Source organism: Henckelia pumila, chromosome 3, assembly GCF_033568475.1.
Source record: "Henckelia pumila isolate YLH828 chromosome 3, ASM3356847v2, whole genome shotgun sequence".
NCBI lineage: Eukaryota > Viridiplantae > Streptophyta > Magnoliopsida > Lamiales > Gesneriaceae > Henckelia > Henckelia pumila.
Window position 1 is genome coordinate 15,632,469 of NC_133122.1, and position 144,179 is coordinate 15,776,647.

Below are 144,179 nucleotides of genomic sequence, written 5' to 3' on the forward strand. Positions count from 1 at the left end.
TATTCCAAATTTGACATTGGACTTTTTAAATACCTATCCTATTATTCCTATCAACTATAGTCTATAGTATATAATAATTAGTATAGCACCAAGCAATTTGTTTACTAGTAATTCGATGTCATTAATTTATCTATTTATTATTAATAAATTTTTTTTAGTATCAAGGCGAAAGGTATTTACGACTATGAGTCTCAAACTCAAGATATTTATTTACTGAATAAATTATTATGATTTTTACAAAAACTTTCATAAACTGAGCACGTCTATTTTTCATATATATACATATATATATATATATATAGAGTTCTTTTATGGTGCCCAACACTATATGTCCACTTCATGCCCATCATATGCAATAGATGAGTTGACCGGTACAATAGATAAGTTGACTTGTACATGGTGGGCATGAAATGAGCATATAGTGTTGGGCATCATAAAATAACTCTATATATATATATATATATATATATTAATTAGTAATCAAACACACACAATGCATGTATAATGTCGTTTTATAAAAATAGATAATGAATAAATTAAAGCTTCTAGCAATAGCAAAATTATAAAAAAAAAATTAGGATCAAATTAAAAAAACATAGATTATATGAAATGGGAGCTGCAGAATGTTGTCGATGGTGGAAAGCTACCGCCGTAATTGGATTGAAATGTGAAAGGAGGTGGTCTCTTTGACCTTTTTGCCCATAAACAATTGGGAATAAGAGTTATTTCTTCAGGTTATTTATGAAATTCGAAATTTATGAACATACATACATACATACATACATACATACATACATACATACATACATACAATTAAAGTCAATTTATTTATTTGTATGCGTGACTTTGTTTCTTATTGAAAGGGAAAGTAGAATTTGAGAAAAGGGTGACAGGAACAAGGAATTATTGATCCAACCTAAGGAAATGAGTATGATAGAATACTGGAATTGTCTGTATTCTGTATTAGTTTTTAAAAGAGTCTATTGTGATTATGATCTCACAAATTTTTATTAATGACACGGGTTAACCAATGGTGGAGTCAGGATCCAAAATCCATCCGGGCTAGAATTTTTAGCGAGTAACAAAAAAAAATGCATAAGAATTAAAACGATGAATAAGATACTTGGTCATTGTAATGTTATAAAACTTTTCATTAATAAGATCTTCAATAATTTTTATAATGAAATCGTACGTAAGATTTTAAAACATTTGACTGATATCACAATCCAAATAAATTTGTTTTCAATATGACATCATATCAGCAACATATAATCAGCGCAATGCATAATCTAATATAAATTAAATAAAAACCTGAACGAAACAAACAATTAAACTTTTTTATTAAATCAAAAATTGCAATTCTAAAAAAAATCATTTCACTACAATGCAGTTATTTTTAAAATAAGCAATATCACAAAACAGAAAAATTAAAAAATGGCAAGAAGAAATCTATCTTATAGAAATGAAAATATTATTAAAGACGGAGTTGATAGAGATGAAATTAAATTGAATCAAATCTATCAAGAAGACAAGGACGGAAAAACTCAATTTTGGGACATATGAGCTACTTAATTTTTTTAATTGGGCTACATTTGGGGTATTTTTTATTTTTTTTTAATTTGACTACCCGGGATAATATAGCATTGATCCAAAAATAACAAACAAAATTATTTATATATATATATATATATTAAAAAAATATTAAATGGGCCACCCGGGCTAAAGCCCGGGTCGCAATTAACGTGCCTCCACCCTTGGGGTTAACCTTGTCCATATTTACAAATGTAATTTTTGGAATAAAAACATATTTTTCATAGATAAATCAAATAAAATATATATATCACAAAATTGATTCGTGAGACCTTCAGATTTTGTGCTTTTAAAAAAGACTTTTATTTAACCGTGTTAATTTAAAATGATATCGATTTAGAAATACGTATTACTCCCTCCGTCCCATATATATTGTCCTCTTTTTTTTCACACAGATTAAGAAAAATTTATTGGAAAAGTAATTTTTTATAGACTTTCTATTTTATTTCTATTTAATATATTAAAAAATGATTGCATAATTTTTAAGGTGTAGTTAATAGGGGTATACTAGTAAAGAAGTGTACAAAAATATTACTAAATATGGTATATGACTATATATTTGAGACAAACAAAAAAGAAAGCATGAACAATATAATTGGGACGGAGGAAGTACAAAATATGAGATGAAGTTTCTAATTTTACCCCTTCTAGATGGATACCACTATGAATTAATAGGAGTAATCAAATCTTTGATTACAATTCTATATATATATATATTTGTGTGTGTGTGTATATACACTAACATACTAGTATTTAAAACAATTAGTCAATGCTATAACGTACAAGTTCTTGAGATCATAAGAGAGTGGCACAAATTTGGTTACAATTAACATGTGAAGTGTGCCACTTCTACTGTAGGAGTAAAAAATAATTTGATATATAAAATATTAATAAATTGATACATGAATTATTGTAAATGAATCAATTTATACATAATTTAACAAAAAAAATCGATTTAACTCTCAATCTAAATTGCTTTTAAATCCAGTTACCTTTATTAAATTCAATTACATAAATATTTTTATTTTCAAAATTATTTTATTGATTATTTTTAAAAAAAATATTATATTAATTTAATAATTATATTAGGATAAATAAATATTAACATATTCTTTATATTACCAATATTAATCAATAAAAATATGTATCAACTGATAATTTTAATCTCAAGTATAATATATATTTAAAATATTTATAAATATATTGTTAAAAATTTAAGATCTAAGTTTTGGTGTTTGACAAACTTAGACATCAACTGAGCAGATCAGAAGAGAAACAGAACAGATAAGTTATCGAGCTGATCAATGGAGGTAACAAAGAAGCCAGATCAAGTTCACGATGTCTTGAGATCAGATCAATTATGTGATCATAATTGATCTGCACATAGTACAGATCAAAGCCACATTCAGACCGAATGATTCTCAGAAACAGAACAGAGCAAGAACTTATGGAAGAGCCTAGAATGTCAGAGAGCTTTTGTGCTAAAAGACAAAAGATATTAAAAGAACATTTGAACGTTGCCAACAAAGAACCAGAAAGTCAAGATGTAGTGACCCTTACCTGGATTACCTACTAAACAAAACTTAGGCATGCAATTAACTTAATTAAACAAATATCAGAATAAACTTGCGGAAACCATAAACAAATACAATCCCAAGGAAAGGAATCTGTAATTTATCCAAATATTATACAACCAAATCGAATAGCTGTATCATCCCAAAACAACAGAAATAAAACCTAGACGAAGCTCCAGCTGGCCAACCACTGCCTAGCCCCTCTTGGATCCACCCGCCTCGTCCAATCGCAAACCTGCCCCATGGAATAGGGTATCCAGAACACAGAGTACGAGACGTGAGTATAAAACGCTCAGTACGAGAGTATGAGTATACATGCATGCAAAGTGAACTCCCTATAAACTCGAGGTCAAGGATCAGATAACAGAGACAGACCGGGCCCTGGTATGTAGCACGCTGTGCCGTCGCTTCAGGAGGTAGCTCCCATACCATAATATCAGTGGATATGCCGGACCCAAATCGATGGAAGTCCAACCACTGACAGGATAGGGAAAAACCCTACTAACAGACATCTCGAAGGAGATAGCTCAGTATGCAAATGAATGCAGCATAAATCAATGACATATAAACCATGCAGTCACATAATACATGCATACTCAGTCAGTATATCTCGAACAGTACTTCTGTACCTCAAATACTAGGCAAGTGCTATCAGCCCTAGGTCCACGCCTATAATCTGCGCTACACTGCCAAATGATACTGCTATCATTATAGCGCTCTAAAAGCCTTAACTAAGCTAAAGCATACTCCTAAATATTTTTAGGAAGCAAAAGCTATACCTTCGTCCGTCGTTAGCCCTTTGCTATCGATTGCCTCAAAACTAGGCCACAGCTCCGCTACGACCCCTAGATCGCTATGCCACTTCCGGATTCCCGATGGGACGCCTAAAATTTCCTAGATCTGAGTTAGAAGGCTAAGGAATCGAGAGAGAAGAGATGATTGGTGCGTCTAAATCTGAATCTCGGCCCTCCTATTTATAGACGGAGTTCGGATCTTCCGAACTGGACTTCGGAGCGTCCGAACACGATCGGACCGTCCGATCTCGACTTCGGGTCGTCCGAACCCAATAATACGTCATTGCTTACGTTAGCACAATGACGTCATCCATGACGACTGTCGGCAGCATGTTCGGAGCGTCCGAACCACTCTTCGGATCGTCCGAACCCTGACTTCGGACCGTCCGAACCTGGACTTCGGAGCCTCCGAACTCGATTACCCTCAAACCATTTTCAAGTGTTCTGAATCCAATTCCGGACTCCGTTAACCCATTAAGAGTTCCCTTAATTATGTTTACTCTTAACTAGTAGGATTAATGAATTGATTAACACTTAATCACTGATTTCGGGTACGGGCTACTACATTCTCCCCCACTTAAGATGTTTCGTCCTCGAAAACAGATCTTAAGTACTGAATGTAAAACAGGAATCAGAGACATTCTTTATTTCAGTCAAACGCTTACAGAGTTTACAACTGAATACAAATCGAAAATAAAATCAAAACAACTCAGGATGGTCTTCACGCATCCTGTCCTCAAGCTCCCAAGTAGCTTCCTCAGTGCCTCGGCGTTGCCACTGAACTAAAACCAGAGGAATGACTTTGTTCCGCAAAACCTTATCCTTATAATCCAGGATACGAATAGGTTTCTCAACATAAGTCAAATCCTTGCTCACCTGAACCTCAGACCGCAGCAGAATATGAGATTCATCCGCCGCATATCGTTGCAACAGAGATACGTGGAACACGTCGTGAATACTGGAAAGATGCGATGGCAAAGCTAGTCGATAAGCCAAATTGCCAATGCTCTCCAAGATCTCAAACGGACCGATAAATCTGGGAGACAACATGCCCTTAAGGCCAAATCTGAGAATTTTGCGAAAAGGTGACACTCTCAAAAACACTTTATCCCCGACATCGAACTGCAAAGGCCTACGCTTAGTGTTAGCATAGCTGGCCTGACGATCCTGTGCAGTCTTAATCCGTTTTTTGATCTGATCAACAATGTCTATCGCCTGCTGGATAAACTCCGGTCCCTCAGCCTGTCTCTCCCCCACTTCTTCCCAGAAGAGTGGAGTACGGCAACGTCGCCCATACAACGCCTCAAAAGGTGCCATCCCAATACTAGTATGATAGCTGTTGTTGTACGCGAACTCGATCAATGGCAAATGATCCTGCCAGGCTGAACCAAAATCCATGACGCATGCTCTAAGCATATCCTCCAAAGTACGGATAGTGCGCTCTGACTGACCATCAGTCTCCGGATGATAGGCAGTACTCAAACTGAGAGTAGTACCCATCGCACGCTGAACACTCTCCCAGAATCTAGAAGTAAACCTGGGGTCTCGATCGCTGACAATGCTCACAGGCACTCCATGAAGTCGAACGATCTTCTGAATATACAATCGAGCCATACGATCCACATTGTACTCTCGGCTATAGGCAAAAAAATGCGCTAACTTGGTGAGTCGGTCCACCACAACCCAGATAGCATCACAGTTTTTCGGGGATACCGGAAAATGGGTCACAAAGTCCATTGTGATAAACTCCCATTTTCATTCAGGAATAGGTAGACTGTGAAGCAATCCACCAGGTCGTCGGTGCTCTGCCTTGACCTGTTGACACACCAAACATCTCGAAACAAACTGATAAACACTGCGTTTCATTCCCTTCCACCAGAAACGAGTACGTAGACCCTTGTACATCTTGTTGCTCCCAGGATGAATACTCAACTTAGTGCGATGCGCTTGAGACAAGATCTCCTCTCGCAACTCTTCATCCTGCGGAATCACAAGCCTACCAGACAAACACAGAAAGCCATCTGACTGATAATGAAATCTAGACGAGCTACCCTCGTTAGCTAGACGAGCTAAACGCTGGGTCTTCGAATCAGACATTTGAGCATCTCGGATCTGCGAATACAAAGCTGGCTCAGATAATATCGCAATCATCTGGATACTCTGCATACCTTTCTTATGCTTGAAAGTATATCCTGAAGTACAACAGTCACTGATCGCACTAGACATCGAACAAGTCTGAAGTGCGGATAATCGCACCTTGTGACTCAAAGAATCAGCGGTGAGATTAGCAGCTCCCGGATGGTACTTAATCTCGCAATCATAGTCCTTAAGCAAGTCCATCCAACGTCTCTGCCTCATGTTCAACTCCGTCTGAGTGAACAAATACTTGAGACTCTTGTGGTCGGTAAAGATCTCAAATTTCTCGCCATACAGATAATGACGCCAGATCTTCAAAGCGAACACAATGGATGCTAACTCCAAATCATGGACTGGGTAGTTGTCCTCGTGAAGCTTCAGCTATCTAGAAGCGTATGCGATCACATGCCCATTCTGAGTAAGGACACAACCTAACCCCTGAAGAGAATCATCCGTGTATACCACATACCCTCCAGATCCTGACGGTAATGGCAACACCGGCGCTGAAGTCAACCGCCGTTGAAGCTCACAGAAGTTCTCCTCACACTCGGAGGACCACTCGAAATCCACACCCTTGCGGGTAAGCTGCGTCAAAGGTCGAGCTAGCTGAGAAAAGTTCAGAATGAAGCGACGATAATAACCTACTAGACCCAGAAAACTACGGATCTCAGCAACCGTCGTCGGACGTGACCAATTAAGCATCGCCTCAATCTTGCTTGGATCAACAGAAATCCCCTCCCTGGATATGATATGGCCAAGAAAGACCACTCGATCCATCCAGAACTCACACTTGCTCAGCTTGGCGTACAACTGCTCATCTCGAAGAGTCTGCAGTACCAACCGCAAGTGAGAAACATGCTCTTCCGTATTACGCGAATACACCAAGATGTCGTCAATAAAGACCACGATAAACTTGTCCAAATACTCCCTGAAGACACGGCCCATCAGATCCATGAACATAGCCGACGCATTATTCAAACCAAATGGCATCACTAGAAACTCGTAATGCCCATAGCGAGTACGGAATGCAGTCTTGGCTACGTCCTGATCACGGACTCTCAACTGATGATACCCAGATCTCAAGTCAATCTTAGAGTAAACTGACGTGCCCTGCAGCTGATCAAACAAGTCATCAATACGAGACAAAGGATACTTGTTCTTCACAGTGACTCGATTCAGCTGACGATAGTCAATGCACAACCGCATAGACCCATCCTTCTTCTTTACAAAAAGAACAGGAGCTCCCCAAGGAGATACACTAGGACGAATGTACCCCTTGTCCAAAAGATCCTGTAGCTGATTCTTCAACTCACGCATCTCTGACGGAGCCAGACGATACGGTGCTCGAGAAATAGGCAAAGTACCCGACATCAACTCTATGCCAAACTCGACTTTCCTAACAGGAGGAAAACCCGGAATCTCATCAGGAAATACATCTGGGAATTCATCCAAAATCGGAATACTTTCTATCCCAATGCTCTTAGCGGACAAATCAACTGCATAGATAAGGTAGCCTTCCCCGCCAGACTCTAGAGCTCGACAGGCTCTCAAAGCTGATACCAAAGGCATCGGGGGTCGCGCTCCCTCTCCATAGAAAAATCAGCTCTCACTCCCTTCCGGATGAAAGCGTACTAATCTCTGATAGCAGTCCACTGAAGCTCGATAGGTAGTCAACATGTCTATCCCCAGAATACAATCGAAATCGTCCATCGCAAGGACCATGAGATTCGCCAACAGAATGTTCCCCTCGAACTCTAAAGGGCAACCCATCACTAGACGCTTAGCCAAAGCAGATTGGCCTGTCGGAGTAGAAACAGACATCATTACGTCTAGTGCAATGCATGGTAACTTATGCCTCTTAACAAAACGTGCAGAAATGAAGAAATGAGATGCACCAGTGTCAATAAGTACAAGAGCAGGTATACCATAAAGCAGAAATATACCTGCGATGACTTTCTCATTCTCCTCCACTGCCTAATCATGTCTCAAGGAAAACACCTGGCCAGAAGCTCGAGGCCTCAAATGAGAACTCCCAGCAGGCTGTCCCTGCGACCTCTGCTGAACGGTGGCCTGAGAACCAGATCCTGAACCAGAACCAGAACCGCCTCCCCCAGATAATGGATAATCCCTCCGGATATGACCCACCTCGCCGCAACGAAAACAAGCTCCAGAAGCTCTACGGCACTTGTCGTATGGATGGTTCTTCCCACAGTTATCACACTTGTCCTTCCTACCGAAACAGACAACCCCAGCAGAGCAAGAGGAAGAAGAAGTAGATCCAAACTTCTTGAAAGATTGGGCACGGGGACCCAAAGAACTAGCAGGTCTCGACTGAGAGAAAGACATGTTCCGCCGAATGCTGTCCTCCGCCTGGTGACAACGGCTCACCAAACCCTCGTAGGACATGTCGTCGCCAACCACCACACGGTCATGGATCTCAGGGTTAAGGCCCTGAAGGAACATGTTATACTTCATATGGGATCTGTCAGCAATTTCCGGACAATAAGATAACAGATCGAGAAACTTCTGCTAATACTCCTCGATACTCATGGCTCCCTGACGCAGACTCAGAAGCTCGCCTGCCTTTGCCTGTCGGAGAGCAGGAGGGAAATACATCTTATAGAAAGCTGTACGAAACTCGGCCCAGGTGGCCACTCCTCTAGCCGAAACCAAAGGTGCAGAAGTGATCCTCCACCACCTGCGGGCACGTCCCTCTAGAAGATAGCCCAGTGTCTCCATCTTCTGATCCTCGGTGGAGTGCAATGTCTGAAAGGTCGTCTCCATGCGTTCCAACCAGTTTTCAGCTTCCTCCGGAGGCTCACCTCCAACTAAGGGCTTAGGACCCATAGCTAAGAATCGACGCACAGTGAAACGCTCGTCGTCATGATGACGATGACGTCGTTATCGACGACGCTCTCGGTCGGCATCGCCCCAACAACCGCCTCCACTTCCGTGGCTACTCTCATCATCGTAGTTTTCCATCTACAAAAATACCTCATGATGAGACTAAATCCCAAGAATACTTTTGCATGCTCTGATACCATAAATGTAGTGACCCTTGCCTGGATCACCTACTAAACAGAACTTAGGCATGCAATTAACTTAATTAAACAGATATCAGAATAAACTTGCGGAAACCATAAACAAATACAATCCCAAGGAAAGGAATCTGTAATTTATCCAAATATTATACAACCAAATCGAATAGCTGTATCATCCCAAAACAACAGAAATAAAACCTAGACGAAGCTCCAGCTGGCCAACCACTGTCTAGCCCCTCTTGGATCCACCCGCCTCGTCCAATCGCAAATCTGCCCCATGGAATAGGATGTCCAGAACATAGAGTACGAGACGTGAGCATAAAACGCTCAGTACGAGAGTATGAGTATACATGCATGCAAAGTGAACTCCCTATAAACTCGAGGTCAAGGATCAGATAACAGAGACAGACCGGGCCCTGGTATGTAGCACGCTATGCTGTCGCTTCAGGAGGTGGCTCCCATACCATAATATCAGTGGATATGCCGGACCCAAATCGATGGAAGTCCAACCACTGACAGGATAGGGAAAAACCCTACTAACAGACATCTCGAAGGAGATAGCTCAGTATGCAAATGAATGCAGCATAAATCAATGACATATAAACCATGCAGTCACATAATACATGCATACTCAGTCAGGATATCTCGAACAATACTTCCGTACCTTAAATACTAGGCAAGTGCTATCAGCCCTAGGTCCACTCCTATAATCCGTGCTACACTGCCAAATGATACTACTATCATTATAGCGCTCTAAAAGCCTTAACTAAGCTAAAGCATACTCCTAAATATTTTTAGGAAGCAAAAGCTATACCTTCGTCCGTCGTTAGCCCTTTGCTATCGATTGCCTCAAAACTAGGCCACAGCTCTGCTACGACGCCTGGATCGCTATGCCACTTCCGGATTCCCGATGGGACGCCTAGAATTCCCTAGATCTGAGTTAGAAGGCTAAGGAATCGAGAGAGAAGAGGTGATTGGTGCGTCTAAATCTGAATCTCGGCCCTCCTATTTATAGACGGAGTTCGGATCGTCCGAACTGGACTTCGGAGCGTCCGAACACGATCGGACTGTCCAATCTCGACTTCGGATCGTCCGAACCCAATAATACGTCATTGCTTACGTCAGCACAATGACTTCATCCATGACGACTGTCGGCAGCACGTTCGGAGCGTCCGAACCACTCTTCGGATCGTTCGAACTCTGACTTCGGACCGTCTGAACCTGGACTTCGGAGCCTCCGAACTCGATTACCCTCAAATCATTTCAAGTGTTCTGAATCCAATTCCGGACTCCGTTAACCCATTAAGAGTTCCCTTAATTATGTTTACTCTTAACTAGTAGGATTAATGAATTGATTAACACTTAATCACTAATTTCGGGTACGGGCTACTACACAAAATCTAAGAGCAAATTAAGGAGACTTGTCGACACCTTAACGGATACTTTCTAAAGGCTATAAATACAAGAAGAGAAGAAAAGAAGAAACAGAGGTTAAGAAGCGTAAGAAAAATAGAGCTACAGAAAGAGAAGAGAATACACGATCAAAAATATCGAGTTGTAAGATTATATCAGATCAGTTGAGTGTTCTGTAAAACACTACCTTTGTAACAAAAAACAGACAAGGGCTGTATTCTTGAGTGTCTAGGAGTTTTGAGATTAGGCAGCAGTGTAAGTCCAATCTTGGATCGGATCTGTGCAAATTGCTTGTATAAGATCAAAGTCTTCTAGAAGAGAGTGAATCCTTCCGAGGTGGAAGAAGGGGTGACGTAGGAGATTGAGCTCCGAACATCCAGAAACAAGTTTTTGTGTTATTTCTTATCTGTCAAACACATTCACTCACCTCACGAATTCAACCAAGCCATTTGATCTGTGTTCGATCTGTTAGTCAATCTCTTCCGCACTGATTGATTAACATAGACACACGAGAAAGACAAGAGTTCATTTACTAACCCATCTGAACTCCATACAGTTGAGAAAGACATTTTCGATCCTAACATATATAATAAAATAATATTTTTCTCTATCATATTTTAGTATTAAAAACTTATATATTTTATATAACTAAATTATAAATCAATAACTAAAAAACACAAATATTTTATTATAAAAATATATTTTTATCTATATTTAAATTAAAACAAACGTTTTAAAGCTACGAAACTTACCAGAAATATTTAATCAAGAACAAAAATTTTTGGTTACCAGAATCACACGAATCGTGACAACGATTGAGATTTTTCATGTGCAGTTGTATTTGTGCTCTGATTGCCATTCTTGCTCATTTTTCTCCCTGGAGATTTCTCTTTTCATGATCTACGCGATCATTATCAGAATTTTAAAAATTAAAATGGATATTATGCTTGTTATGATGTTGGCAACCCATTCATAACATCAGAGTCCATTGACATATATTTATTTTATTTTATTTATAATATATTAAAATATTTTTTTAATTGTATAATTATTTATTTATTGAGTTATAATTTTATTAATATATAATTATAATATCTTAATATCAATAAAAAATAATAATATTATTTTATTATATATTTAGAAATATTTTTAATATATATTATATTCGAGTATATATTTATCTATTCAATATATCTGTACTAATTAATCATTATAGTTTAATTTAAATAATATGATACTTATTTATAATAAAAATTTTAAATAAATATAACATTTCTAAAAAATTTTAATCAATAAAATAATCACGAAAATAAAAAATTTCCCGTGATTGAATTAAAAAAAAATTGGACTACAAACAATTATTTAAGTTAAGAGTAAACTTGACTCGAATTTTGTATCATTATCAATGAGATATTCATAATGGTTCATTTACTAATTTTTAAATTTATCGATAGTCCGTGTACTAAATTATTTTTTTACTTAATATTGTAATATGACATTTGCACACATAAACACTGAAACAATTTATCCATCCCGACTTTTTCAACCAAAAGACCGATAGTACAGGAGGTGTAGCAAGTTAATTCGTTAATAGAATTCGAGAAAATTAAAAACCCCCAAAACTAGGAATTTTCGGCATGTTTCATGCTCAGCAGGAGATAAAAAATTTCATGCATGAAACTATTGTTTAGATGAATAATACCCACACTTTATTTATCTAATCTAATATGAATAAATAGAGATCAAATAACATATCTCATAATCATTCATTAATGTGCGTGCGTGTACACGTACGAGTAACGTTACGTACGTATATCAATAATCAAGTGTGTGTGTGTGAATTGTGCATCCAACAGTTGAGTGACATCTCATGGTGGGAACATTGGTTGGGCACGGTAGGTTGGCAACATAGCAAAACATTATATATATATATATATAAAATGTGTAGGAATTAAAATCTTTTTTTAAAAAAAAATAAATTGGACGTCCATTTCAAATTGCCACCTTTATTTGTCAGCACAAGATTAATGATTCATAAGGTCATTATCAATTTATAACGACTTAACTAATTAATCACTAGTGTTACTTACATATATGCACGTATGCAATTAAAACGTTTTTTTTCTGGGTTATATTTGAAGTTTTTATTTTTATAATACTATATCATGTGACAAAATTTTACCTTTCGAATTATGGTATATCACATAAATTTTTATTAAAATATGAAAAACTCACATCATCTTACTATGTTATTAAAAATATAAGAGCACCACGTAATAACCGAATTAACATTAATTTGATGAAGCAAAAGAATAAATATCTAAAATGCCCCTAAAAAGCAAAAACAAAAACAAACAAACAAAAATCTTTATTTCTATTTTAATTTCATTTGTCAATGATTTTCTCCATTTTTTTGCCTTCATTTTATTTTCAAATTTAAATTGATTTAAAACAAAAAATTAATATTATATTTATAATATTATTAATAATAATAATAATATTCATATTTTAATCACACACGCAACGCGTGTGCAAACACGATACGACAGGACTATAGCTAGTTTGAATGATGTTGGGATATGTTAGTGATTATATATGGTCTATTGATCGATCCATAGATCTCGCGAGATCAAGTAAAGTGTTTCCTAATACGGTTGAGTTCAACCTAACTTAAGGATTTTATCTCAATCCTAATACATGGTTAGCCCGAGTTCTCCTCCATTCCCACGTTGGTCTTTAATGGTTTTAACTTCATAAATTCATCATTAATATAGTTCGTTCGCATTCACATGAAACTGATTTTGAGAAAATAAATTTATTAGAATTGTTTATAGTTTAATGAATCAATTTCACTTTAATTTGTTGGATGAATCCGTTAAATTTGGTTTAAATAATCATTTTACTCTTAATTATAATAATATTGTTATAAAAAATGATTTTTTTTTAAAAAAAATCATTTATACCTTGCATGAGTGGATGATAGTATTAAATCATCTCTCACCATACACTATCAAATAATGAATCGTGATATATGGATGGTTCTTCAGTAGTTCAGTTAAGAAAGTTGTAGATCGATGGAGACGTTAAATGCCGATATAGTAACACTTGATATTGATGTGTGCGCAATATATTGAAATGAATATTTTATTTCTTAAAATTTCATAATTTTAAAAAAAATTTAAGGAAACATGTTCAAGAAGGATTCGTGTGCTATTTAAGGAGATAGGCGTGCACAAGAAAAATACACTGACCGAAAAATAGAGAGAGATCGTGAGATTTCTCTAACAGCTTCATGTACGTACATTGAGAGAAGAACTGAAGCTTGTATCTTTAAAGAACTGAAGCTTGTATCGAAGAGTGTTTTCGTCTCTACAAGTTTTTGGCATCAAGATTTTCAACTCCTTACTCTAATTTATTTATTCTATCTTGCATAGAATTTTTAGGAGTTATTTTTATGGTTTATTTTTTCACTTGTTACGAGAAAATTTATTTGACAATAATCACTAGTTTTAGGGTTTGTAAAACTCTTTAATTCGTTTCTAGTGAAAGTTTTGCCCTGAGGCGCTGCAAGAGTATTTTATACTCTTGCTTATTTATCTGAGTCTATTTATTTGGTTGCTTGTTTATTTTATTCACGCTTAAATTATATTTCGTTGCAAATTACTCAAGATGTTATTGTAGGTATTGTCAACACCTTGTGAACACCTCAAAATGTTTATGTGCAACCCTCATTCCCTTACATATACATATATATATATATATATATATATATGTATATATATATAGAGATCTTTTATGATGCCCAACAATATATGCCCACTTCATGCCCACCATGTACAATAGATGAGTTGACCGGTACAATAGATGAGTTGACTTGTACATGGTGGACATGAAGTGAGCATATAGTGTTGGGCACCATAAAAGAACTCAATATATATATATATATATATATTCATATACATATATACATATACATATATATATAGAGTTTCTTTCAAGTGCCCACCTACCATGCCCACCAATGATGTGGCACTATTCTATTGGATGTGATAAAGATGTGATAAATTGTAGGTCCAATAGAATAGTGCCACATCATTGGTGGGCATGATAGGTGGGCACTTGAAAGAAACTCTATATATATATATATATATATATATATATATATATATATATATATATTTATATATATATATAGAGAGAGAGAGAAAGAAAGAGAGAGAGAGAGAGAGAGAGAGATTAGTGTAGGGGCCCAACTCGCTAGATGAGGAGCGGAGCGAGGGCTGACTTGGATATGAGGTCGGCCCCAGTCTGGGGTATAAGTCCGAGGAGGAGCCTGATTCATAGGTGTTGGAGGCCAGGGACGACTCGGGTGCTCGGGATCTGTGACCAAGAGTAGAGTAAGAGGAAGAAAGGTGTAGTGGGACTTGAGAAGCAGTTGGAGGGAAAGGAAGTGTATGGGGCATGACGGAGCCGAGACCGAGGAAAGTGATGTTAAGGCGGTACTGAGATATTAATCAAAGATCTTGTTTTTTTTTATCAAGATATCTCTGTATCTTTTATAAACAAAGATCTTTGATAAGAAGGAAAATTTGAATTCAACTAAAAATCAAATTTTCTTGGTTCCCATATTACTCTTGGACCATGCATGTTTGGTATGTGGGATTGAGGTGTGAATAGAATGAACATTCTCATCTTATTCTTTATACACATGCTTGGTTTAACATTAGAATGAGAATGTTCATTTCCATTGAAATATAGGAATTAATAGACATTTCATATATTTCTATATATCATTCACATCTCCTATAAAAATCTTTCCATATTTAATTTTTTTAAAACTATTAGTAACCTATGTAATAATAATAATAATAACAATTTATTATAATATATATTGATAAATAATTATATAATTATTTTATTATTATATAATGAATAATAAGTATTGAATATTAATTATCAGTATTATGATTTATTTATTTATTATTATTTATAAATTATTAATAAAAATATTATTATAATTATTTATTTTATTATTATTATAAAAATATTATTATAGTTATTTATTATTATTATTATTATAATAAAATAATTGTAATAATCATCAAAATATAGGTTAGATTAGTTAAACTAAATTATAATAATTTTATAATAATTAATATATCAACAATAGTTATTACTAGCCACCGGATCACATGCGTTGCATATGGGTAAAGTTTATATTTTTTTTAGTTAAAAATGTATACTATTTTAAAATATCAAGGGTATTTATGTCATTTTAAAAAATGATATTTATGTCTACATACATTTATGACTAAAAGTAGTTATTTTAAGGGAAGAATGCATTATAAGATATATAGTAAGATTTTTATTTTAATAATAATAATAATAATAATAATAATAATAATAATAATAATAATAATAATAATAATAATAATAAAGCGTTTGAATAGCTATTATTTTGTTATTGTAGCTAAAAATGATTTGATTATATAAAATAATTTCATTTCATTCATTTTTATTTTTTCTAGTATTAATAATTGAAATGGAATATAAGTATAACTATCATTCCATTCATATTCTTATTTCATTACAAATTTCATTTCATTATTATCTTATTCTTCATTTTCAACGTACCAATCATCCCCTTGAGTTATTCTCTTTTATGAGCCTATTCTGACATGAACGTCAGAGTGATCACGCCGAAAAACTCTTTCGATGCCCAGTGATGATTTTTTTCTCTGTGCAGATAACCGACCCTTGCATAGGGAAGATTTGGCGGGAAGAAGTTATCACGTCTACTCAAATTTTTTCGTTATTAAGAATATATATCTATATATATATATATATATATATGAGTTTTGTTATGCTGCCCAACAACTATGCTCAACTCCGTGCCCACCATGTATAAGTCAACTTATTTATTGTACTGGTCAACTCATTTATTATACATGGTGGGCACGGAGTTGGACATAGTTGTTGGGCAGCATAATAAAACTATATATATATATACAGTTTTGATCCCCCGTACCCTAGCGTGCGGGGGATCCATGTGCACCCGTGCTCAAAACAACTCCGATTGCCTTGAAATTTTTACGGTAGGATCATCTCGAAAATGCGAATCCAAAGACGTATCATATGATACAAATTTCAATCTCGGTGATCGGAATCGTGAAGATGGTCGGAAATTATAGATTACACCCAATTTTCAGCCATATTCACGATTTCGGTCACCGAAATTGAAATTTGTATCATATATTACATCTTTGGATATATACGTATTTTCGAGACGATTCTATACCGTGAAAATTTCAAGACAACCGGAGTTGTTTTGGGCACGGATGCACATGGGATCAAAACTATATATATATATATATATATATATATATATCCATGGGTCCAATTTTAATTTGGCAATGAGATCCATATATTTTCATGGAACCCACATGTCGAAATCAAATTTGGATATTTTTTATTAGGGTATTACCCTTATGCTAGCATCTTATCAACCACTAGAAATCATCACACATGGTTTCGACCTGCTCACATAATTTAATGAATATTTAGAGAAGTAAACATTTTTTAAAAAAAATATACGATGAAAAAAATTGATATTTGAGATAAAATAGAGAGAAGTTGGAGAAAAATAGAATAATATGAATAAATATATGAAAATTACTAATAATCCTACGCTATCAAAATTAAACTCCCAAATAACCAAATAACTAACTTCTAGGCTCTAGCATGTTGGTGAACAATTTTTAAAAATTCCATAAATATCTCTCATATATTTTTCAAAGTCACAATATATTAAAATTTTAATTAATTAGCATTAATCCCTAGCTTCTAACTCAATTTTCATCCAAACAATAAACTTTCACCCCTCTTTTTAATTCCATCCAAACTAAAATAATCTCTAGTAGCTCATTGATCTATCAGTAATTTTTACGCGAGTGCTTTAACCACTAACATATATTATTTGAACGTTCGGCCAGTCGGGTTCTCTTGATATTTCTATGAAACAAAGTAAAATTAATTGATATCCATGATATTAAATGGTTCGCATTACCAATTTGTTACCTCGGTAATATTATATAAAGCCACCATAACTTTATGCCTTTTCGAGCAAGCCGTAGCCATCAGCTAAATCCTACTTTCAGTAATATCAATTTGCAATTTTTTCCTGGACACCAACTAAAACTTTGCAAAAATATTTTTAACACACGATATAACTTAACATCTACACAATATCGGTTGCAACTAATAATCTTTAGCATAAATAAAGTGCTTTTATTTCATATCTATACCATATAAAATAATTTATAGTAGCTCTTTTTAATCAAAAAAATTTCTCCAAAATTTTGCGTCAATTACTTTATTTAAATGAGAATATTAACAACAAAATAAAAATTCAAACATGAAAATAGAATTTAGAAAAAGTATTCCGATCCAACGTTAATTATATTTACCATCACGTGCCAAATAAGATTTCTAGCAGTAATTGTGAATGAATATATGATTAAAATATAAATATAAATTAAATTAAATTTTAAAATAGTTTTACACATTTATATTTTAATTTTCAATAGTTATAATTACAAACGGAGATAATATATATGATTGTGGAAGAAATTAATAATGAATATATATTAATATTTTGAAATAAAAACCAACCAACTCTTATCCAGATATATATGTAAGTTTCGTGTGAATAAGCTTAATTAATACGGGTTTATTACAAATTAGGTGGTGAAGTAGTTCTGCCCCACCAAGGACTTCCACCAATATAAATATTATCAATTCAATGTACCCACTTAATTATCGATTACTTTAATTAAATTAGGTTTTCAAAATATTCAAGATTTGACGCATGCCAGCTTGAATTTTTTTGTACAATTTTCAGCTAAAAAAATAAATATAAATGTGTATTTTTGTAATTGTGAAGAATTAGGATAGCATTAATATATATATATATATATATATATATATATTTGAATCAGATAATGAAATTTTATTTTAATTTTAGAAACATTATAGTAAAACTGTATGTTTTTTTTCTTTGAAAATAACAATTAACAACTTCAGTTGGTTTCTTGGGAGACATATCAATATTCTCCATATTTATCATAAAAAGTAATATATTTGACATAAAAAATAATTTTTTTCCATGGTTGACTCAAATAAAAAATCCGTCTCACAAAATTGACTCATGAGACTGTCTCACATAAATTTTTGTATGAAAATTTTAGTTTAGGAAGCATAGATATCCCTTGAGCTTGGCGCATGTGATATATGCATGAAAACATGGAGATAAACGTCTTTCATTTTTATTCATTAAGAGGTGTAATGGTAGTTGGTCCCGCCTTCCTTGCCATTTAAATTGCTTTATCTTCAAACTATTCCATCCACCACAAATTATACCAAGATATAACAAAAACAAAAAAAAACAAAAAAAAGAAAAAATAAATTCAAAAAAGAAGACAAAAGAGGATTCAATAATGAAGATGGGGACCCCTCCCCCACCACCCCGAAAAACATTTAATTCAATACTTTTAAATAATATAATATATATAAAAATAAAATGAAAACAAAATCAATTTTATTGAAAAAGTAATTAACCATATCGACGTCATGAACTAAGATCATCTCTTGTCATCCTAGCTATCTATATATATATATATATCTTTCACTTTTCAAATAAATTGCTCAAATACTGTAAGTGAAAAACAAATTTAAATAATTTAACTCACCAAACCACGGCGGAGTCTATAATTTCAAGCAGTCAATTAAAAAATATGATTTATGATCATGTTAAAAGGTAATATATATTTATATACACACACTACAATAATGGTATATATTATGCAAATTAAACCACAGTATGTCAGTAACGACGTTAAATAATGTATAAATTACAACGACATTGTGAAGAACAGTCTCATTCGAAAAAATATTGACGGAAAGAATGTTTCACCAAATTTATTTGATGTAATGTAATAAAAATTGATACTTGAATAATGAAAATCTTCTTGGGGTAATTAATTTTTATTTTATTTAGGGTTGGGGTAAAATATATTTTAAAGTTTTTGTAGGAAGGGGACGTTACCTCGTTCTTGAGTTTGTTTGGTTGTATCATGATGTATGTATGTATACGTGTATCTATCTCTTCTGACACACTTTGATAATGGCATATTTTCATTTTCATATCATATAATACGTCGAACAAAGCACACATCCCCCCCTATCTTTTTCACTCTGCAAACTTCAGTTTCTTTTCTTTGTATCTGATTATCATTTTGAAAACGATCGGGTCAAATCACTGAACTTCCCTCCCTTTGTTCGATCCATTCGCAGGTATAATTTTCATCAAGAACATGTAGGAACACAGATCGATTCTCACAGAATATATATATTTTCTTGAAGAACCCTTTATGTATTTTTATTTTTATTTTTCAAGAACAGAGTGATTTGATGTGTGTGTGGACATATATATATGAACGGTATCTTTTTCCCAGCCTTTTTAAGCCCTATCTATCTTCTCTATCTCTCTCTCTCTCTTTCTCCCCTTCTTTCTTTCTTTCTTTCTTTCTTTCTTTATGAAGTACAGTACTGCAGCTGACAGAGTTTTGCTTCATGAAATTCAATTGAATTTGAAGGGATTGAACTTCTGATCATATATATATATGTATGTATATGTAAGTTCCATGTATGTATAGCTGGTAGCTAGCTGATTAGCTTTATAGATCTCTAGTTAGCTAGGTAGCTAGCTTCATGTGGTTTTATGCATCAATCTTATTCTATAAAGTTACCCGCAGATATACGCCAAGTGTGTGAAAATGGGTTTTTTGAGCTGAATTTTGATGATTACTCTTTGCAGATGGTGATGACAGAGCACGTGTATAATCAGATTTTCATCATACCAGGCCAGACCAGGTACTAAATACTATATGCATATAGGCAAATATATATATATTTTATATATAACCCAATTGTCAAAGGCTTTCTTTCTTCTTCTGCAAACCCCAAGATTTGGTGATGTATATCATATGTATTCATCGTTGATTTGTATGGTGCTTCTTTAGAGTATTTCGAGGAAATTAGTATTTTATATGAGTGTTTTTATGAAGAGTTCTTGAGTTTTGTGGTTCCAGGGTTTTTGGGATTCCAGGTGATGATAATTTATTAGTTGGTGTGTGTGTTTTAATTTGGATATGAAAAGTTGATGATTATGAACATATTTTTGAAATTGGGATTTGATTTACAGGGGATCTATGAGAGTTTGAGTGGGCGCTAGCTGCAACTTCCAAGATAGATATGGCTACGTACTTTCATGGTAACTCTGAAATCCAAGGAAGTGGCGATGGATTACAGACGCTGATTCTCATGAATCCTACTTACGTCGGATTCTCCGAGAATCAGCCGCCGCCGCCACCCACCAGCAACAACTTCGTGTTCCTCGACTCCGGCAACGGTATCAATCTCCCCCACGCGCCGCCGCCGCCACCTTCCCAAATGCAGCATTTTGTCGGCATACCCCTCCAAGGGGCGACCGCCACTTCAGCTGCCTCTTCCCAAGATCCCTACGGCCAGCATGACGTGTCGGCCCTCCACGGTTTCCTCCCACGCAATCTCTACCACCAGCAAATAGACATCGCGGCGGCGCGTGAGATCACGCGCTCTCATCAGGGTCTTTCTTTGAGCCTCTCGTCGCAGCAGCCGGCCAGCTACGGCTCTTTCAGGCTCGAAAGGGAGGTTCCCACTCAACCGCTTATGGCTGTGGCTCAGCCGCGTGAGGAGGACGTTAGAGTCTCCGGCGGATCCCCTTCGTCGAATTCCGGAGTTTCCAACGGCGTCAATGGAGTACAAAGTGTGATGTTCAATTCTAAATATCTGAAGGCAGCACAGGAGCTTCTTGATGAAGTTGTTAAGGTACAGAAAGGAGCAAAGATTGTGGCTGAATTAGCAGAGGGGGCCCCGACTACCGGAGAGCCCTCAGGCGCCGCCGGCCCCGGCGGAGGAGGAAGAGAAGATGGTAAAAAAGGTGGGGCTGAGCTCACTACAGCAGAGAGACAAGAAATTCAGATGAAGAAAGCAAAGCTTGTTAACATGCTCGATGAGGTAAGCTGCAGCTTAATTATACGACACATTTGATGATGTATATGTTGATGCTGTAACAGTCACCTTACGTACATAAAATTACTGTAATTTATTACTGGAAACTTTTTCAAAATCTAGCTGAAAAGTTCTATTCTTTCTTTCGATTTCGGTTTCATAATTTCATAAAGGTTGAATGAATAAACACCAGGTGACAGGTAGTATTGAGCATAAATATTAATGGGTTTTCGCCATTTATTTATGTATTTATTTATTTTCCATGTTTCTTGAAAATGTATTGATTAATTTCTTGATTTCGAAGGTGGAGCAAAGATACAGGCAATACCACCACCAGATGCAGATAGTAATATCTTGGTTTGAACAAGCAGCAGGAATTGGTTCTGCGAAAACTTATACTGCCCTGGCTTTGCAAACCATTTCGAAGCAATTCCGGTGCCTTAAAGACGCGATCTTGGGCCAAATCAGAGCAGCAACGAAGAGCTTAGGCGAAGAAGAAAGCTTCGGGGGAAAAACCGAAGGCTCGAAACTTAAATACGTCGATAATCAGATCCGACAGCAACGAGCCTTGCAGCAATTGGGAATGATCCAGCACAATGCTTGGAGACCGCAGCGAGGCTTACCCGAACGATCTGTTTCTGTTCTTCGTTCCTGGCTTTTCGAGCACTTCCTCCACCCGTGAGTTGTTTGGAGATTTCGAATACATGGTTTGAGACTTTTTGGGATTGATTTTTCGATGCTTATGAGTCTTGTTTTGTTTTTATCCGAAATGAGCAGATATCCCAAGGATTCAGATAAGATAATGCTTGCTAAACAGACGGGGCTTACCAGGAGCCAGGTAGCTGAGCTAAACTAATTTCTTGAATTCTTGATCAATAAATGTTTTCTGCTTGCCTTTTTTTGGTAACATTTTGAGTTGGTTTGCTTTGAAATCAGGTGTCGAATTGGTTCATCAATGCTCGGGTTCGATTATGGAAGCCAATGGTAGAAGAAATGTACCTTGAAGAGACTAAAGAACAGGAAAAAATGGGATCAGAGAGCAAGTCTCAAGATGAAGATTCGACCTCAAAGAACACACCTCCACAAGCCAAGAATCCCATGTTTGAAAATCAAAACAGCAGCAGAAACGAATCTGCATCTGTATCGACTTCCATGGTTTTCACGTCCCCGACCGGAGTAAAGAACAACTCAGATTTCCACCTCATTGGATCATCAGAAATGGTGAACTTCACTCAAAAAAGTCCCAAAAAATCGAGACTGCCGTCTACAAACATGGACTCAAAGCCCACAATCCCTGCTGCCAACGAGCATATGTCATTGAAATTCGGTATCGAGAGGCAGAGTAGAGATGAGTTCACGTTGATCGGTGCACCCACGAATTTCATCGGTGGGTTCGGTTCTTATCCGATGGGGGAACTCGGGAGATTCGGAGGAGAGCAATTTCAGGCACCCTATTCCGGCAACGGTGTATCTCTAACACTTGGTCTTCCACACCAAAACTTTATGCCTAATCAAGGCATTCAACTCGAAAGAGGCGGAGGCGACTCAAACGATTTTGGTGGCATGATAGTGTAGAGAATACATTACATATTTAGTACAAGTATATATATAATTTACTTGAAATACATACATTTTTCAGTAGAACCATTTGAGTTCTTGGGGACAGCTTAGAATTTTAGAGGATATATATATGATTGGGGTTTGTATATTACTTTTGTTGCTGCTGAAATGTAGATGATTGTGACAATCAATGTGGATAATAATAAAAGTGAAAATAAAAAAACTAGTGATTTTGGGTGGTGTATACACCAATAAATCTTGATCATCAGTCTTTCCACACTTTATATATATTTTATTTGAATTTCCCATTGTTTTCCATAGAAATACAAGTGAAATGTTATACTATTTTCACTTACACAAACAACTGATTCAAGCCTTCTCAATCTCGATCAAAACATCGTGTATTAACTCAACATTTACACAAACAACTAATTCAAGTTTTCTCAATCTCGATCAAAACATCGTGTATTAACTCAACATGAATTAGAGCTTTATTATACGACAAAGAAGGTTTCACGTGAAATCGTCTCACATGTATATTCGTAAGATAGATCGATCCGACTCATATCTACAATAAAAATTAATATTTTTTTTGTAATAAAAGTAATATTTTTTCATGATCGAATCAAATAAGATATTTATATCAAAAAATTGATCTGCGAGAGCGTCTCATAAGAGTTTTGTGTTATACGAATAAATATTGTCAATTTAAGACTTACGCACACACGAATTTTACCATTATATAATACCATGTCTAGGTGAACAAGAATCTAGGTGAAGAAAGGGTCCTCAATAATTTAAATTAAAAGTGGAACCTTCAAAATTCAAAGATAAGCATCATATAAAAGGGCCATCATTTTCATGGCCTTCTCCGAGTTAGATGCGGAAAAAGTATGCAAATGAAACATAGTCCACAAGCATAAAACAAAATATCTTAGCTCAAATTCTTCTTGAAAATTGACAACTTGATCATATGATAATTGAAATAAATTAAATGGAAGTTAATATGTAGAATACATATAATAATACCGGTAGTCGAAATTATATAAAGAATGGTGACTGATTCATGTATAAATAGATAGATATCTTTGTTTAAACGTTCTTTTAATAATAACAAAAAAAAAATAACGGCATCTATCAGGTACAACAAAGAATTCGAAGTTTCAGTGACCTGATTTATATATAGAGCGAAAAGTTATATTTTTAACTTAAGAAATAATATTTTTTATGAGTCGGGTCGAAAAAGAGATTTACCTCATAAAATTAACGCGTGAGACGATCTCATAAGAGTTTGTGTGTCCTTATCAAATATAATCTTTCTAACTAGTACGTCAAATAGTAATGTATTAATCTATTTTCCGTAAAATAATGTTTTTTTCTTGCGTTGATTTATAAATATCTCAAAAGTACCTATTTCATCAATAGACACTCGAACTCGAGCTTATGCAGTCAATCTAGTCGAGCTCGAGCTTTCAAAATTTCCATTCGGTATGCTTGATTTTGGGTACTTGATTTGATTCAAGCCGAGATAGAATAACAAGATATCTGAACTCGATTTTGTTACGTCCCTATCCAATATAGACAAGCCATGATGGTTGATGTTTCGAACAATTAAAAAAATAACAAAAAATAAAAGAGAGGAAACATTAGTAAAGTCGATCATCAATGGCATGTTATGGACCACATCCGAGGGCTAATTAAGACCCTTATCCTTGAATTTGTTATGGTTTTATTTGTTGAAGATGATGTAAGTGACAAGGACATTGTCCTATAATTTTTCTTGAACAATTATTGTACTAGTATATGCTACCAGCCATTAGTTCACATTTTCTTATACTATGTCTATTTTATACAGTAAGAGTTGAATCTGATTCAGTCTGGTCTTCTACAATTATTTAATAGCCTTAAATTTCACATGTTTTTACATTATCTTTTACGACTATACACATGTATCAACATTGTTGAAGCTTTCATGACTTGCTATAGTAGTTAATAAATCAGTGAGATTTAAAACACGAAGAAGGAAAATTAGGGCAACCGCAAAACTGGTCCCACTCTTACACAAGTAAAGAAATTAAATCAATATTATATAATTGAATAAAACGGACATGAAAAAGGATTCCTACAGCACGGAATTCTCAGTAACAAATGTTGCTATCATGACACTCAAAATTAATTACAGAGAATGACATGTCTATATAAGTTTTAACTAATAATTCATATTTTCAAACTAAGCACTGGTTAATGCTCGAATCTTGTGCTGTACAATGGTATTCCACATTCTAACCATAAGTTGGACAAGAAAAGCTAACCGAAAAACGATTAAATGAAAGTGAAGAAATCATACTTGACTGGTACTCTGATGGCTTCCATCCAACAAAGCTAGTCTTCTCTTTGAAACTTTCGACCGGTAACACCACACTTCAAATGCCTCAGTCAAGTCTGGATACCGAATTTCCTTACTGTCTAACCATTCTCTCAAAATTTCAGCTTGGTCACCAGAGGGCAACGTTAAGATTATAGACACCAATGATGACTCCAAAGATTGCCAAATCTCGCAATCAAATTTCATCAGCAAATTATTGTCTTCGTCAAGAGAAAAAGAATCGGTCAAAGGCTTCATCAGCCTTATGTATGGAAGCCAGATTTTAACCATTTGAAGGCGTTCGAGGGGAGGCAAAACTACGGTTCCATACGCTATTGCTTCCAACACTTTAGCACTCACTTCGAGGACTTTCACCTTTATTCCATTTAATTCGTCTGTGGGACATGATTGCTCTGAAATTTTCACAATATTTGCCGATTTATCCACCCATATGCGTATAAATTCTCTAGAAATTTCCAATTTTGCAGCTATTTGAGAAGCCCATAATAAATCGGTTAAATATGACAGGAATAAGTCCATTTGTTTTGGTTCGAGAACTGATTCTTGGAAATCACATACCAAAGACTTGACAAGATCAACAAATCTTGATATAAGTCTGTTGACACACTGGCTAGCTTCTGATTTAATCACATCGTCAGCTGTTAATAAAGGTGCATCATCATCCTCGGTTAGCATGTACTCAAGCTGCTCCTGAGCTGAAGTTTTCAGATCATTCATCAAAGATGGGGGTGATGATGTGGCAAATCGAATAGCTGATAGAAAAATCTTCACTACAGCTAAAGGACTGACTGGCTGGAGACGAGCAAGTATTGGTTCTGCTTGTGACCCCATGCCTGGTATGATTTTTAGAATTTCTTCTTCCTCGGATTCCTCCCACGGAACAGCTTCCAAATAGCCCACACAGGTTGAAACAATTTGTGGGCAACCAAGCTTGACAGCCACACGAAGTGTGCCAAGTGCATTTTTTACGCCACACAAGTCTGTTACCAACATATCTGAAGTGATATAGAAGAGTCGGAGAACGGTTATGTGATCATCAAAGTCACATTCTTCACAATGAACCTCAACACAATTACGTGAGTCAAGAATCTGGCACGTTGGCCAATAATCAGATAGCCGATCAGCAAAATACTTGCTTTTGCTAATGAGAATATGTGAATGAGAGTAAATCCAATCATCTCGTCCATCTTGTGTTCTTATTCTTACGACAACGTCACTGGTGGATCTGTCACCGATCTTGATTGGAGTTTTCGATTCATTATCCTTAGATGATGTAAAAAAAATACCACAGAAATAGTGTCAAAATTATCCAATAATGCACGTTCAAGGACAGGCAGAGGACATAGTGTTAACAAGTCCACAAATGACGTCTACTGATAAAAAAAACCTAGACAAGTTAAAAAAATGATAAAAAATCTGTTGCTTTACCAACTAAATAAAAGTGATGTTCATCAGAGCAGTTCATATTTTCCAGTCATGTAAACCATAATCGTTCATGGTAAAAAAAAAAAAACAGAATAAGAAAACTCACAGCTAGTTCCATCAACCACTTGTACAGCGATAGCTACTATAACTTTTTAGTATCGTAGCACCTGAAGAAGCAGGAGAAAGAATCAGCGCGTAAAAATATCACCGATTGGTGTATATGTATAAACAATGTAATTTGCATAGTGTAGATTAAATGCAGGAATGGATCCTAAGGTTCTAAAACCAGCCCGTTCACAAAAAAATAAGAAGTAATAACTCTCTTTTGGTTCAACGAAACAGGAAGTTGCACCAAACGAATGCCTCATAGTCCAGAATTGTTGGCACCACCCAAAAGCATGCCGAAAGAAAGAAAAAACGGATATCAGTCATTCAAGGACTGATTAATGATGGCCGGCTCAGATTCAGAAAAACACGTTCTTCTTTCCTCTTTTTCAGTCCATTGACTTTATTTTATAAATGAGGCATGTTGAGTTAATGATGTCACATGGTAGACATATATAATCTTTATATGATATGTGAGGTATTTCAAAATTTTCAAATGCACTGTATGCTACGGAAAGAATGTAGGCTATGCAACATCGCACTAATCGTGAAATGATACTTCTCGAAATGCTGAACTAGCAAGCCTAAAACAAAGAGAAGTGAAAATACTGTAAGAATGGTCGAAAAGTCCATGATTTGGGAAAAATATCAATTTTCTAGCAGCATACCACACCCAAAACCATGAGTCCGTGCTTACTAAGAAAGATAAACGAGTGCATCAGCTTGCTCGTGAGAAGTTAAGTGAATAAACAATAAAAACGAAGCAGAAATGCAGAATACACAAAAACTTAACCAATTGATGCGAATGGCACAGGTGAAAGTGAAACCCATCTTCCGAAAACGCATAGCCTCTCTTTTCTGAAAAATCACTTTCCAAATCAGACACGCCTAAAGAGTTAAAAAGTTCATACGTATGCGAACGGGAAATCATAAATCAAGAAACTGAAAATTCAACAGCCCCAGAAACTAAAAATAACAAAAAAAAAAACAGTGGAACCAAGACGAACAAGTAATTATAAAGCTGAAATCGATTTTTAAAAAAACTTTCAAGTTTCCGCATTTTTTTCTCAGCAACGGAAAGCATGTAAGCAACAGATTCAACAACTATACCTCAACAAGAGATTAGATTATAGATATAATATATTAAGTAGAAAACAACGATAGAGATTGAATTGGGAAGGCAAACCTCCAATTTTTAATTTCCGCAGCAGAATTTCTTCTGATTACCATTATTAGGTCACAAAGCTTCAAATTTCCCAAATCAGAAAGGAGAGATCGTCAGCGGAAAATTAGTTAAGCCCATGTCAGTTGTAGAAAGTGGCCCGATTAAGTTTTGGGCCAAAACAATTGTGGCCCAAAAAAAAGTGCCCCTTGGAGATTGCAGAACAGATAGATGATAGATCCCATTCATCAAAATAATACAATATATTTATTGTATATCGACATTTATAAAAATTATATCGAGATTTTGTATTGAATTTTTTATAACGAAATTTTTATATTGAATTTTTTGTATGGTAAGAATTGTCTTAGCATAGCATGACTTCTTTAATTATTAGAACATTTCCTAACCAACAAATTTTGATTTCTCTTTTCTTTCTCAATCTTTTTTTTTTACCCTTACAAATTATTAACATCCTTTTTTATGTAGTGTAATAATTTAATTGTTCAATGAAATTGAATACCTTATTTTCATGTTCTAAGAGTCATAATTTGTTTTCCTAATGAATTTATATATGGAATTTCAAGTCTTATTAGTAATGATTTAATGAAGGGAGCATGGTAACATGATGAACCAAAATATTACTACAATGAAATATAAGTCAAATCTCGTGTTATAGTTCACATGGACACAAAAATTTTACATAAAGAGAACACCATTACTCTCTATATATTCATTCCATTGATATCCTTTTGATATATTTTTTTTAAAATTTGTATTTTGATTGGATAGATTTGAGATGCTGAATTTAAAAATTTATTGATTTCAATTTTTTATTTTATTTTTTTGGATAGATAAAATTGAAGTGGATTTCAAATTTATTCTATATCAAGTCACTCAGTTTTTTTTAATGACGTCGAACGTGTTTTCGTTATCTTTTTCAGTGTGCATTGAATAAACCTTCACACCTACGCAATAACCTGCAAAGTGCGCTAGCATTAAGTCACTTAGTTTTGATTGTAGTTATGACGGATTTCAAATATATCTAAGATGATTGACATTTGAAATTCATTCATCAAATACTTTTCCAAATAAAGCTTTCTCCCAAATAAAATTCGATCAGTCCAAAAACAACAACTTTAAATAATCTTTATATGAGAATTTATTACTTATAAAAGATAAAGAGTACATATGATTCAATGCTTATGATTATGAACTACAACTTTAATCTTGACCGTCAAGACGATGAAACACACGGTACTCTCGTAGTGTTTGTTCTTGACAACAATGTGAAGGGCATATCTAGGAAATTGGATGGCGGAATTTAATTATAACTTTTTTTTTGAAATATAATTTAATTATAATTAGAATAGAAGAGTGAAGTAACATCGACATTCATCCAATTTCAACTTTATCCACAAACATGTACACTTTTAAATCGAATATCAACTGCACTTTTTTGGAAATATATAAATTTGATTTTTTTAAATATATTAAATATTTAAATCCAATTATTTCTCCTTTAAGTTCATGGAGAGATATTATGCAGTATGCTTTTTATATGTACACTACAAAGATTTGTAGAGTCATTAGATTTTTGTTTGCAATCAAATAGCTTAGACTATTGGATTGCACTTTATCTTGCAAACCACACCAAGTGAAAAAGCCAAGATGTCGACAAATGCAAGAAAGATATCTAGTCGAGTTACCGAACTACTTGAACTAGAGTTAATTTTCAGATTATTACTTAAATTGATATTCAATGCTTAACTCTCTCATAAAATTTCACGTTTTTCACAACATAGTAAAGACTAAAGAAGAACAACATTGTAAAGACTAGAGATTATAGTTAAATGATTGTAATGTCCATTCGCAAACTCACACGACTAATTTTATCATAGAGTTACCCCTGAACATGCCTAATATATAAACACACAAAACTTCTGTTAGACAATTTCACGAGTAAATTTTCGTAGACGAATCTTTTATTTGGATCACACATGAAAAAATATTATTTTTATGTCAAGAAAAATATTACTTTTTATTGTAAATATGGACAATGTTGACACGTTTCATGGATAACGATATATGATTGTCTTACAAAAGATCTACTCATATATATAAATATGATAAAAAAAAATGTTTCCTTAAATTGAATGTAAAATGGAAGGAAGAAATGCAAATGCCCGGGTTAAACTACTTCCTGTGATATTTGTCTTGTAAATTAAGCGTGTACGTATATCACTCAAAGTTGCGTATCCACGACCATTCTCGTTGAGATTAATCATATACTAGCAATCAGAAGTGAAAAGACTGACATAAAAATCAATTCATCTGTACCGCACATTTTGACTATGTAATAACTCGACTACAGCCGCAACTACGCCCTTTCCCTCGACTACAATGTCAAAACCAGGCTCATCGATCTTCCTTCTTAGAAGTTTGTCAAGCTCACCACGCAGTTTCTGTCATTTCAAAACCATGTAAATAACTCATCAACCTTTTCGTCGCATTACTTTATTTTACAAAGTGATTCTACAAGTTTGGTTTTAGTTGCATTAAATGTGGAACAAACACAGAGAGGATTGTTTGCAAGAAAATGTACCCGTATCAAGTCTAACACAGTCTCCGATGCAGAAAAGTGAAGATATCCGCCAAGCATTTCAATGCCATCTCCACTATTGCTCGCATTGAGGTTCCCACCGAACATCAGTAGAGCATAATCAGATATGTTAGTAGAGTCTCGAATGTATATACTGCTGGTTTTAACCTTTTCGCTGTAAACCATGTACGGAAGAGGGAAAAGGTGAACGCCAGCGTTGACCGAACCTGGATGGATGTCCACTTTCCCAACTTCTTTTGTGTACAACGCTGTTCGCTTTCCTCTTCTTTTGCACTGCACCACATTTGGGTAGAGTCCAGCACAGAGCACCGCGCATACCATCTCCATGTCATCACCGTATTGGTTATATGCCTGCGGAGCCAGATAACAGTCTCAAGAATCACACAAGCAAATGAGTAGAGAATTTACATTTCCCAAGGAATAATTCAAGAACATTTTTGTTTATATTATCCACAATTTGGTTCGATATTGTGGATTTCCAAGTGTGAACAACTTTTAAAGTTGTGACATACTTACTTTGGCACCACGGGATTTATCTACAAAACCAATGTCAGAGAGTAAATCCAGAAACTGATAACTCATATCCTCCATCATTTGCATAGTTATTGGTGATAAAAAATTATCCCAACAAAATGATTTTTCCATCCTGTTGCATTTAGCATCTTTCCATCCTTCAAATGCCTTAAGAAGTGCAATGTGATCACTGTTAAGAGAAAATAACATTTCCACGCAAGTGGAGATTATGATCAATGATGTGAATGCATTTCCTCAAAGTAGGTATCAAGAACAATGTTTTTGGCATGCCATCAGATGAAAGTAGACAGGGAAGGGAAGTCTATTGGCCTAACCTACAAGAATTGCCAGCAAAGGATCTCTTAGCATCAGTAGCTTCCTCTCTCCTATTTATTGGAAAGACAAATGGGTTGCGATCCGAAAGAGCAGCAGCTATTGTTAATGCAGGATTGAGGCACTGAAAGACGGATCCCATAAGAAGCATTTTTCCGATATTTGGGTCTAGAGGCAAAGTGCTGAGATGCCGTCCTGTTAAGTGATAATTGTGTTTACTAACTTTGTAGAATAAATTTTACTCCACATTCTCAAGGACAAAATATGTACAGAACCATCGCTCACCGAGCGGTGTAAGCTCTTCTCTATCATTTAGGGCGCCAATAGTTTTGAGAAGTTCAATGGCATTTTCCACGGAGAGAGCATCAGGTGGCTGAAGTGCCTTGGACAAAAAAGTATTGATTGCTCCAAGCTGCAATCTCTTGATACGTAGGCATAACTCTTGCAGAGGTGTTCGAAGCATTTCAGGCAGTTGATACTGGGGCATAGCATCGTGGATCATTTTAGGATATAACCTATAGCAAACTCCAGGTTGTACACGACCCGCACGGCCACGTCTCTTCAATTACCCAGAATAAGACATAATACCAAATACATAATCAGATAACCAACTGCAATTCTAGTAATAAAGACTAGTCACCTGGCCACATAGGATGCACAAACATATAAAATAGGTCTTTTATATATTAATTTACCTGGTGCGCTGATGCCTTAGATATCCATGAAGGCAAAAGACAAGCCAACTTATTTAGAGCATCGTAGCTAGTCTCTTTTGCCTTTCCACAGTCAACAACATACACAACATCATCTATGGTTATACTACTCTCAGCAATGTTGGTAGATAAAATTATCTTTCTGTAAAACATAAGCAAAGGAATATAAATCAAAAGGTTGCATTTTAAAGATGGATGTGGTTTAAGGTAAATAAAATAAAATTGCTAATTACAGATGCATGGGTGACTTAAAAAATATAGACATGGATTCAAATACTCAGAAGAATCAAGGTAGCTAAAGCTGCAAGGTCATACTAAAAGTACAGACATGATTTCGACTATTCAGAAATGTTATTTGCTGGGATGAACCAACAGTATATTGACCATTACGAAGACCAGCAATCAGCTAATCGAAAACAAAGAGGACATATTTACCAAGTAATCAATTGTAATAGCGTGCATTCACGATGACAAGAAAAATAGGAGGATGGAAAATTTGAAACATTGGCAGTATAATAATTTCACGAACCATGTAAATATGTTTCCACCAGAAAGTTAAAAAGAAAAACAAGAAGATGGAGCACTGCATATAGATGAAAACGAGCCTTGTAATTTAGCCGAAAAGAAATCAGATACAACTTATTTTGTTAACCATGCCGTAGGAAATGAAGAGTTGACTTTGCCATTCGCACATCTTTCTGGATAAAACAGAAAATAAGAACATCTGGAATATACAAATTACACATTTTTCTCACCTAACATTAGGCGGGGGGCAATCGAAAATTTCCCGCTGATTGATAGTAGGCATTGAACCATGAAGAGGAAGTAGCAAAAACTTATTTCGATCTCCAAGAAAATTGCTTGTTTTGACTTTATCAAGGAGATTTGAAATTTCGTCCCAACCACTAAGGAAAACAAGAATGGCTCCGTCACCTTCATTGCGACAAATGTGTTCAATAGTTGCTTTCACCTAAAAATATAGATAAAATTAGTTTTCTGCGAGCCTGTTTGACATGGAACTTAATCTGAAAAACATGTAGCCAAACAATATATTTTGAGAACACTGCCAAGCGCCCACCAAATTCAGAAAAAAAAACCTCCAACGTGATGCATTATGAACCAAACACCAATAATCGAGAGAATGACAAAAATGGGTTTGAAACAGAAACAAGGTCACATATCACAAAATAGACAATAATATGACAACAAATTCAGAGTCAATCCAACAAAAGCATAATGAGTCGTACGTCAAATGAATTAATTTATGGAGGCCAAATTCAAAAGTGAATGCGAACGCATAAATGGGCCTAAATAAATATTAAAAAAGACCCACAAGCTACAACATTGAAAAATTTTAACCATGCCAAGATAAAAAGGGTGGCATGCATTATTGAAAAAGAACGGAGTATAGCTACCTATGTCAAAACCAACACGTGGTGATATTTTTCTATCCATAATTTCGAACAATACGTTTCTTGAGCAAGGGAAATATGTATTGTTGAACAAAAATAGAATATAGATGCTCATGTCAAAATTAAACAGTGTCCAAACCAGCATATATGTGAAAACCGGGATGTGGTGATATTTTAAGGAGGTTTCATAATTTTTGAAATACTTTTTCTTGGATTCCGAAATATTGTCTGGAACCGTGATCAGAGCAATGCTTCTGCATTATTTATTAACCGAAACAAAGAGCAAAATAATCAAAAGAAAAATACTAAAATTACATACAGCCTGAATTGAATCTATTGTAGTGACGTCTTTAATTTTAACCATGAAACTGAAAGGATACATACGAGATCTAAATCCAGCTGAGAACCAGACCACGCTGCAAGAGATTTCCTGGTGCTTGTGCTGTATCCTTTGTAGTTGGAATCGATGTCCACGTCCTGAAGAGAGAGGATGTGATGAGTATGAGGTAGGATTTAAAAACTGCACATTACATTGAAATGCGACGCAATAATGGATAGCTATACAGTCACATGCAATGTTACAGCGAATTGGGTGTAACATTGGCACACACATTTTCAGCATTGGACACGTGTAATTCCAAGTTACATGATAGGAAGGCGTAAAAAGAAGTACTCGGATAGACCAATGAAAATCACATTTTACTAAATTTAAGGATATGCTAGATAAAATCAATGATGGAACAAGAATTAATAACACAGCATATCAAGTAATTCACGCAAAAATACTCTTCTCATTATTCCAGAAATGGCACCCTTTACAGCTTTACTCTTGTAGCTTTAGGTTGCAGAGATGAAGGATGAAGATTCATTCTATTTTTTACATGTAAGAAAAGATCACCAGATGGTTGAAGGTGATTTCTCAAGGTTTAACCAAGAATGGTAATTATTAAACAAGACCGTACGAGAGTAGTCATGCAACAAACACAACAAAAAAATAATTAAACAAGACTAAGCATGATAAAGCAAACCTCAAATAATTCTGTCAAAGGATCCTTTTTAGAGCCTTGTGACTCCCGATTTCTTCTTGAATTTCCTGGAAAATTGTCGAGCTCTGTTTTGATACAGTAGCATGTTTTCTCCAACACATCTTCTAAATAAAACTCTGTCACAGGAAAGGTCAACCCCTTCAAAAGAATCATTCATGGAAACTGTATGAGAGATAAAACATCCTCAAGAAAACATTGAGACGTGCCGAGAGGAATTATATTTTATGCCATACAGGGATATGAATTGTGGGTGCATTTCCAAAGTATCCGGAAAATAAGTCGGCATTGATGGTGGCACTCATCAAGATAACACGGAGGTCAGAACGACGAGGAAGAACATCACGCAATATTATTAACAAGAAGTCCTCATTCATGCCTCTTTCATGAATTTCGTCCACCAGCAAATGAGTAATTCCTGTTAAAGTAGGGTCCTCGACCTGTCATCCAGAAAAAAAGATGAAATCATATTCCTGATTTTCACAAGAAAAATAAAATATCTGGTGTAGCTTGCACAAGACAGTTTCTAATCTTGACAAGAAAAACATCATTTTGAAAATTAGTCATTTTGTAAGGCATCTGAATCCAACTAAGATTTCATTCACTGAGATGCCAAAATATGAAATTGCACTTATTGTCAAAAAGGCAACCCAATATTTGAATGATTATTTCCAATATTTTCGTAAACAAACTAGAAGCATCAACAAGAAACACCAAAGAAAATCACAATACCAGCCGCCGAAGTAATACTCCAGTGGTGCAAAATAGCAATCTTGTTTCATCAGAACGCTTTGATTCAAGACGAATTTGATAACCTACAGTTTCACCAAGCTTTTCTCCCCTTTCCGATGATACTCGTGCTGCAACTGATATTGCAGATATTCTACGAGGTTGAGTGCATATTATGCAACAATTACCACCGCGTAGAGATGATATTTCCTCTTCCAGGATAAACTGAGGAAGCTGGGTGGTTTTCCCACATCCAGTCTCTCCTGAAACTACCAGCACCTATGTTCAAAATAAAACAAATGAAAAGTTGGCTGTTTGCTGCATAATTTTTAAAATTTGAACCACCAGAGTCTACTAATGAAAATTGCCATAAAAATATAAACAATAAAAAAGCCATTTGTTAATGCTGTTGATAAGGTAGATCAAGATCAGAAGTCGTCCATCATCTCAAAAACCAAATTTAAGAGTATTGTAATAATGATAACAAAAAACCAAAAAAAATTGTTTGCTTGATAATCCACAAAAGAAAATTTCTCTAGAAGAAGAGGAGGTAGGAATCAAGAAAACTCCACTTTGGCAGGCTTGCTCCTGATTAACTGTTGGACCCTTTGCCCACTTAGAAGTGGATTCAAACCGCTCCAAGAAAGTCTTTCACCATGTTCAATCCTAAAGATTGAAGATAGAAGCCTGCTCTTGTGGCATTCCCATCGGAAGTTCTTTATTAACCCAACCCTTAGAATTTAGCCTCACGTCAGGATACCAAGCACCCATATTAATCAGTTATCTACAAGGTAGCTCTTGGCATTGCGACCCCTTAGGCGTTATAATAGAGGAATAACAAATCATCATCAATTTCAATCCAACCCAAACCATTCTACATCCATAGATTTGAAGTGACGTTTGTGACCCCTAAAAATGAGCTATTCACCAATCCCTCTTGAACAAATTTTTGACTTTCAAGCTGCACCAACGTTTGATATATTCAGTTCTGATGCTACTGTTTGCATTGCTCAATCCCTCTAGAATAGTTTTTGACTTTCAAGTTTCACCAGCATAAGATATATTGGGTCCTACTACTACTATTTGCAAAAGCTCATCCAAGAAGAAACTTCATCTCCCATCTATCCAGGCTACTATTTGCATGACTCACCCAGAATAACTCTCCCCTCTCCCAACTATACATGCCTACCCAAGCAATTTATTTTTTAAAAAAATTTAAATAAGTTGTAAAGCTATTATCTTCACACTAATCCACCCTAGAAATAACAATCACAAAAAATCTACCAATGCTGCAATCTCATGCAGCTAAGTGCAGTACAACCTCTTCAACCAGCAATCTTTTTCTAAAACACCACTGCCATCATAATTCACTCCTTGTAACCTTTTGGTACATGATTGTGGGGAGATGACTGCATGGTTTCACTTATATAATTCCTCACCCCCTTCCCGCGTATAAATGCCGAGAAATGCTATGCTAAGAAGATATGAAGGATGATGGCAAAAGAAAATTGTACCTGTGCTGCCGCAACAGCTTTCAAGAATTCTGATTTCATTTTGAATGCTGGTAGCTTTTCTCTAAAGGCTAACATTGCCTTCACAATATCACGTTCCTGAAAGTCAATCAATCAGGATTCACATTATTAAGAAGGCAAACCTATAAAATTCAATGCATCATGTGTATACCCTCATCTTTTCCTGTTTCTGTTTTAGTTGTATATTAAGTTCATTCAAGCCAGTCTCAATCTCCAACATGGGTGCTTGTCCCCCAATTTCAACTGTTTTGGATAGTACAGTGGCAGTATCAGCAGACGTAGAAGCATTAATTCCCACAGATGTAGTCCCTTTAGAAGTATTCAATAAATTTCCAACTCTTGTCTCAGTCTCCATGGACATATTGATCTGAAATGATAGATTCCATAAGTAACACAATCAAACTACACGCTGAAATTGTTTCCTCCAATGGCAAGTTGGCAACACATACCTCTTTCTTGTTGGAGCCATGCCGTTCATCAAGATCTGCACGATAATTTGGCAATGGTACTTTGCTCACAACAAGTGCCTTCCCTTTACCATACACACAACTTCCTTTCCACAAAATAAGACCATAGTGTTATGCAGAGTTAAATATCACTACTTTCTATACAATGAAATGAAAAAAAAAAATCCTCAAAGAACAAAGGAACATGAATGAGGAATAAAGTAACAGAGTCATCAGTCATATGATGCATGTCCACAAAAAATCAACCACCATATAACACTGTTAATGATTTCCTAGTAAGAGAAAGATCATGCCGTAGACAAAAGTTTGGCCACAAAAAAGGTTCATAAAAAAGATGACATTTGTCACCTCTAAGAAATAGCGCAATAAATAACCTGAAGTTACTATGAAGATCGTATAATTCACTTTAAAATACATTATCATTAAAATATATAATCTAAATTTAAATATGCTTACACATGCACGCGTAAATTTCCGCGGATTTTAAGGAGTTGAATCCTAATCCGACTCGAGCCGATTGGATAATCAAAATTTTAAAAGGGATCTTTCTGAAGCACATAACAACGAAAGTAGATGGATAAAAAACGTAATTTTCATCAAAACAATCATGAGACCACTTTTCTTTGACAAAACAACTTACAAGTAAAAACCTAATTGATAAGCCATATCACCCAGGATTTGCTGATCATCTCTACTGAAGTTCCTCCTAATTACCATCTCTTGCTCTCCTCCCTTCTTCATCTGTTCCAACTTTCCCCACCATTCATTCTGGTCCATCACCTCCATCTAGAGGCACGTAAAGACAAACATCATCTAAACTTAAGCCAAATGATGATAGAATAAATTCCAACTGACATACAAGATATTTTAATAGAACGGGTAAAGGAAATTCATTTTGTGGTTTCAGAGATAAAGATCACCAAGTCCTGATCGAAGATTACTTCTTTGCTTTAGAAAGAAATGATGCAATTGCAATTCAAGAGTCAAAACTAAAACCTTGATGCATCAAAATACAATCAGCTGTTATTTACTTCTAGTTAGCCCTCTAAACCAGATCTTCGGATTAAAAGCATTCAACCATTCTCGAAGCCATATATCCACAACTCCACATCGAGTAAAAAAACTGAAAGAATACCTCCTCCGCTTTCTGACGGAGACGCTCAGCTCTCCAGGCAGGGTCCCACCATCGCTGCTCCCCACCACCTCCGCGACCCACACCTCTGCCGCCGCTTCCGCCACCTCTCCGTCCAGCACGGCCTCCACTGCCGCCACGACGGCCTCCTTGGAAGTTTGGACGGTGAGACATGGCAGCTAAAGTTGAGATCCGAGTAATATTTGCTTCCAAAAAGTTCCGGCAACCAATCACTTTCGCCGAGACGGGAAATGAGAGAGGGCTACGTATCTGAAGAAGGCATAAAGCACAGCAACCGCCCAGGGAGTTGGGAAGAAGACGGGGCGACATTAATTAGCTGCAATGGCCCACTACGCGCAGCAATTTTATTGAGCCCGCTCAATAGTTGGTTGACCCATTAATGTTGGGCCTATATACCGCCGACGAACGCAATGCCCGGTTTTGGGCCTCTCACAATGTTTGGGCCTTAGGTGTTTTGACCCGTCAAGAATGGAATAGCGAAGAAGAAGGAGAGATATTAATGAGCATCAATGGCCCACCACGCGCAACATATTTATTGAGCCCGATCAATAGTTGGGCTTTAAGGTTAAGTGAGATGATATCTTGCATTGCCTCAATAGGGATATAAATCGTGTCTCGCCTCGTTAAAAGCTCGTTCGGGCTCGTTTAATAAGGCTCGTTAAGGCAAACGAACCAAACTCGAGCTTTACAATATTCGGCTCGTTAGCTCGTGAACATGCTCGTTAACAGGCTGTTAACAAGCTCGTAAGTCATCTTTTAGACGAAAAAATAATAGTATTGATATTTAATTTATAAATTTACACTTTACTTATGAAAAATATTGAAAAATCTATAAAAATTAATTTAATAGAATAAAATTACAAATTTTAATAATAATATTATATTTTTTTCAAATATATAATTTAGTTTTTAATTAATTTAATGAATATTTAAATTTATATTTTAAATATATTAAGCTCGTTTAGGCTCTATAAAAGCTCGAATAAGCTCGTGAGCCATGAATATATTCGTCAAATAAGCTCGGGCTCGGCTCGTTTATAAATGAACCAAGCTTGAACATTCAAAAGCTCGGCTCGTCTCGTTTACATCCCTACCTCAATACACATTTAAAGATTGAAATTTATCAATATATGTGATTCTACTATTTTTCACTTGACCGCACAAATATTGATAAATCTTCACTCTTAAATACATCTTTAGGGTAATGTCTATAAAAGTAGGATGAAATTATCTGGCTTTTAAGCCCATATTATGTTGACCATAAATATAGGGAGTATACACAGCTAGGGGTGTTCATATTTCGGATAAAACCGAAAAAATCGGAAATCCAAACCGAAAAAATCAAAACCGAACCGAACCAAAAACCGTATTTTGTAATTCGGATATAAATATTAAAACCAAAATTTATTTGGTTCGATTTTGGATTATATATGTCAAAACTGAACCGACCGAAAAAACCAAAATTGAATTAAATTAATAATTTTATTTATATTTTATATTTATATTATATATGTTATGAGATGATATTTAAGTGAATGAATAATCATTTTGAATAATTTTTAGATGATTGTTGTTTATTTATTCATTGTTGTTGTTTATGTAATTTATAGTTGATTAATTGAATGTTGTTTATGTAATTTAATTTTTAGTTAATTGTTGTTTATGTAAGTCATTTAAAATTTATTTTTAAAGTTTTTACTAAGAAATCATGTAAAAAAAACATATTATATTTTATAATGTATTTATATTATTAATTTTAATAATTATATCAAAATTGGAATAACCATGTCAAAATTTGTTTTGTTTTTTTAAAAATATTATAAGGCTGTGGTTGGATGTTTTTCCTTATTTTTTTTTTTGTTTTTTCACTATATTACTATAACTTTAAGTTGTGTGTTGGGGTATTTACATTACACATGTTGGATGAAATTTATGTTTCTTTTATTGTGTTATGTATTATTAATGATCAAACCGACCAAACCGAACCGTATAAACATGTCCATTATAATACAAAAACCGAACCGAGCCGAAGTAGAACGGTTTAACTTCGGATTATATTTTTTATAAACCGAAAATTGAATTAAAATTATACAAATTAAAACTAAACCGACCGATGAACACCGCTATACACAGCCGAGGAACGAATTGCCCGGTTTTGGGGATTAACAATATTTGGGCCTTGGGTGTTTTGCGCCGTCAATAATGGAGTGGAAGAAGACGGGGCGACATTAATTAGCTGCAATGTCGCGCTATAACACGCAACGTATTGATTGAGCCCGCTCAGTAGTTGAGCTTTTAGCCCAAGTTAGTTGACCCATTAATGTTGGGCCTATCATAGTCTACGAACGCAGTACCCAGTTTTTGGGTCTCGAACGATTGTTGCGACTTAGGTGTTTTGACCCATCAATGGGCTCGTGAGAAGCCCACAAAAGGCCGTCTCCTCGTCTTCGTCTTCGTTTCTCCATTCTCACAATTTTTCTTCTGCAACCAAAATTTGAAGACATATCAAAATCTTCCGCTGTTGGTTCCATTTGAAAGACACCGGGCACCTGTAACTCGGGTCGGATCCTGGGAGGATGATGGATCCGGCAAAAACCACGCTTGGCAGGATGCTAATGGACCAGATCACTCCGGCGGTCATGGTCCTTCGGACGCCGCTCGTTGAGGAGTCTTGCCGCCGAAATGGACTCTCGTTCATTGAAATGCTAAACCCTTTCTGCAACTTCAACAATATCGATGGTACAGTCCACAAAGCTTAAGTTCTGAATTGTGGAATTGGATATACTGATTTATTTCGTGTGTCGGTGTTCAGTGCCAGTGAGGACAGCTAGTGATCAGCCTTACAGGCTAAGAAGATTCAAATTGAGATTGTTTTATGCTTCGGAAATACGGCAGCCAAATATCGAGGTACGTTTACTTTGATAGCCTTTTTATCTCGCATTGGCTCGGCTATAAGATTCTGCGAAATGGGAAGGCGATTTTTTTTTTTGAGCACTGTTCTTTTATAATGTACATTTCACGGTAAACTTGTGGATCATATGATGCTACATTATAGCATAACAGATAATGTAAAAGACAGAAATTTGAGGCTTTTGGACACTGTTCTTCATAGAAAGTAAGTCGCATTCCATGTAGGGCTGTTTGCGTCTTAATTGTTTGGCGATAACTTGAGGTGCGAGGATTTTGCAGTCGACCTTAGATAAGTGTTTCAGGTAACTGTATGAGCATAAGCAGGTGTTCCTGTTGTTCAGATATATACTTCATGGTGGATCTTGTAACTATTTGGGGTTACTGAACAGATATGTGATATCTATTAAACTCTAGGGTCTGAATGATCCTGTCAATCCTGTCAACATTATAAGTCAATCGGGTGTTGTGGTATGGATGCTGTATGAGATGGTTTGATGCTTCCCCATCTTTGTTTTTAATCTGACAATTGCCCATCCAGGTTGCTAAGGAGAGGTTAAAACAAGTAATCACTCATGCTGGAGATGAAGATATTTCTGAGATGTGCTCAGACCCACCAGAAATTGGGAATGCAGTACCAAGTAAGTTGTAAGCCCTGTAACTTGAACACTGGAAACCCTTTTGCATCTTAACCAAAAGAAAACGAGTTGATGGATAGCCTGAATGTGTGCCTGTTATTGTACATTTTACACTTGACATTTCTGTAGAGACTTTACACATGAGTCTGATGTTAAGTTGACTATTATGATTAGCTGATGAATTTGATATATCTAACTTTGAGCGATACAAGCTGTATTGATATTAAAAAGTAGAATGAATTTTACAGCTTCTCAGCTGGAGCTTGTGCCATCATGGTTTCGAATTTTCAATAAAGAGCTAGTAGATACAGTCTCATTTTCAGAACATGAAGCTTTTGATCATCCTGTGGCATGTAAGTTTTGCAATTGCTGGTACATTTCACATGTTGTTCTGAACATCATGCTATCTTGGACATTTTTTACTTTTCTCTGTTGGCGGTCTTTAAATCCTAGAGGTTCCTGCTTAGATATTTGCTTATCTTTCTGCCTTCTGTGCCCATCCGAACAGGCCTTGTGGCTGTCTCTTCGAAGGATAAAGATCCCATTGGCAAGTTTGTTGACCTGTTCAACACGAACCAGTTGCCTTCTCTCCTTAATGATGGTGCCATGGATCCAAAGATTTTGAAGTATTTCTTGTTGGTGCATGATAATGACGCCGGCATGCTAGAGAAGTATAACTCCAATTACCCCCTTTTGTTCTTTTGTATCACACAGGGAGTGCATGAACATCCTCGAAACATTTTTATATCCATAATTGAATAGACTTGTTTTGGATGAATTTTGTGCAACACAATTCATTATTGAATGTATTTTGTTTGCATTTAACGCAAGGAAGGTGGGTACTTCAAAGAAGCAGTTGATCTATGCAAATACGAAAATTATCTTTGAGGATCTTTAGGTTAATAGGACAAATGAATTTTTGCATTTGCAATATCATACTCCTGCTGGCCTTTGTTTCTAATGTGTCTTTAGTAATGAATCTGCAATGGCTTGAATTTACCTTCGAAGTGAAAAACTGAGGCATTATAATGTACGATCTTCTTCTAATGAAAAATCCCAGACTAAATTTCATTAACATATAAGTATCAGTTGATAAGGGAGGAAATTATATGAACACATAGCACCTGAAAGTTGGGATCACTGAGTGAACTAGGAGTTGCCTGGAATTATATTGAAAAGTGCAGAGATAAACTTTGTAAGCATAATAGTTTATCTTGGCTCAATTATAATTAGTTGTCTGTCGGAGAATTTTATCTATAACTGTGAGATTCAGTTTTACTATTTGCTTTATCATTATACTTTGGTGATCATTCATTAGCTTTTTTCTCGGTCACAAGTGCTTTTTCCTCTTCATGGATAGGCTACATTAAACTTATTGTTACATGGATGCTCTATCCCCTAAAATATATTTGGGATGACTCCAAGGTTAGAGCAGTTAATTTTATCAGCCCAATTATCAATTGCGCACGTTTACTATCAACTTCCTATTGGTCGAAATTGAAATCATTTAGGTTGAATTGAAAACCATAGTGCCAATACCTGAGGTCAGACATAAATATTTTTTGTGATGGTATACTGAGTAGTGTGATATGGTATATGGTGTCAAGACCACGATGCACATCAAATAGCTCTTAGAGTGGTGAAGTCGATTGAGAAAATTCAAGAAACATAGGACAATACTGTGGTATCTGATCCTTTTTCACTTTTATCTGGAAAATGTATGTGGTCTCAGATTCCTTCTCTTTTTATCTGCAGTTGAGGAGTTTTGTTCTACAAAATAAGGGTTTTTGGTCTTCATGTTTTTTCCCCTACAGAGCTACCAGTATTTTGACAGAAATGAGGAGTACATTTGGTGTGAATGATTGTCGTTTGGTGTGTATTAACTCGTCTCCAGATGGCTTAGAAGAACATCAAGAAAATCCATGGGCATATTATGTGAGAAAAATTCTGAAAATTTACATTTACTTCTTTACTTCTCACCTCTCTTATAGTTAAATTTGCTGGTGTACAGAAAAATCATGCTGCACATAAGCAACAGTTTGGTGGCTTCCTTAATTTGGATGATATAGGAGAGGTACTTATTTCACCCAGCTAGGTTACTTTACGGAATTCTTATCTGCAAAAGTAGTGGATCAGCCGTTTCTTTTGGTTTGAACTCTGCAGTTGAGAAATACAGTGCAAGATCTCTCTTCTAAGCACATCATTCCTCACATGGAACTAAAAATACGTGTTCTCAATCAGCAGGTATATTCATCTTACATCGAGATACTTTGCGTTCATGATTAGTTTGGACGATGTCAAATTATTGAAATCTTTGCTTTTGTTCTACTACAATCTATTCTCTATTACACCAGGTTTCAGTTACAAGGAAAGGATTTAGAAATCAAATTAAAAACCTGTGGTGGAGAAAAGGGAAAGAAGATGCACCAGATGAGCACAATGGGCCAATGTATGTTTAATCCTCATAGTATAGCCTTATATTTCATTGGGCATTTGAATGCTACCTTCTCCATGTCCCTTTGCTCTATCATTTCATTTGTTTAATCGCTGCTGAAGGTACACTTTTAGCTCCATAGAATCTCAGATACGAGTTTTGGGTGACTATGCTTTCATGTTACAAGATTATGAACTTGCCTTGTCGAACTATCGACTTATCTCTACGGACTACAAGCTTGACAAAGCATGGAGACACTTTGCTGGTGTTCAGGTGTTTCTTTGCTTCTGTTTTATGATCATTTATCTGCTTCTTTTAGGTGGAAGTTTTGGGATCATATCTTTTGCCATCTACTGGGCCCTATACTACTTTTTTTATATTATATTGTCGTGCTTTATTCTTCACATACTTGATTAGAAGCTTTATGCTCTATTTTTTGCTTTCAATCCATGTTAGAAAATTTTCTTTATAATTAGATTCTGTTTGTTGGATACTTGTGCTGCTATTACATTACTTTTCCGAAAAATACGTTAGCTGACCCCATGAATTTCATTGTCTTTTATTCCAATGGTCATTTTTTGTTACCATGGAAGAAAGTAAATAGTAGCTCAAACCATTTCACAGATTCAACGTTCAAGAACGGGATAGGGTTGGTCTGTTTGATGTTCCAAGATATCTGTAAAGAACAATAATTTAGATATATGGTGGGATTTCAACTTAATGAGGCAACTTTTTTAGCTCAACTTACTGATGGTAAGACTACTGCTGCATGGTCACATCATCAAGTTTGTTAGAAAGGACAATTGAGGAGTAAAGTTGCTTTTCTTACCAAAAGTTGTGTTGTCAACAGATTTCGATTTTGAATGGATGAGTATAATAAAAAGAAGTAAATGAAGTCCCATGGCATTGAACTGGAATATAATATTTTGTTATATACACCCTTGAAGCTGCGTATAGAGTATAGACAAGATTTTGTCATTGTTATTATGTTAAGAAATATCTATTCTCTTTTGTATTTCAACTTATTGCTGCCTATTTATGTCATATCTGTTCCTTTCCCTCACTTTGTTTAAGCTGCCAAGATTTTTTTTTGGGCAGGTGTTTTTTCATACCATCTTATTTATATTTGCACAATTTTATTCGGTAATAATTGAGCATTGCTCAGAAACTCTTTCCATGGAGAAGTTTAATTTGGTTTGTTCCATGAGCAGTTCCATGAACAATTTCATTTTTTTGGATTATTTTTGGGTTTTTCTGCTGCAAACATGACCTATATACTCTATATCAAATTGTTAAGTGCCTAAATTCATGCACTTGTCTGATTTCTTCTTTCTATACTGTATTAATTTTGGCTTTGAATGCTTCTACAGGAAATGATGGGTTTATGTTATTTTATGTTGGATCAGTCGAGAAAAGATGCGGAGTACTGCATGGAAACTGCTTTCAGTACTTATTTGGTATTCAATAGCTTAACTTGCTGCATTTGGTTTTTGTTAGAGATGTTTTGAAGAATGTGTTAGTTTCCCCTCTTCTCCATTTACAAACAAAATTAAGATTTTTCTTGGGGTTCTGTTAAGCTAGTGCTTGTTCATATAAAAAAGCCTGCGGAATATTGCAATTTCTTAAAGAAAGCTTTTTTAACTTGTTACTAGAATATTCAGCCCACAGCTTGGTGGATCTTTCCTTTGGTTATCAAGAATCTGAATGTTTGATTAGCTTTAACCTTTAATTTCAGAAAATCCCATCTGGCATGAGAAATGCGACACGTTGTGGCCTTTGGTGGGCAGAAATGTTAAAGGCTAGGGGTCAGTATAAGGATGCTGCAGGTGTCTATTTTCGTATCTCTGGTGAGGTAATGCCCATGATTTGAAGGTTGAACTGATGAGGAATTGTATAATTTATTCCTGAAGCACGTCATTTTTTAGGAACCCCTGCACTCTGCTGTAATGCTTGAGCAAGCATCCTACTGCTACTTGCTATCCACACCAACCATGCTACGGAAGTATGGATTTCATCTTGTTCTTTCAGGAGATCTCTACAAGAAATGTGGTCAGGTGATGATGGTTTTTAAATATATATGCAATTTTATATTTCACGGTTTGTGCTATGATCTGAAAAAGATGCTGGCGGTCTTTGATCAGATAAAACACGCAATCAGAACATATAAAGGTGCTCTTTCTGTCTTCAAAGGCTCGGCGTGGGTGCACATCAGGGATCATGTTCATTTCCATATTGGAAAGTAAGGAAGCTCTCTAATCTTTCTTGGTAAACTATAGATTTTCTATATTTCCATGCTTCATTCATGTTTCAGGTGGTATGCATTTCTTGGAATTTTTGGCGAGGCTGTTAAACATATGTTAGAGGTCCTGGCATGTAGTCATCAACCCAGGGCGACTCAAGAGTTATTTTTGAGGGGCTTTTTTCAAGTTATTCAGGTATCTGCTGCTAAGCTGCTAAATTGCTTTTGTTATCTTAAACTGTTTTTCTTCCATTGTGTCGTACCTGTTTCCTTTTTTTGTTCTTTTTCCTGTTGCTAGTTGGTAACAACCTCATGGGGTCTAATCCCAAAATTCAACACTTCCATATCAACCTATTAAAAAGTAGTTTTTTATATCGCATCTGTAACTGAAAGTGATAATAATCCTGTAAATGAAGTTTAGGCCATTGCATCCATTCTATTCACGGTCAGGGAAGAAAACTATTTTTTAGTCATCGCCACCACTTGAAATTCTACGTCAAAAGATACCTATTATTTTACTATCGAGCTTTCATGTGTTATTTATTTCCCTTTTCACAATGATACAAAAGCTGAGTTAATGAAAGCTCTATTCAGTAGTTGATTAAACTCGGAAACTTGGGTGGTCTTTGCTTATTCCTTGTCTTAGTCAACTCAAGAGACTTAAATTTACCCTTATGTTCTTCCTTATGTTCATATTTACTTTAATGTTAACTAAATGTCAGTGATATCTTTCTTTTACCTGTTTCATTGTAGGAAACTGGGAAAACATTTGAGATTTTCAGGCTTCAGTTACCCGTCATAAACTTTCCTTTAACTAAAGTTGTTTTTGAAGATCATCGAACCTTTGCATCACCTGCGGCAGTAAGTTAGTTTGCAGTTTTCCTTAATAAAGCTGGTGGTGGGTTTACTTGAGTTTTGATTGTACGCATATCTGATCGTCTGGTGTTGCTGGTCAGTATGGAGACTTGATGACTGATTAACTGGTTTTTAGTTCTAATATTATTCTTGTTTATCATTAACTATTGCCGATTCTGTAATCCTCCATCTTTTCAACTACATCCGCTAGGAATTCCTTGGCTCCATCCGGGTGTCATCATGTTCATTGCCCATCGATTGTTGATGAGATAGAGGATTAGTATTACGTTGCTATTGGTGAAGTAAGATGATCATTCCAAAAACAGATGAACCACTATTCCTGATATTTCAAACTTATTTTTTATTTTGTGAGCCCTAATAAATTCATCTTCTGGTGTGACAACATCAAATAGAAGAAACTCTCTTTGAAAATTATAATACGTATTACTTTTGTAGTTTTGTTCCATTGTGGTTGACTTGTGGCCAGAGTTATTATAGTCTTTTGGTCGTAGATGGCATATTCTCTTGTTTCGAAGGTTGCCAACTATTGGGTGAGCAGACAATTGCATACTGATATTTATGCAGCCAGTTTTTGAATTGAACTTGCAGTATATCTGCTTTCCTGTCTTTCAATTTCAAGATTGATTTGGATTGAACATTTTTGGAATCTCTATTTAATAGCAACTCATGATCAGTATCACCACAATGCCCTAGAGGCCATGGTTGTATTTGGTGATTGAATGTTAAATACTGATTTAGAGCTGCTGCATTCATTTGTCTTTTTACAGTAAAAACTAATATGTCTCTCTTACACTCGTTAACTCTAAATGTTGGAAATTAGCCCTTCACCAGTGGTCGACATGGAGGGTTTTGCTTTCAACGTAGTATAAGGAATTATATAGTGTCATCCAATTTTGAATTCTATCTGTTTCTTGGAGCATGTTCTTTTATTGATGCTTGCTTCCCAATTTCCTGAATTTTAGGCAAACATCGAAGAAAGTTTATGGCAGTCGTTGGAGGAGGACATAATTCCATCATTATCAGTTATGAGGACTAACTGGTTGGAGTCACAACCAAAGGTCATACCAAAGATTCACAAGGAATCAAATGTATGTGTTTCTGGAGGTATGAAGTTGATATTATGATCTAGTTGTAGAGTGTTGGATATACTGGGTCAAACTTTGCTGCACATATTCCACCGATGCTGGGGACAATGTTTAAATTGTATTTAGAATTTATGACATTTCCAGGACGTAGCAAATTTATGATTGTACATACTTCCTTTTAGTTTAACGTCATTTGTCTCTGACTAATACCTGAGGCTATGTTTGTGAATGCTTCCGTCTTGCAGATCAGTTAATTCTAAAATATAAACTTTAGCAGTGATTAACCTTTTGATATTGCTTAGGAGCAAATCATAGATAACGTAGTTATTTATAGGTTATCGTGTCAATGAGTTCATTACTTATTTATCGTGAGATTTGCCATGGGAGATAATGCGAAAATTTTGGTAGACCTTGGTTTTAGGATTCTTTACATTACTTCGAAGCTCCTATGAAGCTGGTAAATAATTGTCTTGTCAAATTTTATTTTCAATATAAAGACTCTGGATAAACTTAATAACCACTTATTTGGAATTTTTTCAGGTATTTGCTGTCTTAAATTAAATTAAAATTCTTATACATTATCACTACCTGAATCCAGACTTCCATCCACCAAAAATTCTTGCTTCTGAACCTGGGAGTTCAGAGAGAAGATTTACTACTAGATATCTTTGCATGCTTTCAGCTAACTTTTCTCTGGAGCATGTATAGTTTTTAGCAGCACAAACCTTTTTTTTTGTTCTGTTCGTATGGCGACATATTTGTTATTTCATGGTCCATGCAACTTTTAACTGTATATACCGATATTTGTCTTCTATTGTTGTTGGTATGTACATTCTGTAGAGTGCTTGCTAACATTTCATATTGTTTCCATGATTTTTCAGAGTCAATAAAGGTTGATGTGAACTTTAGGAATCCACTTCAAATTCCTCTATCCATTTCAAATGTTTCCCTAGTATGCGAGTATTCAGCTAAAACTAATGAAACTGAAGCAGGTAAGCTTTCTATTATTAATTTTCCTACTGCAACAAGTAGGTGTTCAGTTTTTATTTTTTCGAGAGCTTTCTTATATGTATGAGTGAGTGCCTGCCCTGCCCTCTTAGATTTTGTTATATTCTTGCATATTAAGTGTCTTTATATTGAAGTTAAAATGGACCAGAATCATCAGCATAACTACCATTGGGCTATTTTGAACAATGCAGATTCAAGTAGCAGTTTGATTGACTATCAGAATGCCTTGGAAATGAGAGCAGTATCAACTAGTGGGTATGTTAGTGATGCAAAGATTGTAGTTTTTTGGTTTTCAATATCTGTGTGCGCGCTTCTTTTGAAAACTAGGTCTCTCCCATGTATCAGGGGAGGCCCAGTTTCCGAAATAAAACACACATTAGGGTTATATTTATTACTCCTGCTGCAAAGATTATGGTTCCTCTTAATTTTTCCTGGTTTGATTTGACCATGTGCATGCTATGTGTATGACTATCGCTAATTTTTTATACCTGCCCGATGCAGGGATGAGAGCTTAGACACATCTTTCTTTACTTTATCTGAAGTTGACATTTTGATGCAAGGAAATGAAACTATATCGGTGAGCTTTTGCCAATAATAAAATGTCGGAATTATTTTATTATTTCTCGCATTATATTAATGTGGACTCATTTACTCCATCTTACGTTTATTGGTATTCTATCCCTATTTGGATTTCTTATGTAAAATCTCTGAGTCTTTGACGAATATCCAACATAATACCTGGTTGCATTTTGGTCCAAGAATGTCAGATTTCAAACACACAAAAAAAAAAAACTAAACTAAACTAAACAAAACAAAAACAAAAAAGGAAAAGAGACGTCAGCAACCATAATTTGATAGTTGATGCATTGAACTTAAGACCACAGTAAGAATATGTCTCAAATAGTATAATCTCTTGGTGCAAATGCTTTAACTATCAGTGAACTGGGAAATATAATCCGATATGTCCAAATGTATCTTTGTAACTATGTCCCATGTCTGCCACCACTCTTCTCACTCATTGATGCATAGTATTTTGTCGCCTTAAGACACATTTCAATAAGTTTCTTCAGGTTGACCTATTGTTTAATGGCACTATAAATGTTCTCACATTATTTTTCTTTGCTCTTCAGGTTCAGTTAAGAGTCACTCCCAAAGTAGAAGGCACCCTAAAAATAGTTGGCGTTAGGTGGAAACTCTCTGGTTCAGTGGTTGGAGTTAGTAACTTTGATTCAGATGTTATCAGCAAGAAAGTTAAGGGGAAAAGGAAACCAAAGCAATCAATCAAAGGAAGCCTGAAGTTCCTGGTGATAAAGGTACTGTTTTTGTTGTTTTTCTTGGAGTGGCATAGTTTATATTGACTTGATTCTGGATCATCGAATGGTTACAGTTTTTTTATGTTCTGCTTATCTGCTTAAACTTGTTTGATATCCAGAACTTGCCGAGACTTGAAGGTGTCATTCACGACTTACCCAAAACAGTTTATACTGGGGACATGCGTTGCCTTACTTTAGAGATACGAAATCCATCAAAAATATCCGTAAAGGTACTCTTTTTTTAATTATTATTATTTTTTACTTTTTTCACTCATGTACTATCTTGTCAACAACTAAGGAAGCATGTGATTTCACTTCCATCGTATTTGGGAAACACCGTCTGTGAGTAAAAAGTGTTGGCTGATTTGTGTAGTTTAAATTTTGTGCAAAACATAATTGTCTGTTCCTGGTTCATATCTGGTATAGAGTCATCTTTCACTATTTTAGCAGCACTAGTTAAAGGAAAGTAAATACAAACTTGTTATAGTTCTTACTCATTCGTATTTTTCCAGTGTCACATTATTTATTTATTTTATGCTTTCTCAGCTAACATTTTTTAATACTCGGATTTATGCATTGTTACACTTTACATGGAAACAGCAAAAGTAATATCAAGTGTTCAATTTTTAATTCAGTTTCAGATTCAACATTTTGGATGTGCAGAGCTTCTAATGTCATGTTTTTCACATGGTAGATTGTTTTAGATTAATGGACTGTATGGTTTTTTTTTTAACTTTTAAAGTCTTGTTTTATTCTATGAGCGGTGTGACGTATCAAACTCTCACAAGCTATTTTGACTTCTCAGTGAAACAATGAGATATGCAAAATCTGATTTTAATTATGGTTGTCGCAGAATGATTATCCGTTCCAAAGTTGATCACTTCCTTCCACACAATATTATGATTTCATTTCTAGGATATGAATTTGTTGTTTCCCAAAATTATTGAAAGTTACCTCTTCTGTATTGATTTTGCATGTTGTTGAACGCCTGGTGCTTGTTGAAACCATGCCTTAGTCTTGGTGATTGAAGTTCCTTCTTTGTTTCTCTTCTGTCTCTTTGGTGGATCCATGTGTTCCTGCATCATATTTATGTTTTCGCGATGGTTTGACTAATTGCTAATTTTATAATTTATCCATTTACTCCAGGTATTGGAGTGTAACAATTGTTTGCTAGTATTGCCCTGGTTAATTTTTTATATTGTGATGTCCAGCTGCTGAGGAAATATTACCTTTGTTCATCGTTTTTCTGCTGTTTTCTCTATTGGCAGAATTTGAAAATGCGGGTCAATCATCCAAGATTTATTAACATTGCAGAGCAGGAAGTTATAGAGCAAGAATTTCCAACTTGTCTTGAAAAACAAGATAACTCACAAAATTCGACTTATCTGGATACTGCCAAATATACAAATAGTGTATTTGTTTTCCCTGAGGTCATTGGGCTTTGCCTTTTATTTACATTTGCACTTTCTAGCATATTCAGTGTATTCTGTATTCACGTTTCAACTCTTTTTTCCCAGACCGAGCCAATTTGTTGGGAAAAGCCATTAATGTGGCCGCTTTGGTTTAGGGCTGCTGTAGCTGGAAATGTTTCGCTGTGCATAACCATTTACTATGAGGTGGAAGAAAAATCAACTCTCATAATTTATCGAACTTTAAGAATGCATTACAAATTGGAGGTATGTCCTGAAAAGAAGTATGATCTTATTGTTGCTGCATTTTAAGTTTTATTTGTAGCATGCAAAACTTGATTGAATATCTGAGAGTATATATGTTTCTCATTTGGTATGACTCGTCAATCAATAGAAGGAATTGTACTTGGTGCTTGTTCATTCATTAACCAATTGAAATCAGGATATATTGATACAAGTATAGATCTCCAACAGCATATGCTGCATATCTGTCATTGATTTTCTCCTTTTTCATCATCTGAAAATTTATAGGTACTTCCATCTCTGGAAGTGACATTCCAACTCAGGCCTTGTCCTTCCAGATTGCATGAGTTCCTTGTGCGGATGGAAATTATCAACAGAACCACTTCAGAGAGTTTCCAAATTCACCAATTATCATGTGTTGGATACCAGTGGGAACTCGCACTTCTTCAGTCAACAGATTCTGGCTTTCCTTCGGATTTCTTAATGGCTGGACAGGCTTTGTCATGGTTTTTCAAGCTTAAGGTTTGTGTCAAAGTTGGAAGTTTTCTTAAAGTGACTTGTGGATATTACTTTTGAAAATATTCTTGTTAGGTTTACTGCTTTGTATACTTTTACCTGGACAGAGATGATTTGCTAGAGGTGTCTCCATGCTTAAATCATTATTCTATCAAATCTGTGTAGTTGACTCCAGACTGGAGCTGTGTGCAATTTTTTGTCTTCTTCTTCCTTCTTTTTTTTTGGGGGGGAGTATAACGATGTATGCTGTAACACTATGCTATTTGTGTTAGCCCCAAAAAGCAGAGTCTCCACTTTATTACTTACTAGATTTTTCAACATCTTATTTTTTACATTTACCCTACTCTTTTTATATTATTTTTCTGGAGTTCCCGTGTTAAGTTATTTTTGGATGCAGAAATTCCAAACACAAGTGACTGGTGAAGATTATATGTCTTCTCTTTTCACTTCAGGAAGGGCAGATGTAAAACTTTGTGCTGGGGATTCCAAACGGCTCTATGATACGTCGATATCGCCTCTTAATATATTTCACCATCATGAAAGAATGCACCAGAAAAGACCAGAGCAGGTTTACCGTCTTTGCCTTTTATTTTGTCCTGCTCAATTATCAGTTGGCATTGACATACTTATATTCATCCTTTTCTTTTCTTTTTTTGAAACAACTTATGTTCATCCTTAATTAAATTGTCAGTGTTGAGTTTTTAAATGTATGTAACATGAATGTGATGTTCCAAATTGTGAAAATGGTTTTCTCATCCGTGTTCATTCTATCTCAAATTGAATGGTTAATTGGCACGGGTTGAATATTTTGTACTATCTTTTGATATATGCTGGCACAAAATGGAGTGTAAAATAAGTGCCTCCTTTTTCCTTTTTATTTTGGTCTTGTGGATGGTGCGTGACTGTAACATTAGGGATACAAAATGGAACCACGTGATTGACTTAAGCCATCAATAAATGCATTTGTTGTTCTTTGTCGATAAACGTGAATCATTCTGTTTTTGTTCGCACTACATCCTTTTCTTATAATAGGAATTTCACCATTTTTTTTAATCTTTTGACATGGATAGGATCATCAAAACACAGTCGACTTCATCTTGATTACTGAGTCACAAAGTGATTTCGATCCAGAGGTATCAAGGTCCAAAGAAATTTTTACTTATCACACATGCCATTGCAGGTACGTCCATTTCTCTAGAGTTAATTCTTGCTTGACGAATAAGGAGGTTTTCAGCAACAATGCTTTGAAGCCTCATATTTGCATCGTTAGTGTTCATCTTCTTTACTTATTGCTCCTATTAATGTCTATGCTTACAGAATTGCTCGTACAAGCCCAATATCATGGCTAATGAATGGCCACCAGATAGTGAAGCACGACTTTTCTGCTGCTTTCTGTGAAATAAATCTTAAACTTACCGTGCACAACTCCTCGGAGGATAATGTATCAGTTCGATTCACCACCCAAGATCCTACACCTCTCATCAACACAGTCAGCAATTCTGCTTCAGTTTCTGGAAATGAATTGGGTTGGTACGATATATCTCGTTCTAGTGACATTAAAGGAACATCTGATGTAACGGGAACTCGAGCTGGCAAGACCTTGTTGCCCGAGGGCATTTCATCTTTCATTTGGTCAGGATCAACTTCAACTCACTTCAACCTCGACCCATTTTCTTCCACTGAAGTTCCTATCCAGATTTGTGTATTTTCGCCTGGTACATATGATTTGTCAAATTACTCATTGCACTGGAATCTTTTACCAGCTGGTGGTAAAGGAGATGATGAGAACAAGTCGCGAATGTCATCTGGTACTTGCCAGGGGCATTCTTATCATATCACGGTGCTGCAAAAAGATTAGACATTTTTCTGTAAGTTCCTAATTTGAAAATGTGAATTATTTTTTGTGGTTTTTTTTACTTGCAACACATAAATCACGATGATTCCATTGTATTATTGTAGCAACGTAGAATTTAGAAATACAAAATCGAATAAGAATTGGTTGACCAATGCTATCAACTCGTGGTACTCAGACTAAACCAGTTACAGCTGAAACCCCCTGTATTTTTTTTCCCCCAAATTTTTATCCGTCTGGATGTTATAGATATGGTTTCTATTACTATAGATTGACATTTATCAGATTAATGATAGATATGTTTGAAGTGTTCAGTTTGATCTTTCAACGCCCAAATATACTCATTATTCATGTGTATAGCATGCAGTTACATTTTGATAACAAATTAAACAAGAAAATTTTTTGTACAAGCGATGGATAAAGTATCTAGCCACTCTCTTTGCCCTTATTACCAACAAATGCAAAATTATTGGGTTCGTGAGCCTCGCCCAATTACTATCTGGAACAACCAAATTAAAAAAAACGAACTTTTCAAATCAATAAACCATATACAAACATATTACTCGTTGGTGAATATATGAATCATGTGACACAGGTCTTGGATCACTTCCATGGTCGAAGCGAAAGAACGACGATCAAGATGATGATGAACAAGAGCAAAATCCCGAAACAAGCCCATTTCCTGGTGTTCTTTTGATGCTTCCTGGCTACCTCAAGCTGCTTAGCTGCTCCCTGGACATAAGAATTGGCCCTATTCACCTGGCTCTCAATATCATCCAACTGCTCCCCCTGGCTTTGCACCAAAACCGCCATATCCAAGAACACTTGGTGCAGTTCCCTCAGATTCCTCTCTATTTCCTTGACAGCATCATGCCTCTCTTGGATCTCCATTATAGTATCCAAAACCTGCCCTCTCCCCTGTTGCTGTATCGCTTTCTGCAGAAAGTTCTCGCTCTCCCCCGTCTCTATCAGTCTATCCAAGATTTTCTCGTCCGGGTTCTCCCCTGTCACGGTGTAGTATCTCCGCTGCACCGTCTCTCTGTACTCGGAACCCATCCTCTGTCTCAGTTCATTGAACTTGTTCATGGTCCCCTGGAGCTTCTTCCTCAGGCCATTGACGACAGAAGTTCGAGTCCTGTCCGAGGAGCTTCCAGGGCCGCATCCAGGCACGCCGCGATTGGCCGCGTTGGAGCGGTCCAACTCTTCCAGGCCGAGTTTAATGCTTTTCGCGGTTTTTAGAGTGGCCGAAACATCGGAATCCATCCGTGATCGGAGGCTCTTTATGGCTCCAGCGTTGTGCATGGTCTTGCTTTGCTCGTGCGCGGCCTGGAGCTGGCCGTAAAGCGTCTCCAGGCCCTGGAGCTGGTCTTTGATCACCTGCACGTCCTGGAAAAATCTGTCCAGGTTCTCGCCACCTGTTTCGGGGGAGCTGCTGCTCATCTCTATAGTATGGGAATTCTCGTTTTCTCCCCGAGAGAATGATCTTGATAGCAGATCGTTCATTATTTCTCTTTAGTAATTATTCTTTCAGTTTTATGATTTGAAGCTGTATGGGTATATAAATTATTTATTAATAGCACAATTATGTGGAAAAATTCGGCAGGTTGAATGGGTAAGAAAAGAGACTTGTCAAATGAAACGCGCCTGCCTGTTAGTTTCTTGGAAATACACCAGTTAAGACCTCAAGTTTGCATAGAATGTTCCATCTGGCATGTCTATGTTATGATCCATTACATATTTCATGTTTTTTTTTTTACGAGATTATACGAAAAAGGGTCTAAACATGGATACAAAATTATATACTAGTCTTTTTATGAGACAATTGGTTTCAATTTAACTAGTTTTCTCGTGGTTTTTGGGAGTTTGAATTTTTTAGTAATTGGTTTTTGTTATTGTTTTTACATATGATTAATATCTTGGATTAGAAATTTTGTTTATATGGCACAATTCATAAAATTCATGAAAAAATATAATTTATATCAACTAAAAAACGAACATAAAGTTCACTTAAAACATTATGATAATTCGTAATATTTCACATTTGATAAATTACTAAATATTTTTTTCAATATTGACCATCAACATGACCTATAATTGATCTCTACCATCTTTTGTTTTATTAACTATATTAAAAAAATATGAAGGTGGGTTATGCCCTCCATCGATCCGCCCCTTTCCGATATCACATCGACAAAAATATTTATTTTGGATCAATGTCTTAAGATTTTCTTAAAATTTGTAGATAACAGGACGTGCTAAATTAAAGCATAAAAAAACTAAAAGCCATAAAAATGTTATTAACTAACCTCACGTTTGGTCTAGCTTACAAAAAAAAATAGTTTCCGTTATTGCTATTTTGTTTTAGCGTGTAAATGTGATGGTAGGGGGTAGATTTGGGAAAATTACATTTTCCAGTATTCAAAATTTATTGGTATACAGTAGACTCTCTTTAATTTTAATATTTCATAATCAATAATCTCTCTAAAATTTTTAAAAAAATTCAGTCTCGACTTGATTCAATTTATAAATGAATAATTTCGATAGATTAATAAGATAATAAATTTTCGAGAGCTATTCTTATATAAATATACGATACTGTCAATAGTAATAATCCTCTAAAATTATAAAATATAGCTTGGACAATTCAGTAAATATTATTCCCTTGGTGTTTGTTTTTTCTTGAAATTCCAATTTAATTGTAATTTGTTTCTAACTGAATTTCATCTATAACGTTTGTCATTGCATTCAAAAGTTCTGGTGTTGCATTCTCGAACTATAACTAAAAATTGTGAAGAGTTGTGTTTCCCTATGAGTGCTTTCTTTTGCGTAATTAGTTTCAAAAATATTGTATCATCAACTTTATCATCAATGTGTTTTCAATTATTTTCGTTGTAATTTTTTTAAGTTTTACATTTGTGAACATATTTCATATCTATTTTCACCTAGATAATAAAAAAATATTTTTAAATAAATAATACGAAAAATATTAATTTTACATCAATTTAATTATTATATATTAATTAGATCGAAAATTCATGACTTTTTGAATTAACAAATTATTAATTTATCAATTATTTAATACCTCTATAAATTAATAAAATTTTATGACCTCAACATTATTAATTTATCGAGGTTTTATTGTATGTTCAAAAGCGTATAAGAGCAAATACGTACGTACACGACTAATAATTATTCAAAAATCTCCAATTCCATGTAGGTCTTATGACCGATCAAATCAAATCGATTATAGTCTTTGAGAGATAATATTTTCAATTTGTTAATGCGATCCAAATGACTCGATGTTAGAGTGTGCAAAGACATGCAAGTTGACTAAAAATGAGCAGTCATTCTGATCTTTATGTATTATCAAATTTCAGATAAAATCCACCATAATTTGTCCATTTTTTGTGAATAAATCTTTGTGATAGTTTCACATAGATAAATTCTCCCGATTGCATCCAGCTAGTGTGATATTTTTGTATTATTATCTATTTGCAATTTTGTCATTTTTTTTTCCAACATGACATTGATATGATGTCGACTTGACAGTCAAATATACAGTGTCACATCAATATTTTAAATTAAAAAAGACTTGAAATTTCTAAATTTTAACAATATGAGAATAATTTGGACCTAATTTTGACAATATAAATGTCGAAATTGTAAAAATGCAAAAGTATTGAGCAAAAAATTACAAATTTTTCTTTTAAAAAAATCATCTTCACTGAAGAGGAAAAAAATTGTTTATTTATTTATTTTCCGCACCAAAAGTACATTAAATCACCTAATTGAATAGATTATTAGATATATGATCTATCACTGCCTATACATAGATGATATCTATGCTCGAATACATATATTTTTTATTAAGTGCAATGGTAGGTGCACAATTGTTTATTGGAGGCCCGTTAAGTTGCAAATCAATAAAACAATGGACTCAGATTTCATTGGGCCTTGATAATCCATTAACATGATCATCATCATTTAATTTGTAATTACATTTTTTTGCCCTTTCCCTTGAATGGATTATTCAAATCTGGCCATATCTTCGAGAAATGGTCTTTTAGTTGACATTTTTCTATGTTTTAAAAATATATTATCCAAACTTTACATTGCATTTATAATTACCCCGGAATTAAATTTAGTAATTATTTAGCTCATATATATACATAAAATATATAATATTTGTTTTAGCGATCACTAAAGCTTAAAAATACAACTGAAAACATTAATTACCAACTTGTAATAACACTTATTCTTAACTATTAGGAAAACTACAAAATTAGTCATGCATATTTCTCTACAACTTTGGTCTTCTACTTTTCTATCTAATTAATCAAATTTCAGTATTGGTATCTTATCACTATTTTTGTCAATGAGGTCTTGGCCTAGTGGCCAAGACTGAGGCCCTGAGAGTCCCAAAGTTCTTAGCAGGTTCGATTTTCGCTGACTGTGTGTTAGTTTTCTAATTTATTTAGGTTGATTTAGTTATTTTCTTTACTTGAGACAAGCAAGTCTCGAGTCCATGCTTAAGTTCCGTCGGTTGTGCGGGCAATTTCACTTTGTTTAGTGTTATAATTTGATGTAATTTGATATCCGATGTACTTGTACTAAAAAAAATCTTATCACTATTTTTTTTAAATCATTTTTCTGACACGACGCTGGCGTGACATCTATGCCAAAATCGCAAACAAACATGTATACTTGCAAAATTATAACTTTCTTTAATTATTAATCACGTAACCAACAACATAAGCTAAGCAACAAATAAGAAGTGTGGACCTTTAGTTTATATCCATCGCAAATGATACTGATAAACTCATGATTCTGCAACGATAATGGTATTAATAGCCTGTCATGCATGTAAGGCTCAGATTTGCATAGAATATAAGAATATATATCAATATGAGAAGACATGCATGTATTATGTATAAGAGGACAAAACAGCATATATAATCATTAATGTACAAAATACTAGGTTTTTTATTACATTTTAGATTGATATCTTACACACGATGAAGGTAGTTGAAAACAGATGCTTGTAAGCACACAAAAACAACAGTACACGCATTAATGTTTAAGTTTTAAAGATTTCACCACCAAACACCAAATTTCCAAAGTTACGATCATGCATGATACAAACTCCGAAGTCCTCATATATTTAACCAGGTTTTATTATTATGCGAATAGAAACATAACCCACACAAACGATGTCATGATCGATCTTACATATATTAAACATGTCTGAACGACTGAAACCACCCGTGTCGACGATCGAGGGCGACTTGAGTCGAGAGAGCGAGCCGATCGAAAACCCAATAGACCGGCAGAAGATATATATATGTTTTATATGATTTTCTCCATGAAGGAGAAGGAAGATTAGCCAAGAATGAGTTGCCTTTCAGATAATTGGAAACCCGATACCGATTCCGATCCCAGTATCAGCCACGTTCGGAAACGGCTGAAAAGAAGTGCCGCGGAGATGATTGATATGAAAGGGAAGAAAAGTGGTAGCGTTCCCCTTTGAGAAAAGGTGACAGCTGGTTGCTTCTGAGGTGGGACGACTAGTGAACCTGTTCCCATCGGACTGCAGCACGATGGAGATCTGGGATTCTTCAGGCTGTGCGAACCATTCCTCTTTCTCATCGGCGTTTTTGTCGCTGATTCTCGAGTTCTTGGTGTTGAGGAAGCGGCCGCCGCTGCCTCTCGGGCGGCGCATGGCGTGAAGATGGCGGGATAAGTGCAGAAATGGCTGAAATAATTGGTGGAGATTTTTCTTTTTAGAATAATATCTGATATCTCATCTCAATAATATTTGAACTGTGTGTAAGGTAATAACCTCTGATAATATTTTATCATTTATTATTAGAAGTTGCAAATTAACACGAGAATATCAAACGAGAAGTGGAAAAATGTAGTGAGGGTACGTACCTTGCGGGGTTTGGTGAGTTTACTCTCCATCTCCGCCTTTGCCCGCGACCTTCTACGCCGCAAGATTCCGTTGTATTGTTTCGCGTTCACGAAAATCGGCCCTCCATCAGCAGACATGCTCAACGGTAACATGATCCGCCCCTGAAAACATACTAAATTTGAGGTGATCAATGAAATGCATTGAGTGTAGAAAATATATGCATGATTTATTACTAACTTGCATATATATATATATGAACATTTTTGTTTTATAAATATGAACATGGCCCTCCATATTCCTGAATCTGGCTTTGCTGGAGAAATCAAGAATAGGAGGAAAAAATGGACGAACCGCGATTTGAGTTCCACAAGGTGAGTATACTCCAATGCATTGTTCAGCAGAGGGATGTTTTGAAAATACCTGCTTAATATATAATTCGTTTTCAAGAAACAGATCAGTACACAAGATTCTAGCTAGCTAGCACGCACCATTGTTTTCATTTTATTGACAAAAGTATATTAAGTGTGTGTTGTACCAGAGATTGGCAGAATCCAAGCTCCAAATGCCCTTGATTTTCAGTTTGAGTTCGATTCTTCTCCCCGTTTTCGACGGCTTTGCAGTCACCAAAATCATACCCTGCTCAACATGTGAAAGAAAGAACTGAGGCTTTCCAAAGCAACGCCAACGATATTATTTATGTTCAAATCATGTGAACCTTCCTGTAAGTTGTAACTTATACCGTGCAATTTTATTCAGAATTGTGCCTTATTTTCGACTCGAATAAACTAAGCTAGTTGCCATAATAGGTCAAATCTTGTGTGTTTTCACACCATTGTTAGTATGTTAATATGTCCCCCATCGGTTAGGTAAAATTTCTGGAAGTTCTATATATAAGATTGGACAATCTTCTCAATTAGATTGAGTTAAGTCCAAGTCCAAATCTTATAAACACTTAACCATCTATACTAGTGACTAAATATAATATTGTAACAAACCTATTCATTTTTCGTGACAACAATTCACTAAATATGGTTTTTTTTAAAAAAAAAACTCGTAGAAGTAAATTGACAATCACACAAAGTTTATCAAAATTTAGCAAATTCGATCGCGTTTTTAACGTTTATTTTATTATTTTTAGATCAAATATTATGTGTCATATATAATAGAACAGTGTCCATACATACACATCCCACCAAAACACTCCACGCTTATGAAACTTGACATAAATATGAAAAATCAAGAATTAATGTACATGCGCAGTGCATGCATCCTATTACTCTAGTCTAACTATTTACCTGAGAAAATAGTGAAGCGAGTTGCATTTCCCTTTGCCATTTGATTTTGATCATTTTGCATCAATTTATTACCGGCGGTGAAATCATTGAGGTCGAGGCCGGTGGATGAGATTATCTTCGATGGGACGAAAGATTCGCAATATGGCGGGTCGGATCCGAGTCCAGGCCACCGAGGAACAGCTGATAATACCCCACCCCCATTGATGGGATTTGGGACATGAATCCCATCGTGTTCTTTGAGGAATTCCGTGTGCATGGTCATGTTTAGCTTCAGTTCCTGCACTTTTCATCATCTTTCTTGCTTCAGGTAAAAACCCTAAGAACAGTACTTTCTATCTTTAAGCATATTCTAATAATTTAATTTCCTCAGAAAAATCTTTTTGTAATTTGCTTAGAAAAGTATATTGATTGTTCATCCATCAGTCAATATCTAGAAAATTTCAAAAGAATTCAGAAGGGAAAACATATTAAATAAAATATATACTAGCTCATGTATTTTCCAAACAAAAATAAAAAACAGAGATTTTTTCCCAAACAAACACCTAAATATATTTTTAATAAAAAATATTCGGAACCCCAAACAGACCTGGGGTTCTTGTTTCTTAAAAAAAAAAAAACTAAAGTTTCCAAGAAACAAAAATAAATAAAAATAAAACAACATTCCAGTCAAATAGAGACTCGATACAATCAAGATGAACTAGTATTTCCCCAATAGGAAAACCAATTTAATTAAATGGATATTTTCCAGCCGGAATCTGAAAAGTTTCCAAAGTTATAAACAACATAAATATCTTTTTTTTTTTTTTTTTTTTTTTGCAATAACACACACACACACAAAGAAAGGGAAGATAGAAAAATTTAGACAGCAAATGAAGATAGAAAAATAGTTGCACAATATATGTCACACTAATTAATAAAGTTCAAAAAGAAAATATAAAGTTTAGAACTAAGGTCACTGCTAATTAGTATCCTATATAATAATACATCCATGTACATCTTTCCAAGTCTAACAAGCCTTCTCAATATTGCCTAAAACAGATCAAATTATATCTACCAATCAATCCATCAAACATGCCACCAAAAGGCCTAGAAATCTCCAATCTGGATATATAATAATATCACTCAAAAAATCAATACCAAGAATCCAAACAGAAGAACTCCACTTCACTGTTCCCAAATCAAATTTAAAACCAGAATTTTATCAGAAAATCGAAATAGATTTATGCATCCAATGATCAAGAAAGAGCCCAAAAAAACAAATCATTAAAAATACAAAAATAACTTACATTTCCTGAAATATAATTCTTTTTTCAGATATCATTAAGATTAACTCTGATGAAAAGGGAAACTAAAGACACTTACCTTCTTAGGTAAAGTGGAAGGGAACAGTCTCCTTCAGAGTGAAAAACAAAGCACAAATCTGTCGGTAAAATTTCAAACAGCAGCCATTGGAGAGAAGAGAGAGGGAGAAAGAGAGAGAGAAGCTAGAGAAATGGTATGTATGTATAATGGTGAAAGCTACAGAGGAAAGGGCCAATCATATAATTTTCCTCTCATGCATTTGTGATAATTTAATATTATTTCTCTTTTTTCCCCAAGCCTTTTTGTTTTTAAATTATATAATAATCTAGTTTTTGGCGAGTGTTTGTTGCCTTGTTGGTTTCTCTACTCATTCTCAATTATATGGAGTTGGGATTAAAGGGGAAGACGACAAAAAAGGAGAGGGATTATGGAATAAATAATTCTTAATTTACTTCAAGTGGGTCGATCCATTATTTAATTTACAAATAAAATGATTTATATTTTGTTAGGCAAATCAAGGATTGAATGTAAAATATAAATTTGAATTACATATATTTTTAGTTAAAATTTTTCTTTAGTGATATTTATTTTTGAGAGTTGTTAAAATATATGTTAAATTGAGCTCAATTATTTGAATTTTGAGGAAGTTTTATTATTATTTTGACGTAATTGATAATTACGATTGTGAAATAGGACTTGGTATATATATTTTCCAACCCCATATATAGTGCGGGATTAAGTTTTGTGCTTTTACTATTAATCCTTTACCTATGGTCCCTAAAGAAAAGGTTAAATTATTTACATTAAAAAATACATATATTTTAGATACCAACAATGAAAAGGACAAACATATGACATATCACATTCCTCGTAAGACAACTACAATGTAATTAATAAAGATCGTTAATTAATATTAAGACAATACTTATATGTAAGCATAATGGATTATTAATAAATTGATATAGGAAACAATTAAAGGAAAAATATGTGATAGTCGATGAATTCTAGCTAGTACCAAGGAATTTGGTATTTCAAAAATAAAAATATCATCGCGTGAATTAAATTCGATTTTACATGAAATCATCGATAATCTTTTTTGTGTGAACCACGAATCTGAATTCTAAAATTTTTGACACAAATATTAAGATCCACATATATCCATAAACAAACGTGGAATTATAGTGAAAAATGATAATAAGATGTATAAAAATCACAAAATTTTAATATTCCAAAAGACTATAATATAGTATTCACTTTTTATTTGTGTAGAACCAAGTAGGCAGCCAATAATGAACTAGTTGGAGTTGAGTTGTATCAATCAATTACTTAACTGTCTAAAACTGTTTCCTTAACAAGTGGAGTACATGTGGAGCAATAGCAGATTAAATAGTTCCCAAATGGATCCAACACTATTTGGCCCCATCTATTTATATTGTACGTATTATATTAATTAATTATATGCATTCACATACATGTATATATGTATATATTATAAGTACGTGTATTTATATGCTCGAAAAAAAGATGTGTATTTGTATGCATGCATTATATATTATTCCTCATTAATGCAATATATATTTTTTCAGTTGTAATACGCAACATCTTGAAACTTAAGCTATATATCGATCTCTATCGTCTTTCCGAATTAAGATAATACAATAAAATGACTTTAATTAAGGCTATAGATTATTAAACATTCTGAGTCATTTTCGAAGTATCGTCTCGATGAAATTCCTGTTAATTTATATTGCAATAGAGATACGATTGATGTGATATATATAAGTATCATGACCTTGTACCGATTTATCATTATTTTTTTTATTTAAAAAAAACTACACACTAATGTTAATTTGAGATTGTTTAATTTTGTGGCATGTTTGTTAATCGGGCACATCAATACCTAGCTACAATATTGATGTGTACTTCATTTCTTTGCTTGGCGCCGGAGAAATCATAAGAATTAGTCTCTTGTTTCACGCATGTTGAATAGTGTTTTTTTATAATAAAATTATATTTCGATTAAAACAGTCAAATAAAATTATTGTATTATATATTAAATACAAAAATTGAGGATAAAAGAAAAAAATAGTTAAATAAAAAAATAAGATAAAAAGAAATCATAATTGAGGAAAAAAATTGAGATAATGGCGGGAATCTCGGTTTTTGTGTGTATGTGTGTGTTTTTTTTTCTTCAATTTATGTTTTATTTTTGTGAGCATACCAAGAGATCAAATAAGAAGTATCTTACATTATAGATAGATAGATAATAGTATTAATTAAGTTAAATTGCTTATGCCATCCATTCTTTAATTCAACTAATTAATCAAAAGTTTAATTTTTTTTTCCAATTGCGTGATTAATATCGTTCATTCGTTAGTAAATGCCTGCCAAATGGTCTCCTATGCGGAAAATTTTTAAGCCAGCAATTTATTTATTTTATATTTTTGAAGTTAGCAATTTAATATTTTGGATTCAAATACATTGCATCTAATGTAATGGTTGATTGGGTCAATATTCAGCAAACATTTTTGCCGTTTTTGTTAATGTCGGGTTTAAGGGTATTCGGACAAATTGAGGTATATATCATTAACCTAGGAACAAATTTAGCCCTCGAGTCATAATTTGTTAAGATATATATATATATATATATATATTTACCGAATAAAAATATTGGGCATCTAATAATCCATCGGCTAACATCCGTACCATTGATGTGCCCTCTCTCTTGTTTAAAGAATTATATATACATTGGTCGATATTTTCTATATATTATTTCTTGTTAAATCCCAAACGTGACTATGACGCACGATTTTACACACACACACACACATATATATATATATATATATATTATAAATATATTTGTATGTATGTATAAGAACACCTTTTTTTGTATTTTAATTCTCAAATTTACCCTAGATATATATTACTCTCTTTATATAAAAAAATTATCCCCAAATTTATATTCTCATATATCTCTCCCTATATATAAATAATCTCTCCCTTAGACACCATATTTTCATTTTTCGAAATTGCTTTTTTTGTGATATAAATATTACATTTTTCTTTTTATTTGTTTTTTTTTTAAATTTTGATATTTTAAATTTTCATATTTTTCTCAACTAAACATTATAGATAAGATAAATTGATAAATAACTTTTAAATTTATTTTTATATTATTTTATAAATAAAAAATATAAATCTAAATATTATCGAAAAAATAATATTTATACATAACATACATTATTAAATATATTATATGATTTTATATACACGCAACGCGTGTTTGCGATTATGCTAGTAAGTTATATACTAAAGTTTTTATATTCAAAATAATTATTAATATTAAATTACGTCTATATATTTAAAACGAAATATCATATTTTATCTCGAGCTTTATAGGAAGTGTATAAGACTTTGGTTCAGCAAATATCCATCAAGCATTAACTAATAGTATTTGATTTGGTGATTCATTATCTCGATTTAAGCCACGATCCAATTTTAATCAAATTTTGGCATAGTTCCTCAACAGTAACCAAAATCGAAAATGAGTCCCTTTATATATATATATATATATATGTATTACTTTGGAGAGCTTCTAAGAAACACTTCTCAACTTTTTCTTAACAAAATTTTGAAATTTTGTAAAATTTTGTTAAGGAAAAATTGAGAAGTGCTTATTAGAAGCTATTCTAAATACTTTGATAGAACGATTTCGCAATACTGAAATATAAATCTACACTTATCATTTCCAAGCATCTTCCATTGTATAAATGTTAGTTTTAGTCAGATTATACCTAATATAGACATGAATGTATATATTTATGTACATTTTGAAGCCAAAATCAAGTAATGGTAAGTGAATTGGGAGTAGAGGGCCCCAAAATACCTCCACTTCTAAAAAGCAGATAATATAGTGGTGCAAAAGCTTCTGTTTTTTATTTTCCAATTTTAAAAGATTGGAAATCCTTTTTTTCCCACTTTCTAATTTGCTAATGGATCCTGTTTGAATATATATATATATATATTTTTTAAAAAAGGTCATCCACTATTTTTGAGGTCAATATGCATGACACGTGTAGCAACCACCAATAGTAAAAGGAAACAAAATTTAAGAGTGAACATCAATAATGGCACCCAATATATATAACGCATGATATCTTACCAGAAAAATCGAGGACTTTCGATCGCAAATATATGCTTTTTTTTTTTTTCCCAATATCTATTTTATTTTAGGATTATGGAAAAGGAAATTTTTGGTCTTGTTTCGTAACAAATTTGGAGCTTCGCGACTTCCCCTTGCTAAAAGGGAAGATGAGTCGATATTTTGGACGTGAATGGCTAGTGCTTGACATAATTTTATTTTTCATAAATTGAAAAATTCTGTTTATAAAATTAATAAATATATAATTTCGACTTTATTAATTGTTAATTACAAAATAGAGGTTAATTTATCGCAATTGTATCATTCTTTTGTTAGTCAAAATGCTAAACTCGAAAACGTGAATATAACAAAAATAAAATAATACAATAAGAGTAAACACTTCGAAGTAGAGTGCGGTAATAAACAAGTGATTGAGTACTATGTAGTATAGTGCAGTAATAAACGAGTGTTTGAATACTGTGTAAGTAAACAGTAAAGCAGATGAACTTTGGTGGGCAATTTTAACTTGATCGGTCCGATATTCGACGCACTAAAAGTCGCACACATACACTTGCACAGAAGTCAATTCTATTCAAATGCAAACCGGGCCATTGATTCGCACACCCATGCGCATTCGCAGACCCGCGCGAAATAGAGTTCTGAATCAATCATTCTTACACTTTCATAAAATGTAACACAATAAGCTTATCTATTTTCTCTTTTTCATTCAATATGAGACGCTCTCACTTGCCTCCATATGACAAATTCCATTTCCATTCACAATGAAAAAAAAAACCCAATAATAACAATCTCAAAGTCCAACTGCTTTATTTTCATAGAAAGGAGATATCATTTGATTATGTGGATTAGAAAGAGTTAAGCCACTAAGTTTCAATAAGTGGGGGATTAAGATTTTTTGGTTAATGATTAGTCGTCAGAATACATAGTTATACATAAATATTACACATAGAGGAAGCATAAAACCGTCAAAAAAAAAATTAAAAAAAATTGACTTTTCAAAATCAACATGACATAAATAAATAAATAAATAAATAAACAAATTTTAAAACTTTTTTTTTAGATAAAAACAAATTTGAAAAACTATTATTTAACGTATATGTTTTCTATAAGCCATGGGACTAGAATCTTCATAACACAATAATAATGAAATCAGATTCTTTTGTGATGGGGGACCAAAAAAAAGTTAGTGGGGGATCCTTTTTCCTAAATCATATTAATTATATAATAGAATAGAATAGATATAATTACAACCACCCATTAATTTGTAAATATCATATAATTGGTCGGATCGGATACCAGCGTAAATAGCCAAAAATAATGAAATTTAATATATTAGTGACAATGTAAGTACGGAAGACTCGTCTGATCCTTTATTTATTTATTTTGGAAAAGATTTGAATGGATCGTGTAGATTAATGGGATTATATATATGACTTAAATTAACAACTTTATAATATTGTACTACTAAGATTTTATTTTTCATTTGAAAATATTCACTATTTCACTTAATGCATGTGCATATCCAGAAATTTTTAGAAATTTATGTAGATTTTATATTTTTAAAATTATTTATTAGATTTTATTAGATTTTATTTCTTGAATCGCTAATCTCTGAAACACAATATGGAACTCATAGCTAGGGAGGCCAATTGACCCCGTGATTCAAAATTTCTCTCATTCTAATCTACAATTCTACATAGCATATTTTGGAAAATTAAGTTATATATATATATGACTACGAGTGCAAATGGGTCAATTCTAATTTCTACACACTTTCTATTTTCTAAGGTTCGAACTTATAATTAAAATTCCAAATTAGATAAAAATCAAGCTTATCAAGTATGCGAATTGGATCACGATTCACGATTTTAGGTTAGATTCACGAGTTTTGTCTGTATAAGCATTCTTTAAAAAAAATTTAAAAATGATCTAAGAGGGTTTTGTTTTATAAACAATTTTTTAAAATTGTTAACTTCAACTTAAAGTTGTATGTTCGTTAATATTTTAATATAACAATGATAACATTATATAAATGACGATGATATGATATTGAAGATGTTGTGGCTAATATACAAATTAATGTGAGGTGACGGAAAATTGAAAAATCATTTTTTTTAATACTTTAAGATATTGTTTGATCTATATTTAAAAACAAAAGAAAAATATTTTTTTAGAAGTTCTTAATAAACAATATCTTAATGATTATCAATTTACTAGAATTGGACTAAAATATTTTAAAAGTCAATGAAATGTTGTGATCAGATGAAAACGACAACTTTGACAGTATATATAATAATTGAAAAGATACTACATTTTTCGAAAATATGACATGCGGAGTACCAAATATATGTGCCAAAACGTACCGCAAACTCATATTATCGAAACAAATGACAAGTGACAACACACGTAATCTGGTGGCGGAGCCATGCACACTTATGGCCACCCGGGCTGTAGCCCAGGTTGCTTGAAATTTTTTCAAATTTTTGTATATAGAAATTTTGAAAAATTTTAGATTAATTTGGTGTTAGTTCGAATAGTTCAATTCAAAATATTAAAAGATTCGAGAGCTTAAAGTTTTAGCTCGGATAGACCAAAAATCTTGACTCCACCATTTGATAGATAGAAATTAGACTACCGCTAGCCTGATTAATATATTTTAGACATTATTAAAAAAGGCACACATTAGCAAGAAAAACATCTCATAAATTACATCATGAGATATGATGAGAATATAAGTAATTCCGACAAGGATTTAAAGTAAGTAATGTCGAACTTCCTCCCCATCAGCTAAATAATCGAATTAAAGATACTTCTCGATTTATGTGTGTTATCCTTGTACAACAAATATTATCAATATTTCGTCGATTGTTCCAATGGGACAACCCAGGTATGAAATCTGTCTTGTGTTTAGCCTAACAGCGCAAAGCTCGGATGAACCATATATCTCATGATGTCCCAATTAATATTTTTGACATTTAACAGATTTGAGGCTTTAGACTTTCCATACGCTTAAAATGTATGGTTTATGGCCTGGGCTTGAGTTTCAGACTTCGACTTGGGCCTCATGAACATATTTAAACCACAAAAGATTTTATTCGTATTAATATTTCAATTGTACTTGTTGCATATTTATATAATGTATTTTTAACAAAAATAAATAAATAGTGAAATAAAAAAAATGACTTTTACGTCAATAAATGTCCATCAAAGGGCAGGAAAAAGTAAAATCGTAGTTATCAAAAGATAAAAAGTGTGAGACGTGGTATCAACTTACCAAAACCGGCCTTTATATTAATTACTTTATAGTATAGAGATAGAGATTATTATAAGTAAAAGTTTTTATCTATTTTTAATTATGAAATCTAGATTTGACGTATAATTAGTATACTAGTATCCGGATGTACGTGTTGCGTGCCTTTTATTATCTATTTTTTAAGTAAAAATAAAAAATAATGATAATAAATAGTGAAATAAAAAAATGGAATTTTTGTAAATAAATATTCATAAAAGGCAAAAAAAAAATATACTAAAAATGACATTTTCGTAATTACATAACCATCCAAGAGTAAAACCATGAGGGATGTCATACCAAGAGAGTGAGACCACTAAAGTGCTTTTGTTTTATATATAGTATAGATTTATAAAAATCAATATGTTCAAATGAATATTATTAATTGATACCCGGAGGAGGAAACCACCTCAACTCATCGATGACCCTAATATAAAAGGAACATCCCTAATCAACCAGAACCGGTTCAGAAGCTCAGCTCGGGAGATCGGCCAAGCTCCCCCACCATAATTTCCAGCTTAGGTCGGGAGCTCAGCTCGGGAGCTCGGAGCTCGGCCAAGCTCCCCCACCATAATTCCTAGCTCGGGTCGCGAGCTCAGCTCGGGAGCTCAGAGCTCGGCCAAGCTCCCCCACCATAATTTCCAGCTCGGGTCGGGAGCCCAGTTCAGGAGTTTGGGGCTCAGCTCAGCCCCAATATTAGTAGGGAGTTAGCTTAGTAAATGGGTTCGACAACCTTGGTGAGCTAGCTAAGATGTTAGGATCAACGTTTAGGGCGAGTTCAGGAGTTCAGTAATAACTCACTCACCCCTTTTCATATGACCCCCGGGGGAGCAGTAATATAGAGTCTTAGTGATGACAGGTCAGCTCGGATAAAATGTACATGTCGATATTTTCACGGTCAAGCTAGATTCAGACGAGATATCCACCTATATATTTGGGATTGCAATCCCGGGATTCTCGGGTTCCTGATAAGGAAGGTAAGCGTAAGATCCGGAGTCCTCTCCTATAAATACCAGGTTTACTTTCATTATCTGGATCTGAATTTTCACTCGTACGCACACATCACTCTCTATATTTCGCTATCCTAGCATCTGACTTGAGCGTCGGAGGGGATACGCCGGAGCACCTTCCAGCCCCCCCTTGACACTCTTGTTCGTAGTTTCAGGTCAGCAGCAGTTCATCTTCTGTTGGAGGAGTTTCATCAGCTCATCCAAGGAGATCACTTTATTGAGGTATATCAATTGGCGCCGTCTGTGGGAACTTTTAAGCTAAGACGTATATATGTCGGGAAGAGGAAGAGGAAGGGGAAGAGGGAATGTGGCGGACATGACTGTAGATCAGCTTAGCCAGTTCATCACTCAAACGGTGCAAGCGGCCATGAATCAGAATCCACCACCACCTCCCCCTCCACCCGTAGGTCAGACAAACCCAATGGATGCGGTGTGGGAAGAGATCAGGAGACTGGGTCGGCAAGTCGGAGGTCGGCCAGGGCCTATACAAAGAGAAAGCCCTTTTGCTCGGGCTATTCTAGATGAATAACTCCCTGCAAATTTTAAGCAGCCTACTTTAGGAGAGTATGATGGGAGCTCAGATCCGGAGGAGCATTTGGGAAGATTTGAAAATGCAGCTCTGTTACATAGATATTCGGATGCAATTAAGTGTCGGGTTTTCCTCACTACTCTGGTGAGGTCAGCTCAGCAATGGTTAAACCTCGTACAGCCTGGTAGCATCCGAAATTTCAATGACTTCAGTTCAGCCTTTTTACACCAATATGCGAGTAGTAAAAAATATTTGAAGAATTCCTTCAGTTTGTTTAATCTGAAGCAATCTGAGGTGGAACCATTGAGGGAGTATGTTCAGTGTTTCAATACAGCAGCTCTGGAAGTACCTACTGCTACTGCTGATACCTTGGTTAACTCTTTCACTCAAGGGATGAGGGGAGGAGAGTTTTTAAAATCCTTGGTCAAGAAGCCTCATTTGACTTATGATGAGCTCCTTAGTCGAGCTGAGAAGTATGTGAACTTGGAGGATGCACAGAGGCAAAGGAGACAGGAAGGAATGTCTGGAAGTAAACCAAGTACCAAGTTGGGAGCAAAGGCAGAGGGGAAGACAGAAGGAGGAAGGAAGAGGGTTGCAGAAGAGATGAACAGGGTTTAGGGACCCTACCCCTACGTACCACTCTCAGTAAGCCTGAAGAAGGCAATGCAAGTATGTGAGGATAGGCGAGCACTTGTGAGGCCCCGGGATGCTGAGAAAGGCCCGCGGTTACCACCATCTGACAAGTTTTGCGATTTTCATCAGGAGTATGGGCATGTCACCAATGATTGTCAGAGGCTAGGCGAGGAGGTTCAGAGGATCATGTATGATGACCCTCGAATCAAAGCTGAGCTGACTCGAAGGGAAAATCCTCCTCGCCAAGGCCGAGCTCCACAATGGAGGAATCGGAGGAATGAAGTTGGAGGGAATCAATGTGATCATCAAGGAAGAGCTCCTCAAAATGGTCAGGGAGAGAGGGTTCAACAAATTGCAAATCACCCTCATAGGGGTATGATCCATATGATTTCAGGGGGCACTACGGATGGAGATTCAAGAAGGGCTCGCAAAGCTCATGGGCGTAGGTTGGAAAGTTTCGAGGCAAAGGCTCAGCTCAGCTGTCCTGCTGATCCGAACATCAGTTTTGGAAGGGAAGATTTAAAGGATGTGGTGATACCTCATAATGATCATTTATTAGTCACCTTGACCATAGCTAATTATGATGTGGCTCGCAACTTTGTGGACACTGGGAGCTCAGTGAATATTATCTTCAAAAAAACCCTTGACCAAATGAAATTGGAAGGATTTGAGTTAGACCCAATCACCATGGCATTGTATGGATTCACGGGTCATGCTTTACAACCCCTAGGACAAATAGTGCTCCCCTTATCTCTTGGAAGTGGGGAGCATAGAGTAACCAAGATGGTCTGCTTCATGGTGGTGGATGCACCTTCCTCTTTCAATGGGATCTTGGGACGCCCCTTCCTGAGTGATTTTCGAGCTGTGGCCTCCACCTACCACCAGAAATTGAAATTCCCAAGTGGAAAAGAAGTGGGGGTTGTTCGGGGTGATCAGAAGACAGCTCGGTTGTGCTATGTGAACGAAGTAAAGGTTGATGCCAAGAGAAGTAGGAGGGAGGTAGGAATGGTTTCAATGGGCCGGACATCGAGGATGTTTGGTCAGAAGGTGCTTCTGATGTCTAAAGAAGGCCATGAGAAGGTGGAGTTAAGCCCGAGAGCTCAGATTGTCAAATTAGCTGCTGATCTCAGCTCGTCGGTGAAGCAAAGCTTGGTTGGTTGCTTGAAGAAGAACAAAGACGTTTTTGCTTGGTCTATATCAGAGCTCATAGGGGTCAGCGCAGAAATTATGGTTCATCGACTCAATATTTTTGCGGGAGTAAGACCGATAAAACAGAAGAAGAGACACTTTGGACCAGAAAAGGATAAGGTCATTAAGAAAGAGGTAGATGAGCTTCTTAAGGCAGGACACATTAGGGAAGTGCAATTCCATACCTGGTTATCCAATGTGGTCCTTGTCCCTAAGAGTTCAGGAAAGTGGAGAATGTGTGTTGATTTCAGGGACTTAAATAAGGCATGCCCAAAATATTGCTATCCACTGCCTCGAATTGATCAGTTGGTTGACTCTACGGCGGGTCATCAGTATTTATGCTTCATGGACGCATATCAAGGGTACCACCAAATTCCTTTGGCTGAGAAAGATCAGGACAAAGTAAGTTTCACTACATCTCATGGAACTTTTTGTTACAAAGTGATGCCTTTTGGTTTGAAGAATGCAGGGGCCACTTATCAGAGACTCATGGACAGAGTGTTCGCCTCCCAGATTGGTAGAAATGTGGAAGTTTATGTGGATGATATCCTGGTAAAATCTCAGGATGATGGGGGATTGGTGGCCGACCTTGAGGAGACCTTCTCGACTTTGAGAACTTACTGTGTGAAACTCAATCCAGAGAAGTGTGTATTTGGAGTCAGGGGAGGTAAGTTTTTGGGGTACATGGTTACTGAGAGGGGGATTGAGGCTAACCCGAAAAAAGTTCAAGCCATTCGATCCATGTCTCCCCCTCGCAATTTGCAGGAAGTTAAGAGGTTGGCAGGAAGGATAGCAGCTTTATCTCGATTCATATCAAGATAAGCTCATAGAAGTTTACCTTTCTTCAAGGTGCTGCGTAAAGCCAAGAAATTTGAATGGGATGACGAATGTGGAAAGACATTTGATGATCTAAAAAATTACTTAGCTGAACTTCCTGTGTTGGCTAAGGCAATTCCGGGTGAGCCGTTGTACATCTACTTGTCAGCTTTGGAAGGGGCGGTTAGTTCAGTACTCCTTAGGCAGGAGGGAACAACTCAACACCCTATCTATTTTTTCTCACATGCCCTTAAGGGTGCTGAACTCCGGTATTCGGAAGTGGAAAAGCTAGCATTGGCTTTGGTTATAACAACAAGGAAGCTCAGACCTTACTTTTTATCACATTCTATTGTGGTGCTGACCAATAGTCCTATTGGGAGGATATTGACTCGAGCTGATATTTCTGAAAGATTGGTGAAGTGGACTACAGAGCTTAGTGAGTATGATATTCAATATGAGCCAAGGTCAGCTATTAAAGCTCAGGCATTGGCCGACTTTTTAGCTGAAACCAAACATATAGAAGGGGAGGACTTGTGGAAGATATATGTTGATGGTGCTTCTAACAATGAAGGATGTGGAGTGGGGGTGCTTTTGATTTTCCCCTGTGGAGATGAGATCAGATTGGCAGTCAGGTTGGATTTTCGAGCTTCCAACAATGAGGCAGAATATGAGGCTGTGTTAATTGGTCTCCGAGCAGCTAAGCAAGTTGGGGCAGCTCGAGTGCATCTTTATTCCGACTCCCAGTTGGTAGCTCAGCAGGTGAATGGATCATATGAGGTTAAAAGTGAAAAGTTGAAAGAATACATGAAAGTGATAGAGGAAGCTCGGGGCCTTTTTGACGAAGTGATTTTTGAGAAAATCCCTAGGGAAAGCAATGAAAAAGCAGATTCTCTTGCCAAGATGGCTAGCTCACTTCATAACTGGAAAAATAAGGAGGTGGTTGTGCAAGTAGAATTGACACCCTCTACTGAGCTCACACCATTAGCTCAGGAGGAAGGTGACTGGAGAAAAGAGCTCTTGAAATACATGGAGAAGGGTGAGTTACCAAGGGATCCAAAGAAAAAGTATCGGCTGAAACAAAGGAGTCTCCGCTTTGTAATGGTGGAGGAAGTTCTTTATAAGAGGTCATTTTCTGGACCTGTTCTCAAATGCTTGGGTCCTAAGGAGTCTAGCTATGTTCTAAGGGAAATACATGAGGGATGTTGCGGCAATCATTTGGGATCTTACTCTTCAGCCCGCAAGGTGCTCTTAGCAGGATACTTTTGGCCTACTATTTTAAAAGATGCTCTAGCCTTGGTGACCTCTTGTGATAGTTGTCAACGGCATAGTAGAATCCAGCACCAACCAGCAGCGTTGATGAAAGGGATAGTGGCTGCATGTCCCTTTGACCAGTGGGGAATTGATATTGTGGGTCCTTTTCCTCTAGCCCCAGCTCAGAAAAAATTCTTATTGGTTGCCATTGATTATTTCTCCAAGTGGGTAGAGGCGGAGGTCTTGGCGCGAATTATTGAGGGGGAAGTTTTGAAATTTCTATGGAAGAATATCGTGTGCAGGTTTGGAGTACCTAGAAAGCTCATTTCTAACAATGGAATACAATTTCAGGGAGCTCGAGTACAACCTGGTGTAAAGAGATGAAAATTCAACAACACTTCACATCTGTCCATTATCCTCAAAGCAATGGTCAAGTGGAGGTGACTAACCGGTCTTTGGTGCAAAGCTTGAAGACGCGCTTGGGAAAAGCCCAAGGAAATTGGGTGGATGAGCTCCCTAGTGTGTTATGGTCATATCGTACTACACCGAGAATTGGGACTGGAGAGACTCCATTTAGTCTGGTGTATGGAAATGAGGCAGTCCTACCAGCAGAGATTGGAGAAGAGTCAGCTCGGATCATTTTCTATGATGAGAAAAATGGAGAAAGAAGAATGGAAGACTTAGAATTTTAGGATGAAAAGAGAGAAACTGCTGCCATCAGAATGGAGGCATACAAGAGCAGGATAGCTCGATCCTATAATCGTCGGGTGCGCAGGAAGGGATTTCAGGTAGGAGATTTGGTACTCAGAAGAGTTCAAGATGCGGCTGTAGGGAAGCTCGACCCTAAATGGGAAGGACCATACAAGGTGGTGATGAGGCTCAGTTCAGATGCTTACTACTTAGAAGATTCAAAGGGGAAGATGCTGAAGAGACCATGGAGTGCTTACAATTTGCACAAATATTATTCTTAAATGTTTCAAGAACAATTTTCCTTTAAGTTGTAATTCATGCAATATACATTTTAGTTTTATCTATAAGCAATTATTCTTTCATAAATATTGATGTAAACACACTTTGGTCACGCCTCTTAGGCCCCTGACTTTGTCTCAACTCATCACCTTAGTCACGCCTCTTAGGCCCCTGACTTTGGTTCAGGTCATCACCTTAGACACGCCTCTTAGGCCCCTGACTTTGGCTTAGCTCATCACCTTAGTCACGCCTCTTAGGCCCCTGACTTTGGTTCAGCTCATCACCTTAGTCACGCCTATTAGGCCCCTGACTTTGGTTCAGCTCATCACCTTAGTCATGTCTCTTAGGCCCCTAACTTTGGCTCAGCTCATCACCTTAGTCACGCCTCTTAGACCCCTGACTTTGGTTCAGCTCATCACCCTAGTCACGCCTCTTAGACCCCTGAATTTGGCTCAGCTCATCACCTTGGTCACGCTCCTTAGGCCCCTGCATTTGGCTCAGGTCATCACCTTAGTCACGCCTCTTAGGCCCTTGACTTTGGCTCAGCTCATCACCTTAGTCATTGTGAGACCTCGGTTCTAAACAACTAATCTCGGCTTAAACAACAATTAAGCATACAAGATACAAGACCAAAGTAAGAAAGAATTTTTTTTTTTTTAAAGGAGGCTGCGCTCGGGCTGGCAAAAACTGCCGCTCGAGCACGTCCTAAACTCCAGCACTGCTGGACAATAAAAAGGGGGGTGCGCTCGGGCGGGCAAAAACTGCCGCTCGAGCGCGCCCTAAAGTTCAGCGCTGCTGGATTACTCGAACTGGGGTGCGCTCGGGCTGCTAAAAACTGCAGCTCGGGCGCCCCCCTGCATCAGAAACAGAACAGAGCAGAAAAAGCTTGGCAGCTCAAACTAAAAGTTATTCCATACATCAAACTCAAATTCATGCATTAAAAACATAACTTCTCCAGTTATTACATGAAATGCTAGCGTTGATCAACTACGAACCAGTCTATAACATGCAACATAAGACTCGCATAATCGATACAACATAAACAACGAAGTTTGAGATCTAAACATGTTCTAATATAACTAGATAAACATATTGACACGACTTCTAAACCGAGTCTCACTTCTACAACTTTCCCTCGAAGCTAACCATGCCTCTTCTGACTTGTTCCTGCCCCACATGTTGCCAAGTACACATACAAAACAAAGCAACAGACGGATAACCGGTGAGAATGATAATCCCGGTAAAAATAACATATCAAGTAATACAACAATAAACATGCTTCCAAGACAACAACACAATCAATAACAACGTAATGAAATGCATGTCTTTAAACCGGGATATCAAATCTGATAAACAAAGGATTGCTGCTGTGCTTTTGGGATCCCGAGGATGAGATCACGTGACGACTCACCGACTCTCCCAATCGAGGTGGTGCCACGTATCCCACTCTTCTAGACTTTGAGCAACTATAATGAGTATGCTAGCACTAGGTGAAACGAATACGACCTAGGCCACTCAATCATAGTTCCCAAACGTTTAAACAAAAAGGGCGGTTCTGCCCGCTGAAAACAAGATTGGCTCAAGATGAATGCATAACAAAAACATAAAACATAGCCATATAACAAAAGCTCAATCAAAACAACAAAACACAAGTTCCTCATGCTAGAACGAGTGTAGATGCAAGTATGTGATTTTAAGGGAAACTCGAGAACCAACTGTCCCGAGTATGCTATCCCGCTATCGATGTCTGCCTTTACCTTTCAATGCAGTAGTTCCAACTCTGGATAAGCTACAACAAAAGGTTTAATCAACAACTAAACAATCCAACAACAAAGGCAACGGTTCAAGGTAATCTCTTTACCGTTCTTCGTCCAATTCTCGACGACCAAATGCTGCTAACACAGGGCTTGACAACTCCAAACGAATCTGTTCAGATACAATTTAATGATCAATAACCACGATCAACTTACAAGCCAAGATCACAACTAAAAAATGGTTCAAATCTCCAAAACTCAAACCGACGGCATAACGACTATAACTGAACAAACCGACAACGCAGACAACAGTTCAATAGCGATATAACCTCATAACAATTCTAAGACAACCAAAACAAGGCAATCCCAACAAATCTCAAAACCATAATTTTCGAAAAAGGCTTCCAAAAATAATAACAAATCCGAACGTCGCTCTATTTCAAAACCGACAGATAATAAACGATCAGAACTTCGCCAAGAACAACATACTCGAATCTAGAAAGATTCTAACAACATCCAAAAACTAGAATGTATCTGATCGTAGAAAAACTTACGATAGAACGAAGCTCTCGTAGCCGTGATCGCTAAACTGCCTTCAGAATTAATTTCCAACGGCCGGATCGAGCTCGGACTGAAATTAGAAAGCTCAAAAGCTCCAAGAGGCGTCTTCAATGGAGTCTAGCCGATGGAAGGGAAGGAGAGGAAGGATAAGAGACTAAGTCAAATGAATTCTAAGTGTAGATAATATATTAAACTCCAAATTTGCGTTTTAGTCCCTGAAATTTCCAAAATTTGTAAAAAGGACCCTGATCAAAATCAAATCGGCTCGTGAACTCTGCGATCTCCGATTAACTCAAATAAACTCAATTAAGATAAAAACGGGGCATTACAGTCATGCTTCTTAGGCCCCTGACTTTGGTTCAGCTCATCACCTTAGTCACGACTCTTAGGCCCCTGACTTTGGCTCAACTCATCACCTTAGTCACGCCTCTTAGGCCCCTGACTTTGGTTCAGCTCATCACCTTAGTCACGCCTCTTAGGCCCCTGACTTTGGCTCAGCTCATCACCTTAGTCACGCCTCTTAGGCCCCTGACTTTGGTTCAGCTCATCACCTTAGTCACGCCTCTTAGGCCCCTGACTTTGGCTCAGCTCATCACCTTGGTCACGCCCATTAGGCCCCTGAGTTTGGCTCAGGTCATCACCTTAGTCATGCCTCTTAGGCCCTTGACTTTGGCTCAGCTCATCACCTTAGTCATGCTTTTTAGGCCCCTGACTTTGGCTCAGCTCATCACCTTAGTCACGCCTCTTAGGCCCCTGAATTTGGTTCAGCTCATCACTTTAGTAACGCCTCTTAAGTCCTTGAATTTGGTTCAAGCTCATTATCCTAGCCATCTTAACCAAACACACTCATCTTAACTTGAGCACATCTAGTACTAGCAGCTCAGGTTAGTACATACTTAAACAAGAAGGGTAAACTTCATAGTGATCCCGTTGAGCACACTTAACAAAGGATACTTCACATCAGGCTCATCAAGGTAAACTTAGAGCAGGGGAAGGTCAGGTTGGGGGCTCGGGAGTTCATTCAAGATCTCGGGTCATGTTAGTCAGGTCAGGTCGGGAGCTCGGGAGTTCATTCAAGATCTCGGGTCATGTTATCCAGGTCAGGTCGGGAGCTTGGGAGTTCATTCAAGATCTTGGATCATATTATCCAGGTCAGGTCGGGAGCTCGGGAGTCCATGCAAGCTCTCGAGTCACATAATCCAGGTCAGGTCGGGAGCTCGGGAGTCCATGCAAGCTCTCGGGTCACATATTAGCCAGGTCAGGTCGGGAGCTCCGGAGTTCATTCAAGCTCGGGTCACATAAACCAGGTGTTACGCCTTAAATGCATACAAATCTCGTGTGATGAGATTAATGTTTTTAATGCATTAACAAGTCTCATAATATTATGTTTTGATGATTACAAAACTCGGTTAATTGTTACTAACCATTTAAAGTGAGATTTTGCAGATTAGATTTATTGACAAATAAATTATTGGAAGTTATTTTGAAGCTATCAATATATTTATGAAGTCTCAATTTGCTCATATAATGGACACAATGTTATGTGGATGTCATGGAACATTGTTAAGAGATATTTAAAAAAAGACAAGAAGAAGCCAAAGTATGGAGCAGCAACTTCCGAAAATTACTGGAAATTTTCTATGACTATAAATCGGATCTTCACCAGTCATAATCTAGATAAAGAAGTGTTACAAGTACTGTCCAAATTTGAGAGCAATCCAACGGCTAGAATGAGAGATATGAATTTTTCCATATATGCTGCACAGTACCCACTTCTGCAAGGAACGAAACCATGAAGATTCGACTTCAGAAAATAACTGGGAATGTTTGAGAAATCCAAATCACATCTTCACCTATCAGATTCAGTATTATGATGTTATAAAGCCTATGTCAAAATTTTAGGTCAATCCAAAGGATGGATTAAGAGATATGAATTTTTCAAATTTGTTGCACAGAACAGGTTCGAAAACATGATGAAGCGACTTCCGAAAATTACTGGAAATGTTTGACTCGTTTAAATCAAATCTTCACCGTTCAGAAAGAAGATCTGGATGTTTTAAAGATTTAGTTCAAATTTCAGATCAATCCAACAGTTAGATTGGAAGATATAATTTTTCCACAAAATCCGCTCAGTGCTGGGAAAAAGAAGGCAGCGGCGCCGAACACTTTTTGTCTCTCCTTGACTTCTTAACACACGCTCCAAGCACTCAAATCAGATTCAAATCTTTGCCAACTATAAATAGAGGTCATCCAAGTTCATTTGGAGACATCCCAACTCATCTCTTCTCTCCTTTGCAAGCAATTTCTCACTATCAAAGTGTTTGTATGATATATTTGAGAGTGTTTGTAAAAATAGTTTGTGAGTTGGTTGTGCTATTATTGTAAGCACTTGAGTATGAAGCCAAGTGTGTTGTGCTATCGTTGTAAGCACTTGAGTGTGAAGCCAAGTGTGTTGTGTTGAGGCTATCCTTGGAGCCCTTAAGGCCAAGTGTTTGAGTTGTATCGGCGCGGTGATCGTGTTGAGTTGTACGGCTATCCTTGGAGCCATCAAGGACAAGAGTTGAAGTGCTAGTGGATCCTTGGTTAATCGATCTTAACCAAGAAGGGGAGACGTAGACGATTTATCGTCGAACTTCCATAAACATCTCTTATCCCTTTTACTGCTTTATTTACATTACGCATTTATTTACTGCACTTATATTTGATTACTTTAAGTCTTCCGCTTGCGTACTTGCATAATTGATTTAAATTGCTAAAGTTGCCAATAGAACCTAAATCCCCCCCCCCCCCCCATTAGGTTCTAACAAGTGGTATCAAAGCCACCTTTTTACAAAATATTTTCAAAAAGGCTCTATGGAAAATCTAGCGAGCAACTATGCTCAAGGGCAATCAACAAATCGTCCTCCTCTTTTCAATGGCATAAACTACGGGTATTGGAAAAACCGAATGTCCCTATATATCCAATGCGTAGACTATGACCTTTGGAAGGTTACTGTGAAAGGTCCCTACATACCTACTAAAGAGGTTGAGGGTGTCAAAATTTCTAAGGGAATGGACGACTTTTCCAAGGAGGATATGAAACTTATATCTCAAAATGCTAAAGCCATGAATATTCTTCATTGTTCCTTAGATATGAACGAGTACAACCGGATCTCGATGTGCTCATCCGCTAAAGAAATATGGGACAAGTTGGAGATATGCCATGAAGGGACTAATTAAGTCAAAGAGACGAAGATCGATCTACTCCAACTCAAATACGAAACATTTGAGATGGAAACCAATGAGGACGTCGACACAATGTTCCGAAGGCTTACTCAAATCATCAATGAGTTAGCCCAACTTGGAGAAAAGTATCCATCCAAGCAAGTTTGGAGAAGAGCTCTACGCGCCCTACCCAAGGAGTGGGATGCCAAGAGGACGACCATCATTGAGTCCAACAAAGGCGACAACGCATCCTACGATCTTGATCAACTACATGGGACACTAAAAACCCATGAGTTGGAAGTGGCTACAAGAAAAGAGTCAAAGAAGGAGGATGAGAAAACCAAGGCAAAGGGGATTGCCTTATCCACCCAAGTCGAAGAAGAAGATGATGATATGGCTCTCTTCGCAAGAAAATTCAAAAAATTCATGCGAGGAAACAACTTCAAAAAGAAGACGGATAAGGAAGTTACTTGCTACAATTGTCAACAACAAGGGCATTATGCAAATGAGTGCCCTCTCAAGAATAAATATGACAAAGGCAAGAAGAAAGCACTCATATCCACTTGGAGCGATAGCGATGACGACGATGAGGAAGCCAACCTTTGTCTCATGGCCAAAGATGATGACATCACCTCCGACGACAATGATGAGGTACCATCTTATGATGAAATACTTCAAGAATATAAACTTATGTTTGATATGGCTAAAACCCTTAGAAAAGAAAATAAACTTCTTAAAAATGAATTAGATTCTAAGAAGCATGAAAACCTAAGATTAAAGGATGACATAGCTCACTTAGAAAAATCATTTGATAAGTTCAATATTAGTAGTAATAAATTGAGTAACTTACTTAGCATGCAGAAATGTAGTTTTGATAAGGGTGAAATAGGGTATGGTAAGAAATCAATTGACTTTACTAGCCTAATTGCAAAGGCAAAAATGAGATTACCCCCTACATGCTCTTATTGTTGTAAAATAGGACATGTTAGACATAAATGTAGATCTTTAAGATTTCAATATAATCAAAAGAGCTATATGAAATGGAGGCCTAAGTGTAACACCCGAAAATTTTAATACGTAAATTCGCATGCATAATTAGGGAAAATAATTATTTAAAAATTTATATTTGGGTTAAATGACATTTATGTGTTATTATGTGAATTATATGCATGATTTAAATTTATTTTATCATTTAACCCGCAGTTATGGTATTTTTGGATTTTTGAGAATATTTATTATTTTGATCGCGTAAACGGGACCGTGGACGGACGAGATACCAAAATTCTTAGCCAAAAATATTTTATGAGTTTATGAGCCTTAAAATCTTATTTTAAGGTATTTTGTCAAGAAAATTTTAGTATTTAGATATATATTTATTTAATAATTGATTTTTGGCCAAAATAAGTCATTTTATTGACTTTTATTAATATTTAAAAATCCCTCAAGTCTTAATTTCGGGATAATGGTTTTTAGTATCAGATTATTATTATTTTTAAGGGTTTTAAAGATTTTTCTTAAGGTATAATATCTTTATTTTGAGTAATATCTACTATTATATATTATCTACCCAAAATTTAAACCTAAAACACTCCCTAATCTATTCCAAACCCCATCAGCCGTCTCCCTCCCCCATTCTTACGATCCAAAAACCCCCAAGATCCCATAGACATTCCTTCAAGAAATTTAGAAGTTTGGTCGCTCGTTCTTCGTCCCGGTGCTCCCGCAATTGCGTGTTATTCAAGGAAAATTACGAAAGGCATGTTTAATTCTTTTCTCAACACCATATAAGCTACTATTTTGGTTTTTACAGCAGAAAGTTTGTGGTATATATGTTTGTTGTTCAGACTTATATGCAGATGGTATTTTCTTTCCTTTTTCTCACATTTTTCTTGATCTTTCATGAGTATGATCACGTTTTTTATGCATGGTAAAGGTCCAGGCGGCTAATCCACATCTGAGGGCATGTCTTAGGGTCCTTGTGGTCGAGTGGTCCTGTTGGTTCTGTCCATGGATGGTCTGAAACGAAGCACTTCTCCTCTAGTGCACCATATCGCGCAGATTTGTGTTCTGAGGGAGAAGGCTTCGTTCTCCCTTCTCAGTACATGGTTTGGGGTGAGGTCTAAAGGGTTTGAACCCCATAGATGTTGGCTAGGATTGAGAAGTGGTTTCACGGAAAAATATGGCCGGAGTAGGGAGAACGATCGAATTTACGGCAGCCGCTCAGGGCTGGGCGCGAGCTGGGGGACAGCCTGTTGCAAGGCTTCGTTCTCCTTCCTCGGACCACCGTTTGGGCTGATTCTTGTCTTGTTAGAACTGCCTAGGAGTAGGTTAGATGTGTGTGGTAATACTTTGGCCAGTGGTGGCCGGAGTTGGCCGGCCAATCGCCGGAAGTAACTGCTGCTCGCCCAGCCGAGAAGAGAAGGAGAGGGGTGATCGGGTTTGGGGTTTGGGGGGTTGCTGGGTCGGGTTATGGGTCAGGTTTGAGTGCTGGGTCGGGTCAGGTAGTCATGGGTCGGGTTAGGTCGGTCCGGGTCCAGGTTAGGTGGGCATTTTTAAATGTTTAATGTTTTAATTGGTTTTTAGGCCAATTAATTAGAAATAAAATTATTTGGACCTCCAAATAATTTTATTTGGGCCTTAAATAATTTATTTAAGTTAGCACAATGATGTTTAATGGGCTTAGAGTGAGTGATCAGCAGTCTGGACCAACCCATGAAAATAAACTAAGTCCGGAATATATATTTAATTATTTTTATGCATGAAGTCTATTTTAAGTAAAAGTATATTTATTATTAAAATTAATTAAATATATATTACGGACATATTTTAAGTGCATGCATACATGAAATATTTTATGATGTGTTTCTGATTAAGAATTGAGCATGAAAAATATTTTTATGGAAATTGAAGTGATGTGACAGCATAGAAGTGGTTTTACCACTGACACAGAGGTAGTTCTACTACCGGCATAGAAGTGGTTTTACCACTGGCACAGAGGTAGTTTACTACCAGCATAGAGGTGGATTTATCCACCGCCACGTACGATGGTTCTTTAGACTGATCAGTCGGCACAGTTATTAGTCACATTCATGGATATGACCATACTCAGTTTTTATGTTTATGACATGCTCAATTATGTTATGTATGATGAAGAAAGTTATGTTATGTTTATGATTTATGATTCAGCATTTATGTTATGAAAAATGTTTCCATGCATGCTCATGTACATGTATATGTATTAGTATCTACGTGATGCATTATTTTTAACCTTGTTATAAAGGATTAGACATGTTGAGCCCCTAGGCTCACTACGCTTATATGGTGCAGGTGAGCATGATGACATTTATGTAGCTCTTACCGGTGGGGAGGACGTATGAGCTCACGGAGCAGTGGACCCCGTGACCGTCGCAGTTATTTAGTCTATTATGATGGAATTTTGAAACATGTTTTATTTTATTATTATTCCGCATATGAGATTTTTCAGCAGCATTGTTTATCATTTTAAATTGATGCATGAAACATTTTTAAGGATTTATTTATTTATTTAATATTTTTCAGGTTATTTAAGAAATATATGTTATTTTTATATACATATATGTATGGGCGTATATGTATAGTATTAAAAAAAAAAAAAGTTTTTCCGCATTTTATTAGTAGTAGGTGTTTCAATTGGTATCAGAGCGCGGTCCTTGGAGGGTGTCTACTGTCACGTGAAGCTCAGAAATCCTGCTACCGGTCTGTAAGTTTTAAATGTTTTATTAAGATTTAGAAGGAGCTTATGTATTAATTTTAAATATTTCATGTTCATTAAGACTTTTGAAACCCTTAGTTATGCATTGCGATTTACGTAAAGAAATATGTGATGGTACAGAATGCCTCCCAGACAGATGAATAGACGCGGAGGACCTCCACCTCCACCTCCGCAGAACCCTCTCTCAGCATTGGAGCAGGCCAATGCTAACATGATGGCAGGGATCACTTCTTTGTTAGAGCAGCAAGCTACTCGTCCTAGGCTCACACACGATGAGGATGTAGCTGAGCGGTTGCAGAAGAAGGGACCAAAGGAGTTTACAGGCACCACTGATCCGCTCATTGCTGAGGGGTGGATTCGATCATTGGAGTCTATATTTGACTATATGGGGATTACAGATGCTGATAGGGTCAAGTGTGCGGTGTAAATGATGAGGGGGGATGCAGCCTCTTGGTGGGAAGGCGCTGTTAGGGGCGTGAACCTACCTACTTTGACGTGGATAGAGTTCAGACGTATGTTCTATGCCAAGTATTTTACTGAGGATGTGCGCAGCCGCATGATCCGGGAGTTCATGAGTCTCCGCCAGGGGGACAAGTCTGTGGTAGAGTACATCACACAGTTCGAGAGAGGGTGTCGCTTTGTGCCCCTTATTGCTGACAGTGCACCGGATAAATTGAGACAGTTTGTTGATGGGTTACGGGCTGACATTAAGCATGACGTCCGCATGTTGGATGTCGCTACTTATGAGGCTGCAGTTAGTAGAGCATTGCTCTCTGAGGAGGGGAGAAGAGATATACAAAAGGAACAGCAGCGTAAGAGACAGTTCCAGCTAGAATCTTATCAACCATCCTCGCTACCACTCATAAAAAAACAGTTCACTGGGCCATCTAAGGACCTTAACCAGCAGAGTCAGCAGGGTCAGCAGCAGCAGCAACAGAGGGGCGGGGCCCCTAAGTAGGAGGAGTACCACTTTGCCCGAAGTGTCAGAAACCACATTCGGGTCTGTGCCTGAGTGGGTCGAATGTGTGTTTCCATTGCAAGGAGCCGGGGCACATGTCCATGAATTGTCCCAGGAAAAAGAACACCACAGGGAGGGTGTTTGTCATGCAAGCAGCTGAGGCGGACCCAAACACCTCTTTGATCACCGGTATGCCATAACTTATTCTTTTAAGGGACCTTTGGTGAAGTTAAAAATATTTTGTTTATCAGAGTGCGCAGCAGAAGCATGACTTTTGGAATACCGAAACTTGGGAACTAGCTAGATAGGCGTGGATTTAGTAAATAGGATTTTGAGAGACTCCGCTATGGATTTTGATCAGTCGAATTTCGAGGACGAAATTCAATTTAAGGGGGGGAGAATTGTAACACCCGAAAATTTTAATACGTAAATTCGCATGCATAATTAGGGAAAATAATTATTTAAAAATTTATATTTGGGTTAAATGACATTTATGTGTTATTATGTGAATTATATACATGATTTAAATTTATTTTATCATTTAACCCGCAGTTATGGTATTTTTGGATTTTTGAGAATATTTATTATTTTGATCGCGTAGACGGGACTGTGGACGGACGAGATACCAAAATTCTTAGCCAAAAATATTTTATGAGTTTATGAGCCTTAAAATCTTATTTTAAGGTATTTTGTCAAGAAAATTTTAGTATTTAGATATATATTTATTTAATAATTGATTTTTGGCCAAAATAAGTCATTTTATTGACTTTTATTAATCTTTAAAAATCCCTCAAGTCTTAATTTCGGGATAATGGTTTTTAGTATCAGATTATTATTATTTTTAAGAGTTTTAAAGATTTTTCTTAAGGTATAATATCTTTATTTTGAGTAATATCTACTATTATATATTATCTACCCAAAATTTAAACCTAAAACACTCCCTAATCTATTCCAAACCCCATCAGCCGTCTCCCTCCCCCATTCTTACGATCCAAAAACCCCCAAGATCCCATAGACGTTCCTTCAAGAAATTTAGAAGTTTGGTCGCTCGTTCTTCGTCCCGGTGCTCCCGCAATCGCGTGTTATTCAAGGAAAATTACGAAAGGCATGTTTAATTCTTTTCTCAACACCATATAAGCTATTATTTTGGTTTTTACAGCAGAAATTTTGTGGTATATATGTTTGTTGTTCAGACTTATATGCAGATGGTATTTTCTTTCCTTTTTCTCACGTTTTGCTTGATCTTTCATGAGTATGATCACGTTTTTTATGCATGGTAAAGGTCCAGGCGGCTAATCCACATCTGAGGGCATGTCTTAGGGTCCTTGTGGTCAAGTGGTCAAGTGGTCCTGTTGGTTCTGTCTATGGATGGTCTGAAACGAAGCACTTCTCCTCTAGTGCACCAGATCGCGCAGATTTGTGTTCTGAGGGAGAAGGCTTCGTTCTCCCTTCTCAATACATGGTTTGGGGTGAGGTCTAAAGGGTTTGAACCCCCTAGATGTTGGCTAGGATTGAGAAGTGGTTTCACGGAAAAATATGGCCGGAGTAGGGAGAACGATCGAATTTACGGCAGCCGCTCAGGGCTGGGCGCGAGCTGGGGGACAGCCTGTTGCAAGGCTTCGTTCTCCTTCCTCGGACCACCGTTTGGGCTGATTCTTGTCTTGTTAGAACCGCCTAGGAGTAGGTTAGATGTGTGTAGTAATACTTCGGCCAGTGGTGGCCGGATTTGGCCGGCCAATCGCCGGAAGTAACTGCTGCTCGCCCAGCCGAGAAGAGAAGGAGAGGGGTGATCGGGTTTGGGGTTTGGGGGGTTGCTGGGTCGGGTCAGGTAGTCATGGGTCGGGTTAGGTCGGTCCGGGTCCGGGTTAGGTGGGCCGGGCTTGAGTATTTTAATTTTTAAATGTTTAATGTTTTAATTGGTTTTTAGGCCAATTAATTAGAAATAAAATTATTTGGACCTCCAAATAATTTTATTTGAGCCTTAAATAATTTATTTAAGTTAGCACAATGATGTTTAATGGGCTTAGAGTGAGTGATCAGCAGTCTGGACCAACACATGAAAATAAACTAAGTCCGGAATATATATTTAATTATTTTTATGCATGAAGTCTATTTTAAGTAAAATTATATTTATTATTAAAATTAATTAAATATATATTACGGACATATTTTAAGTGCATGCATACATGAAATATTTTATGATATGTTTCTGATTAAGAATTGAGCATGAAAAATATTTTTATGGAAATTGAAGTGATGTGACAGCATAGAATTGGTTTTACCACTGACACAGAGATAGTTCTACTACCGGCATAGAAGTGGTTTTACCACTGGCACAGAGGTAGTTTACTACCAGCATAGAGGTGGATTTATCCATCGCCACGTACGATGGTTCTTTAGACTGATCAGTCGGCACAGTTATTAGTCACATTCATGGATATGACCATACTCAGTTTTTATGTTTATGACATGCTCAATTATATTATGTATGATGAAGAAAGTTATGTTATGTTTATGATTTATGATTCAGCATTTATGTTATGAAAAATGTTTCCATGCATGCTCATGTACATGTATATGTATTAGTATCTACGTGATGCATTATTTTTAACCTTGTTATAAAAGATTAGACATGTTGAGCCCCTAGGCTCACTACACTTATATGGTGCAGGTGAGCATGATGACATTTATGTAGCTCCTACCGATGGGGAGGACGTATGAGCTCACGGAGCAGTGGACCCCGTGACCGTCGCAGTTATTTAGTCTATTATGATGGAATTTTGAAACATGTTTTATTTTATTATTATTCCGCATATAAGATTTTTCAGCAGCATTGTTTATCATTTTAAATTGATGCATGAAACATTTTTAAGAATTTATTTATTTATTTAATATTTTTCAGGTTATTTAAGAAATATATGTTATTTTTATATACATATATGTATGGGCGTATATGTATAGTATTAAAAAAAAAGAGTTTTTCCGCATTTTATTAGTAGTAGGTGTTTCACTAAGAGTACTTAACAACTCATCAGTTGGCATTATGAGATCATGATCTAAGGGAGTTCATCATAGACCGGTTTAAATTGCCTTGATGTGACTGGTCTTCCTGATGAACGCTGCTCTGTCCAAGTAAATAGGTTTTTAAAGAGGCATAGCCCTACCTACTACTGGGAGCACTCTTAGAAAGTTGCGATGATGTTGCTATGAGAGACTGAACTCTAAGAAGTCTATTTTGTATCTCTCTTTTCTAACACTGTGGACCCAAAAGAACTAAAGGGTACCAAAATAAATTTTTTGTAGGGAAATAGGAAAAATGTTCTCCCTAGCATATGGTATCTAGACAGTGGATGTTCTAGACATATGACGGGAAACAAGGAGCTTCTACAATCCATCAAACCAAAGGAGAAGGGAACTGTCACCTTTGGAGATAACAGCAAAGGATTTATCGAAGGAATCGGGCTCAATAGGTATTTCTAAATCCTGCTTGATTGATGATGTACTCCTAGTGAAAGGACTTAAACATAATCTACTAAGCATAAGTCAATTGTGCGATAGAGGTTATGAAGTCAAATTCACTCCCCAACACTGCACTATATCACTCACATCTGACAAATCCATAAATTTCAAAGGATATAGAAGTGAAAACGTATACAAGGTTTCTTTAAATAATTTATCTTTATCAAATATTAAAAGCCTTGTATCCTTGAATATTGATGACAACATTCTTTGGCATAGACGACTAGGTCATGTTGGTCCTAGTACCATAGAAAAACTTTTTAAACTTGATTTAGTTGTTGGTATGCCAAAACTCAATTTAAAATTAGATTCTGTTTGTGATGCATGTCAACTTGGCAAACATACAAGAGAATCTTTTAAAAGCAAAAATTTTATATCTACTTCTATGCCCCTTGAACTTCTTCACCTAGATCTATGTGGTCCCTCGAGGAACGCTAGCCTAGGAGGGAAGCTTTATGCATTTGTCATTGTAGATGATTTTTCACGTTACATGTGGACATTGTTTTTAGCCCACAAAAATGATGCCTTTGATTATTTTAAAACTTTTGTCAAACGGGTTGAGAATGAGAAAAATCTTTCTATAAAACAGATCCGTAGTGACCACGGAACTGAATTTCAAAATGAGAGTTTTTCAAACTTTTGTGAAGAAAAAGGCATCGGTCACAATTTTTCTTGTCCTAGGACTCCTCAACAAAACGGGGTCGTTGAGAGGAAAAATAGGACACTTGTGAAGATTGCGAGGACCATGATATGTGAGCATTCTCTACCAAAATATTTTTGGGTTGAAGCAATGAACACTGCCTGTTACATCATTAATCGTGTATCAATAAGGCCAATTCTCAAGAAAACTCCATATGAATTATGGAGAGGGAGAAAGCCTAACATTTCATACTTTTGGGCTTTCGGTTCCAAATGCTATATACATAATAACGGTAAGGACAACCTTGGCAAATTTGATGCCAAATCCGACAAAGGTATTTTTCTTGGGTATTCCATAACAAGTAAGGCTTTTAGAGTTTTTAATAAACGTACTTTACTTGTTGAAGAATCTATGCATGTTGTATTTGATGAATCAATGTCAATAGTCTCTCGCACTAACAATGATGATGTAGAATTACTCGAAGAAGAGTTGGCTTCATCAAGTCTAAATGATTTAGTTGTTTTTGTTGAGAAAACACCACTTTCGAAGGATTGGACGCTTCACAAAGATCATCCTATAGATCTTATTATTGGAAGTCCTTCGAAGGGAGTAGCCACTCGTTCTTCTCTTAATAATATTTGCAATCATCTTGCTTTTGTTTCGCATGTTGAACCTAAGTGTATTGATAATGCTTTATTAGATGATTCTTGGATTATTGCTATGCAAGATGAGTTGAATGAGTTTAAACGCAATAATGTTTGGAATCTTGTTCCTAGGCCGCACGATAGATCTATCATAGGAACTAAATGGGTGTTTAGGAATAAACTTGACGAGCATGACACTATTACTTGAAATAAATCTAGGCTTGTAGCTAAAGGATATAGTCAAGAAGAAGGCATTGATTATGATGAGACTTATGCGCCTGTTGCTAGACTAGAATCTATTCGCATGTTACTTGCTTTTGTTTGCTCTAGAAATTTTAAGTTATTTCAAATGGATGTTAAGAGTGCATTTCTTAACGGTGAATTGAAAGAGGAAGTTTATATTGAACAACCTGATGGTTTTGTTGATGCATTATTACCTGATCATGTGTATAGACTAAACAAAGCTTTGTATGGTTTGAAACAAGATCCTCGAGCTTGGTATGAAAAACTATCAACTTTCCTTATTTCAAATGATTTTTCAAGAGGAAAGATTGATATTAATTTGTTTACCAAACATGTCAAAGATGATTTATTGATTGTGAAAATTTATGTTGATGACATAATTTTTGGTTCTACTAATGAAACTTTTTGTCAAGAATTCTCTAAGTTGATGCAGGAACACTTCGAGATGAGTATGATGGGGGAACTTAACTATTTCCTCGGATTACAAATCAAATAGTGCAAGGATGGGTTCTTTGTGAACCAAAGCAAATACATCAAGGAGATTCTAAAGAAGTTTGGAATGGAGAACACAAAATCATCATCTACACCGATGAGCACAGTAATCAGACTCGAAAAGGATGAAAATGGTAAATCTGTAGATCAATCTTCCTTTCGTAGTATGATTGGCTCCTTATTATATGCTACTGCTAGTAGACCGGACATTATGTTTAGTGTTTGCCTGTGTGCACGATTTCAATCATGTCTAAAGGAATCACATTTGTTCGCCTTAAAACACATTTTCAAATATCTTTCAAATACTCCAAATCTCGGCTTGTGGTATTCGAAAAATTCTTTCTTTGATTTAAAATCATATTGTGATGCCGACTTTGGTGGATATAAGGTGGACCGAAAAAGCACTAGTGGAACCTGTTTCTTTTTAGGAAACTGTTTAGTTTCTTGGTTTTCCAAAAAGAAAAACTGTGTTGCGTTGTCAACAACTGAAGCCGAATATATGGCTGCCGGTAGTTGTTGTGCGCAAATTCTTTGGATGAAGCATCAATTGCTCGACTATGGTGTATCTTTTTCAAAAATTCCTATTTTCTGTGACAACACAAGCGCCATATGTCTTACAAAAAATCCGATTCAACATTCGCGCACCAAACATATTGACATTCGTCATCATTTTATTCGTGACCACATCGAACGAAATGAAGTTGAACTTCAATATGTTGACACAACTAATCAAATTGCTTATATTTTTACAAAACCACTAGATGAAAATACTTTTATTCGTTTGCGTGGTGAACTTAGCATGATTGATTTGTAATCGCTTGTAGACATAAGTTTAAATTTAATGTCATATTAAGGGGGAGCTTAATATTAAATTCAAGCAATTTAATGTTGGATAATACAAATTAATTATATTTATTCAAATTTATAAAGCTCACATTTTATGTGAAATTTATGTGTTGCTTTTTAGAAATTATATTTCAATTCTCTTGTTTTGCATTTACTTTTTCAGTCTTTTTGATTATCACAAAAAGGGGGAGAATTAGTTTGGTTAAATATTTTAACTAAGGGGGATAGTTAGTTCGGTTAAATGCATGAAGAATAAAATTGCTTATTTGATAAACATTCTCTTCTTAGCTAATTGTTTAATTTAGGGGGAGGTTTATTCATGCAATTATATTGTGCAAATTTAAATTGTTTATTTAATATTGTACATTTATTTTTCCTATTTAACCAAGTTTTGTGATCATCAAAAAGGGGGAGATTGTTACGCCTTAAACGACATACAAATCTTGTGTGATGCGATTAATGTTTTTAATGCATTAACAAGTCTCATAATATTATGTTTTGATGATTACAAAACTCGGTTAATTGTTACTAACCATTTAAAGTGAGATTTTGCAGATTAGATTTATTGACAAATAAATTATTGGAAGTTATTTTGAAGCTATCAATGTATTTATGAAGTCTCAATTTGCTCATATAATGGACACAATGTTATGTGGATGTCATGGAACATTGTTAAGAGATATTTAAAAAAAGACAAGAAGAAGCCAAAGTATGGAGCAGCAACTTCCGAAAATTACTGGAAATTTTCTATGACTATAAATCGGATCTTCACCAGTCATAATCTAGATAAAGAAGTGTTACAAGTACTGTCCAAATTTGAGAGCAATCCAACGGCTAGAATGAGAGATATGAATTTTTCCATATATGCTGCACAGTACCCACTTCTGCAAGGAACGAAACCATGAAGATTCGACTTCAGAAAATAACTGGGAATGTTTGAGAAATCCAAATCACATCTTCAACTATCAGATTCAGTATTATGATGTTATAAAGCTTATGTCAAAATTTCAGGTCAATCCAACGGATGGATTAAGAGATATGAATTTTTCAAATTTGTTGCACAGAACAGGTTCGAAAACATGATGAAGCGACTTCCGAAAATTACTGGAAATGTTTGACTCGTTTAAATCAAATTTTCACCGTTCAGAAAGAAGATCTGGATGTTTTAAAGATTTAGTTCAAATTTCAGATCAATCCAACAGTTAGATTGGAAGATATAATTTTTCCACAAAATCCGCTCAGTGCTGGGAAAAAGAAGGCAGCGGCGCCGAACACTTTTTGTCTCTCCTTGACTTCTTAACACACGCTCCAAGCACTCAAATCAGATTCAAATCTTTGCCAACTATAAATATAGGCCATCCAAGTTCATTTGGAGACATCCCAACTCATCTCTTCTCTCCTTTGCAAGCAATTTCTCACTATCAAAGTGTTTGTGTGATATATTTGAGAGTGTTTGTAAAAATAGTTTGTGAGTTGGTTGTGCTATTATTGTAAGCACTTGAGTGTGAAGCCAAGTGTGTTGTGCTATCGTTGTAAGCACTTGAGTGTGAAGCCAAGTGTGTTGTGTTGAGGCTATCCTTGGAGCCCTTAAGGCCAAGTGTTTGAGTTGTATCGGCGCGGTGATCGTGTTGAGTTGTACGGCTATCCTTGGAGCCATCAAGGACAAGAGTTGAAGTGCTAGTGGATCCTTGGTTAATCGATCTTAACCAAGAAGGGGAGACGTAGACGATTTATCGTCGAACTTCCATAAACATCTCTTATCCCTTTTACTGCTTTATTTACATTACGCATTTATTTACTGCACTTATATTTGATTGCTTTAAGTCTTCCGCTTGCGTACTTGCATAATTGCTTTAAATTGCTAAAGTTGCCAATAGAACCTAAATCCCCCCCCCCATTAGGTTCTAACACCAGGTCAGGTCGGGAGCTCAGCCGTGGGAGCTCGGGAGCTCAGCCAAGGCTTCCCGGCATATTTGATAATTCGGCTCGGGAGCTCAGCTAGGCCACCTAAAGCTCAGCTCAGCTCAACGCCTTTCGGGTGTTGGTTTATTTTTAAATGGTTATTATGCCTCCCCTTAGGGAGCTCATCTCGGCAAAGCTCAGCTCAGCTCAGCTCAACTCCTTTCGGGCGTTGGTTTATTTTTAAATGGTTATTATGCCTCCCCTTAGGGAGCTCAGCTCGGCCATCTAAAGCTCAGCTCAGCTCATCTCAACGCCTTTCGGGTATTGGTTTATTTTTAAATGATTATTGTGTCTCCCCTTAGGGAGCTCAGCTAGGCCACCCAAAGCTAAGCTCAGTTCAACGCCTTTTGGGTGTTAGTTTATTTTTAAGTGTTAATTTTGCCTCCCTCAAGGGAGCTCGGTTCAGCTCATTTTAAGGTGTTAGTAATCGTAACTCAAATTGTGATAACCTAAAAGAATAATAACAGAACTGAGCTTGCATAATCTGACAAAAATCTAAGTTTTTACATCAGCAATTTAAAAAATTAATTTTCATTCTCCCCTTCACCCTCGCCTCCCTCGGCCTCGGCCTCGCCCTCCTTGGTTGCCTCTCCTGAGGTGAGGGAGAGGGCAAATCCATCCAAGTCTAGAAAATCTACGGGGATCCCTTCAGGAGGATAACCTGCTGCCCTGAACTGCTTGGTGCAACCCTTAAACCCTTTGGATAGGTAGCCATAGGCTTGGACAGCAACCTCATCCATAAACTCGTCCGACTTTAGGAAGCCTTCTTTAAAACCCTCAGCTCCCTTAACTAGCTCGGTTCGGGACAGCTCCAGCTCTTGGAGGGCTTGAGCAAGCTGATCCTGGGAGCCTTTAAGTTCACTCTGCAGGGCTTCCTTCTGCACCTCTGAAACTCAAAGATCATTCAGCTGCTCCAGTAGATCCGCTTGGAAGCCCATCCGCATCTCCTCCATCTGAGCTCGGAGGGTGGCCAACTCCTTGTTATGAGCCAGCTTTAGAGCTTCAAGCTCTTGGTTCAGCTCATCAAGATGAGTATCAAAACTCCTGGTGTCCTTGATGAGTTTCTTCCGAGCAATGGAAGCTCGGAGGGACACCTCGACGTTCAGTGCGGCAGCCTGACATAGGACAAAGATCGTTTTGAGCTGAGTATAAAGTGCTGAGCTTAAAGTAAATAGAGTATAAATCACCTCAGTGGAAGCGGTGTTGGAGCGCTGTAGGAGCTCAGCCCAGCCAAGGTTCTTCACAAAGTCAGCATCGGCTTGAGAAAGCATGTCCCGAAGGACTGAGCCTGCTGCTGGGGTAGGACCTACCCCCACTATCCGAAGCTCATCATGGTACATGTCAAAGAAATTGGAGCGGCATCGGACCACAGGGGTTTGAGGCTTATCCGACCTGAACTGCCGAAGAGGCACTACCTCGGGAATGGTAGATTTTCCCGAATCCATCTTTACTACCTCGAGGTGGGGGCTGGATACAGCACGCCTCTTAGAGCCTTTGGAAGGGGCAGAGGATGGCTCGGAGGCAGCAGCAGCGCGGGGCGAAGCAGCTTTGGATTTGCCCGAGGTAGCTTCAGCCTTGCTCCCTAGCTGAGCTGGTTGAAAGAGTTGATGCCCCACTAGCCAACTTGTGGCTAAGGGCTTTGAGAGTCTCTTTTTGTAAACAATCTTTGTTTAATATAATATACGTTCTTTAAATGGCGTTCACTTTATCTTATTATTATATAATGATATACTATTGCTATTTTGATAAAGACCTTGAATATACTAAAGTAAGATGCGGTAGCACATGGGGATGGCTGTCATGAAACACATCTTATGTTCACTGTATATTCTAAACAGTTCCTAGTCAATTGAGCCGTCCACAAATAAGGATAAGGATCGCTCGAGATTGAGACTAGCATTTACGATGCCGAGTACCACGTTTCATTGGTATGGAACATAAAGATGTTCGAAGCATGCAAATGGATATTCATATGATGAATGATCGAACTACCCTATTCGGACTTTCCAAGTGGTTATCACTTATCGAGTGGATATAGTCCGCGGTTTTGGTTATACACCATTAGTCCTTATTATTTGAAACATCATTGAGACTCTATATGCTAGTACTGTGCTTTGACTCGTTTACAGACTCTATTAGGGTCATCAGGTATCGAGATTGGGTACAGTTACGACACATATAGGAGTCGATGCTTTGTTGTCAAGGATTCACCGCACACTTGCGAGTGTGGATATCCTATGCAATCTGAGGAGATATTAATGTGATGAATCTATGGCCAGAGTACATGATGTGTTTTAGGTTACTTGGTTCCTAGTAGCACATGCGATGTCACTATTTGATCTTCAAGATGTATTGCATAGTTATCGAATCTCGAACGACTCTCGATTTACCAATGGTTGTTGATTCGATCGGGATACATGGATGAAGGGACCGTACTGTACGCTAACCAAAATCTATTGGTTCTTGCAGGCACTATCAGTGATACCTAGGGAATCATGGGGCGATGTTGCTAGGCGCTCTTACCATGATTCGTTGGGTAAGTCAGAAATTGTTGTTCCGAGTCACAAGGAGTTGTGAGCCCACGGCTAGCTGTATCCCTGAACCATTGAGGGTCACACAAGTAATGAATTTTTAATCCCCGTTGAGATAATTAAATTAAAAGAGTTAAATTTGGTGAATATAGAAGTGGGACTTCTTATTTAAGAGTAGAGGGAGTAAGATTTTCTAAAATGACATAGTGATGGACATTTTTGGAAACACTGAAATCGGATTTAGAAAATTTATCTTGACTTTAAAAGATGCAGAAATGGTTTCTGTACACATTGGTGAAATTGGTTTATCAATCTGAGTCACGATGAATTTTATATTAATTTCTGAACATGCGGGCTTTGCTTGTCAGGCTTGAACTTATGACTAATGGGTCCTAAGCTGTTAGCAGCCCATATTATAAATAAGTTATTGCAGTGCAGAAATTAAACACAACACAAGGCATAAAATTCGAAACCCTAGAGCTCTCTCTCTAGAGAATTCGGCCGCCCCCCTCCCCTACTGTGTTCGAGAATTTCAGTCTGCAAATTTCGAATTTGCAGTCTGAATTAGCAGATCAAATCTGTTATTTCTCTTCGTAGAAACTTCTGATAGACTTTCTAGTGCAGTCTATCAGAGGGATTAAACTTCTGTTCGTGGACCTGATTGAAGAAACGTTCGTTCATCAGTTCCTGGGATATACAACAAGAGAAGTTTAATCTGTTGGTGTCCATAATCTCGTTTCGAGATTTTAAGGTAAAATTTACATTGTTTAAATTTTATGTTATCAATTTTAATCGTAGGAATTTGATACCCATATGAAATCGTTCCATATAAAATTTTAAAACTTTCGCTGCACCGGGTATCACTTTCTTTTTCGATTCGGAGAACGACCGTGTTCCAACAGTGGTATCAAAGCCAGGTTGTTCTCGGATTTTACGATTAAAATTTATTCGATTGTACCAGCCTCGATTTTTCAGAAAAATAAAACGAAAATTTTAAATTAAATTCCAGGGCAATCGGGCAGCGAGTGTCGCAGCCCGGGGCAGCGCACGTCGCTGCCCACCTCCACGTGGGCAACCCTGTCCCACGTGGAGGCCGGGCTGCCCGGGATTGTCCTGGGCAGTCCGGAAATTTTAAAAAATTTAATTTTTTGATTTTTTTTGAAATTTCAGTTTTTGGTGTGATTGAAAATTGTTTTTGATTGGTCCACGAGGCATCGGATCAAATTGTTTGAGTCCGAAATTTTAAAAATTGATTTTTGGATAAATTTGAATTTTTGAAAAATTTATAAATTTTATCCATTAAATTAGATTTTATAAAATTAATAATTTTGGTACAATTGATAATAAAATATGATTTTATGTATAAAATTGGATTTTATATGTAAAATATGATTTTATGGATAAACTAGATAAAATATGATTTTATATATAAAATAAGATTTTATGTATGAAATATGATTTTATCTATTTATATTTATTGCCATTGCATGATATCCAATAAATTAATTTTTGAATTAAATATTATTGGATAAGGATGATCGATTGCTATGACCAATATTATAGGTGTATGTTAGGTTGTTTATATTTGGTTTTAATTATTGTTGTTGGATTTATTAATGGGCCTGGTTTATGGCCCAATATGAATTGTCATATGTAATAAAAGTGGGCCTGGTTTATGGCCCGTTCCCACCCCTTAAATATGTATCCCCTACTTGTCATCGAAATTTATTGTAAATTTTAGACTTAGTAGGAGATGAAGATTTGAAGACAAAGGTGGGCCCAACAGACAATAAAAACCGAAGAAATGTAAATTGGAAGCTCAATGTAATAGGATTGCATTGCATACTTGCATATTACCTAGGATTGGACTTAGACTCGTGATTGGCAACCACGGGTCGATTAGTAATGGAATCGATCATCCTAAAATAATATATGATATTATTGTTGTATGCATGTTTAGACTAAATTGTATGAATCCCGCAAGCATACAAATTTTAAATGATGAGACAAATTTTCAAAATTAAAATCCCTCATTTTAAATATGATTTAAAATTGATATCAAGATAAACAAAAGGGCATTTAAATATTGTTTAAATGTTCCTACCTTCCATCAACGATCAATGTATGAGATGCTACCCGCGGATACGGTCCGGCTCATATTATTGGGGGGCCCGTTTGTCGGAAAGCTGTACATTGGATCGACACATGTTGTAAGTTGGGTGGAACTCCCATGAGATTGACTCATATTATTGGGGATCCACATGGCGATCGTCCATCACAACTTAATATTGATGGGTCATCTTGACGTGTCACAATAAACGGCGTCATATTATTGGGCCCTTATTGGACATGAGGTAAAAACATGGAGGTTGCTTTGAAAGCAATTGGGCTCTACCATTTGAAAATTATGGTTGGCTGATATTATTCGGGACTATAGTTTGTCAATTGGACTCCATGTTCCCACTAAAGAAAATGTTTCTCGTTTTTACTAGAGGATAGTGAAATCGTTAAAATAGTGGGAGTGAGATTCATAAAATAAATTTTGCCTTATTTTATGTCTTAGTAAATTAATTAAACAATCACTGATTATTGTCTGTTTCTTTTCAGTATTTCATTAAGATGAATTCGCGCAATCCACTATTCTCTATTCTCGAACAAAACAAACTGAATGGCGCAAACTATACGGAATGGTTCCGTAAGTTGAAGATTGTCTTGACCTCGGAGAAGATGTTCTACGTGTTAGAAAAATCTCCTTCGAAGGAAGCACCAGCTGATATAAGTCCGGAAGAGTTGGCCAAACTTGATAAATGGTGGGACCATGATATCAAGGCCAAATGCTATATGCAAGCTTCGATGTCTGATGAACTCTAGAGGCGATTTGAGGATACCGTGAATGCTGCTGACATTCACGCACAACTCAAGGAACTTTTTGAGGCTCAATCGAGAGCTGAAAGGTTCGCTACTGTAAAAGAGTTAATAACGTGTCGCATGCGTGAAGGGACTTCGGTCCGTGATCATGGGGTACGCGTAATTTGGCTCATTCAGAAGTTGGTAACGCTTGAATTGGTATTGGAGCATGAACTCAATGTTGACTTATTACTTCTCTCTCTTCCTTCATCGTTTGACGGTTTTGTGGTGAATTTCAATATGAACAAGATAGAGGCCTCCCTTGAAGAGATGGTCAATATGCTTGTAACTTATGAAGCCACTTTAAAGAAGGATAAACCGGTTCTCTTGGTGGGCTCCTCTTTTTTTGCTAAGAAGGGGCCAAGTACAAAGGGTAAGAAACGTTCTGCCCCATCCAAGAAAACCGGACCCGAGAAGAAGAACAAGACAAAGGCTTCAAACATGGAAAAATCCAAGGATGTTTGCCATCACTGCAAGAAACCTGGTCATTGGAAACGTAACTTCAAGGAATATCTCGAGCAGTTGCAAACTGCGAAGGGTATGTTTTATATTGAAATAAATGTTTCACTTAATACTAATTCTTGGGTATTGGATACCGGATGTGGATCTCACATTGGCAATGATTTGCAGGTGATGACAAGAAGTCGCAAGCTTAGGATGGGTGAGATCCAGCTGAGGCTCGAAAATGGTTCTCGAGTTGAAGCAAAAGCTGTGGGAGACATTTGTTTAATTTTGCATAATGATTTTAAGTTATTTTTTAGAGATGTTTTATATGTGCCAGATTTGGTTAAAAATATTATTTCTATTTCTATGCTTGATAGAGATGGTTTTTCTTGAAATTTTGTGAATGAGATTTGCAATATTTACAAGAATGAATGTTTAATTCGATGTGGACAACTTGAAAATGATCTAAATAACTTAAAATTAAAAGACGTTCCAATTAATTATGTTGATAAACCGGTAACAACAAATAGAAGGAAAATTGATAATCAAAACCCGGCAAACTTTTGGCATGCTAGGCTAGGTCATGTTTCCTCAAGGAGGATGAACAAGCTAGTGGGAGAGGGCATGTTTGATATGTCTGATATTAACTCTCTACCTACTTGTGAGTCCTGCCTCAAAGGAAAAATGACTAAATCTCCTTTCAAAGGGAAGCCAGAGCGTAGTCAAAATCTATTGGATTTGATCCATACAGATGTTTGCGGACCATTTAGTATTTGTACAAAATTTGGTCACACCTACTTCATTACCTTTACTGATGATTATTCTAGGTATGGGTACTTATATTTGATGAAATATAAGTCTGAATTATTTGAAAAGTTCAAAGAATTCAAGGCTGAAGTAGAAAACAAACTAGGTAAGAGTATTAAAGCACTTCGATCAGATCGAGGTGGAGAATACTAAAGTACCGAGTTCTTGGATTATATAAAAGAGAATGGGATTCTCTCTTAGTGGACTCCTCCTATGATACCTCAGCTGAATGGTGTTTCGGAGCGTCGCAATCGAACCTTGTTGAACATGGTTCGATCTATGATGAGCTTCACTAAGCTCCCACCTTCGTTTTGGGACTATGCTCTTGAAACGGCGGTATTGTTGTTGAACAAAGTCCACACTAAAGCAGTGGACAAAACACCATACGAGTTATGGAATGGCAAAGCTCCTAAGTATTCGTACTTGAGGATTTGGGGATGTCCTGCTTACGTGAAGCAGACAGTGGGTGATAAGTTGGATAGTCGATCCACCTTATGTTATTTTGTAGGGTATCCGAAGAATTAAATCGGATATTATTTCTATCATCCTACTGAAACAAAAGTGTTTGTTTCAAGGAATGCCACCTTCTTGGAGAAGGAGTTCTTATTGGATAAGAAAGGCAAGATGATGGAACTCGAAGAAATTCGAGAAGAACCCGAGATACAAAATAACGATCCTATACCTCAAGAATCATCACAAGACACGCCTATTACTAGAAGATCCGAGAGGACTTCTAGGCCTCCTATTAGATATGGTCTTCTTCTTGAAGGGGATCAAAGTGAACCCGACATTGGATGTGATCCAAGAAACTTCAAGGAAGCAATTTCTGATGCAGATTCGAATTTATGGCTTGAAGCTATGCAGTCGGAAATAGATTCGATGCATACAAATCAAGTTTGGTCTTTAGTTGATCTTCCCGATGGAATTGTTCCAATAGGGTGTAAATGGATCTACAAGAGAAAACTTGGGCCTGATGGTAAGGTACTGACCTACAAGGCACGATTGGTTGCAAAAGGTTACACTCAAAGACAAGGTGTTGACTATGATGAAACTTTTTCACCAGTCGCAATATTCAAGTCCATAAGAATCCTTATTGCCATTGCTGCATGGTATGACTATGAGATATGACAAATTGATGTGAAGACTGCATTCCTTAATGGAAACATTAAGGAAGAGATCTATATGATGCAGCCCGAGGGATTCACATCCATGGAAAGCGAGCATAAGATATGTAAGCTTCAGAGATCGATCTATGGTCTCAAACAAGCATCAAGAAGTTGAAACCAGAAATTTGATGAAACAATAAAGGATTTTGGTTTCATCAAGAACCCGGAGGAACCATGCGTGTACAAGAAAGTAGTTAAGGATGCGGTAACATTCTTAGTACTTTATGTTGATAACATCCTACTCATGGGGAATGATGTAGGGATGTTGCAGTCAACAAAGATATGGTTGTCAGGTAGATTCTCGATGAAGGATTTGGGTGAGGCGTCCTATATTCTAGGGATACAGATCTATAGAGATAGATCTAAGAGAATGATAGGACTTACTCAAGCTACCTACATCGACACTATATTGAAAAGGTTTTCAATGGATGAGTCCAAGAGAGGACATCTACCTATGTGTCATGGAGTCTCTCTATCCAAGTCTATGTGTCCCAAGACTGAAGAAGAGATAGAGAAAATGACACACATACCATATGCGTCAGCCATAGGGAGTATCATGTATGGGATGATATCTACCAAACCGGATGTGGCATTTGCTCTGAGTATCACGAGCAGATATCAAGCCAATCTCGGTCAAATGCATTGGAAAGCCGTGAAGGATATTCTTAAGTACTTGAGAAGAACTAAGAATGTATTCATGGTTTATGGAGGAAGATATCTGAAATTGGAAGGCTATACCGACTCTAGCTTCCAAAGTGACGTGGATGACTCGAAGTCAACCTATAGATTTGTGTTCATGCTCAATGGCGGTGCTGTCTCTTGGAAGAGTTCCAAGCAGGACACCACAGCGGATTCCACCACTGAGGCAGAATATATTGCGGCATCAGCTGCTGCTAAAGAGGCCGTTTGGATGAGGAATTTTGTCCAAGAGTTGGGCGTTATTCCTGAAACTGTTGGTCAAGTCCCGGTGTACTGTGACAACACGGGTGCCGTTGCTCAGGCAAAGGAACCAAGGTCTCATCAAAGATCCAAACACGTACTGAGGAAATACCACATCATTCGGGAGATCGTGGAAAGAGGAGACATCACTGTCGAGAGAGTGGCCTCTGCAGACAATATCTCTGATCCACTTACTAAGCCCTTGCCAGGACCATTATTTGACAAACATCGCGAAGCAATGGGACTACGTAGTATGACTAGTTGGCTTTAAGGCAAGTGAGAGATTGAAAGAGTTGATGCCCCGCTAGCCAACTTGTGGCTAAGGGCTTTGAGAGTCTCTTTTTGTAAACAATCTTTGTTTAATATAATATACGTTCTTTAAATGACGTTCACTTTATCTTATTATTATATAATGATATACTATTGCTATTTTGATAAAGACCTTGAATATACTAAAGTAATATGCGGTAGCACATGGGGATGGCTGACATGAAACACATCTTATGTTCACTGTATATTCTAAACAGTTCCTAGTCAATTGAGCCGTCCACAAATAAGGATAAGGATCGCTTGAGATTGAGACTAGCATTTGCGATGCCGAGTACCACGTTTCATTGGTATGGAACATAGAGATGTTCGAAGCATGCAAATGGATATTCATATGATGAATGATCGAACTACCCTATTCGGACTTTCCAAGTGGTTATCACTTATCGAGTGGATATAGTCCGCGTTTTTGGTTGTACACCATTAGTCCTTATTACTTGAAACATCATTGAGACTCTATATGCTAGTACTGTGCTTTGACTCGTTTACTGACTCTATTAGGGTCATCAGGTGTCGGGATTGGGTACAGTTACGACACATATAGGAGTCGATGCTTTGTTGTCAAGGATTCACCGCACACTTGCGAGTGTGGATATCCTATGCAATCTGAGGAGATATTAGTGTGACGAATCTCTGGCCAGAGTACATGATGTGTTTTAGGTTACTTGGTTTCCTAGTAGCACATGCGATGTCACTATTTGATCTTCAAGATGCATTGCATAGTTATCGAATCTCGAACGACTCTCGATTTACCAATGGTTGTTGATTCGATCGGGATATATGGATGAAGGGACCGTACTGTACGCTAACCAAAATCTATTGGTTCTTGCAGGTACTATCAGTGATACCTAGGGAATCATGGGGCGATGTTGCTAGGCGCTCTTACCATGATTCGTTGGGTAAGTCGGAAATTATTGTTCCGAGTCATAAGGAGTTGTGAGCCCACGGCTAGCTGTATCCCTGAACCATTGAGGGTCACATAAGTAATGGATTTTTAATTCCCATTGAGATAATTAAATTTAAAGAGTTAAATTTAGTGAATAAAGAAGTTGGACTTCTTATTTAAGAGTAGAGGGAGTAAGATTTTCTAAAATGACATAGTGATGGACATTTTTGGAAACACTGAAATCGGATTTAGAAAATTTATCTTGACTTTAAAAGATGCAGAAATGGTTTCTGTACACATTGGTGAAATTGGTTTATCAATCTGAGTCACGATGAATTTTATATTAATTTCTGAACATGCGGGCTTTGCTTGTCAGGCTTGAACTTATGACTAATGGGTCCTAAGCTGTTAGCAGCCCATATTATAAATAAGTTATTGCAGTGCAGAAATTAAACACAACACAAGGCATAAAATTCGAAACCCTAGAGCTCTCTCTCTAGAGAATTCGGCCGCCCCCCTCCCCTACTGTGTTCGAGAATTTCAGTCTGCAAATTTCGAATTTGCAGTCTGAATTAGCAGATCAAATCTGTTATTTCTCTTCGTAGAAACTTCTGATAGACTTTCTAGTGCAGTCTATCAGAGGGATTAAACTTCTGTTCGTGGACCTGATTGAAGAAACGTTCGTTCATCAGTTCCTGGGATATACAACAAGAGCAGTTTAATCTGTTGGTGTCCATAATCTCGTTTCGAGATTTTAAGATAAAATTTACATTGTTTAAATTTTATGTTATCAATTTTAATCGTAGGAATTTGATACCCATATGGAATCGTTCCATATAAAATTTTAAAACTTCCGCTGCACCGGGTATCACTTTCTTTTTCGATCCGAAGAACGACCGTGTTCCAACACTGGTGTCTTATTCTTCTCTAGCATTCTCTTCATAGCAGCGTTCATGACTCTTTTTTCTGAGCAAGTAGAAAGGAGGTCATTAAAAAAAAAAAGAGCAAGGGCGGGGAAGGGCCATACCTAAGTTTCCTTGGACCGAGACATCGGCCGAGCTGAGCCCATGGTGACAGAGCAGATCTTCTGCCAGAAGGGCAGAAGTATCGAAGCAACTTCCCCCTATAGCCCTTAGGGCTCCGGTAAACAACTCCCCCTATCGAAAGCCCGGGGCAGGAACAGGCAGGAGGGGGAGAGTTTTCCTCCAAGCTGAGCATATGTCCCAGACATCGGAGGGATGAACAAAAAAGAAAGAGTTTTTCCAGTTTTTGTTTGAACTGAGATAGCCCTTAAAAAATTTACAATTAGGTCGGCAAGAGAAGTAAAAAGGGCCCTCCTCAGAGCTTTTGGGGAGCAAAAAGTTACAGATAGTAAAACAAGTTACTTCAAAGCCTAATGTTCTGAAGAGAACTATAAAGCTGCACAAGGTTCGGAAGGAGTTAGGGGTGAGCTGCCCTAAGTGAAGCTCATAATAATGGCTGAGTTGCTGGAAGATGAGGGGCAGGGGAAACCTAAGACCAGCTTCTAATTGATCTACATAAAAGGTGTAATATCCCTCTAGGGGATTGTCAGCTCGGTCATCAAGGTCAGGAATAATGAACTCATATTCCTTGGGAGCATGGGATAGAGCTCTTATTTTGTCCTCGTCCGAAGCATCTAGCTCTGAAGGATACAGCTCAAACCATGGCACCGCAAGGACATCAGGGTCATTTCCCGAGTCATCATCCTGAGCTGAGGTCGAGGGGCGAGCAGGGTCCTGGCCTGTAGGCTCTCCTGCGGGAGTAAGAGCGAGGGAATCAAATTGATCCACCTCACGGAATACTTCGTCTAAGCTTCCAGAGTGAGCTCGGGAAGAAGTGGCCATGAAAGGAATACTTACTTAGGAAGCTCGGAAACTCGGGAGAAAGGGAAGAAAGCGAGGAAGCTTGGAAAAAGGAATTCGAGAGAGAATTTACAGAAGTAAGAAGTGAAGAAAGTGAAAATGAAGTTTTCACAGCAAGGGGCTATTTATAGAAAGCTCGGGTTAAATCGAACCATTGAATTTAGACAGGTGTACGGCTCAGATTCTTTGGAAAATTTACCGTTACCTAGTGCTTGTCAGAGTGACAGCTGGGCTCGGCGGAGCACCTCAGCTCGGCATTCTTTTAGGGTCATCTCAGAATAAAAACGAATTTCGAGTCTTTGACCTCAATTCGACTTTTATGGGAGGGACTTGTGATACCCGGAGGAGGAAACCACCTCAGCTCATCGATGACCCTAATATAAAAGGAACATCCCTAATCAACCAGAACCGGTTCAGGAGCTCAGCTCGGGAGCTCGGCCAAGCTCCCCCACCATAATTTCTAGCTCGGGTCGAGAGCTCGGCTAAGCTCCCCCACCATAATTTCCAGCTCGGGTCGGGAGCTCGGCCAAGCTCCCCCACCATAATTCCCAGCTCGGGTCGGGAGCTCAGCTCGGGAGCTCGTAGCTCGGCCAAGCTCCCCCACCATAATTTCCAGCTCGGGTCGGGAGCCCAGTTCAGGAGTTTGGGGCTCAGCTCAGCCCCAATATTAGTAGGGAGTTAGCTTAGTAAATGGGTTCGACAACCTTGGTGAGCTAGCTAAGATGTTAGGATCAATGTTTAGGGCGAGTTCAGGAGTTCATTAATAACTCACTCACCCCTTTTTATATGACCCCCGGGGGAGCAGCAATATAGAGTCTTAGTGATGACAGGTCAGCTCGGATAAAATGTACATGTCGATATTTTCACGGTCAAGCTAGATTCAGACGAGATATCCGCCTATATATTCCGGATTGCAATCCCGGGATTCTCGGGTTCCTGATAAGGAAGATAAGCATAAGATCCGGAGTCCTCTCCTATAAATACCAGGTTTACTTTCATTATCTGGATCTGAATTTTCACTCGTGCGCACACACCACTCTCTATATTTCGCTATCTATCATCTGACTTGAGCGTCGGAGGGGATACGCCGGAGCACCTTTCGGCCTCCCCTTAACACTCTTGTTCGTGGTTTCAGGTCAGCAACAGTTCATCTTCTGTTGGAGGAGTTTCATCAGCTCATCCAAAGAGATCACTTTATTGAGGTATATCATTAATCATTTAAATAATGGATAGATTTTATTTATAATTCATGGTTATCGATCAAATGATATTCCTGTGAAAAATAAAATAATAAATACTCGAAGAAACTAGATAGGCAAAAAACTTTATGGTGCACCTAGATATATGAATTTGAAATCTGATTTTACCAATTAATCTTGAATTCATATCTTATATATGTACATATTAATAGTACAAAATAAAATAGATTTCAAATTATTATTATTGTGTGAACTTGAAATCTATCGTAATAAACATGAATACTATAAAAACATGTGAGGGATGGATCAAATTTATGATCTTATTTTTCTAAATATATATATATATATATATATATATATGATCTTATTTCTCTAAATATATATATATATATATATATATATATATATATATATATACTTGGGGTTCATGAATTTGAACTTCATCAATCCAAACAAAACCTTACATAAATTTTACTTTCATGGCCTTGAGAATAGAGCTGTCAGATGGGTCAATCTAGGGCGGAACGGCCACCAAAAACCCGTTGTTTGGCGGGTCGATGACGGTCCGGCCCATCAGCCCGACGGACTGTAAATTCTCAACTCAATCCAACTCAACCCAAGTTGGGTTGCGGGTTAGGCGAACCGACCCACGGGTTGGCTCACTACAAATAAAAATAAACAAATAAAAATAAAAAATCATTATAATTAATTATAAATTTGATTTCATATATAAATATTAATAGAAACATATTACTAAAATTTTAATTATTGATTTCACACGTGTAAATTTTATATAAAATAATTAATAAAAAATTCATTAAAAAAAGTTACGTATATCACCATAAAGTAAAAAAACAAAAACATTTCAGGCCCTCGGGCCAACTCGAGCCCGCCTAAGCTCGCGACCCGTGCAGGTTGGCCCGCCTAGGCCTGCCTTTAGTTGAGTTAAAAAAATTTCAATTCAACTTACTTAAATTGTGTGGAGAGATGGACCAACCCGACAGACTCACCTAAATTGACGGCTCTACTCAAGAAGCTCAATACCAAATCGAGATCGACATACTCCATAACAACATTAAGAATGAAATGCTTCATTACTCCATAAACCACATTTCATAAAAGGATAGTAATTACACAAATATTTTAACTATATTTTAACTTCATAAGTAAAATTGCCACATTGTTAATCGGCTGCATTTGTATTTTGTTAGTTTCACCATGTTCTCCCATTCATCATGTTTGACTGCATTTTATGCGATCTGGGCTGCATGCAAATGTGACCAAAAAATACCATTAATGAAATATTTACATGAGAGGGGTTTACTAAATTTGGATTCTAATTATAAATCCAAATTCAATCACGTTATGCTTGGATGAAATAATTTCAAATCCGTGAAGGTTAAATATATTCAATTTTTTTTTTTGTTTAGAGAAGTAAAACCATAAACTTCAAATCCATAACTTGTATGTTTACTAGAAGAATGACCTGAATCGGTAGGAAATGTCATTTATAATATTTCATGTTAATTAGAATACATTACAAATATACTTAATAAGGATGTTATTTGAAATTTATTTAATTTTATATAATTAATATGTAAATAATAAGTATGGTATATATTTAAGATTTGAAATATTGTTTCATTGTTAATAATAAAATTATAATTATAATCCAAGGGATTGAAATTTTTTTCATCCAAATGCAACCTCAATTTATTTAGATTGTGTTTAGATGAAAGAATTTGGATTTAACTCCATATTCATGAGATGAATTTGAAATGAGGATTGAACTCCATATTCATGAGATGAATTTGAAATCAATCTCAAATGACTCAGAAAACAATTAGTTGCATGAGATTTGAAATCTGGTCCATTGACAAGTGGATTTTGACTTGATGGGATGCAATAATTGTTCCTGTTTGGTAGAGCATTCGAATTATGATGTTTGAGTTGTTACGCGATTTAAAAGATTTGAATTGCATCATTAACACTGATATAATTTTTGGTAAAGTGACAAACGCTTGGTCCTACAATTGGTATCAAAGCCAAGATCATGATTCGACTCTCATTGATTGCAATTTACAATGAGTGCGATTATTGAGAGGGAGATTGTTGACATGCAATAATTATTTTGTCACACACATCAATATATTTGTTTCATAATGACATATTTCAATTTCATATTTCACAGTAATTTGAAACTCATTCCTTGAAATCTCATACATAAAATAAATCCCTCATCCAAATATATCTAATTTTCGGATGGATTTTAGAGAGAAAAATATTTCATGATCTGATTTATAAGATCATCTAGACGGGTATATATGGACTTTTTAAAAATGGAAAAGTCATTAATCCAAATTTGAAAAACATTTTTCATATATATATATATATATAATTGTTATTTACACTCCATTGTTTTGTTAAATACACTTCATTTTTAAGTTTTATACAAATATTAACAATGTTGTCCTTTAATTAATTGTTTTTAGTTTTGGTAAACTCATTGTTTCAATTTTAAAAATAAACTATCTTAAGCATTAGTTTTCCTAAAATATTGTTAAATTTGTTCATAAAATTTAAACGACACACACAAGAAATCGTTACTTTTATTTTCATTTTAATTTGTATGTTTCAATTTTTCGAAAGAGATATGTTTTGTATCTATTATTTTAATTTTCTCTTCTTAATTTTTTCTTCTTATTACTTAAAAAATTAAAATTATAAATTAATTATAATATATCTTATAACATAGATAATGCGACAAAAAAATTATTTTAAAAAATTATTATAAAGTTAGTTTTTTGTATATTAATATTTCTCAAAATAAAAAACAAATTAAATAGAAATTACTTTTAATATTTATTATATTAAAAAATTATTTTATTAATCACATGAGGATATATCATAACATATAAAATTATAAAAATATTTTTTTGAATACTCAGGTGCAGTTTTCATTAAACTCAATCACCCTTATTTATAGGGAAAGATTACAAGATACAAATCTTTACAAATATTATCTTGACATATTTATCTTGATCACATATCTTTAATAAGATAATCATCTATAATAATAATATATTTATAACACTCCCCCTTAGATGATTATTTGCACAAGCAACCAATTCTTCAAAATCTCCATTTGTCAAGATGGATGCTCGGGAACTTCATCGGGACTCAAGTGCTACCTCGTTAAAACCTTGACAGTAAAACCCCGTGGGAAAAAGCTGAACGAAGGAAAAAGAATACAACAACATATACTTTCTTTGGATGTCTTTCCGATGATAGATGTGACTCGTTAAAATCTTATCAAAAAAAAACCAGTGAGACAAAATCCTAATGAAGGAAAAAGAGTACGACATCTTGCGATACTTGTTAATTGCCTAATTAAAAACCTTGTTATGAAAAACCACGCGGGAAAAATCATAGACAAGGAAAAAGAGTACAACTTTAATTGCTCCCCCTCTTGCAAACATCACTTGAAATTATTAACTATTAATATTTCAATCTTATGCACTTATTTGTCAAAAATTGATTTAGATGTTGATTTTGCCATAGATATAGTATTTCAAAACCAAATATCTTTTCTTCTTCAATTTTGGCAAAAACAATATTTTGAGCATCAAATCATTCGAGTATGTTTCTAAATATATCACCGTCATGTAAGAGTGGGTGCCCAGTGAGCCAACTGTGTGGCTATGGGCTTTGTTGACTCTTTGTATAAACAATCTTTTGTTTAATATTATTTACACTTTTATGGCAATGACTTTATATTACTTCATATTGTTATATTGTGATATACTATTGTTGTTTTGATAAAGACCTTGAATATACTATAGTGTATGTAAGATGTGGTAGAACATGGAGATGTCTATCATGAAATACATCTTATAGTCACTGTATATTCTAAAACCGTTCCTAGTCGATTGAGCCGTCCGATAATAAGGATAAGGATCGCTCGAGTTTGAGACTAGCATTTGCGATGCGGAGTACCACGTTTCATTGGTAGGGAACATGGAGATGTTCGAAGCATGCAAATGGATATTCATAGGATGAATAGTCGAACTACCCTATCCGGACTTTCCAAGTGGTTATCACTTATCGAGTGGATAAAGTCCGCGGTTTTGGTTGTACACCATTAGTCCTTACGACTTGAAACATCATGGAGACTCTATATGCTAGTACTGTGCTTTGACTCGTTTACCGACTCTGAGGGGGTCATCAGGTGTCGAGATTGGGTACAGTTACGACACATATAGGAGTCAATGCATTGTTGTCAAGGATTCACCACATACTTGCGAGTGTGGATATCCTATGCGATCTGAGGAGATATTAGTGTGACAAATCTCTGGCCAGAGTACTTGATGTGATTTAAGAAATGGTTTCTTAGTAGCACATGCGATGTCACTAATTTGATCTTCAAGATGTATTGCATAGTTATCGAATCTTGAGCGACTCTCGATATACCAATGGTTGTTGATTCGATCGGGATATATGGATGAAGGGACCGTACTGTACGTTAACCAAAATCTACTGGTTCTTGTAGGCACTATCAGTGATACCTAGGGAATCATGGGGCGATGTTGCTAGGCGCTTTACCATGATTCGTTGGGCAAGTCGGAAAGTGTTGTTCCGAGTCACAAGGAGTTGTGAGCCCACGGCTAGCTGTATCCCTGAACCATTGAGGGTCACACAGTGTAATGGAGTTTTAATCCCCGTTGAGATAGTTAAATTTAAAGAGTTAAATTTAATGAACTAAGGAGTTGGACTTCTTAAATAAGAGTAAGGGAGTAGGATTTCCTAAAATGACATAGGGATGGACATTTTTGGAAACCACTGAATTCGGATTCAGGAAAATTTATTTTGACTTTAAAACGTGCAGAAATGGTTTCTGTGCACGTTGGTGAAATCGTTTCATCAATAGGAGTCACGATGAATTTTATATTAATTTCTGAACGAGCGGGCTTTGCTTGTCGGGCCCCAGCTTATGACTAATGGGCCCTAAGGTGTTAGTGGCCTGCATTATAAATAAGTTATTTCAGTACAGAAATTAAACACAACAGGTCATAATTTTTGAGAGGGGCTAGGGTTTCGAAAATCCTGTCTCAAAAATTATGACCTGTTGTGTTTAATTTCTGTACTGAAATAACTTATTTATAATGCAGGCCACTAACACCTTAGGGCCCATTAGTCATAAGTTGGGGCCCGACAAGCAAAGCCCGCTCGTTCAGAAATTAATATAAAATTCATCGTGACTCCTATTGATGAAACGATTTCACCAACGTGCACAGAAACCATTTCTGCACGTTTTAAAGTCAAAATAAATTTTCCTGAATCCGAATTCAGTGGTTTCCAAAAATGTCCATCCCTATGTCATTTTAGGAAATCCTACTCCCTTACTCTTATTTAAGAAGTCCAACTCCTTAGTTCATTAAATTTAACTCTTTAAATTTAACTATCTCAACGGGGATTAAAACTCCATTACACTGTGTGACCCTCAATGGTTCAGGGATACAGCTAGCCGTGGGCTCACAACTCCTTGTGACTCGGAACAACACTTTCCGACTTGCCCAACGAATCATGGTAAAGCGCCTAGCAACATCGCCCCATGATTCCCTAGGTATCACTGATAGTGCCTACAAGAACCAGTAGATTTTGGTTAACGTACAGTACGGTCCCTTCATCCATATATCCCGATCGAATCAACAACCATTGGTATATCGAGAGTCGCTCAAGATTCGATAACTATGCAATACATCTTGAAGATCAAATTAGTGACATCGCATGTGCTACTAAGAAACCATTTCTTAAATCACATCAAGTACTCTGGCCAGAGATTTGTCACACTAATATCTCCTCAGATCGCATAGGATATCCACACTCGCAAGTATGTGGTGAATCCTTGACAACAATGCATTGACTCCTATATGTGTCGTAACTGTACCCAATCTCGACACCTGATGACCCCCTCAGAGTCGGTAAACGAGTCAAAGCACAGTACTAGCATATAGAGTCTCCATGATGTTTCAAGTCGTAAGGACTAATGGTGTACAACCAAAACCGCGGACTTTATCCACTCGATAAGTGATAACCACTTGGAAAGTCCGGATAGGGTAGTTCGACTATTCATCCTATGAATATCCATTTGCATGCTTCGAACATCTCCATGTTCCCTACCAATGAAACGTGGTACTCCGCATCGCAAATGCTAGTCTCAAACTCGAGCGATCCTTATCCTTATTATCGGACGGCTCAATCGACTAGGAACGGTTTTAGAATATACAGTGACTATAAGATGTATTTCATGATAGACATCTCCATGTTCTACCACATCTTACATACACTATAGTATATTCAAGGTCTTTATCAAAACAACAATAGTATATCACAATATAACAATATGAAGTAATATAAAGTCATTGCCATAAAAGTGTAAATAATATTAAACAAAAGATTGTTTATACAAAGAGTCAACAAAGCCCATAGCCACACAGTTGGCTCACTGGGCACCCACTCTTACAATCTCCCACTTGCCCTATAGCCAACTAGTCATACTACGTAGACCCATTGCTTCGCGATGTTTGTCAAACAATGGTCCTGGCAAAGGCTTAGTAAGTGGATCAGCGATATTGTCTGCAGAGGCCACTCGTTCGACACTGATGTCTCCTCTTTCCACAATCTCCCGGATTATGTGGTATTTCCTCAGTACGTGTTTGGATCTTTGATGAGACCTTGGTTCCTTTGCTTGAGCAACGGCACCCGTGTTGTCGCAGTACACCGGGACTGGACCAACAAATTCAGGAATGACGCCCAACTCTTGGACGAAATTCCTCATCCAAACGGCCTCTTTAGCAGCAGCTGATGCTGCAATGTATTCAGCCTCAGTGGTGGAATCCGCTGTGGTGTCCTTCTTGGAACTCTTCCAAGAGACAGCACCACCATTGAGCATGAACACAAATCCAGAGGTTGACTTCGAGTCATCCACATCACTTTGGAAGCTAGAGTCGGTATAGCCTTCCAGTTTGAGTTCTCGTCCTCCATAAACCATGAACATATTCTTAGTCCTTCGCAAGTACTTAAGAATGTCCTTCACGGCTTTCCAATGCATCTGACCAGGATTAGACTGATATCTGCTCGTGACACTCAGAGCAAATGCTACATCCGGTCTGGTAGATATCATCCCATACATGATACTACCTATAGCTGACGCATATGGTACATGTGTCATATTCTCTATCTCTGCTTCAGTCTTGGGACACATAGACTTGGATAGAGAAACTCCATGACACATGGGTAGATGTCCTCTCTTGGACCCATCCATTGAAAACCGTTTCAATATGGTATCGATGTAGGTTGATTGAGTGAGTCCTATCATTCTCTTAGATCTATCCCTATAGATCTGTATCCCAAGAATGTAGGATGCCTCACCCAAATCCTTCATCGAAAATCTACCTGATAACCATATCTTTGTTGACTGCAACATCCCTACATCATTCCCAATGAGTAGGATGTCATCAACATAAAGTACTAAGAATGTCACCGCATCCTTAACTACTTTCTTGTACACGCAAGGTTCCTCCGGGTTCTTGATGAAACCAAAATCTTTAATTGTTTCATCAAATTTATGGTTCCAACTTCTTGATGCTTGTTTTAGACCATAAATTGATCTCTGAAGCTTGCATACCTTATGCTCGCTTCCCATGGATGTGAACCCCTCAGGCTGCTTCATATAGATTTCTTCCTTAATGTCTCCATTAAGAAAAGCAGTCTTCACATCCATCTGCCATATCTCATAGTCATACCATGCAGCTATGGCAATTAGGATTCTTATGGACTTGAACATTGCGACTGGTGAAAAGGTTTCATCATAGTCAACTCCTTGCCTTTGAGTATAACCTTTCGCCACCAATCGCGCCTTGTAAGTCAATATCTTACCATCAGGCCCAAGCTTTCTTTTGTAGATCCATTTACACCCTATTGGAACAATTCCATCGGGAGGATCCACTAAAGACCAGACTTGGTTAGTATGCATCGAATCCAATTCTGACTGCATAGCTTCAAACCATAAATTCGAATCCGCATCAGAAATTGCTTCCTTGAAGCTTCTTGGATCACATCCAATGTCGGGTTCATCTTGACCCTCTTCAAGAAGAAGACCATATCGAACTGGAGGTCTAGAAGTCCTCTCGGATCTTCTAGGTGCAGGCGTGTCCAGCAATGGTTCCTGAGGTGTGGGATCGTTATTTTGTATTTCGGGTTCTTCTCGAACTTCTTCGAGTTCCATCATCTCGCCTTTCTTATCCAATAAGAACTCCTTCTCCAAGAAGGTGGCATTCCGTGAAACAAACACCTTTGTTTCAGCAGGATAATAGAAATAATATCCGATTGAATTCTTCGGATACCCCACAAAATAACACAAGCTGGATCGACTATCCAACTTATCTCCCACTGTCCGCTTCACGTAAGCAGGACATCCCCAAATCCTCAAGTACGAATACTTAGGAGCTTTTCCATTCCATAACTCGTATGGTGTTTTGTCCACTGCTTTAGTGTGGACGTTGTTCAACAACAATACCGCCGTCTCAAGCGCATAGCCCCAAAACGAAGGTGGAAGCTCAGTGAAGCTCATCATAGATCGAACCATGTCCAACAAAGTTCGATTACGACGCTCCGATACACCATTAAGCTGTGGTGTCATAGGAGGAGTCCACTGAGAGAGAATCCCATTCTCTTTTAGATAGTCCAAAAACTCGGTACTCAAGTATTCTCCACCTCGATCCGATCGAAGTGCTTTAATACTTTTACCTAGCTTGTTTTCTACTTCAGCCTTGAATTCTTTGAACTTTTCAAATGCTTCAGACTTATATTTCATTAAATATAAATACCCATACCTAGAATAATCATCAGTAAAGGTAATGAAGTAGGTGTGGCCATGTTGAGTCCCTACTCTAAATGGACCACAAACATCTGTATGGATCAAATCCAACAGATTTTGACTACGTTCAGGCTTCCCCTTAAAAGGAGATTTAGTCATTTTCCCTTTTAGGCAGGATTCACAAGTAGGTAGAGAGTTAATATCAGACATATCAAACATGCCCTCTCCCACTAGCTTGTTCATCCTCCTTGAGGAAATATGACCTAGTCTAGCGTGCCAAAGGTTTGCCGGGTTTTGACTATCGATTTTCCTTTTGTTTGTTGTCGCCGGTTTGTCAATACAATTTACTGGAACGTCTTTTAGTTTTAAATTGTATAGATCGTTTTCAAGCTGTCCATTTCCAATTAAACATTCATTCTTGTAAATATTGCAAATCCCATTCACAAAATTACAAGAATAACCATCTCTATCAAGCATAGAAATAGAAATAATGTTTTTAATTAAATCTGGCACAAATAAAACATCTCTCAACAATAATTTAAAACCATTCTGCAAAATCAAACAAACATCTCCAATGGCCGTAGCTTCAACTCTGGAACCATTCCCGAGCCTCAGCTGGGTCTCACCCATTCTAAGCCTGCGACTTCTTGTCATCACCTGCAAATCATTGCAAATGTGAGATCCACATCCGGTATCCAATACCCAAGAAGTTGTATTAAGTGACATGTTTATTTCGATATAGAACATACCCTTTGCAGTTCCCAACTGCTCAAGATACTCCTTGCAGTTGCGCTTCCAATGACCCGGCTTCTTGCAGTAATGGCAAACATCCTTGGATTTTCCATCGTTTGAAGCCTTTGTCTTTTGCTTCTTCTCGGGTTCCACTTTCTTGGGTGGGGCAGAACGTTTCTTGCCCTTCATACTTGGCCCCTTCTTAGCAGAAGATGAGGAGCCCACCAAGAAAGCTGGCTTATCCTTCTTAAGTGTGGATTCATATGTAACGAGCATATTGACCATCTCTTCAAGGGTGGCCTCTATCTTGTTCATATTAAAATTTATCACGAATCCATCAAATGAAGAAGGAAGAGATAGAAGCAGCAAGTCCACATTGAGTTCATGCTCCAACACCAAATCAAGGGTCGCTAACTTCTGTATGAGCCAAATCACTCGTACCCCATGATCACGGACCGAAGTCCCTTCACGCATGCGGCACGTCATCAACTCCTTAACAGTAGAGAACCTTTCAGCCCTCGACTGAGCCCCAAAAAGTTCCTTGAGTTGCGTGTGAATGTCAGCAGCATTCACCGTGTCCTCAAATCGCCTCTGGAGTTCATCAGACATCGAGGCTTGCATATAGCATTTGGTCTTGATGTCATGGTCACACCATGCATCAAGTTTGGCCAATTCCTCCGGACTTATGTCAGCTGGTGCTTCCTTCGGAGGTGCTTTCTCTAACACGTAGAGCATTTTCTCCGAAGTTAAGACAATCTTCAACTTCCGGAACCATTCCGTATAGTTGGCGCCAGTCAGCTTGTTTTGTTCGAGGATCGAGAATAAAGGATTTCGCGAATTCATTGTATGAAATACTGAAAAGGAAAAACAGACATATATCAATGATTGTTTAACAATTTACTAAGACATAAAATAGGCGAATTTAATTTTATGAATCTCACTCCCACTATTTTAACGATTTCACCACCCTCTAGTGAAAACGGGAAACTTTTTCCTTAGTGAGAACATGGAGTCCAATTGACAAACTTATGGTCCCGAATAATATCAGCCAACCATAATTCTCAAAAGAGCCCAATTGCTTCCAAAGCAACCCCCATGTATTTACCTCATGTCCAATAAGGGCCCAATAATATGACGCCGTTTAAAGTGACATGTCAAGATGACCCATCAATATTAAGTTGTGATGGACGGTCGCCATGTGGATCCCCCAATAATATGAGCCGATCCCATGGGAGTTCCACCCAACTTACAACATTTGTCGATCCAATGTACAGCTTTCCGACGGACGGGCCCCCCCAATAATATGAGCCGGACCGTATCCGCGGGTAGCATCACATACATTGACCGTTGATGGAAGGTAGGAACATTTAAACAATATTTAAATTTCCTTTATTTATCTTGATATAAATTTTAAATCATATTTAAAATGAGGGATTTTATTTATAAAATATTTGTCTCATCATATTTAATTTATTGCATGCATTGCCGGATTCACGCAATTTATGTCTAAACATGCATACAATCATAATATCACATATTATATAGGATGATCGATTCCATTTCTAATTGACCCGTGGTTGCCAATCACGGGTCTTAGTCCAATCCTAGGTAATATGCAGTATGCAAATGCAATCCTATTACATATGCTTCCAATTTACATTTCTTCAGTCTTCATTGTCTGCTGGGCCCACCATCTTCAAATCTTGATCTCCCACTAAATCTAATGTATTTACAATAAATAACAATGACAAGTAGGGGATACATTTTTAGGGGGTGGGAACGGGCTATAAACCAAGCCCACTTTTATTACATATGACATTCATATCGGGCCATAAACCAGGCCCATTAATAAAACCAACAACAATAAAGACAAAATGTAAATTCCTAACATACACCTACAAAATTGGTCATGGCAATCGATCATCCTTATCCAATAACATTTAATTCAAAATTAATTTATTGGATAACATGCTGTGGCAATTCAAATTTAAACAAGATAAAATCATATTTTATATATAAAATCACATTTCACATATAAAATCATATTTTATCTCCATATCAAATAAAATCATATTTTATCTATAAAATCCAATTTTACAAATAAAATCATATTTTACTTAATATATCATAAGATCATATCTTATCATCAATTGTACCAAAATAATTGATTTCAAAATTCAATTTACGGATAAAATATTAAAATTTTCCAAAAATTCAAATTTATCCAAAATCAATTTTAAAATTTACGGACTCGAACAATTCGATCCGATATCTCGTGAACCAATCAAAAACAATTTTTGACCGGACCAAAAATAAAATTTTAACATATTAAAATTAATTTTTAATAAAATATTAATTTTTCCCGCGGGCCACCCGGGACACTCCCGGGTTGGCCCGCATCCGGGGCGCGGGCCGGGGCAGCCCGGCTGCCCCCATTGTAAGAGTGGGTGCCCAGTGAGCCAACTGTGTGGCTATGGGCTTTGTTGACTCTTTGTATAAACAATCTTTTGTTTAATATTATTTACACTTTTATGGCAATGACTTTATATTACTTCATATTGTTATATTGTGATATACTATTGTTGTTTTGATAAAGACCTTGAATATACTATAGTGTATGTAAGATGTGGTAGAACATGGAGATGTCTATCATGAAATACATCTTATAGTCACTGTATATTCTAAAACCGTTCCTAGTCGATTGAGCCGTCCGATAATAAGGATAAGGATCGCTCGAGTTTGAGACTAGCATTTGCGATGCGGAGTACCACGTTTCATTGGTAGGGAACATGGAGATGTTCGAAGCATGCAAATGGATATTCATAGGATGAATAGTCGAACTACCCTATCCGGACTTTCCAAGTGGTTATCACTTATCGAGTGGATAAAGTCCGCGGTTTTGGTTGTACACCATTAGTCCTTACGACTTGAAACATCATGGAGACTCTATATGCTAGTACTGTGCTTTGACTCGTTTACCGACTCTGAGGGGGTCATCAGGTGTCGAGATTGGGTACAGTTACGACACATATAGGAGTCAATGCATTGTTGTCAAGGATTCACCACATACTTGCGAGTGTGGATATCCTATGCGATCTGAGGAGATATTAGTGTGACAAATCTCTGGCCAGAGTACTTGATGTGATTTAAGAAATGGTTTCTTAGTAGCACATGCGATGTCACTAATTTGATCTTCAAGATGTATTGCATAGTTATCGAATCTTGAGCGACTCTCGATATACCAATGGTTGTTGATTCGATCGGGATATATGGATGAAGGGACCGTACTGTACGTTAACCAAAATCTACTGGTTCTTGTAGGCACTATCAGTGATACCTAGGGAATCATGGGGCGATGTTGCTAGGCGCTTTACCATGATTCGTTGGGCAAGTCGGAAAGTGTTGTTCCGAGTCACAAGGAGTTGTGAGCCCACGGCTAGCTGTATCCCTGAACCATTGAGGGTCACACAGTGTAATGGAGTTTTAATCCCCGTTGAGATAGTTAAATTTAAAGAGTTAAATTTAATGAACTAAGGAGTTGGACTTCTTAAATAAGAGTAAGGGAGTAGGATTTCCTAAAATGACATAGGGATGGACATTTTTGGAAACCACTGAATTCGGATTCAGGAAAATTTATTTTGACTTTAAAACGTGCAGAAATGGTTTCTGTGCACGTTGGTGAAATCGTTTCATCAATAGGAGTCACGATGAATTTTATATTAATTTCTGAACGAGCGGGCTTTGCTTGTCGGGCCCCAGCTTATGACTAATGGGCCCTAAGGTGTTAGTGGCCTGCATTATAAATAAGTTATTTCAGTACAGAAATTAAACACAACAGGTCATAATTTTTGAGACAGGATTTTCGAAACCCTAGCCCCTCTCAAAAACGTTTTCGGCCGCCCCTCCCTCCCTCTGCCCGAGAAAATTCCGGTCTGTGATTTTGAATCGCAGTAAGGAATAACGAATCAAATTCGTGTATTCTCTTCGCAGAAAACTTCTGATAGATTTTCTAGTGCAATCTATCAGAGGGATTAAACCTCTGTTCGTGGACCTGATTGAAGGCGTTCATCGGTTCCAGGGAGAGACAACAAGAGCAGAATTGTTCTGTTGGTGTCCATTAATCTCGTTGCGAGATTTGAGGTAAAATTTATTTAATTGTTATCTAAATTTTACACACACAATAATTCAATCGTTGTATGGTTGATACCCACACCATGGAATCGTTCCATGAAAAAAATTTTAAACTTCCGCTGCACCGGGTATCAATCGTAATTGGTCTGGGAACTCGCCAGTTCTCCAACAGTGGTATCAGAGCCAGGTTGCTCAGATCAATCGATTGAATTAATCAATTGTACAAAATTTTTGAGTCTCGGTTTTTGAAACAAAATAAATATTTTTAATAAAAAATTTTTTTTTCGGGGGCGAAACCCGGGCAGCGATTGGATCGCTGCCCGGAAGGGGCAGCGATGGTCGCTGCCCCCAGGGGCGGCGCACGGCGCCGCCCAAAGGGGGCGCACGGCGCCGCCCAGGGCGGCGACCGTCGCCGCCCAGGGCGGCGACCGTCGCCGCCCAGGGCGGCGCACGGCGCTGCCTAGGGCAGCGCTGTGCGCTGCCCAGCGCAGTGCTGGGCGCTGCGCAGGGCAGCGCTTGGCGCCGCCCAGGGCGGCGCTCGGCGCTGCCCAGCGGCGGCGCCAGGCGCCGCCAGGGCAGCCAGCGTTGCTGCCCTAAGGGGGCAGCCGGGCTGCCCCGGCCCGCGCCCGGGTGCGGGCCAACCCGGGAGTGTCCCGGGTGGCCCGCGGGAAAAATTAATATTTTATTAAAAATTAATTTTAATATGTTAAAATTTTATTTTTGGTCCGGTCAAAAATTGTTTTTGATTGGTTCACGAGATATCGGATCGAATTGTTCGAGTCCGTAAATTTTAAAATTGATTTTGGATAAATTTGAATTTTTGGAAAATTTTAATATTTTATCCGTAAATTGAATTTTGAAATCAATTATTTTGGTACAATTGATGATAAGATATGATCTTATGATATATTAAGTAAAATATGATTTTATTTGTAAAATTGGATTTTATAGATAAAATATGATTTTATTTGATATGGAGATAAAATATGATTTTATATGTGAAATGTGATTTTATATATAAAATATGATTTTATCTTGTTTAAATTTGAATTGCCACAGCATGTTATCCAATAAATTAATTTTGAATTAAATGTTATTGGATAAGGATGATCGATTGCCATGACCAATTTTGTAGGTGTATGTTAGGAATTTACATTTTGTCTTTATTGTTGTTGGTTTTATTAATGGGCCTGGTTTATGGCCCGATATGAATGTCATATGTAATAAAAGTGGGCTTGGTTTATAGCCCGTTCCCACCCCCTAAAAATGTATCCCCTACTTGTCATTGTTATTTATTGTAAATACATTAGATTTAGTGGGAGATCAAGATTTGAAGATGGTGGGCCCAGCAGACAATGAAGACTGAAGAAATGTAAATTGGAAGCATATGTAATAGGATTGCATTTGCATACTGCATATTACCTAGGATTGGACTAAGACCCGTGATTGGCAACCACGGGTCAATTAGAAATGGAATCGATCATCCTATATAATATGTGATATTATGATTGTATGCATGTTTAGACATAAATTGCGTGAATCCGGCAATGCATGCAATAAATTAAATATGATGAGACAAATATTTTATAAATAAAATCCCTCATTTTAAATATGATTTAAAATTTATATCAAGATAAATAAAGGAAATTTAAATATTGTTTAAATGTTCCTACCTTCCATCAACGGTCAATGTATGTGATGCTACCCGCGGATACGGTCCGGCTCATATTATTGGGGGGCCCGTCCGTCGGAAAGCTGTACATTGGATCGACAAATGTTGTAAGTTGGGTGGAACTCCCATGGGATCGGCTCATATTATTGGGGATCCACATGGCGACCGTCCATCACAACTTAATATTGATGGGTCATCTTGACATGTCACTTTAAACGGCGTCATATTATTGGGCCCTTATTGGACATGAGGTAAATACATGGGGGTTGCTTTGGAAGCAATTGGGCTCTACCTTTTGAGAATTATGGTTGGCTGATATTATTCGGGACCATAAGTTTGTCAATTGGACTCCATGTTCTCACTAAGGAAAAAGTTTCCCGTTTTCACTAGAGGGTGGTGAAATCGTTAAAATAGTGGGAGTGAGATTCATAAAATTAAATTCGCCTATTTTATGTCTTAGTAAATTGTTAAACAATAATTGATATATGTCTGTTTTTCCTTTTCAGTATTTCATACAATGAATTCGCGAAATCCTTTATTCTCGATCCTCGAACAAAACAAGCTGACTGGCGCCAACTATACGGAATGGTTCCGGAAGTTGAAGATTGTCTTAACTTCGGAGAAAATGCTCTACGTGTTAGAGAAAGCACCTCCGAAGGAAGCACCAGCTGACATAAGTCCGGAGGAATTGGCCAAACTTGATGCATGGTGTGACCATGACATCAAGACCAAATGCTATATGCAAGCCTCGATGTCTGATGAACTCCAGAGGTGATTTGAGGACACGGTGAATGCTGCTGACATTCACACGCAACTCAAGGAACTTTTTGGGGCTCAGTCGAGGGCTGAAAGGTTCTCTACTGTTAAGGAGTTGATGACGTGCCGCATGCGTGAAGGGACTTCGGTCCGTGATCATGGGGTACGAGTGATTTGGCTCATACAGAAGTTAGCGACCCTTGATTTGGTGTTGGAGCATGAACTCAATGTGGACTTGCTGCTTCTATCTCTTCCTTCTTCATTTGATGGATTCGTGATAAATTTTAATATGAACAAGATAGAGGCCACCCTTGAAGAGATGGTCAATATGCTCGTTACATATGAATCCACACTTAAGAAGGATAAGCCAGCTTTCTTGGTGGGCTCCTCATCTTCTGCTAAGAAGGGGCCAAGTATGAAGGGCAAGAAACGTTCTGCCCCACCCAAGAAAGTGGAACCCGAGAAGAAGCAAAAGACAAAGGCTTCAAACGATGGAAAATCCAAGGATGTTTGCCATTACTGCAAGAAGCCGGGTCATTGGAAGCGCAACTGCAAGGAGTATCTTGAGCAGTTGGGAACTGCAAAGGGTATGTTCTATATCGAAATAAACATGTCACTTAATACAACTTCTTGGGTATTGGATACCGGATGTGGATCTCACATTTGCAATGATTTGCAGGTGATGACAAGAAGTCGCAGGCTTAGAATGGGTGAGACCCAGCTGAGGCTCGGGAATGGTTCCAGAGTTGAAGCTACGGCCATTGGAGATGTTTGTTTGATTTTGCAGAATGGTTTTAAATTATTGTTGAGAGATGTTTTATTTGTGCCAGATTTAATTAAAAACATTATTTCTATTTCTATGCTTGATAGAGATGGTTATTCTTGTAATTTTGTGAATGGGATTTGCAATATTTACAAGAATGAATGTTTAATTGGAAATGGACAGCTTGAAAACGATCTATACAATTTAAAACTAAAAGACGTTCCAGTAAATTGTATTGACAAACCGGCGACAACAAACAAAAGGAAAATCGATAGTCAAAACCCGGCAAACCTTTGGCACGCTAGACTAGGTCATATTTCCTCAAGGAGGATGAACAAGCTAGTGGGAGAGGGCATGTTTGATATGTCTGATATTAACTCTCTACCTACTTGTGAATCCTGCCTAAAAGGGAAAATGACTAAATCTCCTTTTAAGGGGAAGCCTGAACGTAGTCAAAATCTGTTGGATTTGATCCATACAGATGTTTGTGGTCCATTTAGAGTAGGGACTCAACATGGCCACACCTACTTCATTACCTTTACTGATGATTATTCTAGGTATGGGTATTTATATTTAATGAAATATAAGTCTGAAGCATTTGAAAAGTTCAAAGAATTCAAGGCTGAAGTAGAAAACAAGCTAGGTAAAAGTATTAAAGCACTTCGATCGGATCGAGGTGGAGAATACTTGAGTACCGAGTTTTTGGACTATCTAAAAGAGAATGGGATTCTCTCTCAGTGGACTCCTCCTATGACACCACAGCTTAATGGTGTATCGGAGCGTCGTAATCGAACTTTGTTGGACATGGTTCGATCTATGATGAGCTTCACTGAGCTTCCACCTTCGTTTTGGGGCTATGCGCTTGAGACGGCGGTATTGTTGTTGAACAACGTCCACACTAAAGCAGTGGACAAAACACCATACGAGTTATGGAATGGCAAAGCTCCTAAGTATTCGTACTTGAGGATTTGGGGATGTCCTGCTTACGTGAAGCGGACAGTGGGAGATAAGTTGGATAGTCGATCCAGCTTGTGTTATTTTGTGGGGTATCCGAAGAATTCAATCGGATATTATTTCTATTATCCTGCTGAAACAAAGGTGTTTGTTTCACGGAATGCCACCTTCTTGGAGAAGAAGTTCTTATTGGATAAGAAAGGCGAGATGATGGAACTCGAAGAAGTTCGAGAAGAACCCGAAATACAAAATAACGATCCCACACCTCAGGAACCATTGCTGGACACGCCTGCACCTAGAAGATCCGAGAGGACTTCTAGACCTCCAGTTCGATATGGTCTTCTTCTTGAAGAGGGTCAAGATGAACCCGACATTGGATGTGATCCAAGAAGCTTCAAGGAAGCAATTTCTGATGCGGATTCGAATTTATGGCTTGAAGCTATGCAGTCAGAATTGGATTCGATGCATACTAACCAAGTCTGGTCTTTAGTGGATCCTCCCGATGGAATTGTTCCAATAGGGTGTAAATGGATCTACAAAAGAAAGCTTGGGCCTGATGGTAAGATATTGACTTACAAGGCGCGATTGGTGGCGAAAGGTTATACTCAAAGGCAAGGAGTTGACTATGATGAAACCTTTTCACCAGTCGCAATGTTCAAGTCCATAAGAATCCTAATTGCCATAGCTGCATGGTATGACTATGAGATATGGCAGATGGATGTGAAGACTGCTTTTCTTAATGGAGACATTAAGGAAGAAATCTATATGAAGCAGCCTGAGGGGTTCACATCCATGGGAAGCGAGCATAAGGTATGCAAGCTTCAGAGATCAATTTATGGTCTAAAACAAGCATCAAGAAGTTGGAACCATAAATTTGATGAAACAATTAAAGATTTTGGTTTCATCAAGAACCCGGAGGAACCTTGCGTGTACAAGAAAGTAGTTAAGGATGCGGTGACATTCTTAGTACTTTATGTTGATGACATCCTACTCATTGGGAATGATGTAGGGATGTTGCAGTCAACAAAGATATGGTTATCAGGTAGATTTTCGATGAAGGATTTGGGTGAGGCATCCTACATTCTTGGGATACAGATCTATAGGGATAGATCTAAGAGAATGATAGGACTCACTCAATCAACCTACATCGATACCATATTGAAACGGTTTTCAATGGATGGGTCCAAGAGAGGACATCTACCCATGTGTCATGGAGTTTCTCTATCCAAGTCTATGTGTCCCAAGACTGAAGCAGAGATAGAGAATATGACACATGTACCATATGCGTCAGCTATAGGTAGTATCATGTATGGGATGATATCTACCAGACCGGATGTAGCATTTGCTCTGAGTGTCACGAGCAGATATCAGTCTAATCCTGGTCAGATGCATTGGAAAGCCGTGAAGGACATTCTTAAGTACTTGCGAAGGACTAAGAATATGTTCATGGTTTATGGAGGACGAGAACTCAAACTGGAAGGCTATACCGACTCTAGCTTCCAAAGTGATGTGGATGACTCGAAGTCAACCTCTGGATTTGTGTTCATGCTCAATGGTGGTGCTGTCTCTTGGAAGAGTTCCAAGCAGGACACCACAGCGGATTCCACCACTGAGGCTGAATACATTGCAGCATCAGCTGCTGCTAAAGAGGCCGTTTGGATGAGGAATTTCGTCCAAGAGTTGGGCGTCATTCCTGAATTTGTTGGTCCAGTCCCGGTGTACTGCGACAACACGGGTGCCGTTGCTCAAGCAAAGGAACCAAGGTCTCATCAAAGATCCAAACACGTACTGAGGAAATACCACATAATCCGGGAGATTGTGGAAAGAGGAGACATCAGTGTCGAACGAGTGGCCTCTGCAGACAATATCGCTGATCCACTTACTAAGCCTTTGCCAGGACCATTGTTTGACAAACATCGCGAAGCAATGGGTCTACGTAGTATGACTAGTTGGCTATAGGGCAAGTGGGAGATTGTAAGAGTGGGTGCCCAGTGAGCCAACTGTGTGGCTATGGGCTTTGTTGACTCTTTGTATAAACAATCTTTTGTTTAATATTATTTACACTTTTATGGCAATGACTTTATATTACTTCATATTGTTATATTGTGATATACTATTGTTGTTTTGATAAAGACCTTGAATATACTATAGTGTATGTAAGATGTGGTAGAACATGGAGATGTCTATCATGAAATACATCTTATAGTCACTGTATATTCTAAAACCGTTCCTAGTCGATTGAGCCGTCCGATAATAAGGATAAGGATCGCTCGAGTTTGAGACTAGCATTTGCGATGCGGAGTACCACGTTTCATTGGTAGGGAACATGGAGATGTTCGAAGCATGCAAATGGATATTCATAGGATGAATAGTCGAACTACCCTATCCGGACTTTCCAAGTGGTTATCACTTATCGAGTGGATAAAGTCCGCGGTTTTGGTTGTACACCATTAGTCCTTACGACTTGAAACATCATGGAGACTCTATATGCTAGTACTGTGCTTTGACTCGTTTACCGACTCTGAGGGGGTCATCAGGTGTCGAGATTGGGTACAGTTACGACACATATAGGAGTCAATGCATTGTTGTCAAGGATTCACCACATACTTGCGAGTGTGGATATCCTATGCGATCTGAGGAGATATTAGTGTGACAAATCTCTGGCCAGAGTACTTGATGTGATTTAAGAAATGGTTTCTTAGTAGCACATGCGATGTCACTAATTTGATCTTCAAGATGTATTGCATAGTTATCGAATCTTGAGCGACTCTCGATATACCAATGGTTGTTGATTCGATCGGGATATATGGATGAAGGGACCGTACTGTACGTTAACCAAAATCTACTGGTTCTTGTAGGCACTATCAGTGATACCTAGGGAATCATGGGGCGATGTTGCTAGGCGCTTTACCATGATTCGTTGGGCAAGTCGGAAAGTGTTGTTCCGAGTCACAAGGAGTTGTGAGCCCACGGCTAGCTGTATCCCTGAACCATTGAGGGTCACACAGTGTAATGGAGTTTTAATCCCCGTTGAGATAGTTAAATTTAAAGAGTTAAATTTAATGAACTAAGGAGTTGGACTTCTTAAATAAGAGTAAGGGAGTAGGATTTCCTAAAATGACATAGGGATGGACATTTTTGGAAACCACTGAATTCGGATTCAGGAAAATTTATTTTGACTTTAAAACGTGCAGAAATGGTTTCTGTGCACGTTGGTGAAATCGTTTCATCAATAGGAGTCACGATGAATTTTATATTAATTTCTGAACGAGCGGGCTTTGCTTGTCGGGCCCCAGCTTATGACTAATGGGCCCTAAGGTGTTAGTGGCCTGCATTATAAATAAGTTATTTCAGTACAGAAATTAAACACAACAGGTCATAATTTTTGAGACAGGATTTTCGAAACCCTAGCCCCTCTCAAAAACGTTTTCGGCCGCCCCTCCCTCCCTCTGCCCGAGAAAATTCCGGTCTGTGACTTTGAATCGCAGTAAGGAATAACGAATCAAATTCGTGTATTCTCTTCGCAGAAAACTTCTGATAGATTTTCTAGTGCAATCTATCAGAGGGATTAAACCTCTGTTCGTGGACCTGATTGAAGGCGTTCATCGGTTCCAGGGAGAGACAACAAGAGCAGAATTGTTCTGTTGGTGTCCATTAATCTCGTTGCGAGATTTGAGGTAAAATTTATTTAATTGTTATCTAAATTTTACACACACAATAATTCAATCGTTGTATGGTTGATACCCACACCATGGAATCGTTCCATGAGAAAAATTTTAAACTTCCGCTGCACCGGGTATCAATCGTAATTGGTCTGGGAACTCGCCAGTTCTCCAACAGTGGAGTAGGATTTCCTAAAATGACATAGGGATGGACATTTTTGGAAACCACTGAATTCGGATTCAGGAAAATTTATTTTGACTTTAAAACGTGCAGAAATGGTTTCTGTGCACGTTGGTGAAATCAAAATAAATTTTCCTGAATCCGAATTCAGTGGTTTCCAAAAATGTCCATCCCTATGTCATTTTAGGAAATCCTACTAACTGTTGGAAAACTGGCGAGTTCCCAGACCAATTACGATTGATACCCGGTGCAGCGGAAGTTTAAAATTTTTCTCATGGAACGATTCCATGGTGTGGGTATCAACCATACAACGATTGAATTATTGTGTGTGTAAAATTTAGATAACAATTAAATAAATTTTACCTCAAATCTCGCAACGAGATTAATGGACACCAACAGAACAATTCTGCTCTTGTTGTCTCTCCCTGGAACCGATGAACGCCTTCAATCAGGTCCACGAACAGAGGTTTAATCCCTCTGATAGATTGCACTAGAAAATCTATCAGAAGTTTTCTGCGAAGAGAATACACGAATTTGATTCGTTATTCCTTACTGCGATTCAAAATCACAGACCGGAATTTTCTCGGGCAGAGGGAGGGAGGGGCGGCCGAAAACGTTTTTGAGAGGGGCTAGGGTTTCGAAAATCCTGTCTCAAAAATTATGACCTGTTGTGTTTAATTTCTGTACTGAAATAACTTATTTATAATGCAGGCCACTAACACCTTAGGGCCCATTAGTCATAAGCTGGGGCCCGACAAGCAAAGCCCGCTCGTTCAGAAATTAATATAAAATTCATCGTGACTCCTATTGATGAAACGATTTCACCAACGTGCACAGAAACCATTTCTGCACGTTTTAAAGTCAAAATAAATTTTCCTGAATCCGAATTCAGTGGTTTCCAAAAATGTCCATCCCTATGTCATTTTAGGAAATCCTACTCCCTTACTCTTATTTAAGAAGTCCAACTCCTTAGTTCATTAAATTTAACTCTTTAAATTTAACTATCTCAACGGGGATTAAAACTCCATTACACTGTGTGACCCTCAATGGTTCAGGGATACAGCTAGCCGTGGGCTCACAACTCCTTGTGACTCGGAACAACACTTTCCGACTTGCCCAACGAATCATGGTAAAGCGCCTAGCAACATCGCCCCATGATTCCCTAGGTATCACTGATAGTGCCTACAAGAACCAGTAGATTTTGGTTAACGTACAGTACGGTCCCTTCATCCATATATCCCGATCGAATCAACAACCATTGGTATATCGAGAGTCGCTCAAGATTCGATAACTATGCAATACATCTTGAAGATCAAATTAGTGACATCGCATGTGCTACTAAGAAACCATTTCTTAAATCACATCAAGTACTCTGGCCAGAGATTTGTCACACTAATATCTCCTCAGATCGCATAGGATATCCACACTCGCAAGTATGTGGTGAATCCTTGACAACAATGCATTGACTCCTATATGTGTCGTAACTGTACCCAATCTCGACACCTGATGACCCCCTCAGAGTCGGTAAACGAGTCAAAGCACAGTACTAGCATATAGAGTCTCCATGATGTTTCAAGTCGTAAGGACTAATGGTGTACAACCAAAACCGCGGACTTTATCCACTCGATAAGTGATAACCACTTGGAAAGTCCGGATAGGGTAGTTCGACTATTCATCCTATGAATATCCATTTGCATGCTTCGAACATCTCCATGTTCCCTACCAATGAAACGTGGTACTCCGCATCGCAAATGCTAGTCTCAAACTCGAGCGATCCTTATCCTTATTATCGGACGGCTCAATCGACTAGGAACGGTTTTAGAATATACAGTGACTATAAGATGTATTTCATGATAGACATCTCCATGTTCTACCACATCTTACATACACTATAGTATATTCAAGGTCTTTATCAAAACAACAATAGTATATCACAATATAACAATATGAAGTAATATAAAGTCATTGCCATAAAAGTGTAAATAATATTAAACAAAAGATTGTTTATACAAAGAGTCAACAAAGCCCATAGCCACACAGTTGGCTCACTGGGCACCCACTCTTACAAGATATTGTCTGTTTTTCCTTTTCAGTATTTCATACAATGAATTCGCGAAATCCTTTATTCTCGATCCTCGAACAAAACAAGCTGACTGGCGCCAACTATACGGAATGGTTCCGGAAGTTGAAGATTGTCTTAACTTCGGAGAAAATGCTCTACGTGTTAGAGAAAGCACCTCCGAAGGAAGCACCAGCTGACATAAGTCCGGAGGAATTGGCCAAACTTGATGCATGGTGTGACCATGACATCAAGACCAAATGCTATATGCAAGCCTCGATGTCTGATGAACTCCAGAGGCGATTTGAGGACACGGTGAATGCTGCTGACATTCACACGCAACTCAAGGAACTTTTTGGGGCTCAGTCGAGGGCTGAAAGGTTCTCTACTGTTAAGGAGTTGATGACGTGCCGCATGCGTGAAGGGACTTCGGTCCGTGATCATGGGGTACGAGTGATTTGGCTCATACAGAAGTTAGCGACCCTTGATTTGGTGTTGGAGCATGAACTCAATGTGGACTTGCTGCTTCTATCTCTTCCTTCTTCATTTGATGGATTCGTGATAAATTTTAATATGAACAAGATAGAGGCCACCCTTGAAGAGATGGTCAATATGCTCGTTACATATGAATCCACACTTAAGAAGGATAAGCCAGCTTTCTTGGTGGGCTCCTCATCTTCTGCTAAGAAGGGGCCAAGTATGAAGGGCAAGAAACGTTCTGCCCCACCCAAGAAAGTGGAACCCGAGAAGAAGCAAAAGACAAAGGCTTCAAACGATGGAAAATCCAAGGATGTTTGCCATTACTGCAAGAAGCCGGGTCATTGGAAGCGCAACTGCAAGGAGTATCTTGAGCAGTTGGGAACTGCAAAGGGTATGTTCTATATCGAAATAAACATGTCACTTAATACAACTTCTTGGGTATTGGATACCGGATGTGGATCTCACATTTGCAATGATTTGCAGGTGATGACAAGAAGTCGCAGGCTTAGAATGGGTGAGACCCAGCTGAGGCTCGGGAATGGTTCCAGAGTTGAAGCTACGGCCATTGGAGATGTTTGTTTGATTTTGCAGAATGGTTTTAAATTATTGTTGAGAGATGTTTTATTTGTGCCAGATTTAATTAAAAACATTATTTCTATTTCTATGCTTGATAGAGATGGTTATTCTTGTAATTTTGTGAATGGGATTTGCAATATTTACAAGAATGAATGTTTAATTGGAAATGGACAGCTTGAAAACGATCTATACAATTTAAAACTAAAAGACGTTCCAGTAAATTGTATTGACAAACCGGCGACAACAAACAAAAGGAAAATCGATAGTCAAAACCCGGCAAACCTTTGGCACGCTAGACTAGGTCATATTTCCTCAAGGAGGATGAACAAGCTAGTGGGAGAGGGCATGTTTGATATGTCTGATATTAACTCTCTACCTACTTGTGAATCCTGCCTAAAAGGGAAAATGACTAAATCTCCTTTTAAGGGGAAGCCTGAACGTAGTCAAAATCTGTTGGATTTGATCCATACAGATGTTTGTGGTCCATTTAGAGTAGGGACTCAACATGGCCACACCTACTTCATTACCTTTACTGATGATTATTCTAGGTATGGGTATTTATATTTAATGAAATATAAGTCTGAAGCATTTGAAAAGTTCAAAGAATTCAAGGCTGAAGTAGAAAACAAGCTAGGTAAAAGTATTAAAGCACTTCGATCGGATCGAGGTGGAGAATACTTGAGTACCGAGTTTTTGGACTATCTAAAAGAGAATGGGATTCTCTCTCAGTGGACTCCTCCTATGACACCACAGCTTAATGGTGTATCGGAGCGTCGTAATCGAACTTTGTTGGACATGGTTCGATCTATGATGAGCTTCACTGAGCTTCCACCTTCGTTTTGGGGCTATGCGCTTGAGACGGCGGTATTGTTGTTGAACAACGTCCACACTAAAGCAGTGGACAAAACACCATACGAGTTATGGAATGGCAAAGCTCCTAAGTATTCGTACTTGAGGATTTGGGGATGTCCTGCTTACGTGAAGCGGACAGTGGGAGATAAGTTGGATAGTCGATCCAGCTTGTGTTATTTTGTGGGGTATCCGAAGAATTCAATCGGATATTATTTCTATTATCCTGCTGAAACAAAGGTGTTTGTTTCACGGAATGCCACCTTCTTGGAGAAGGAGTTCTTATTGGATAAGAAAGGCGAGATGATGGAACTCGAAGAAGTTCGAGAAGAACCCGAAATACAAAATAACGATCCCACACCTCAGGAACCATTGCTGGACACGCCTGCACCTAGAAGATCCGAGAGGACTTCTAGACCTCCAGTTCGATATGGTCTTCTTCTTGAAGAGGGTCAAGATGAACCCGACATTGGATGTGATCCAAGAAGCTTCAAGGAAGCAATTTCTGATGCGGATTCGAATTTATGGCTTGAAGCTATGCAGTCAGAATTGGATTCGATGCATACTAACCAAGTCTGGTCTTTAGTGGATCCTCCCGATGGAATTGTTCCAATAGGGTGTAAATGGATCTACAAAAGAAAGCTTGGGCCTGATGATAAGATATTGACTTACAAGGCGCGATTGGTGGCGAAAGGTTATACTCAAAGGCAAGGAGTTGACTATGATGAAACCTTTTCACCAGTCGCAATGTTCAAGTCCATAAGAATCCTAATTGCCATAGCTGCATGGTATGACTATGAGATATGGCAGATGGATGTGAAGACTGCTTTTCTTAATGGAGACATTAAGGAAGAAATCTATATGAAGCAGCCTGAGGGGTTCACATCCATGGGAAGCGAGCATAAGGTATGCAAGCTTCAGAGATCAATTTATGGTCTAAAACAAGCATCAAGAAGTTGGAACCATAAATTTGATGAAACAATTAAAGATTTTGGTTTCATCAAGAACCCGGAGGAACCTTGCGTGTACAAGAAAGTAGTTAAGGATGCGGTGACATTCTTAGTACTTTATGTTGATGACATCCTACTCATTGGGAATGATGTAGGGATGTTGCAGTCAACAAAGATATGGTTATCAGGTAGATTTTCGATGAAGGATTTGGGTGAGGCATCCTACATTCTTGGGATACAGATCTATAGGGATAGATCTAAGAGAATGATAGGACTCACTCAATCAACCTACATCGATACCATATTGAAACGGTTTTCAATGGATGGGTCCAAGAGAGGACATCTACCCATGTGTCATGGAGTTTCTCTATCCAAGTCTATGTGTCCCAAGACTGAAGCAGAGATAGAGAATATGACACATGTACCATATGCGTCAGCTATAGGTAGTATCATGTATGGGATGATATCTACCAGACCGGATGTAGCATTTGCTCTGAGTGTCACGAGCAGATATCAGTCTAATCCTGGTCAGATGCATTGGAAAGCCGTGAAGGACATTCTTAAGTACTTGCGAAGGACTAAGAATATGTTCATGGTTTATGGAGGACGAGAACTCAAACTGGAAGGCTATACCGACTCTAGCTTCCAAAGTGATGTGGATGACTCGAAGTCAACCTCTGGATTTGTGTTCATGCTCAATGGTGGTGCTGTCTCTTGGAAGAGTTCCAAGCAGGACACCACAGCGGATTCCACCACTGAGGCTGAATACATTGCAGCATCAGCTGCTGCTAAAGAGGCCGTTTGGATGAGGAATTTCGTCCAAGAGTTGGGCGTCATTCCTGAATTTGTTGGTCCAGTCCCGGTGTACTGCGACAACACGGGTGCCGTTGCTCAAGCAAAGGAACCAAGGTCTCATCAAAGATCCAAACACGTACTGAGGAAATACCACATAATCCGGGAGATTGTGGAAAGAGGAGACATCAGTGTCGAACGAGTGGCCTCTGCAGACAATATCGCTGATCCACTTACTAAGCCTTTGCCAGGACCATTGTTTGACAAACATCGCGAAGCAATGGGTCTACGTAGTATGACTAGTTGGCTATAGGGCAAGTGGGAGATTGTAAGAGTGGGTGCCCAGTGAGCCAACTGTGTGGCTATGGGCTTTGTTGACTCTTTGTATAAACAATCTTTTGTTTAATATTATTTACACTTTTATGGCAATGACTTTATATTACTTCATATTGTTATATTGTGATATACTATTGTTGTTTTGATAAAGACCTTGAATATACTATAGTGTATGTAAGATGTGGTAGAACATGGAGATGTCTATCATGAAATACATCTTATAGTCACTGTATATTCTAAAACCGTTCCTAGTCGATTGAGCCGTCCGATAATAAGGATAAGGATCGCTCGAGTTTGAGACTAGCATTTGCGATGCGGAGTACCACGTTTCATTGGTAGGGAACATGGAGATGTTCGAAGCATGCAAATGGATATTCATAGGATGAATAGTCGAACTACCCTATCCGGACTTTCCAAGTGGTTATCACTTATCGAGTGGATAAAGTCCGCGGTTTTGGTTGTACACCATTAGTCCTTACGACTTGAAACATCATGGAGACTCTATATGCTAGTACTGTGCTTTGACTCGTTTACCGACTCTGAGGGGGTCATCAGGTGTCGAGATTGGGTACAGTTACGACACATATAGGAGTCAATGCATTGTTGTCAAGGATTCACCACATACTTGCGAGTGTGGATATCCTATGCGATCTGAGGAGATATTAGTGTGACAAATCTCTGGCCAGAGTACTTGATGTGATTTAAGAAATGGTTTCTTAGTAGCACATGCGATGTCACTAATTTGATCTTCAAGATGTATTGCATAGTTATCGAATCTTGAGCGACTCTCGATATACCAATGGTTGTTGATTCGATCGGGATATATGGATGAAGGGACCGTACTGTACGTTAACCAAAATCTACTGGTTCTTGTAGGCACTATCAGTGATACCTAGGGAATCATGGGGCGATGTTGCTAGGCGCTTTACCATGATTCGTTGGGCAAGTCGGAAAGTGTTGTTCCGAGTCACAAGGAGTTGTGAGCCCACGGCTAGCTGTATCCCTGAACCATTGAGGGTCACACAGTGTAATGGAGTTTTAATCCCCGTTGAGATAGTTAAATTTAAAGAGTTAAATTTAATGAACTAAGGAGTTGGACTTCTTAAATAAGAGTAAGGGAGTAGGATTTCCTAAAATGACATAGGGATGGACATTTTTGGAAACCACTGAATTCGGATTCAGGAAAATTTATTTTGACTTTAAAACGTGCAGAAATGGTTTCTGTGCACGTTGGTGAAATCGTTTCATCAATAGGAGTCACGATGAATTTTATATTAATTTCTGAACGAGCGGGCTTTGCTTGTCGGGCCCCAGCTTATGACTAATGGGCCCTAAGGTGTTAGTGGCCTGCATTATAAATAAGTTATTTCAGTACAGAAATTAAACACAACAGGTCATAATTTTTGAGACAGGATTTTCGAAACCCTAGCCCCTCTCAAAAACGTTTTCGGCCGCCCCTCCCTCCCTCTGCCCGAGAAAATTCCGGTCTGTGATTTTGAATCGCAGTAAGGAATAACGAATCAAATTCGTGTATTCTCTTCGCAGAAAACTTCTGATAGATTTTCTAGTGCAATCTATCAGAGGGATTAAACCTCTGTTCGTGGACCTGATTGAAGGCGTTCATCGGTTCCAGGGAGAGACAACAAGAGCAGAATTGTTCTGTTGGTGTCCATTAATCTCGTTGCGAGATTTGAGGTAAAATTTATTTAATTGTTATCTAAATTTTACACACACAATAATTCAATCGTTGTATGGTTGATACCCACACCATGGAATCGTTCCATGAGAAAAATTTTAAACTTCCGCTGCACCGGGTATCAATCGTAATTGGTCTGGGAACTCGCCAGTTTTCCAACAGTGGTACAGGTCATAATTTTTGAGACAGGATTTTCGAAACCCTAGCCCCTCTCAAAAACGTTTTCGGCCGCCCCTCCCTCCCTCTGCCCGAGAAAATTCCGGTCTGTGATTTTGAATCGCAGTAAGGAATAACGAATCAAATTCGTGTATTCTCTTCGCAGAAAACTTCTGATAGATTTTCTAGTGCAATCTATCAGAGGGATTAAACCTCTGTTCGTGGACCTGATTGAAGGCGTTCATCGGTTCCAGGGAGAGACAACAAGAGCAGAATTGTTCTGTTGGTGTCCATTAATCTCGTTGCGAGATTTGAGGTAAAATTTATTTAATTGTTATCTAAATTTTACACACACAATAATTCAATCGTTGTATGGTTGATACCCACACCATGGAATCGTTCCATGAGAAAAATTTTAAACTTCCGCTGCACCGGGTATCAATCGTAATTGGTCTGGGAACTCGCCAGTTTTCCAACACGTCAAATCAGTGCATTCATTGACAAGTGCAAATATTTTCTCATAATCTAATTGAAATATTTTGAGAAACTTTGCTAATATTTTCTCATATGCAACATGTCACTTGCCAATCATTTGTTATTGACAATCTCTACAAATTGTTGTTCAAAATAATCATCATTTTGCATAATAGCAAAACACACGAATGATTATATCATTTCGATCCCAAATAATTTGTGAATTCTCATCTTTTATATACTTGTTATTCTCAAGAATAACATAATTCAAATTGGATTCATTGAAATAATTGGTCGTTCACGCTTCTAGCGTATTTTTCATTTACTTGCAAGTAATATAAGATATGGTCCTGCAGGACATTAATTTCTTTTCACAACGACCAACCTCCATTATTCTTTTCACATTGAGATATTCACTCATTTTCTTTAAAGAGGTTTTTCGTCACTAAAGACGATTTGAATTGTTCAACTTGAACATTAATGAAGCTAAACGATCTTATACATAAGATCAAATAATGTATTTGAGATTTAAACTTTGAACGCCATGTTCACTTTATATTTCATTGGGATCGATCTCAAAAATATTCTTGTAGGTTCTAATTCCTCCCCCTCAATGTTGAAAACATTGTTTTACAAGAATAATAAATGAGAATTTCGCGTCATAAAATCTCATTTCTCAAGATAATTGATCATAAGATTCAATTTATTTCCAACATATTGACAATCCCTTCAAAAGATTTATTCTAGTGCATTTCTCGCACAAATATTAACTTTCAATACATGAGCATTTGACATAATATTTATAATATATCTTTCAGATATCCTCAAATATGACACATTTATTTTAATGGTTTAATAGTTGATTGGAGGCAAAATAAATCAACTAAACCAACGTATTTATAATCATAAAATTGATATGCATATCCTCTTTTTTTTATCAAGCTTGTCTTGATTACATATTCTGGAAGTTTTTCTCAATACGTATTTTCGCAAACATCATGTTGCGCTTCGTGGACAACGTTATTTATTCATTCCATATAATATGGGGATTTTCTATCAATTTGAGCTTTTATGATAGTGCTATCAATTTTGCTAAGCCATAAATAAGAATTCATAAAATCTTCTGAATCTTTGATTCAAAAAACATCCATATTTATCGATCCAGAAACTTTTGGCTTATTCATTAACATCTTTGTACACTATCAATAGTTTTTCAACTATTTATATAATTTGAATGCTCCATTCAATCCATTATGCCAAACTCTGAAAGTATTTGTATCAATGATACTTTTGAAGTTTTCTAGCTCTTCTAGAAATGTTGATTTGTAATATACTATTTGAACCAAATCAATATCTACTAGATTCAAAAATACACATACGTCAATATTGTGTATCACTATTTTATAATATCAAGCACATTATCTTTTTCATCGTCAATCAAACGATCTTCAAGATCTTTCATACATTTATATCACCATACGATGAATACTTTTGGATAGACACCAACGGTCTCCAAAAACTTTTATATCTTGTATGATAGATATCAAAAAATATTTTACGTACTTCATGTACGACAGTGATACGAGATACCGATGTACGTTAGTACGATACTTGATTATGACGTATATCTCAATATTTTATGTCAAATTTATAATTCATATCTCGTTTCATACGAGATGACATATTTGTTGGGATCGGTTCAGAGGGTAGAGGGGGGGTGAATACACTCTGAAACTTTTCTTTTTCTTCTTTAAAATGATCAAGTGAGGTTTAGTTCACTTAACCAGTTTTCTCAACTTCTAAAACGTTTTGAACAACTTAAATAGTGCGGAAATAGTTCAGAGGTTTTAGTGATGCAAAGTTTATAATGCAATGTATGAGCAGGATGTAAGATAAATGGCAGTAAATGCTAAAGCACGATTTTATGGAAGTTCGAAGGCTTAATCCTTCTACGTCTCCCCTTCTTCCACTTAGGAAGGAATTCACTAGAAGACTTTGGTTATTACAACGTCTTGTAATACACCCACTTCAGACTTAGGACTTATCCAATGCCTAATCCGAAACTCCTAGATTTACACAGATAGGATTCTCAGTTCTTATCAGACTGGTGGAAGCTTTCAGAGCAGCTTCAAGTCTCTTCAACACTGAGTATAGTTGAGTTGAGCTTCTCAGACTGCAGAGCGGTCGAGAGGCTTGAAAACCCTAGGATGATCCTTGACGATCAGATGTGTGAACTGTAGGCGAGGGTTTATTTGAGCAGCAGATGAATGATCTTGTAAGTGTGCTTAAGTATATCAGATGAGGACTTCTGATATTATTCAAGTGATTGAAATTTTTCTGAGTTGCTTGTCTCTCTTCGTTGTCTCGTATCACTTGTTGTTGTTCACGTTGTATCTCTCTTTTTGAGCAATCTTCCCTTTATATAGGTCAATCATCAACGTCTTTATTTTGAACGTTCTGATGCTGCATTGAATGCACATTTAATGCTCATAAATGCATTGATGATTCTGCATGAGGATCGTACACTGCAGACAACTTCCAGGGTCCAAAACTGGAATAAACGGTCGAATGCTTTATCTGCAGTCATTCTGTGTTTTTGCCATTTTGGTACAACCTGTTGTCTTGATTTGCAGGAGTCAACAAATCTTCTGAAACGCCGGTTCTGCTTTTAATAAAGGATCCTGCAAAGAACATCTTGTCACAGGTACTTGTCTCGAGATATCTAGATAGGCAGTTGGCATTCTACCGGTAGAGATATTTGTCCTCTGCTGGTTTGAATAACCAGTCGATAAGCTTGTGACTTCAATCGGTCGAGAGATAAAGGCGGTTGACAAGCTTCCGGTAGATAGATTTATCCTCTGCTGGTTTTGATAGCCAGTCGATAGGCTTGTGACTTCAGCCGGTCGAGGGCAAAGGCGGTTGACAAGCTTCCGGTAGATAGATTTATCCTCTGCTGGTTTTGATAGCCAGTCGATAGGCTTGTGACTTCAGCCGGTCGAGGGCAAAGGCGGTTGACAAGCTTCCGGTAGAAGTTGTAGTAGATTCCTGAAATACAATGGTTGGCAGCACATTCCTATACAATGAGTTGTTGTTTGTTATCACCAAAATATCGGATTCAACAATTTCCCCCTTTTTGGTGATGACAAAACTTAAGTGCTCCAAGAACAATATGAAAGCATTAAAATGAACTTCATTGAGAGAATGAATTTCATTAAGTACAATAAGCATTTTTATTACACCTACAGAAAAAAAAATAAGATGCGGCTGCGATAAGTAAAGAAGAGATAAGTTGTTCATCTTTTGAACCAACTGGCTCCTCCTGACCTATCGCCTTCTCTTCTTCTTCTGTCGGCTTCTTCTTTTCTTCTGGACTCTTCTTCACGTCTTCTTGCCTCTGCTGCTCTACGTTGCTCTTCTTCCCCCTTTTGGCATCACCTTGGTTGAGCCGAAGGATGACCTCAGTGAGTTGAGTGCCAATGCAGGCTTGCATAGTGTCTATTTTTGCATCGATTTGAGCAAGTAGAGTGGCTTGCATAGTGTCCATCCGATCATTCAACTGCTTATGAAGGCGATTTTCGGATCGGATAACTTGTTCGGAGACGGTAGAGAGCGTGTTGATTTGAGTGCGATGATGATTAGTGATCTCTGTGGACAAACGAGCAAGGTCTCGAGACACGGTCTCGAAATGCCGAATCATCGTCTGGCGTGAATTATCGACCGATAAGGATGAGTTTGTTATGTCTTGAGAGAAGGACCTAACCGTTTGCATGAGCTCATGAAGCCGATTTATCAAGGTATGATCTAGAGCTGCGGCCATGGCTTCAATTAAAGAATCATCAGTCTGAAGCATTTGCCCTTCTGGGTCATTTCTTGGTGAAACCGGGCTAGACTCACGATGATGTGGTGCGGGTGAATTTGCTGGAGAGCTGCCCGATGGACCTTCCAATAATGGTACAGTTGGAGATGTAATAGTTTCGACTGCAGCCAATATGGTTGGTGGAGTACCAGGATCAGCACTTGGTTCATCCATAATGAGATCTTCCATAAACTTTTCAGTAGATGGAGACGGTTGAAGTGCTGGATCAGCATCAGTCACTTGCTGTTCTGGAGATGCAGGTGATACAATAGTGCTTGATATCTCCGTTGGGGGCACTGTTGCTTCACTACTGCAAGGAGCCTCTGTCACAGAGGTGACAGGTATCTCTTGTGCAACCACTTCTAAAACATCTTGTGAATGACCGGGAGAAGTGTGAGCGGTCGTCACGGGAGAGGAGTGAGCAATCACAACTGCTTCCGGTTGAGTAACTGCTTGGACTGCGGTTGAGGAGGGGTCGACCGATGAAGATGCTGCCACATTCGATCTTAGAGCATATGATTGAAAGAGGTCAGCAGTGATGAGATCGGTCAAAATCCCATCTGAAGAAGGGAGAGCATAGACGTCTTCTTCACCCTGATCTTGAGTGAGAAAGGTTTTCATCATCACTTGTGCTTCCAGCACATAAGCTTGTAAACAGGCTGCTGAAGCTGGTGTTTTGACATTGTTGAGAGCTTGGAAGTGCTGAAGTAGTTGAGTGATTTGACGTAGACTATCCTGTAGTCCAGTCAAAATCACAAAGTCATCGGCGGCGGTAGGACTCTTGGATTTGAAATTCTTGACACGCTCATTAATTAGCAGTGATAGCAGGCTTCCTTGAAGCTTCAAGTCTATGAGATGTCTTCTTCCCAGAG

The 144,179-nt window shown here is 37.2% G+C and overlaps 6 protein-coding genes across 14 annotated transcripts; 2 read left to right on the top strand and 4 right to left on the bottom strand.

The window, feature by feature from the left end:
• The first annotated feature begins 19,749 nt into the window (after positions 1–19,749).
• LOC140887357 (BEL1-like homeodomain protein 1) lies at positions 19,750–23,365 on the top strand. 3 transcript variants are annotated; one of them, XM_073294567.1, is made up of 6 exons: positions 19,750–19,899; positions 20,423–20,478; positions 20,810–21,663; positions 21,962–22,335; positions 22,435–22,495; positions 22,594–23,365. In XM_073294567.1, the coding sequence occupies exons 3-6, from the start codon at positions 20,860–20,862 to the stop codon at positions 23,230–23,232; spliced, it is 1,878 nt and encodes a 625-aa protein (XP_073150668.1). In that variant the 5' UTR covers positions 19,750–19,899; positions 20,423–20,478; positions 20,810–20,859; the 3' UTR covers positions 23,233–23,365. The 3 variants fall into 3 exon arrangements, with proteins under 3 accessions (XP_073150668.1, XP_073150667.1, XP_073150665.1); XM_073294566.1 differs by lacking the exon at positions 19,750–19,899 and adding an exon at positions 20,004–20,240; XM_073294564.1 differs by lacking the exon at positions 19,750–19,899 and adding an exon at positions 20,004–20,230.
• A 1,939-nt stretch (positions 23,366–25,304) lies between these two features.
• Positions 25,305–28,391, bottom strand: LOC140889094 (BTB/POZ domain-containing protein At3g05675). 5 transcript variants are annotated; one of them, XM_073296799.1, is made up of 4 exons: positions 28,320–28,391; positions 27,927–27,991; positions 27,135–27,195; positions 25,305–26,866 (listed from the first exon to the last, which is right to left on the bottom strand). In XM_073296799.1, the coding sequence occupies exons 3-4, from the start codon at positions 27,144–27,146 to the stop codon at positions 25,559–25,561; spliced, it is 1,320 nt and encodes a 439-aa protein (XP_073152900.1). In that variant the 5' UTR covers positions 27,147–27,195; positions 27,927–27,991; positions 28,320–28,391; the 3' UTR covers positions 25,305–25,558. The 5 variants fall into 5 exon arrangements, with proteins under 5 accessions (XP_073152900.1, XP_073152902.1, XP_073152903.1 ...); XM_073296801.1 differs by lacking the exon at positions 28,320–28,391 and adding an exon at positions 28,244–28,317; XM_073296802.1 differs by having other exon boundaries at positions 27,135–27,991; positions 28,320–28,390.
• Positions 28,392–30,449: 2,058 nt separating this feature from the next.
• On the bottom strand, positions 30,450–39,120 carry LOC140887233 (DExH-box ATP-dependent RNA helicase DExH1). Of its 2 annotated transcripts, XM_073294352.1 has the most exons (16): positions 38,796–39,120; positions 38,301–38,446; positions 37,643–37,742; positions 37,345–37,560; positions 37,176–37,271; positions 35,665–35,940; positions 35,169–35,372; positions 34,918–35,073; positions 34,274–34,366; positions 33,233–33,447; positions 32,460–32,619; positions 32,050–32,323; positions 31,767–31,959; positions 31,435–31,621; positions 30,901–31,269; positions 30,450–30,760 (listed from the first exon to the last, which is right to left on the bottom strand). In XM_073294352.1, exons 1-16 carry the CDS (start codon positions 38,964–38,966, stop codon positions 30,626–30,628), a joined length of 2,991 nt encoding a protein of 996 aa, XP_073150453.1. In that variant the 5' UTR covers positions 38,967–39,120; the 3' UTR covers positions 30,450–30,625. The 2 variants fall into 2 exon arrangements, with proteins under 2 accessions (XP_073150453.1, XP_073150451.1); XM_073294350.1 differs by lacking the exon at positions 38,796–39,120 and having other exon boundaries at positions 37,643–37,746; positions 38,301–38,428.
• A 2,130-nt stretch (positions 39,121–41,250) lies between these two features.
• On the top strand, positions 41,251–55,642 carry LOC140886120 (uncharacterized). Its single transcript, XM_073292626.1, has 28 exons — positions 41,251–41,552; positions 41,626–41,720; positions 42,262–42,361; positions 42,607–42,711; positions 42,867–43,029; positions 44,173–44,293; positions 44,370–44,432; positions 44,522–44,602; positions 44,713–44,807; positions 44,915–45,065; positions 46,163–46,249; positions 46,528–46,644; positions 46,718–46,846; positions 46,934–47,031; positions 47,104–47,227; positions 47,785–47,892; positions 48,870–49,011; positions 49,874–49,984; positions 50,192–50,255; positions 50,502–50,577; positions 51,131–51,313; positions 51,433–51,543; positions 52,582–52,743; positions 52,831–52,989; positions 53,254–53,487; positions 53,879–54,049; positions 54,552–54,661; positions 54,799–55,642. Exons 1-28 carry the CDS (start codon positions 41,390–41,392, stop codon positions 55,337–55,339), a joined length of 3,864 nt encoding a protein of 1,287 aa, XP_073148727.1. The 5' UTR covers positions 41,251–41,389; the 3' UTR covers positions 55,340–55,642.
• A 204-nt stretch (positions 55,643–55,846) lies between these two features.
• LOC140886121 (syntaxin-121-like) lies at positions 55,847–56,890 on the bottom strand. Its single transcript, XM_073292627.1, has one exon. The coding sequence runs from the start codon at positions 56,834–56,836 to the stop codon at positions 55,937–55,939; it is 900 nt and encodes a 299-aa protein (XP_073148728.1). The 5' UTR covers positions 56,837–56,890; the 3' UTR covers positions 55,847–55,936.
• Positions 56,891–60,264: 3,374 nt separating this feature from the next.
• Positions 60,265–64,118, bottom strand: LOC140891926 (nuclear transcription factor Y subunit A-10-like). 2 transcript variants are annotated; one of them, XM_073300624.1, is made up of 6 exons: positions 63,902–64,118; positions 62,540–62,816; positions 61,780–61,880; positions 61,596–61,667; positions 61,265–61,405; positions 60,265–61,085 (listed from the first exon to the last, which is right to left on the bottom strand). In XM_073300624.1, the coding sequence occupies exons 2-6, from the start codon at positions 62,799–62,801 to the stop codon at positions 60,735–60,737; spliced, it is 927 nt and encodes a 308-aa protein (XP_073156725.1). In that variant the 5' UTR covers positions 62,802–62,816; positions 63,902–64,118; the 3' UTR covers positions 60,265–60,734. The 2 variants fall into 2 exon arrangements, with proteins under 2 accessions (XP_073156725.1, XP_073156726.1); XM_073300625.1 differs by having other exon boundaries at positions 61,596–61,664; positions 63,902–64,110.
• Positions 64,119–144,179: the final 80,061 nt, after the last annotated feature.

What these genes read in the sequence shown, in the direction of transcription:
- LOC140887233 (XM_073294352.1), bottom strand. Translation starts at nt 38,966, where the DNA reads ATGTCTCACCGTCCAAACTTCCAAGGAGGCCGTCGTGGCGGCAGTGGA. An exon ending in TATCAATTAGGTTTTTACTT is followed by an intron (nt 37,743 to 38,300) that starts GTAAGTTGTTTT and finishes GTGGAAAGGAAG; the next exon opens with TTGTGTGTATGGTAAAGGGA. An exon ending in TTTGCTGGCAATTCTTGTAG is followed by an intron (nt 31,622 to 31,766) that starts GTTAGGCCAATA and finishes TTCTCTTAACAG; the next exon opens with TGATCACATTGCACTTCTTA.
- LOC140886120 (XM_073292626.1), top strand. Translation starts at nt 41,390, where the DNA reads ATGATGGATCCGGCAAAAACCACGCTTGGCAGGATGCTAATGGACCAG. An exon ending in ATTTGGATGATATAGGAGAG is followed by an intron (nt 44,433 to 44,521) that starts GTACTTATTTCA and finishes TGAACTCTGCAG; the next exon opens with TTGAGAAATACAGTGCAAGA. An exon ending in TGAAGTTCCTGGTGATAAAG is followed by an intron (nt 51,314 to 51,432) that starts GTACTGTTTTTG and finishes TTTGATATCCAG; the next exon opens with AACTTGCCGAGACTTGAAGG.
- LOC140886121 (XM_073292627.1), bottom strand. Translation starts at nt 56,836, where the DNA reads ATGAACGATCTGCTATCAAGATCATTCTCTCGGGGAGAAAACGAGAAT.
- LOC140891926 (XM_073300624.1), bottom strand. Translation starts at nt 62,801, where the DNA reads ATGACCATGCACACGGAATTCCTCAAAGAACACGATGGGATTCATGTC. An exon ending in CTTGTGGAACTCAAATCGCG is followed by an intron (nt 61,406 to 61,595) that starts GTTCGTCCATTT and finishes GTATGTTTTCAG; the next exon opens with GGGCGGATCATGTTACCGTT. An exon ending in AACTCACCAAACCCCGCAAG is followed by an intron (nt 61,086 to 61,264) that starts GTACGTACCCTC and finishes CAATTATTTCAG; the next exon opens with CCATTTCTGCACTTATCCCG.
- LOC140887357 (XM_073294567.1), top strand. Translation starts at nt 20,860, where the DNA reads ATGGCTACGTACTTTCATGGTAACTCTGAAATCCAAGGAAGTGGCGAT. An exon ending in TTGTTAACATGCTCGATGAG is followed by an intron (nt 21,664 to 21,961) that starts GTAAGCTGCAGC and finishes TTGATTTCGAAG; the next exon opens with GTGGAGCAAAGATACAGGCA. An exon ending in CGGGGCTTACCAGGAGCCAG is followed by an intron (nt 22,496 to 22,593) that starts GTAGCTGAGCTA and finishes CTTTGAAATCAG; the next exon opens with GTGTCGAATTGGTTCATCAA.